At 36.4% G+C, this 139,530-nt stretch overlaps 15 protein-coding genes, 2 long non-coding RNA genes, 2 other non-coding genes and 3 pseudogenes across 42 annotated transcripts; 9 read left to right on the top strand and 13 right to left on the bottom strand.

Moving 5' to 3' along the window:
- The first annotated feature begins 8,905 nt into the window (after positions 1-8,905).
- On the top strand, positions 8,906-13,545 carry LOC147919478 (uncharacterized; annotated as a pseudogene).
- Positions 13,546-14,295: 750 nt separating this feature from the next.
- On the top strand, positions 14,296-15,927 carry LOC104771408 (uncharacterized). Its single transcript, XM_010495922.3, has 5 exons — positions 14,296-14,928; positions 15,022-15,257; positions 15,365-15,465; positions 15,545-15,604; positions 15,701-15,927. Exons 1-5 carry the CDS (start codon positions 14,715-14,717, stop codon positions 15,783-15,785), a joined length of 696 nt encoding a protein of 231 aa, XP_010494224.1. The 5' UTR covers positions 14,296-14,714; the 3' UTR covers positions 15,786-15,927.
- A 92-nt stretch (positions 15,928-16,019) lies between these two features.
- LOC104771409 (uncharacterized) lies at positions 16,020-17,658 on the bottom strand. Its single transcript, XM_010495923.3, has 2 exons — positions 16,928-17,658; positions 16,020-16,821 (listed from the first exon to the last, which is right to left on the bottom strand). Exons 1-2 carry the CDS (start codon positions 17,355-17,357, stop codon positions 16,181-16,183), a joined length of 1,071 nt encoding a protein of 356 aa, XP_010494225.1. The 5' UTR covers positions 17,358-17,658; the 3' UTR covers positions 16,020-16,180.
- Positions 17,659-35,111: 17,453 nt separating this feature from the next.
- On the top strand, positions 35,112-35,218 carry LOC147919477 (small nucleolar RNA R71). Its single transcript, XR_015594348.1, has one exon. It is a non-coding gene; the product is annotated as a small nucleolar RNA R71 (small nucleolar RNA).
- Positions 35,219-38,683: 3,465 nt separating this feature from the next.
- LOC104771407 (uncharacterized) lies at positions 38,684-39,530 on the bottom strand. Its single transcript, XR_015593318.1, has 2 exons — positions 39,207-39,530; positions 38,684-39,117 (listed from the first exon to the last, which is right to left on the bottom strand). It is a non-coding gene; the product is annotated as an uncharacterized LOC104771407 (transcript).
- Positions 39,531-41,535: 2,005 nt separating this feature from the next.
- Positions 41,536-42,388, bottom strand: LOC147919476 (MADS-box transcription factor PHERES 2-like). The gene is made up of 2 exons (XM_087506220.1): positions 42,002-42,388; positions 41,536-41,831 (listed from the first exon to the last, which is right to left on the bottom strand). Exons 1-2 carry the CDS (start codon positions 42,277-42,279, stop codon positions 41,684-41,686), a joined length of 426 nt encoding a protein of 141 aa, XP_087362346.1. The 5' UTR covers positions 42,280-42,388; the 3' UTR covers positions 41,536-41,683.
- A 6,685-nt stretch (positions 42,389-49,073) lies between these two features.
- LOC147919475 (uncharacterized) lies at positions 49,074-52,355 on the bottom strand (annotated as a pseudogene).
- Positions 52,356-59,691: 7,336 nt separating this feature from the next.
- Positions 59,692-61,371, top strand: LOC104771406 (BRI1 kinase inhibitor 1). The gene has a single exon (XM_010495920.3). The coding sequence runs from the start codon at positions 60,145-60,147 to the stop codon at positions 61,168-61,170; it is 1,026 nt and encodes a 341-aa protein (XP_010494222.1). The 5' UTR covers positions 59,692-60,144; the 3' UTR covers positions 61,171-61,371.
- Positions 61,372-63,806: 2,435 nt separating this feature from the next.
- On the top strand, positions 63,807-65,399 carry LOC104771405 (uncharacterized). Of its 3 annotated transcripts, none has more exons than XR_764823.3 (5): positions 63,807-64,061; positions 64,348-64,403; positions 64,765-64,818; positions 64,908-64,929; positions 65,016-65,399. XR_764823.3 is itself a non-coding variant. In XM_010495918.3 (5 exons), coding segments are annotated over exons 1-5 (402 nt in total). In that variant the 5' UTR covers positions 63,920-64,059; the 3' UTR covers positions 65,271-65,399. The 3 variants fall into 3 exon arrangements, 2 of the variants coding, with proteins under 2 accessions (XP_010494220.1, XP_010494219.1); XM_010495918.3 differs by having other exon boundaries at positions 63,920-64,061; positions 64,895-64,929; XM_010495917.3 differs by having other exon boundaries at positions 63,920-64,061; positions 64,908-65,399.
- A 6,211-nt stretch (positions 65,400-71,610) lies between these two features.
- Positions 71,611-77,430, bottom strand: LOC147919474 (uncharacterized). The gene is made up of 7 exons (XM_087503980.1): positions 77,104-77,430; positions 76,151-76,947; positions 75,836-76,005; positions 74,006-74,964; positions 73,254-73,889; positions 72,915-73,162; positions 71,611-72,454 (listed from the first exon to the last, which is right to left on the bottom strand). Exons 1-7 carry the CDS (start codon positions 77,428-77,430, stop codon positions 71,611-71,613), a joined length of 3,981 nt encoding a protein of 1,326 aa, XP_087360106.1.
- A 4,063-nt stretch (positions 77,431-81,493) lies between these two features.
- On the bottom strand, positions 81,494-87,130 carry LOC104771403 (glucose-6-phosphate isomerase, cytosolic). Of its 7 annotated transcripts, none has more exons than XM_010495914.3 (24): positions 86,916-87,130; positions 86,774-86,809; positions 86,460-86,515; positions 86,284-86,360; positions 86,028-86,109; positions 85,894-85,941; positions 85,518-85,673; positions 85,342-85,438; positions 85,205-85,247; positions 84,797-84,864; positions 84,621-84,705; positions 84,245-84,293; positions 83,904-83,976; positions 83,759-83,819; positions 83,400-83,466; positions 83,109-83,165; positions 82,967-83,020; positions 82,731-82,859; positions 82,572-82,635; positions 82,411-82,484; positions 82,263-82,316; positions 82,092-82,160; positions 81,794-81,991; positions 81,494-81,713 (listed from the first exon to the last, which is right to left on the bottom strand). In XM_010495914.3, the coding sequence occupies exons 3-24, from the start codon at positions 86,511-86,513 to the stop codon at positions 81,690-81,692; spliced, it is 1,683 nt and encodes a 560-aa protein (XP_010494216.1). In that variant the 5' UTR covers positions 86,514-86,515; positions 86,774-86,809; positions 86,916-87,130; the 3' UTR covers positions 81,494-81,689. The 7 variants fall into 7 exon arrangements, with proteins under 7 accessions (XP_010494216.1, XP_010494217.1, XP_087360638.1 ...); XM_010495915.3 differs by having other exon boundaries at positions 86,460-86,518; positions 86,916-87,027; XM_087504512.1 differs by having other exon boundaries at positions 86,696-86,809; positions 86,916-87,026.
- A 5,167-nt stretch (positions 87,131-92,297) lies between these two features.
- On the top strand, positions 92,298-92,963 carry LOC104772738 (uncharacterized; annotated as a pseudogene).
- A 727-nt stretch (positions 92,964-93,690) lies between these two features.
- Positions 93,691-95,849, bottom strand: LOC147919473 (uncharacterized). The gene is made up of 2 exons (XR_015594042.1): positions 94,194-95,849; positions 93,691-94,101 (listed from the first exon to the last, which is right to left on the bottom strand). It is a non-coding gene; the product is annotated as an uncharacterized LOC147919473 (long non-coding RNA).
- A 1,260-nt stretch (positions 95,850-97,109) lies between these two features.
- On the bottom strand, positions 97,110-98,865 carry LOC104771402 (uncharacterized). 2 transcript variants are annotated; one of them, XR_764821.2, is made up of 5 exons: positions 98,574-98,865; positions 98,267-98,350; positions 98,086-98,173; positions 97,862-98,005; positions 97,110-97,409 (listed from the first exon to the last, which is right to left on the bottom strand). It is a non-coding gene; the product is annotated as an uncharacterized LOC104771402 (long non-coding RNA). The 2 variants fall into 2 exon arrangements; XR_764822.2 differs by having other exon boundaries at positions 98,262-98,350; positions 98,574-98,840.
- Positions 98,866-100,231: 1,366 nt separating this feature from the next.
- On the bottom strand, positions 100,232-102,530 carry LOC104771401 (glucan endo-1,3-beta-glucosidase 7). The gene is made up of 4 exons (XM_010495912.3): positions 102,280-102,530; positions 101,533-102,200; positions 100,680-101,009; positions 100,232-100,528 (listed from the first exon to the last, which is right to left on the bottom strand). The coding sequence occupies exons 1-4, from the start codon at positions 102,338-102,340 to the stop codon at positions 100,280-100,282; spliced, it is 1,308 nt and encodes a 435-aa protein (XP_010494214.1). The 5' UTR covers positions 102,341-102,530; the 3' UTR covers positions 100,232-100,279.
- Positions 102,531-106,967: 4,437 nt separating this feature from the next.
- LOC104771400 (glucose-6-phosphate isomerase, cytosolic 2B) lies at positions 106,968-109,799 on the bottom strand. 13 transcript variants are annotated; one of them, XR_015593196.1, is made up of 8 exons: positions 109,510-109,799; positions 109,135-109,261; positions 108,817-108,930; positions 108,648-108,735; positions 108,406-108,504; positions 108,026-108,121; positions 107,448-107,511; positions 106,968-107,364 (listed from the first exon to the last, which is right to left on the bottom strand). XR_015593196.1 is itself a non-coding variant. In XM_087505496.1 (7 exons), the coding sequence occupies exons 5-7, from the start codon at positions 108,032-108,034 to the stop codon at positions 107,125-107,127; spliced, it is 318 nt and encodes a 105-aa protein (XP_087361622.1). In that variant the 5' UTR covers positions 108,035-108,121; positions 108,406-108,504; positions 108,648-108,735; positions 108,817-108,930; positions 109,135-109,158; the 3' UTR covers positions 106,968-107,124. The 13 variants fall into 13 exon arrangements, 2 of the variants coding, with proteins under 2 accessions (XP_087361622.1, XP_087361623.1); XR_015593195.1 differs by having other exon boundaries at positions 107,443-107,511; positions 108,031-108,121; XR_015593197.1 differs by having other exon boundaries at positions 108,031-108,121.
- Positions 109,800-113,427: 3,628 nt separating this feature from the next.
- LOC104771399 (uncharacterized) lies at positions 113,428-117,130 on the bottom strand. The gene is made up of 5 exons (XM_010495911.3): positions 116,759-117,130; positions 116,414-116,463; positions 114,691-116,325; positions 114,511-114,607; positions 113,428-114,344 (listed from the first exon to the last, which is right to left on the bottom strand). Exons 1-5 carry the CDS (start codon positions 116,874-116,876, stop codon positions 113,740-113,742), a joined length of 2,505 nt encoding a protein of 834 aa, XP_010494213.1. The 5' UTR covers positions 116,877-117,130; the 3' UTR covers positions 113,428-113,739.
- Positions 117,131-118,436: 1,306 nt separating this feature from the next.
- LOC104772737 (B3 domain-containing protein At5g42700-like) lies at positions 118,437-120,403 on the bottom strand. Of its 2 annotated transcripts, XR_015593194.1 has the most exons (7): positions 120,069-120,338; positions 119,874-119,984; positions 119,746-119,777; positions 119,460-119,625; positions 119,093-119,200; positions 118,787-118,993; positions 118,437-118,698 (listed from the first exon to the last, which is right to left on the bottom strand). XR_015593194.1 is itself a non-coding variant. In XM_087505495.1 (6 exons), exons 1-6 carry the CDS (start codon positions 120,201-120,203, stop codon positions 118,651-118,653), a joined length of 699 nt encoding a protein of 232 aa, XP_087361621.1. In that variant the 5' UTR covers positions 120,204-120,403; the 3' UTR covers positions 118,437-118,650. The 2 variants fall into 2 exon arrangements, 1 of the variants encoding a protein (XP_087361621.1); XM_087505495.1 differs by lacking the exon at positions 119,093-119,200 and having other exon boundaries at positions 120,069-120,403.
- A 2,702-nt stretch (positions 120,404-123,105) lies between these two features.
- Positions 123,106-126,403, top strand: LOC104771398 (polyadenylate-binding protein RBP47C'). The gene is made up of 6 exons (XM_010495910.3): positions 123,106-123,709; positions 124,727-125,195; positions 125,372-125,430; positions 125,537-125,667; positions 125,767-125,863; positions 125,988-126,403. The coding sequence occupies exons 1-6, from the start codon at positions 123,350-123,352 to the stop codon at positions 126,156-126,158; spliced, it is 1,287 nt and encodes a 428-aa protein (XP_010494212.1). The 5' UTR covers positions 123,106-123,349; the 3' UTR covers positions 126,159-126,403.
- A 2,691-nt stretch (positions 126,404-129,094) lies between these two features.
- LOC104771397 (uncharacterized) lies at positions 129,095-132,368 on the top strand. 2 transcript variants are annotated; one of them, XM_010495907.3, is made up of 12 exons: positions 129,095-129,390; positions 129,465-129,608; positions 129,930-130,013; positions 130,107-130,223; positions 130,292-130,529; positions 130,609-130,724; positions 130,817-131,139; positions 131,219-131,321; positions 131,403-131,459; positions 131,542-131,625; positions 131,731-131,847; positions 131,930-132,368. In XM_010495907.3, exons 2-12 carry the CDS (start codon positions 129,498-129,500, stop codon positions 132,227-132,229), a joined length of 1,650 nt encoding a protein of 549 aa, XP_010494209.1. In that variant the 5' UTR covers positions 129,095-129,390; positions 129,465-129,497; the 3' UTR covers positions 132,230-132,368. The 2 variants fall into 2 exon arrangements, with proteins under 2 accessions (XP_010494209.1, XP_087362587.1); XM_087506461.1 differs by lacking the exons at positions 129,095-129,390; positions 129,465-129,608 and having other exon boundaries at positions 130,087-130,223.
- A 1,659-nt stretch (positions 132,369-134,027) lies between these two features.
- LOC104772736 (protein MIZU-KUSSEI 1) lies at positions 134,028-135,150 on the bottom strand. The gene has a single exon (XM_010497317.3). The coding sequence runs from the start codon at positions 134,871-134,873 to the stop codon at positions 134,157-134,159; it is 717 nt and encodes a 238-aa protein (XP_010495619.1). The 5' UTR covers positions 134,874-135,150; the 3' UTR covers positions 134,028-134,156.
- A 3,629-nt stretch (positions 135,151-138,779) lies between these two features.
- Positions 138,780-139,427, top strand: LOC147919472 (uncharacterized). The gene has a single exon (XM_087503979.1). The coding sequence runs from the start codon at positions 138,780-138,782 to the stop codon at positions 139,425-139,427; it is 648 nt and encodes a 215-aa protein (XP_087360105.1).
- The last annotated feature ends 103 nt before the right edge of the window (positions 139,428-139,530 follow it).

Raw genomic sequence — 139,530 nt, 5'->3', positions numbered from 1 at the left:
ATATATATAATATATATACATACATTATGTATATATGTATGGTAGAATATCTAGGCTAGATAAATGTATTTTTGATGAGCTTCTATTTATTTATCACTAAATTAGTAAATGCTTTATTTTTGGTAGGAAACAGGGAGACAAAGCCTCCCCTAAATTATTAAAATAAAACCTCAAACACAAACACGGCGAACAATAGCTGTGCCGTGGACATCATCTGACAATAATGAAACAAGACAATTAGGAATAACATCAAAACCATGAAAACTTAACTCCAGCGAGAAAGCATAATTTGCCAAGCCGTCGGCAAGACGGTTTGCCTCCCTATACGTGTGAAGAATACGGACACACCAATCCCTAGATATGAAGCCATGGCACAAGCATACCAAGAAGGAGAGAGGATGAGTTTCACTCACCCCTGTCCTGAGAAAAGCAACCACCAATTGCGAGTCAACCTCCAACTCCAGCCGGGTCACTTGCTTCTCCCAAGCAATGCAAAGTCCATTGTAGACTCCCCATAGTTCAGCCATAGGAGCTGAACATATCCCTATCCAAAGAGAAAAACCACACCTCCACGTTCCCAAGCTATCCCGCAACACACCTCCTGCCGTTGCCATACCAGGATTACCCCGAGACGCGCCATCCATATTCATCTTCATCCAACCATCTGAAGGAGCAATCCAAGCAATCATTCGGTCCACACGCACCGGCGGTGATTGGATGTTCCTCATAGTTCTGTTCGCACCACCAACTTCCTTAGAAGGGTCATTTATAATTTAACTCTATCCCAACACGTCCCATTGCTTCCAAAGACATTACCACAGCGCCACTTCCAACCCCACCAAACGGCCATACCAAACACCGTTGACCATAAGCCTCCCTCAACCTGATACACAGCATTCATGTTTTCATATAACCACCCGAGGAGAGTAGACTGAAAAAACCGAGTACGCTTCGCAACAGGTACCAATCGTTGCCAAAGACCCGCCATCGCTACGCAATCCCTCAAAACATGAAGTATCGTCTGAACTCAACTCCTGAAAACCTGACAGTTCGGTGAATCTCCCAAGTGCATACGGAATCTTTCAGCATTCATCATGAATACATTCCGGGACCACTAACTTCCACACACAAGACCAGAAACTGTGTATATTCGGTAGAGGCATACTCGCCTGAGTAAGAACCGAATACACAGAGGCCACTGTAAAATGCCCATCCAGGCTCCCTCACCATGAAAGACGATCTCTGGCACCAGTTACATTGTCCAACACCATCGCATACAACCTTAAACATATCTCCTAAGTAACATACAGTGCAATCAAATCCCGTGCCTAACCAACACCATCTCGCCATACGTCTTTGACAACCTCATTTTCCCTCTCCGGAGGTACTCGAGACACCACCAAATTCATCAAAGGCTCACTTAGCAACCACTTGTCTTTCCAAAATAGAATATCCCTTCCATAACCAAGTACCTAACTATGACCTTTTAGAATCACCTCCCGTATCCCGAGTCCTACACTTCACCACGTCGAGGACCATGTTGACTTTGGTTTCAACCAATCAATAGTATGAGTACCTCCCACTTTGTATTTACTCCTCAAGACCCGCGACCATAGACTCTCCTTCTCATGAAGACGTCGCCAGCCAATTTTTCCCAACAGAGCCGTATTCATACTCTTGGCCTTCCGGATACCTACCCCTCCATCCTTTTTTGGTAAAGAAACCTTATCCCAAGCAAGAAGATGTTGCTTATGCTTCTCACCCGTGGTTCCCCATAAGTAGGACCTCGACACTCTGTCTAACGCTTCCAGATTAGCTGCTGGCAAAGCAATCACACTCATCGTATGGACCAGAATAGAAGTAATTACCGCTTTTGTTAGGGTGAGATTCCCTGCAAAACTAAAGCATTTGCTCTTCCAACCTGCCAGTTTGGTAGAGACTCTTGCTAGAACGTCACCAAATGTTTCCTTATTCACCCGCTTCTGCAACACTGGCATACCCAAGTATTTCCCCAAATCTGTCGTTGACTTTTTCTCACTCTCGTCACTAGTGAGCTTGCCCAATTCCCGTGATACATTATGAGAGAAGAAGATCTTTGACTGCCCAGAAGTAATACAAAAATTCTGAAACACTCTTTGTATTACTCTAACTTGTGACAAACGAGGACCCCCACGAGACAGCGTAATCGGTTTCCACTTCTTATCAGCAATGGCTAACTCAATTTGATGGCAAAGTCGCTCAAGACAGAGTACAAATAGGTACGGGGACAAAGGATCACCCTGTCTGAGTCCCCTTGACGGCTTAAAGGGCATTGTTTTCTACCCATTCCATAACACATTGATAGATGGCTTTGTCACACATTTCATAATCCATCTAACCCATTCGCTTGACAACCCCGACAATTGAAGTGTATCCTCAAAGAAATCCCACATGATACGATCATAAGCCTTCTCTAAATCCAACTTCAGCAACATCCAACCTTTCCGATCTTTCTTTCGTTTCACTGAATGAACAGCCTCCTGAACCACTACAATATTAGCAATGCTCAGCCGACCTGGAATAAAGCTGGATTAGGCTGGTCCAACTAGCTTAGGCATAAGTGGTTTTAACCGAAGCACCATTACTTTCGTCAATGTTTTAAACAAAACATTACATAAGCTGATAGGTCGGAACTGTTGTATCTTCTCCGGACTATCCACTTTAGGGATCAACATGATCAACACATCATTCAAACCAGCCGGCAACTCCCCTATTTCAAAGAACCGCATGACACAGCCAACCACAGACTCTCCAACCACGTCCCAGCAGCTCTGGTAGAAAACTGGCTGATACCCATCCGGTCTAGGAGCTTTGTATGGATCCATACCCTTCATCGCCTCTTCCACCTCTGCAGCAATAACAGGTTTACTAATCACTCTTAGTTCTTCACTAGATAACCTCTGAAACCCCTCCCTGGGGAGCCTATCAACCACCTGATAAATATCCTCCATAGAATACAGACGTTGATAATAGCTGATCGCTAACTCCTCCAGTTCCTTCGAATCAGTCAACCATCGCCCCTCCTCATTTTTTAACGCCTCAATAAGATTCCGTCTCCTTCGGATTATTGTGGATGTGTGAAAGAAACGAGTATTACGATCTCCGTGCACAATCCACTTTTCGCGTGTTTTTGGAACCAAATAACCTCTTCTTGTTCCAGGACCTCATCAAGTTCCTTAAGTAAAAATTCCTCCTCCTGCAGTAACTCATCTGTCTGAAACAGGTCGAGAGTACCCTGAACTGCTTTGATCCCAGCTAACAACTCCTCTTTCCTCTTACTGACATCTCCAAACACATTCCAGTTCCATTTCTTGAGTATCACCCGTAAAGCATTAAGAGTCTCTAGTGTCGTCATATCGCTCCTCCATGAAGACACCACAAGCTCCTTGAAGCTTGGATGACTTAGCCACGCTGCCTCAAAACAAAAAGGACGCCGAGTAGGATCCCTTACACCCTCTGGGCTCAGTTGCACGTAGAGCGGCGCATGATCAGAGGCTAAGAAAGGGAGGTGGGAGACTAAAGCATCTTGCCATCTCAGTCTCGTATGTGCACAACAAAGAACACGATCAAGACGCTTAGCAATAAAATTATGTTCTACTCTCCCCCTTCTCCAGGTAAACTTATTACCTCGATAGCCCATATCCATCAGTGATTCTGCATTTATCCAATCTCCGAATGCCAAGGAATCAGCCGATAATATCTCGTTCCCTTCGGCTCGCTCATCTAACTGGACGATCCTGTTGAAGTCCCCTCCTACGATAAATGGTCCTTCAATCCCTTGAATCATTGTATGTAACTTCTCCCATAATCCACTATGACGAGAAACTGTCGGAGCGGCATGGACTAAAATTAGATGAATTGTATCCAGCCCTTTCTCCACCTTGACCGCAATGTATTGCTCTCTGGCATCCACCACCACCACAGTACCAATCTCGGACCTCCACAACAACCATAAGCCACCCCGTTGTCCATCCACATAAACTCTGAATGAGTTATCGACCCCAACCCCTGACAAATCCGATTAGCTCTGTCCCCACTGGCATGAGTCTCAAACAAAGCTAAGATATCGTTATGAAACTTCTTTAACAAATAACGGATCGATCGGTGGAATTTGGGTTTATTTGCCGCCGACAATTCCATAAGAGACAATTCGTTATGTCTATAAAAATGCTAAGAAGAACTACCGGGGATCGACGTCAGGCTGCTACATGAGTCGTCGCTTCCTCCGACGACACAATAGCCACCACCCCTCCATTCCCTGTGTCCATGTCAACCAACACCAACTGCGATCCATCTTGTGGACAGTCAGCAAGCCTATCGACAACCAGATCTTTACCAGAACTACCACCACCACTGGTAAAGGCACCCCCGGAGCGACCAACATCACCTTCGTTAACTCGCGGATGCTTCCCATTACCGAGAACTAGGATCTCCTTACTTGTCTGGCCAAAAATTTAACCCTCTCGTGGGCCGTTGCCCCTTTTGTTGTCTTCGAAAATTATTCTGAACATAGCCTTCTCCTTCTGGGCTTTATTCTCCTTCGGCCCACTTCAAGTCCCACTACCACCCCTTTCCCCATTCAACGCTGGTTGCTTGGCATTTAGTTGAGGGATACGCCTCACCTCCCTCACCCGATTCTCTACCGGTATGTTTTCCTTATTCGCCCCAAATTGGATATCCTCTTCCCTAATCTGCTGCTGAATCGGATCCACCTCCAACTACCCAAACTTAATGGAAATATCAATATTCCCCGTATCTTTGCGTCATAATTCCCAGAGATTCCTTTCTGATACGAACCAAATAGGGGTGAGTCGATAGCTGGTCTAAAGGACCTCTCTAACTAACTCGGATAGGATGGAGATGAATAATGGATCGAAGTTCGCCACACAAAGTTGCGGAATGACTTTGTGATAAGAACACAAATCAATATCTAAGTGAATCACACACAAAGATAAAGATTTAACTTGTTTTCTAATGGAATCACACACAATAGAAAAGACAAGTAAACCAAAAAGCCTAAGCTTTCAAAGTGAGAAAATTCTCTCTTTATTTTTCCAAAAATCTGTATATCTACAATGAAGGGAAACATGAGCTTATATAGGCTCAATTTACAAATCAATAACATAAATACAAAATAAATCAAATTAATTACATAAATAAATCAAGAATAAATTTGAGAGATTTTATCAATCATCATTGATGGAGGAGATTGGTTCTTTGTATCTAGACACTTTCTTGATGTAGCCATAAAATGATTGTCTTCTAGAAACTTCTTCATAATTTGATCCTGATTTTCCTTGAACCAATTCTTGATGAGTTATGGATATTTCTAGGATTGCATCACTCTCTCCTTCTTGAAAAGGTTTTGTCCTCAAAACTAAAACCAAAGTTTGCATTTTTTTGTTTGTTTTTTTTTTATATTGAAAAATAGAATGAAATTAATACAAAGCAATTTTTTTTTCTTTTTCAAATAAAACTGAAATTCAACACATCAAAACAAAATTATTTTGTATTTTTTTATACGAATTAAATAAAATAAAAATATTTTTTTTCTTTTTTTTTCAAATAAAACTGAAATTCAGCAAATAAAAACAAACTTTTTTGTACTATTTTTTTAAACGATTTAAATAAAAAATGATTTTTTATTCTTTTTTTTTCCGAATTAAACGAAATGCAGCAAATCAAAACGAATTTTTTGTTTTATTTTTTTAATTATTTTTTTTTCAAATAAAACTAAAATGAAACAATAAGAGATAGGAGCTTTTAGCTCTGATACCAAAATGATACGAGCCAAATAGGGGTGAATCGATAGCTGGTCTAAAGGACCTCTCTAACTAACTCGGATAGGATGAAGATGAATGATGGATCGAAGTTCGCCACACAAAGTTGCGGAATGACTTTGTGATAAGAACACAAATCAATATCTAAGTGAATCGCACACAAAGATAAAGATTTAACTTGTTTTCTAAAGGAATCACACACAATAGAAAAGACAAGTAAACCAAAAAGCCTAAGCTTTCAAAGTGAGAAAACTCTCTCTTTATTTTTCCAAAAATCTGTATATCTAGACTGAAGGGAAACATGAGCTTATATAGGGTCTATTTACAAATCAATAACATAAATACAAAATAAATCAAATTAATTACATAAATAAATCAAGAATAAATTTGAGAGATTTAATCAATCATCATTGATGGAGATTGGTTATTTGTATCTAGACATTTTCTTGATGTAGCCATAAAATGATTGTCTTCTAGAAATTTCTTCATAATTTGATCCTGATTTTCCTTGAACCAATTCTTGATGAGTTATGGATATTTCTAGGATTGCATCACTATCCGAAATCTTCTCGGAGCCTCCCGCCACGAACACAACACGAGCCGACGATGAACTAGATTTCTTACTACCTCGTCGCACCTCCGTGAAATCATCATCCGGTAGTACCGACTCCCTAGCTTCCCGTGCTACTAATTGTGATACCGTAGTCACCACTTGCCCTGGCGAGACCCTTGGACACGAATGGACCAAATGCCCATAGATTCCACACCCCGAACAGATTGTATTGAGCCCTTCATAGGATACAAAATATTGTTCGCCATTAATCATCACTGTTCCTTTCAAAGCTTTCCGCAGATCCACCTCCACACACATGCAAGCAAACCTAGCTCTTTCAAACTGTGACGTGGTCAGATCCACCTTAACTGGTTTCCCTAGCCCGCGAGCAGTCTTCATTAATATGGAACTATGATAGTAATAAACCGGAATATTCGATACATGAATCCACACTGGTGTCGTAACTATATCATCCTTCAGTGGGTCAAAGTTTGGATTCCAACCTTGCACCATGAGATAACTCCCAAATGCTTTCCATGGCCCGCCAGTTAGCGTAGAGAAATATTTCTCTTCCAATTCAAACCGCACCATAAAAAACTGTCGTGGCAAATCTATGACATACATAGCATCCCAAGGTTTCCACAGCTCCCTCAACTTCCTTTGAAGAACCGCGATAGAGATATTTCTGCTCAGGACCTTAACAATCATGCACTGCTTCCATAACCCATTCATTGCTTCCAACACTTATGTCCAATGGTGATCATTGGCTCTCCCTCTTCCTCATCAGGAAACTCCAGTGTCACACGTTCATCCACAAAACCCACATCGACCACCGCATCCGGCGACAACAGACCCTCCGCGCTATTTCCGACCACCCTCGTCACCCATGACCCACCTGTATCTGGGGGATCTCCCGGTGGACGGTCCTTTGCACCAACATCAGCCATATGAGCATCCTGGTCACTGGCACCCGTAATCGCACTATCGCTAACCCTAGTCGCCATTTTATTAGAAAATGCTTTATAATATAAAGAAAAATGGAGTGGGTCTATAGAATTTACTATATTAGATGAGCAAAAAACCTGGACATGTGTAAAATTAGTTCCCTTTAAATTGGAACTTAAGTAGGCAGATAGCCTAAAATAGATATTTCTAACTTTATATAAGTTACATATGCTCTCCTTTTTTTTAACACTGTACCATCAACTCACTTCTATAATCTACGATGAAAAAGTCTTTTCAATTGTCGCTCATCTTTCTATCTTTCTTTATCATTCTTGTGCTAGGTTTGTAATAACATTTAAAATTGTCTTGCTATACTTCATATATATATATATATATATATTTATTTTTATATATAAAATACTTACTTCATATAGATATATATCTATATTTATTTATTTAATATAAAAATACTATTTTTTATCTCAAATACCATAAAACTAATTTTGTGTTTTTAATATCTCAATAACAGGAGTACAAGAGAATGTACAACAAATGAGAAAAACTTGTGTGGACAATTATCCTACCTTAGATGGTAAATGTAATGAAAATGATTGTAAGTCTAAGTGCTTGAAGAAATGGAAGAAAGCGCATAGTATTTGCGCTGATACAGGCGGAGGACATTTGTACTGCTCATGTCGTCATTTTTGTCCTTAATTTATTTTAATTTACGAAAACTTAGTTTATGTAATAATAAAAGTAATATAATTAAATAATAAGATTTGGATTACGATCTTAAAATTTAGTGATTTGTATTAATGTTATTGTTCTGTCTATCATCCTGGTTTAAACCCATATAATGTAAATTTCACAAATATAAATACTATAGCATAGTAGTAACTTGTTAAAACTAAACTAAATATATGTTTTCAAACTAAACTATACGAAATAATAATATTAGATCAACAATTATTTTAAGCGTTTTGAAAAAATTTATATTTTTTTCTAACCATGTACAACCTAAATAATGAAAAAAAAAACAAAATAACTGAATTTCTGTCATAATGGAAAACTTACAAAAAAAATAACAATGATATTTATTGTTGTAACACCCAAATTCTTTCACGCAAAGAAAAGGAGAGTGCAAAATAAGATTTCAGAATAATATGGTCCAAAAAATTCTTGGGTTAAATCTGAAAGAAGGTATGAAAATATCTTTTGATTCTTTTTAAATAATCCAATATGGATGGTATCGATGAGATGGTTCAAAAATTTACTTCTTTTTATTAGGGATAGTAGGAATAGAGATCTACACCAAAGAACTCTTAGAGCAACTTTATCCTTAGACCATCATTAGTGGGGAATACTTTTTGGGGTACTCTCACAATTGGGTCCCAAAATTCCAATTAAAAACTCATTTCCGAGAAAAAAAATGAGGGTATCGTTGCTTTGGGAAGGAATTGAGCAACCACCTGAGTAACCCGATGTGGCTTAACCCTATTGGTAGACGCATAAATATAAAATATTTTTTTTCTTCATTTCTTCTTTCATTCTTTGCGACTCTCTCTCTTCTCTCTCGTTCGAAACAGCGATGGAAGAGGCGATTCTTCGGAAAATCTGGAAATTCAATCGATTCACAGCGATAGAAGAGGACGGCAAGGTCTACCGACTAACGAATCGGCGAGATAAGGTTCGTCTTCTCATCTATTTATTTGGTGAAAGAGAGCTTTGCTTTAGGGATCTTCGGATTTGGGATTCAATTATTGTGATGTGTAGTTTGTAATTGTGATTGCTCTGTTTTATAGTTGTAGTTATATAGCCACTTGGATGTAAAAAAAAATAAATAATAATAGTATAATACTATTAATTTGATTTAATTATTTTCTAATTTGCCCAACCAATCAAATGAAGACAACAATAGATTATGTGTCTTAATAGCTCTCGACAAAGACATTTTTTTTAATTCTCTATCCTTTTCTCATTTTTCAAATTTTTTTATTCTCTACACCCTCTATTAGATATATCCGATGGAGATGGTCTTAGAATCTGAAATTAAGAAAACATTATTTATAAGCATCCGAAGAAAACTACATGACCAGATAGAATGACATATTTGTTCTACCAATTTTTTTGGCATTCTTTAAAAGATGGTCTAGTATACTGGGTTAAGGACTTCTTTCGAACCAAAAAATTTGATAAAAAACTAAATGAGACAAATATTTGTCTAATTCCAAAAACAGATAAGCAGCTCGGAGGATGGTAGAGTTTAGTACAGTTAGTCTTTGTAACATGAATTATAAGACTATATCTAAGATTCTTTGTCTAAGGTTTAAGTAAGTCTTGCTTATTTCAGAATCACAATCGACATTCGTTTCCGGCAGACTAATCATAGATAACATCATGGTTGCTCATGAGATGTTCCATGGCTTACGCCGAATAAGAATTGCAAACCAAATTTTTTGTCTATTAAAACAGATATGAGTAAAGCTTATGATATAGTAGAATGGACTTTTTTAGAAATTGTGTTGACACGGTTAGGTTTTAATTCAAAATAGATATATTGGATCATGTGGAGTGTGAGCTCACTCTTTTACCAAGTGTTACTAAATGGTCATCCTCAAGCACACATTACCCCTCAAAGAGATTTACGAAAAAGAAATTCATTATCACTTTACTTATTTATTCTACATACAGAAGTTTTGATTGCTAATATTACAAAAGCAGAGAGAGAGAAGAAACTGACCAGTATAAAGTTAACTTGGAATTGCCCTTCTATATCACACTTATGCTTAGTGGATGAAGAACATCATAAAATAGTCATTGATATTATAGGAAGCTATGGGAAAGCCTCTATGCAGGATTAAGGATGTCTTTGAACTACAGCAATTTCAAGATGGATTATCTAATGTAATTTTTGTAGTGATTTGTAAGAATGGTAAATAAGTCTTTAAAATATCTGAAAATAATGCATCAGCCGGACGAGGGTGGCAACCACAAACATAGAAAGGGTATCGAGGCCTATGGAAGATAGTGGTAACGAGATATAGTATTTGTACCAGATGATCAGAGACATGTGCATTAATCGGTATAGCCTCGACGAGTAGAGAAACAAAAACCCGCATAGTTTTTTCATCCCTCAAATATATGTATTCTTCTTCTTTGAAGCTAAAAACATTGGAACTAGGCCTTGACTTTCGAGTAATTCAATCAGTTCCAATTTGATTCTATTCGGTTTTCGTTTTAGAGTTGAGGATCCTTATAGGTTCCAAAGAAAATTTGGTTTGGAATTGGTTCTTTTGGTTATGGGGTTTAGAATCCATTCATATATTTTTTGGTGTTCAGGTACTTTGAGGTATTTCAAACATTCTTAGTTTCGGGTATTTTCGGATATATACCAGTTTAAGTATTTTGACTATTTATTGAATATTCTTTTCAGATTTTTTTGATATTTTAGATATTTGGTTATTACGATAAAAGTATTATAAATATACTAAGTTATATACTTCAAATACTCTAAATATTTAATCTATATTAACATTGTTGAAGTACATTTTGTGTTATGCTCTTTTAGTTGTCTTTTATTTAAATTTTTATTTACAACATTAACCCTTCAAAAACTTTCAAAAATAACATTACTTCAGATTTTGTTTCCTAAAGTTTTTACATTCGATTCTAACTAAAAATAATTACAGCAAAATCAATATGGAAACCGAATGATATATTTAACCACACCTTCTATCTCTGAATCATTTGCAAACAAAGAAAACAATAATTTGATTCCCATTTTGTTTTTCAATATGAGTTTTGATTCTTAATGTAAGAAGAACTTTGATTCACATTTATTTAAATATTATAATTAACATATATAAACTTAATAAAATTTTAAAATATTACGAATATGTAAAATTAAAAAAGTTTTTGATATAATATGATATGGTTATATAGTAGATGAGTTGTAAAGAGGACATGTTTGAATTAATAAAATATCATTAAATTTGTACTAACACGGGTTAAATCCTCATTTAATTATTTTTCAATACTATTAATATTAGAATATTTGACATATAAATCAAGTTGATTTAACTAAGTTTGTGTAAAATAATTAAATGATTATGAACAATGTGACTTAATCATAGCGTATAAATAACTTTTTTATGTATTTAGATCTCTTATTTTTGTTATAATAACTAAAAATAAAAATAGAATCTCAAACACTAAACAAAAAAAACTAAATATAACAAACTAAATATAACAAACAAATGGTCATGAAGTATATTGTGGGTTAAAAAAATAGTATAAATATTTTGCCTTACAAACAGCCGGAAAATTAGTTATTGCTCTATTTACAAAACATCCAATATTTAACAAACAAATAAAATATAAAATAATAATAAAATTATATGCGCGCGGTATACCGCGAGTTAAAATCTAGTTTGATACAATATTGATGCTTTTGGTCTTCGAATATTATAAATTTTGATTTGGTTTTCTGTTCAATTTTTCTTAATTCAGTTCTAGTTTGGTAATTTTTGGTTTGGATAACTTTCCCTAACAATCGAAAAAAATAAAAAATGAGAACTAAACCCCCACTGGATAAAATACCTTAATCCAAAAAGCCAAACCGAACTCGACCCAAATCTACGCAGAATACTAAAAAATATCCAAACGAGTTTTAAACTTTTGAATCCAAAATACTGAATCCGAACCGAGAATTGAATGGATATCCGAAATATAATTACATATACAAAATTATTATGTAACCTAATAATCTAATAATACAATTATAAATTCAGAAATATCAATTATTCTTAGATCTAAATAATTAAAATATTAAAATATTAAAATATTAAAATAACAAAAATATAGCTATACAAGTGTTGTTGTTGGAACTGCAAAACCGTTTTTTCTCTCGTAAGCGATATCAACAAGGCAAAGGCAACCATTTTTTTTCTTCCCTGCCGGCGTCAGCTTCTCCGGCGTCGGCCATCGTTGTTTCCCTTTTTCTGTTGGTTTGAATCTTTGTAATTCATTTTTTGCTGGTTTTATGTTCTTGTTAATGCCAAATCATGGCTATCAAACACATACTCTTTGTCTTCATATGATGATGTTGTGTAAGGGATTGAGGCTGTCGTTTCCAATTAAGAATCCAATCTCTTTATGGGATCCATCTCTGGTCTGGTTTACAGATCAATTTTACCAGAGGCCTTCACTAGATATGACAAAATCACCGCTTCTACAATGTCGCTCCTCCCTTGTAATGTTGATTCGGAGGAATCATGATGTCCTTTTCATGTAGAAGGTTTGTTTCAGGTGCTTTCTCTCATCGCCGGTGTATTTTCCGATGATTAACCGGTGTTTATCCTTTTACCTGAGGGTATGGAGGTTTCACTTGGGGTTTTGATCCTGGAATCAATGGAGGAATCAAACCACTTGACGGAAACAAAACCAGAGATCGAACATGGTATGTTTCTCCAATTGACTTGGGTTTAAGTCTTATCCCTGGATTTTGTGTTGAGTACTCTTGTACTGAACATGTCAACAAACTTCTTGTGACGTTGACATTTTCTGATGGTGATGTATTCTCATTACCATGTATAGAGTATTTCATCTTATCGATTGATTGTATGGGCTGTGGAGTATATATGGTTTTTAAATTAAGGAGAAGAACTTTTTTGATGATGATGATGGTGACAAATTTCCTTGGGCGGAAGCATTTCTTCTACCGGAAAGAGTTCATCGTTTTGTTCATGGCATTTTCCTTTGGTATAATCTAAAACAAGTGGTCGTGCTGGAAAGGACAATGGCGGCTAGTGAGTATGATGGTGATGTTCTCTCGTTCCCTTGGTCGGAAAACTATGCTTCTATTGAAAGGAAAATTATGGCCACTAATCGACATCGATGTGTTAGGCGTTACCAGCATTTTGTATTGAGTTTCAAAAAACTAGAATCAGAATCACTTCACACTTCAATTTTTTCCATTAACAAAAGTAATGCGAGAAGCATTTTGGAGTTTCATCTATAGGATGATAGCCAATTACGAGTATGTGAAAGAGAGACTTAATAAGGCTTGCGACTGGAAAGCAGGGTCACTTCCACTCCTCCATCAAAATTGTGTTCAATTTCCTTTATTTGTGTCATTGGTTGTATATGAGTGGTTCATGTATTATGTAAAACTCTTTATGATATAATATATTTGATTTGCCGAAAAAAATTTAAAATAACAAAAATAAATAGAAATTTTAGTTATATTTTCTCTGTTTTACAAAAAGTGTTATTTTGACACAATTCACACAAATTAAAAAAATATAGCATCATACATGTTTGCTCTTAATTATTAAATGATCGATCATTTAAAGTTAATGAAAATGAGATTTGTGTTAAGGAATAAATTAAAAAATTTAGTATAAAAAATACATTAGAATTAGAAAGTTAACAAGGAAAAATTCTCTAAAATGACATTGTTAATGAAATAAATGGCATATTTATCAAAATTTAACCAATTGTCTAAAATTTTTAGATTTTTTAATCTAAACCGGAACATAAAAATAGAAAATAAACATGTTTTCATTAACCTGAACCTGAACCTGAAAATGAGAATGAACCTGAACCTGAACCTGAACGGATACTTCGAATAGGTTTTTTTTTTTTTTTTTTTTGTCATCAGATAGAAACCAAGGAACGATTATTCGAAACAAAGTGAAAGAAAACATAGAACAAAGCCAAAAGAAAACTCATAACGCCTCTCCTCTCACTTGATCATGAAGCCAAGAAGGCCCTCCAAATGAAAGGTAAGACTGAAACCGACCATCTCTTGTGACGCTTGCAGCAATCGCCGTCGCTACCTTGTTAGCAGAGGTTGCAACCGAATACACTCTCCACGCCTGAAACTTAGCCAAAACAGAGTGTATGTCTTTCAAAACCAAATGGTACCGTGGCCAAGTTGCCGGGTTATTAATGGCCTCACAGATCATAGTATTATCCATAGCAAACTCAACCTTCGCCATCTGTAATATCTGGACCGCTTCAATAGCCCACAAAAAGGTTCGTAGTGCCGCAAGGAACCGTGACTCTGAAGCTGTGAGAGCATCTCTAGCATGGAAGAGTACCTGTCCTCGATGATCTCTTACTATCCAGGAACCACCCGAGAAACTGGAGCTTGTTCGCCAAGAGGAACTAATATTACATTTGATAAAACCAAGTGGAGTTTGTTCAATATCCTTTTTTTTTTTTTTTTTTTTGATCAAAAGGTTCAATATCCAAAATCCCAAAAAACTTGAAACGAACCTGAAAGGATACCCGATTGCCCACGCCTTATTAACAAAAACAATTAAACGAATCTCAGCATTCCTATAAATACCACATGGGCGGGGTTACACACATATCCCAATTAACTTTAGTTAATGTTAGCCATGGCTCGCCTTATCCCAATTTCCCAACCGTTCTTCTCTTCAAACACTAAACCTCAACCACTACCAATCGCCGCCGCTCAAATCTCCGACCACCACCCGCCGCAAATTCTTTCTCGTAGAGACACCATTCTCCTCTCCTCCACCGCTTCTCTTCTCCTCTCACTCTCCCCCACCGATCCCGCTTCTGCCTTCTCATTAGGAATCTGTACACACACACAAACACTTGCCACTCTCCGTTTTATCATCTTATCTCCAATTTGTGATTTTTTTTTTTTTTTTTGAAATAATTTGAACGCAGCAGGACCTAAAGAGTGGCTTAAAGAACAGAAGAAGAAGTCATCAAGATTCTTACTCGCTCCCATTGATGCGTCTCGTGAAGCTCTCCGATCTGCTTACCTTTCGATTACTAGTGAATCTGAGTATACGGATAAAGATTTGGAGAATCTTCAGAATCTGTTCAAGTCTTCTGCAAGAGACTGTGTTCCTAAAGAGCGAAGCTCTCTTGTGGACTTCCAATCTAAATCCGGAGTCGAGGTTTTGTTGCTGTAATCTTAAAGTTTTGTTTTGTTTTTTTTTTTAATTATCAAATGATCTTAAAGTTTCGATTTTTATGAAGATGGTGTGATGATCTTGTTGTTTAGGTTTGTACATTCAAGCTTGTTGTGAAGAATGCTGCTTCATTACTAGATGATAAAGACCCACTTAAGTTAGAAGCTGAGAATATACTCAGTGATCTCGTTAGGTATGTGCTAGTTTGATTCTATTGAATGCTCTGTAATGTGGTTCTTTGTTAGTTGATTTCGCGCTTTTTGTATCCGCAGGTCTTTCGGTTCCTTGATCGTGTTGTCGAATGGGATTGATATGAATCTTCCTTCTGACAGGTTAGTGATTGAAATTATGAAGGGATCTTATTCCTTTTATGTGTTCTCTGTTACTCTAAGACGATATTTATATAATGCTCTCAACTTGTTTCTCAGAAAAAAAGTTGCGGATGCGGTTACTGATGCTATCTCTTATCTTGACAAATTTGAGAAGGGTGTTAAGGACTGCCTTGAGATATGATCTGAGATGAAGTCTAGTTCTCTCTTCCTTCTCTTCTTGTGAACTTGTTGTGGTTGTATAGGTGTACCAACAACATCTGTTACAAGTGTCTTGTTGAAAGAGATCTCGTTTTATATAAATATAATTGCATGCTTGATGCTTAGCTTCGTTTGAGTTACAGCAAGGAAGTAAGGTTATGCTAGTTATTGAACAGCATGATAAGCCTTGTTTCTTCTTTGTAGTTTTGCAAGCAGATGAAATGGAACATTTTAGTTTAGAATATAGTGAATTGTTCATACCAATGTTTTATACATCGTCAAATTACCAATAACCTCCTACACAATTTCTGTGGTGTGAAAGACTCATATATATGTTCTGCAAAAGCGTGCAGTGCCAAATGCACATCTGGAAGGAGCTTACAAGCTCACATGATTCTCTACGAAATTATCTTGAGGCGGTGAACCAGAAGCTTCGACCAAGTACAAACGGCAGCATGGTTTTCCATCATCTGGATGGATCTGTGCAGTCCTTGGCAGGCTAAGAAGTTTGTTGAAGAGATTGAGTGGATCATGCAGCAGACCGAAGTTTGCATCTGGATCACCAATCTGTGAAAGCCTGACATGAGAGAACCCCAAAGATGGTAAGAGCTGATCAGGCCAGTCACTGTAAAAGTGGAACACAGAGTTTGGGAGTGTAGCAGACGGTTTGTTCATGAAATCCGCCAAGAGTACTGTGCTGGTTACTGCACACTTCTGAGCTATGAGCTTCAGTACTTGCATTGCCTCTGTGTGAGACAGGTAATAAAGAATGCCTTCAAGAACCCATACAGTGTTAATATCTGGCAGAAAACCCGATTTCTTAAGCTGTTCAAACCAGTCGTTGTCTCTGATATCAATTGCTACTCTGACTAGTGATTTCGCTGTCATCCTAAGCTCATCTTTAGAATTTACTGCAGCTTGGACTAAGCTTGTTTTGGTTTCCAAGACATCTTGAAAATCCACTTCAAATACATTACTTTTGTTCAAGCAGTTAAGTCTGTATGATCTCGCATCCATTCCTGAAATTTCATTACACCATTCTATGTTGGCTACAATTATCTTAAACTCATGCTTCACATATATCATGTAATTTCACAAATATAAATTAAATAAGGGATACCAAACCTGCACCAAGTAGCACAACCTGTGAAGATGCATCACTTTCGAAAGAATCCAAAGCAGCTTGAATCCTTGTGTCAAACCATAAAGTTCGAACGGCTAGAATCACACCGGAAATCTCTCGAGCATTGTTGAGTCGGTCAGTCTGAATCTTTGTGTGTAGGTTTCTCAAATGTGTCTCTCCAGCAAACAAGTGAGCGAGAGGATCATGAATGACATGTTTCCACAAAGCTCTTCCTGCAGCTGTTTGACAAGCAGACTTCTGTAGGTAATCCCACTCACTTTGAATGCTCATATGCAGTTTCTTCACACCTTCACTATGTAAAACCTCGGGTATCACGAATTCTTCCTCTATATCCGGCCATGTCGTCGTAGTAGACGCTGATGATTCTTCTTCTGCTTCTTCTTGTGGCTTCTGCTTTTCTATTTCAGACATAGTTTCTTTCTAGTTCTCTCTCCTGAGCGAATAATGTTTTGTCTGTTATATAATGAAGGAATGTGGAGAAATTATTTGGTGTTGGTCATAGAGATAAGAAAAGAGAACCACACATAAAAACAAAGGCTTAGAAGCAAAAGCATACGTTCTTCTCTGCGTAACCACTGGCTTTTTTCTTTCCTCTTAAAAGAGCAACGAGTGGCTCCACACTCACGTTGCTTCTTTTAGCCCCTTCCACTATTTCATATTTTTTTAACTTAATGATTTTGACCAACTAATTCTAAAGCTCGAGTGTCCACTCGTTTTTTCTGTTCTTTTAAAACGTTTCTTTATCAGTTTAGTGAAAGAACCCATTTCACTAGTTTTTTTCAGTTCTTTTAAAACGTTTCTTTTTCTGTTGATTTTGTCCAATGTGAGAAATTTTTGATGTTATTTTTATTTCAATATGTGAAAGAACCCATTTCAATTTGTGAATGTAAGATAAATTTCACGCTGAATTCGATTAAATTTTCAAGAATGGAATAGATAGTTTTTTTAGTTTGAACTAGATACGGACCTGCGGTACACCGCGGTGACATTTTTTGTTTCCGATTATTTAATTATGTTATACTTTAGTATTCTTATAATGATATATATATTGTTATACATATAAATATATTATATATATATTATATACTAATATATAATATAAACGTATAATAAACTAATAGCAATAACGTTGGAGTGGGTTTATACTATTATAGCGTACAGTACAAATGTATATGAATAATCTTTCTAGCTGTTATGTTATTTACTATTCGGTCGTGATCAATATTAAGAAATTTTGTTTGGACTAAGTGGTCAAATCCATAGTTATAAATTTTTTTAATACATTAAGCTTTCATGTGGACTGTGTGATGTATGATCGGACATAGTTTTTTTCATGTGGACTATGTGTTGTATGATCGGACATGGTTTTTGTGACGTGGTTTTCTACACGGACTGTTCAAACTTGGTAAAGATAATGTCTCCTCTTCATAATTGGCGGACATTTTCGATATATCTCGACGACATCAAATGTGACAGGAAGAAATTTTCTTCTTTTTCTTTATCTTTTGTTCCTAGAAATGCAAATGTAAATACGGATTATTTGGCACGCCAAATACGTATTTTTCCCCATAATGTTTTGTTTGTAAACAGTTTTTCACCCCATTAACTCTGTTTAACTAATCTTCTGTTGTCAAAAAAAGTTTTCGTAAAAATGTATAGATTAATAAAAACCAAATAATGAAATATAAAACTCCGATCATTTTATTAAATAAAAAATATTACACATTTAATAAAATACCTTTAAATAGGAAAATATTAAAAAACACATTGTGTTTTATTATTCAAAAACACAAAAAAAACCGAGCAGTTAATTCTGTAATAGCCCACGTGTCAAACATGCTTCCTCATAAGATATATACACAACTCCATTGAATGTTCTAAAATCATCATCGGTTGTTGGACCTTTGACGATGGTTAGAAGCATTTTGAGATAAAAGTTCATTTCTATCACCGGTGAAACGAATTGCGGCGGAAGTTTTTAATAGCCCTCTCCACTTTCTCTTCTTAGTATCCCATGTGTAAAATTTTAGAACCTGAACAAACGTCAAATTTCTTGAAAAACAGTTTGCATAATTGAGAGCAAGCCTAAGTATCTTGAAGACTATGTTCTACTCTCGAAGGAAGAAGGAGAAATATCACTAATGTGTTTAAAAGATGAAATGAGAAATTATAGTGAAGCTAAGGAGTCAAAGCATTGGATATTGGCGTTTGAGGATGAGAATCATTCGATCATCAAAAAGCAAAACTTGTGGATCTCCCGAATGGTGTAAAACCGATTGGAATGAAGTGGGTATTCAAGCTTAAGCGTAATTCTGATGGTAGTATCAATAAACATAAGGCTAGGCTTGTTGCTAAAGGTTTTTTGCAACGACATGGGATTTTTTTTGATGAGATATTCGCACCAATGGTTTGACTTGAGACAATATGACTGCTTATTAATCTTGCAGCCACAAACGGGTGGGAGATTCATCACTTGGATGTCAAGATAGCTTTCCTCCATGGGGAATTGAAAGAAACCGTCTATGTCACACAACCAGAAGGGTTCGAAGAAAAGGTTTACAAGCTCAATAAAGCTTTTTACAGTTTGAGGCAATCACCAAGAGCTTGGAACAACAAGCTGAATCAGATTCTCAAAGAACTAAAATTTGAGAAATGTTCCAAGGAGCCTTTGGTGTATCGTAAGATGGTGAGTGAAGATCTACTCCTTGTAGCAGTCTATGTTGATGATTTATATGTCACAGGGACAAATCCGAAGTCATAAATGAATTCAAAAAGGAGATATCATCAAAATTTGTGATGAGTGATCTTGGGAGGTTAACATACTATCTCGGGACTGAGGTTTTCTAGTACGAAGGAGAAATAATGTTGAATTAGAAACAATATGCTTTAAAGATATTTGTTCAAGCAGGGATGAGAGACTGCAACTAGTTCACATTCCAATGGAATATGGATTGAAATTGGCAACGTTAGTGGCCGAGAGAAGTATTGATGCTACAAGCTACAAGAAAAATATTGGCTGCCTCCGCTACTTGATGCATACAAGATCGAACTTGTCTTTTTGCGTGAGAGTATTGAGCCGTTATATGCAGGATCCAAAAGTATCCCATAGAGCTGCAATGAAACAATGCTTAAGATACCTAAAAGGGACGACCACATTCGGTTTGGTGTTGGAGCGGTCGGTTCCTAAAGTACCAAGACAGTGGTACCAGTTACAATGTCGATCCTAATGATGGTAAGAGCACAACAGTACATGTGTCCTACCTTGGGAAAAGTCTGAGCTCTAAGTGCTCCCAAAAAAAAGAAAAAGTGGCACTATCCTCTTGTGAAGCAGAATTCATGGCGGGTACCGAAGCAGCACGACAAGCGGTTTGGCTCCAAGACATGCTCGGAGAAATCATGCAGTCTCCGTGTGAGAAGATTGTCCTTAAAACTGACAATAGATCAGCAATTTCTCTCAGTATGAACTTGGTGTTTCAAGGTATCACCTCATAAGAGAGTGTGTTGAAAACGGTCATATAGAAGTGGAACATGTTTCAGGGAGCGAGATAAAGGCAGACATACTCACTACAGCTCTTGGAAAGATCAAGTTCAAGAAAATGAGGGATCTGGTGGGAGTTCAAGATTTGGCAAAGATCAATTTCAAGCTTAAGGAAGAGAATGTTGGATAAGCTTGACATAGCTTGAGTCACAAACCAACCAAGTTATGGTTTAACAACGAGATAAGGATTAATATCTTTAGGAGTCATATAGAGATACATATGTGTAGGAGTTATCTAAATATATTTCCTAATGTGTTTAGGTCTTGGTCAAGTGTCTTCTATATAATGAGATGCAAGGTTGTTGCATAACTTATGAGATTAAGAGTTTGATAGCTTTAGTTTTTGAGTGAGTTTTCTAAAGCAATAAAGAGAATCATTCTTTATATTTGAGTTTCTTAATCTTACTTTTGAGTTCTAGAATATCTTTATCAAATTGAGTTAGAGTTACTAGAATAATTGAAACGACCCTACTTTTTTTTGTAATAAATAATATTAATAATAAAACTACAACTAGTGGTCCCATACCCACTAGCCACCTAACCACAATCACAAACATCAGCGGAAATAACAATACCAATAAATATCCAATAAACCAATAACCAATAAAATAATAACCAGTATTACTTCCAATCATAAACTAATGATCCAAACAGAACAAATTAGAGAACCAGCAATCCTAAACAACATTCTAGGACTCAACTCTAGCAACCTAACAGAAGTCAGACAACCAAGCGAACCACTAGAACATCCTCCTCTTCATTGCCTTGATTCCACGATCACACTTTACCTTTACCTGCACCACAAACAAAAATTGCAATGCATGAGCATTTTATAAACACTCAGTAAGGAAATCCTCCCTTCTACTGGGCTATACACACAAGCAATAGAGACATCTCTAACCATCAACCAACAATCAATCAATCAACAATAACAAACCAGGACTCTGCATCGACCGACACCAACATGCATCGACCGACACCAGATGGGGATGCATCGACCGACACAAGGTTGCATCGATCGATGCTAGATGCACTTGCATCGATCGACACTCGAAATCGACCGACGCATTCTCGACATAACACGAAAACCCTAGGTTTTACGTGCCGTCCTCGCACTTGCATCGACCGACGCACAAAGTGCATCGACCGACGCAATGCCGAGCATCGTGTTTTTCCACGAAGCTTCTCGCCGGATCTTTGTTCCTGCAAACACAAAACTCGATCCCAAGCCACAAGAAAGCCTCCTAACGTCCCAATTAACGGTCTAACAAGCATAACAACACATAACAAGCAAATCAAAGAGATCTCTAGCTTAGATAAGCCATGGTCATGCACTTACCTTTGTCAAGAAGATTATGAACCTTAAACAAGCAAAACAACGCTCCTGGGAAGCTCCTACAACGATCCCAGCTACATATCTCTACAGGAACAACCTCAAATCTCCAGAAATCACCAAGAACACTCAAGAACACTTAGGGAACTTTTCTCTCTTTTGTTTTCTCTCAAAAGCGGCTAAAACACGACTAATGAGACAAAAACTCGAGTTAAGGGTTTTCCTAACCCAAAACGCAGCGTTTAACTTAAGTCAAAACGCAGAAAACTGAACCTGCATCGACCGATGCACTATATGCATCGACCGATGCAATCCCCTAAACCGAGATTTTGGTTCACGGATGTTACAATTCTCCCCCACCAATATAGATTTGTCCTCGAATCTCAAACAACCATCAGCCAAGGACTCCTGTGCAACCATCTCCACGGCCCGCACTCCTCCGACCGATCTACGGAAGGTCACCTCTAGGCGATAGACTCACGCTTCAGGCATTATTTGCTCTCGACTTTTGGACTTTCCTTTACTCATAGGCCTAAACCTTGAGTTTTTATTGGCTCCTCATCAGTCCTAAGTCTGCATGCCATAAAGTTGGCTCCTCATCGAGCCTAAATCCGCATGCCATAATATATAAGGAAAAATCCAATACTCGTCTCTCGGGTTGCCACCCTACAGCGCGACTCCGGATTGTCATCCAAAGTCGATATACCAACCATACTGCTAAGCCACAAAGTCTCAGAGTATGACAGTACTAGGAGAACCAAAGTCCCCCAAGAGTCGCAAGCAAACAATTCTGAACACGTCTGAGTCCTATCCCTATCCAGGTTTCCTTCCCGTGGCTTGCGTAGAACATCACAATGTCCTACCCACCACATATCCCCTCACTGGAATACCTCATGACCACACAAGGATCATATACATGCCACAAGGGCCAAACAAATGTCCTAAACATGACCGCCATGAAGGCCAAACAAATGTCCTAAACAGGACCGCCACCAAGGCCAAACAAATGTCCTAAACAGGACTGCCACCAAGGCCAAACAAATGTCCTAAACAGGACCGCCACCAAGTCCACTCGCCCCGAAGGACCATCACAAAAACCATCTGTCCCGAAGGACCGTCACAAAGACTATCTGTCCCGAAGGACCGCCTAAAAAGGCACTCTGGCTAAACAGCCCGCCACAAAGGCCACACAATTGGCTAAACAGCCCGCCACAAAGGCCACACATCTGGCTAAACAACCCGCCACAAAGGCCACACATCTGGCTAAACAGCCCGTCTCAAATGCCACACAATGTCTCAAAAGACTGCCCCACACGGGCACAATGACTCAAAAGTCCGCCACTAAGGCAACACAAGCCTCTCCAATGCTCTCCACCACTAAAATGGACAAATTTTAACTCACATAAAACTTTCCATTTTTAGCACTTTCCACTTTTGGAAACTTCTATTTCAGGAAACTTTCCTCAAAAACCCCGCCTCACGGAAACTTTGTACCTCGAGCACCACCTCATCTTGTTACTGAGTCGCACAAACAATCACCCCAAGCGACCAAGTAAACAAGAGAGATGGGCTGGAATACTCTATTCCTGCTCCAGCCATGGATTACAGATGGGACCAGGCTAGACAAGCTCAAGTCGCGGCTTGCTTCTCATACCACTTCTTAAACATTGCCTTCATCCTCGCCTCATGCTCCCAAGTCTGCTCCTCCACACCATCATAGTCCCAAAGGACTCTCATCAAAGGAACCTTCTTCTTCTGAAGTTCCTTGATCCTCCTCTCGAGAACCCTCACTGGTCTCGCCTCCAAAGTCATGTTAGGTTGAAGATCTTCAGGAATCTTAGCCAACAACTGATCATCCTCACAGAGACACTTCCGCAACATAGAAATATGAAACACCTCGTGGAATGCACGCATAACCTCAGGCAACTCTAGCCTATATGCTACCGGTCCGACCCGCTCAATCACTCGGAACGGACTCGTAAACCTCAGACTCAACTTAGTCTCTGTCAATGACCTGTTTGGACCCTGCAACATGGCCATCTTGAGGTACACTCTGTCTTCTACCTGAAACTCAAGATCTCTCCTCCTCCTATTGGCATAACTTCTCTGCCGATCCTGAGCTTCCTTCATGTTCAGCTTGAGCACCCAAATCTTCTCTGAGGTCTCTTGAACAAAATCTGCCCCGAACATGCTCCTCTCCCCCACCTGAGTCCAGCATAACGGTGTACGGCATGGTCTCCCATACAAAGCCTCATAAGGAGTCATCTTAATACTCGCCTGATAGCTGTTGTTGTAAGCAAACTCTACCAGGTTCAGGTGATCTGTCCAATGGCCACCCCAATCTAACACACACATCCTCAGCACCTTAGTGCCTGGATCGTCCTCTCTGACTGTCCATCTATCTGGGGATGATAAGCTGTACTCATATGCACCTTAGTGCCCATCTCTGCCTGAAATGCTTTACAGAACACCGAAGTGAACTTGGAATCCCTATCAGACACGATACTCACTGGCACCCCATGCAATCTGACTATCTCTCTCACATACTTCTTAGCCAAGACCGCTGCTCCATTAGTCTTCTTAATGGCCAGAAAATGTGCTGACTTAGTCAACCGGTCCACAATGACCCATATGGCATCAAAAGTCCGAGACACTGGTAATCCTACCACAAAATCCATAGTGATCATATCCCACTTCCATTCAGGAATGGGTAGACTCTTCAGTAACCCGCCAGGAACCTGATGCTCAGCCTTCTTCATCCCGACCCAGTGATAGTACCTCTTGAGGTCACGGTACATCTTAGTCGCTCGTGGATGAATAGAAAACTTGCTTGCATGAGCCTCTCTTAGGTTCTCCTGCCTCAACTCCTCATTCTTGGGCACACAAATTCGAACGTGCAACAAGATAATACCATTATCTGAGACCTGATACTCTGAATCAACATTCTTAGAGGCATTTACCAGCCCCAAATCCTTCTCCTTAGCCAAACGCACCCTATTCAGAAGATCTGCTCTATCAACTGCCTCCAAACCCAACGGTTTCTGAGAAACAACACATAACCTCAAAGCACTGATCTCTCCTACGAGAGAGTCCATCTCCTGCTCCTGAGCCGAAGCTACCCTCTTACGACTCAGAGCATCTGCAACCGTGTTAGCCTTACTAGGGTGATAAGCTATCTTCAAATCATAATCTGCCACAGGCTCCATCTACCGCCTCTTTCTCAAATTCAGCTCAGGCTGAGTGAATATATACTTCCGGCTCTTATGATCTGTAAACACCTGCACCTTTGCACCGTAAAGATAATATCTCCAAATCTTCAGGGCAAAAACTACAGCAGCCATCTCCAAATCATGAGTAGGATAGCTGTCCTCATGCTTTCGCAACTGCCGCGAAGCGTAGGCAATCACCTTGCCATGCTGCATTAGCACACACCCAAAATGAACTCTAGATGCATCAGTGTAAACCACATAGGGTTCTCCCTGTTCAGGCAAAGCCAACACTGGCGTAGTAGTCAACATCTCCTTAAGGCTTTCAAAGCCCTCCTCACACTCCTGTGACCACACAAACGAAACATCCTTCCCTGTTAACTTAGTTAACGGGCGTGCTCTGCTCGCAAACCCCTGCACAAACCTCCTGTAGTAACCTGCCATAAAAAGAAAACTCCTGATCTCTGTGGCATTCTGCGGTCTAGGCCAATCCCTGATAGCCTGAATCTTCTCCGGATCTACAGAAACTCCCCTGCGGAAACGATATGACCCAGAAAACCCATCTCACGCTACCAAAAACTGCACTTGCTCAGCTTTGCAAACAACTTCTGCTCCCGCAGCTTCTCCAGAACTGCCCTCAAATGTACTACATGCTCTTCAGGACTCTTAGAATATACCATGATATCGTCTATGAAAATGATGATTGACACTTCCAGAAACTCTTGAAATACGCTGTTCATCAATCTCATGAACGCTGCTGGCGAGTTAGTCAACCCGAAAGGCATCACCACAAACTCATAATGCCCATACCTCATCCTGAAAGCCGTCTTCCTCACATCTGCCTCATCTATCGGTATCTGATGATAACCCGACGCCAGATCTACCTTGGAGAACCAAGTAGCACCCCTCAACTGATCCAACAACTCATCGATCCTAGGACGAGGGTACTTGTTCTTCACAATGACTCGGTTCAAACCCCGATAATCAATACATAACCGAAAACTCCCATCATTCTTCTTCACAAACAACACGGGCGCTCCCCATGGTGATACACTAGGACGGATGAATCTCTTACTCAACAAATCCTCTAGCTGCTTCTTCAGCTCTACCATCTCTGCTGGAGCCATTCTGTAAGGAGCCTTAGATAACGACATCGTCCCCGGTTCCAGTTCAATAGTAAAAGGATCCGACCGAGATGGTGGTAATCCCTGCAATAACTGAAACACGTCCTCAAACTCCTCCACCACCAGAATACCGCTAACCGGAGACTTCCCCACTGACTCTGGCATAGATATAGTAACCAGATAAGCCTCACGGCCCTTCTCGATCATCTTCCCAGCCTGAATGGTCGAGATCACGAGACTCCCCGAAGTCGGTCTAATACCCTGAAAAACTAACTTCCCTCCTGGACGCTCAAATTCCACTCTACCCCGATGTCAATCCAAATGCACCATATGCCGATGCAACCAATCCATCCCGAGAATAATATCATACAACTCCACTGGACTGATAAGCAAATCCGCTGGCCATGACTCTTCTGCGATATGAATATCAACTCCTCTAGCTTGTCCAATAACCTTTACGAACTTGCCTCCCGCAACTCTGACAACTCCTGTACGCTCCCCGGGATCCCCTTTGATTCCCGTACTCTCTGTACACTCCGGAGTAATGAAGCTATGAGAAGCTCCAAAATCAAACATAACGTGGGACTTAAACCTGCCCACCAACAAGGTCCCTACATAAACCTCATGTGCTGAGAACCTAACACTTTTATCACAGGAACATAAAATCTGAACCTACTAAAATTCACAATGTTTAAGTACCAGAAATTATACCTGTGATCGCCCCGACACTGGTTCCACCAGTCTCTGCAGTCGTGTAAACCCGTGGCGCCTGCGCAATCCGTGCCACCTGCTGCCCTCCAGGCTGCACTTGCTGTAACGCTGCCACTGCCACCGGCTGCAACTTGGGACACAAGGGCCTGATGTGCCCTGGCTCCCTACACTGATAGCATACACGAGCCGCTGCCGTCGGAGCACTCCTCTTGGGACAGCTAGCAATCTTGTGATCCTTGCTCCCACAACTGAAGCAACTCACCCCACTCGGCCTCTGCATAGCCTCCCACCTCCTCTTGGTTCCCTGCAGAGGCTTGCCGCCCCTGCTAGAACCTCCATGATGTTGAGCCTTACTAGGCTGCACTGCTGGATTAACCGCCACTAACTGTGCCCGAATATCCTCCTCAATCTCTGCTGCAGTCTCAACCAGCTCTGCACGCGTAGCATAACTACGTCCTCTACAATGGACCCTCAAGTCAACACGAAGAGCCCTCATAAACCTCCTGATCTGGGCCTCATCAGGCTCCATAGCCCGACCCCCATAACAAAGTAGTCGACTGAACTCTAAGTCCAACTCTCGCACTGACCGCGTCCCCTGAGATAACTGCAAAAACTACACCTCCAACTGGTCCAATGCCTCTCTCGGAAAGTACTTGCGGTTGAACTTCCCCACGAAGTCAGCCCAAGTCATCTCCCTCTAAACTCTCCTAGCAGCCACTGATCTCCACCACACCTGAGCATCACCAACCAAGTAGTGGACCCCTATGTCCACCCAAAACTCCTCAGGACATCTCAGAGTATGGAAGTTACGTTCCACACTCGTCCTCCACGCATCGCAGCAGTAGGGTCTGTACCACCCGAAAACCGCTCAGTTAAGAGACCCTTCATCTCCTTGAGCATGGAAAAATAACGTCCATGAGCTCCTGCATCTGCAGCCACTGGCTGCCGCTCCTCTGCCAACACTGGTGGCACTACCTGAGCCTAAGCCGGTACCACTGGTGGCAACCGCTCCAACAACTGTGCTAGCAAAGCCGTAAAGTCAGCACCAGGGACTCCACCCGCTGGGACTCCCACACCCGGAACCCTAGCATCACCGGCCAGTGGAGCATCAACACCGCCCCCTCCGGCCACACTCATGGAATCCTCCTGGACACCCTGCGACTCGTCAACACCCTCAGCTGTCACACTCTGGTCCACAGTCTCACTCACTGCTGGGCCTCTGCCCCTACCACGACCACGTCCGCGTCCACGACCACATCCGCATCCACGACCAGCAACAGCACCATCTCTAGCCATCTGCACTACCATGAACAGAAGACTAAGCAAACAATTTCTACCATAACACTGAAACATAAACTCACCATGGAATCACACAGTAGGTTCGAAGAGGATGTTCTAAGACTCCATGCCACACACATTTGACAAACTCACATAATCAATCAAGACATGCAATCCCAAACATCACAATAGAAACCTAGTGAACCCAAACCTAGAACTGTAAGGGCTCTGATACCAAACTGAAACGACCCAAATTTTTTTTATAATAAATAATATTAATAATAAAACTACAACTAGTGGTCCCATATCTACTAGCCACCTAACCACAATCACAAACATCAGCGGAAATAACAATACCAATAAATATCCAATAAACCAATAGTCAATAAAATAATAACCAGTATTACTTCCAATCATAAACTAATGATCCAAACAGCATAAATCAGAGAACCAACAATCCTAAACAATATTCTAGGACTCAACTCTAGCAACCTAACAGAAGCAAGACAACCAAGCGAACCACTAGAACATCCTCCTCTTCATTACCTTGATTCCACGATCACACTTTACCTTTACCTGCACCACAAACATAATTTGCAATGCATGAGTATTTTATAAACACTCAGTAAGGCAATCCTCCCATCTACTGGGCTATACACACAAGAAATAGAGACATCTCTAACCATCAACCAACAATCAATCAATCAACAATAACAATCCAGGACTCTGCATCGACCACCAACATGAATCGACCGACACCAGATGGGGATGCATCGACCGACACAAGGTTGCATCAACCGATGCTAGATGCACTTGCATCGATCGACACTCGAACTGCATCGATCGACGCATGCTCGATATAACACGAAAACCCTAGGTTTTACGCGCCGTCCTCGCACTTGCATCGACCGACGCACAAAGTGCATCGACCGATGCAATACCGAGCATCGTGTTTTTCCCCAAAGCTTCTCGCTGGATCTTCAATCCTACGAACACAAAACTCGATACCAAGCCACAAGAAAGCCTCCTAACATCCCAATTAATGGTCTAACAAGCCTAACAACACATAACAAGCAAATCAGAGAGATCTCTAGCTTAGTGATAGACAGGTTTTCACCCAGGGTATCAATTCCGTATGCAGTTGTAGTACAAAGGGTTATCAATCCAAATGGTTGTTTTTCACTAGCAGGAAGGATATGATCAGAACATTACAAGTCAAGCTAAGCAATTAAAGGTTTTGATCTAACAATCCTAAGGTAACAAAAGAAAAGACTATAAACAAGAAACCACACGACCTAAGCACTCGATGCAAGCATTCGAGTACATGATAGGGTGGGGTGATCGAGTAAGCAAATGGGATATGATCAACTCGAGGTATCACTCGATACAGGTTATCGTGTACCTGATCGGGTAAGAGATCGAGTAAAGAAAGAAAATACAAGCAATTAAGATACGAAAGCTTCTAAGGATGGGGTAATCGAATCATAAGTGTTCCTAATAACCAGCACAAATGTCTTACATGCCTCAAGCAAATATTTCCTAGACAATGAACCTCTAAAATCTTGTTAAAACACTCTCGCGACAGAAACAATCAACCTTGAATCACTTCCCTACCCAACTCTCGTTGGAGAAACATGACCAAGCAGGCAATAGGATCCGATTCATTATTGTCAGTAAACCCCTTACTCATCTAATCTCTTAGGCTAAGTGAGTAAACATCTAGCATTGATTGATTCAAGCATCTCATCTACACCTCTCGGTGGTAAAACACCTTAGATCTAATCTCACCCTCTCAGTTTGTTGACAGCATTAAGAATACAAACCTAGAAGGAAATCTATTAAAAATATACAATCAACTAAGACATCCTAACCGATCAAGAACACAAAATCATCTATCCCATCCCTAGAAACTTTACTACACTACTCGAACATAATAACAAGAAACATAACAACAAATAAGAACGAAAATTGCATTATAATAAATGGTAGAGTAGAGTAGAAAGAATACAGGATAGAAATCTAAAGAAATGATAAAAGTTTATGAAAATAAAATGTAAAAACAAAAGGAAAAGTGTTTGAGTCGCTCAGTTCTCTCATAGAAGCCCTCGCTCTCTGGTTTGAGGGTCTGCGGCGTGCTCGTTTGCGAGTTAGGAGAGGAGGGGTTTATATATGGAAACCCCTTTGACCTAGCTTCCCAGACCTGCCCGATGGTCTACTCAATGGGGTACACGAAGACAAGTCGGGTTACTCCTCAGGTAGATCTTCGGGTGTTCTTATTGCTCTTGGATTTTCCTCGATCGTATTGGGGTTTGGACTTGTTCTTCCAGCTCGAAGGCTCCTTCAGGTACATGCTCGGATTTGTCCTTGTTTTCCCCTATTTTAGGCTCTTTAGCACCTGTTTTCATCCAAAACATGCACATGCAAAAATGCAACACCCTAAATGGTCTAAAAGTGAATTCCTACAGTTAATGACCTAAAAATGCTAACTTAGAGGTATGAACAATACAAAATATGGACAAAAAAAGATGCTAAAAACATGTAAATTAGAGAGTTATCATACCCCCAAACTTAAATTTTGCTAGTCCTCTAACAAAGAAGTAAGAGGGTGCGGTTTGAAAGTGGGGACTCATAACCTTTATATGCTAAGGGAAGGATTCAAGCTATAGTCCTTAAAGATAGTTTAATGGTGCTAAGATCAATCAACATACTTACAAATATTTTTCTATGCTTATTACCATGCATCGATCTAGTTCAACCTCCAACTAAAGATAAAGAACATCTCTTTCACATTCAATTAAGTGTTTGGCGAATTCTTGCAAATGTAATGTGAATTAAGCTCAATCGGTTTCAAGGGTAAAGCTTTTTAGTAAGGTGGTTTCAAACAAATTCTTGGGGTGGTTTTCTCTCAAAAGAAGGAATGCTAGACAGTTGTGAAAACTATCTAAGACTGAGAACAATTTGGGCATATCAAGCTTAACTCTTGATGATCTACCCTTTTCTCATTCACTTTTTTTTTTTATTAAACCCCCTAGAATTAAACTACCCACATCCTTGATTTTAACTCTTTTTTTTTTTACTCCCTAAGGTTTAGACTTTTAGATTTTAAACTTCTAGCTCTCTCTTTTTTTTTTTTTTTTTTCTTTCTTTGCTAAACTCCTAATATATATATATATATATATATATATATATTTTTTTTTCTTTCTAGGAGACTATAGCAAGATCCTTTCTCTTTTTCTTTTTTTTTACTTAGAGACTTAGAGCTAATTGGTTCTAACCTTAGGGACTTTCTTTTTTCTTTTTTTTTATTCCACAACCCAACCCCAAATAAGCATACTAACCACCTATCTTTCAAGACCAAATCTATTAGCTAGTTCAAATTCTAACTTAGCTAAATCAAGAGGCAGTTCTTTGTCGTTTTCAATACTCTCAAGGTTTCACAACCTATAGCACAATGAAAAAGGCCTCACTCAACAATTCACAATAAGGTTTGAAAGAAAGGTTTGGGTTCATGGGTAGGACAAACGAATCGTGTTAAACGAAAAGGTTGGTAAAAATGGAGTGCTAACCCGAGTTTAGAGTTACTATGAGCAAGTATTCAAGTTCCATAAGCAAGACAATTAAATTTCAAATTAAATCCAATAATATAGAGATGTTCTAATGTTCAAGCAAGTGGAGGAAGCATTCAAACGACACAAGGGTCTAAGCAAATATTTTTCATTTTTTTCCAAAGATTGATCTAGCAACAATGAACTGTGACTAAGGGCTATAGCTTCAATCCTAAGGTTTGATTTTAAACAAGGTAGTTTTAATCATTGTCCCCTAAGATGCATATGCAATAATCCTAAATGAAACAAAGTAGACTCAATCCTAATATGTAAATGCAACTACATGAACACTCTTTTTTTTTTTTTTTGTAAATTTTTCAAAATTTTTTGGGGTTTTTAATGCACATAGATGCAGACTCAAATGAATAAAACTAGCATGCAAAAATTTGAAATAAGAAAATAAAACACAATGTTAAATACATTCTCTCTGCTCCTCTTCTCTTTCTCGGTTCTCCTCCTCTGCGTCTTGATCCTCTTCCTCAGCTGTTCTCTCAGCTACCCTCTCAGCCTTTTCTGAAGCCGGTCTCTTTCCTCTTGCAACCGCAGCTCTGCTCCTTGATAGAGAGGTTTGGATCTCCCCTTTCTCTTCTCCTCCAGCATCAGAATCGATCTCCATGGGGTCGGTAACGGTTCTTTCGGACGTATACAGGTCCCTATGTCGAGGAGAGCGGTGAACAGCACTCGCCATTGGACTCGGTGAGTGAACTCGGTGGTCTACTCGATCGATTGCTCGAGCACCGGATCGGGTGACGGATCGGGTTGAGCATCGGGTTGGGGAGGCAAAACGTCCAGCCAGCGGTTGGGAATGCAGAACGTTTCCTCTCCCTTGGGACTCTCAAGGTTCGACGGCATCACCTCTGGTTGTAGCAGTGGTGGAGCTTGATCTTCTTCCCTTCCTTTGGTAGGTTTTCGCGATTGGCTCCATTGTCGAATCCTTGATAGAAAAAGCTAAGCTCCGAAGTTAATAGGGTTAGTTCCCAAAGAAAATCGAATAAGGCTCGAGGTTGAGAGAGAATAGAAACTTTGGAATATAAAAAACTCTAGGGTTGAGAGAAACTTATCGGTGATGCTTGGGGAGAAGGGTGTCGAAACTCTTAATTAGAGTAGGGTTTGGTTGGTGGGCTTTGCCGAGAGTGGGCTTTCTTGTGGAATTCAGACTCCACTCGCCACCCGAGCAGGGACACGATCAAGCGCATCGAGTACGGTGTCGGGTTGACCCTCGGCTTCCTCAATTTCCCTTTTTAATTTTCCATTCTTTTTTTTATATATTTATCATTTTTTTTTTGAAAATTCAAAAATAGAAAATAAGATAAAGCAAATAAATCAAAATTATAACAAAACAAGAGATACCTTTGGGACTTCCTCCCAAGTGAGCTTGTTTAAAGTCACTAAGCTTGACTCTTCATGCTCCTTAAGCATGGGATCCAGGTGGAAGAGGTTCTGGAATCCTCTCCACTGTAGCAGGCTGGTTCAACAGATTCTCCAGGTTCCAAGGCAAATGTGGTGTTGACCTCCTCAAGATGTTTGACTTTCCTCTGCTTGGTCTTAGTGAAAAAAGCTTGACCATCAATGGTTGGCCTCTTAATCCCCTTCTTCACATCAAACTCTATCCTGAAGTGTTCACCATGCTCTATTTTGATCTTGCCTTGCTTTACCTCAATCACAGCACCGACTGTTGCCAAGAATGGTCTCCCTAGGATAAGTGGATCGTCTGGTTCCTTGTCCATATCAAGGATTATGAAGTCAGTAGGGACTTCCACTCTTCCAATCCTGAGAGGCAGATTTTCCAGGATCCCAATCGGATGCCTGACCGTTCTATCAGGCAAAACCAAATACATATTACTTGGTTTGAAACTGGTGAATCCCATCTTGTTGGCTACTGACAACGGCATGATGCTAACTGAAGCTCCAAGGTCGCAGAAGCAATTCTTGAAAATCCGAAGTCCTATCGAGCACGGAAAAGTGAAAGAGCCAGGATCTTCTAGTTTTTCCTCAATCCGCAACTCAGGATCCAAGCACACTCCACTCCTGAGAATCTCAAATCCAATTTCCTTGACAGCTTCTTTAACCTCATTCTCCAATCGGGCTGCTTCCTTGGCAGCTTCCTCCTGAAGTTCGTGTGGCGGCAAAAACTTAGGTGGTGGAGCTTTACACTTAGCCATTCGCTCTGCAAGCGCCTCCAGCTGGATGTCAAGTGCAGCATTGAACCTTTCCTCTAGCTTCCCTTCCTTTGCTATAGGTAGTTGAGGCTGATCTCTTGTTTCAACATCTACTCGATGCATCATCTGATTGCCATCATCGGGTAGATCATCGGGTTCCGCCTCGGGTGGTTCTTCGATTTGTGATTCTCGAACCAGTGCTCGATCATCAACTCGATCAGTCTCATCGGGTGAAGGCTCGGGTTCATACTCGGATATATAGTACTTGGCCTCATTTACCATTGGGTGATCCATATCCTCCCTATCTTGATCATCACTGTCCCCAGTGAGGTAATCCTCATAGTCATCATCAAGGAAGATGGCTTGGGCAGTGGCATAATCCTTAGGGTTTTGCACAGCTTTTCCTCGGAGTTGGTTAATCTTTGGAGCTGGTTGGTTGGTGTGGTGGCCTTCGAGGTATCGAACCTTAGTGTTGAGCGATTCGTATTTGGTGTTTAAATCATTGTATCCTTAGTCGATCTTGTTGCTCATCTCTGCAAATCGTTGTGTGATGTCCATAGATGCTAAAGCCTGATTCTGAATCATTTGCTGAAATAGGCTGCGTAACTCAGCTTCCTGTGATTGGTTCTGCTGGGCTTGATGCTGTTGGAATCCAGGTGGTTGGTTGTAGTTGCCAGAGTACTGTGGCTTAGGTGCATATCCTTGATTGTATTGGACAAAGGCTTATGTTGTACCTGGTTCCCTTGAACTGCAGATGGGTAAGTTTGGTCCTGAGGGTTTTGGCAACATTCGGGTTCCGATAGGATAGATTCGGATTCGGCTTGTAGTTGTTGTACCCTTTGTTGTAACCTCCCTGGTTGTTGATGTAGTTGACATCCTCTATCTGTATAGTCTCCCCATCTTGTTGTAAAAACTACTCTTCCTCTGATATTGCATAGACATGCTGCTGCTGCTGGTTGAGTAGTTTATCAAGCTTGTCATTGAGGGCTTTCATGTCCCTCTTGTACTTGGCATCTTCCTCTCCTGTAGATCGCACAGTGCGATCGTATTCCTCATTGTAGTTCCCATCAGATTGAGCCAAGTTCTCCACTAGGTCCCAACCTTCATCAACATCCTTGTTGAGGAAGTTACCATTATTGGCAGTGTCCAGCAACATCCGTATCTTGGGGATCAGTCCTCTGTAAAGTGTACTCAGTAATGAAGCATTGTTGAAGCCATGGTGTGGACATCGGGTAGTGTATCCCTTGAAACGTTCCCAAGCTTCACTGAACGTCTCATTGTTCTTCTGAACAAAGCCGGAAATGTCATTTCTCAGCCTTGCGGTTCTGTAGTTGGAGAAGAATTTGGTTAGGAATGCCTTCTTGCATGCTTCCCAAGTGGTGATGGACTCCTTGGGGAGCGATTTCTCCCAGATGTGTGCTTTGTCTCCCAAAGAGAATGGGAAAAGCCTGAGCTTTAATCCATCTTCACTGACTCCATTGATCTTAGTGAGGCTACAGAGCCTATCAAATTCATCTAGATGATCCAATGTATCCTCCATTGGCAATCCATGAAACTTATTACTCTGTATCATCTGGTTGAGACTACTCTTGATCTCAAAATTGTTGTTCTGCACAGCAGGTGGCACTATGCCATTCCGTTGAGTGTGAGTAGATGGAGCATCCCATGCTCCTATGTTGGTCCTTGCTTGAGGAGCTGGTGGACCGTTCTGATTGTTCATTGTCTCCACAATGATTGATGGTTCCTGTTGAACTTGTTGTTGTCTGAGTAGCCTTGGTCTGTCGATGTTGTCGATGAAAGGACTCAGCATCTAGCTACCTCTGGATCGTGTTTGAATGCACAGGTAGGTGTCCGAGTGTGTACACGAGGGTCAACTCGATCCAGGTGATCGAGTGACGGGTCGGGTGGGTGCTCGGGTTGTACCTGAGATTCAAAACAAACAAAGCGAAAGCAAACAAGTCAGATTCCAAACTAATATAAACAAAAGAACTTGATCTAGCAAGTGCTGAAATCCTAAACGAAACAAAATAAACACAACCAAATGGCAATAGCGCCAAATTGATAGACAGGTTTTCACCCAAGGTATCAATTTCCCTATGCAGTTGTAGTACAAAGGGTTATCAATCCAAATGGTTGTTTTTCACTAGCAGGAAGGATATGATCAAAACATTACAAGTCAAGCCAAGCAATTAAGGGTTCTGATCTAACAATCCTAAGCTAACAAAAGAAAAGACTATAAACAAGAAACCACACGACCTAAGCACTCGATGCAAGCATTCGAGTACAGGATCGGGTGGGGTGATCGAGTAAGCAAATGGGATATGAACAACTCGAGGTATCACTCGATGCAGGTTATCGTGTACCTGATCGGGTAAGGGATCGAGTAAAGAAAGAAAATGCAAGCAATTAAGATACAAAAGCTTCTAAGGATGTGGTAATCGAATCCTAAGTGTTCCTAACCAGCACAGATGTCTTACATGCCTCAAGCAAATATTTCATAGACAGTGAACCTCTAAAATCTTGTTAAAACGCTCTCGCGACAGAAACAATCAACCTTGAATCACTTTCCTACCCAACTCTTGTTGGAGAAACATGACCAAGCAGGCAATAGGATCCGATTCATTATTGTCAGTAAACCCCTTAGTCATCTAATCTCTTAGGCTAAGTGAGTAAACCTCTAGCATTGATTGATTCAAGCATCTCATCTACACTTCTCAGTGGTAAAACACCTTAGATCTAATCTCACCCTCTCGGTTTGTTGACAGCATTAAGATCACCAACCTATAAGGAAATCAGTTAAAAATATACAATCAACTAAGACATCCTAACCGATCAAGAACACAAAATCATCTATCCCATCCCTAGAAATTTTACTACACTACTCGGACATAATAACAAAAAACATAACAACAAATAAGAACGAAAATTGCATTATAATAAATGGTAGAGTAGAGTAGAAAGAATAAAGGATATAAATCTAAAGAAATGATAAAAGTTTATGAAAATAAAATGTAAAAACAAAAGGAAAAGTGTTTGAGTCGCTCAGTTCTCTCACAGAAGCTCTCTCTCTCTGGTTTGAGGGTCTGCGGCGTGCTCGTTTGCGAGTTAGGAGAGGAGGGGTTTATATATGGAAACCCCTTTGACCTAGCTTCCCAGACATGCCCGATGGTCTACTCGATGGGGTACACGAAGACGAGTCGAGTTACTCCTCGGGTAGATCTTCAGGTGTTCTTATTGCTCTTGGATCTTCCTCGACCGTGTTGGGGTTCGGACTTGTTCTTCCAGCTCGAAGGCTCCTTCAGGTACATGCTCGGATTTGTCCTTGTTTTCCCCCATTTTAGGCTCTTTAGCACCTGTTTTCATCCAAAACATGCAAATGCAAAAATGCAACACCCTAAATGGTCTAAAAGTGAATTCCTGCAGTTAATGACCTAAAAATGCTAAGTTAGAGGTATGAACAATGCAAAATATTGACAAAAAAGGATGCTAAAAACATGTAAATTAGAGAGTTATCACTTAGATAAGCCATGGTCATGGACTTACCTTTGCCAAGAAGATTCTGAATCTTAAACAAGCAAAACAACACTCCTAGGAAGCTCCTACAACGATCCCAGCTACAGATCTCTACAGGAACAGTCTCAGATCTCCAGAAATCACCAAGAACACTCAAGAACACTTAGGAAACTTTTCTCTCTTTTGTTTTCTCTCAAACGCGGCTAAAACACAACTAATGTGACAAAAACTCGAGTTAAGGGTTTTCCTAACCCAAAACGCATCGTTTAACTTAAGTCAAAACCCAGAAAACTGAACCTGCATCAACCGATGCAATCCCCTATATCAGAATTTCGGTTCACGGATGTTACAATAAGTATGTGCTATTTGTTGTTTTCTCTTTAAAATTTTTGGAATAAATATTATTATTTAACCAAAAATCGTGTTATACGTACATTATATGAATTAGAAAGAGTTTGAAAGAAGGAGGAAAGTTAGGAAAAAATGGCTAATGAATCTCCAAAGTATCATCTTGAGCTCCAAACCAAAGCTTTGAACTTGGAAGAACCTCTTTGCTGAAGTGTGTTTAATTTTTCGTGAACTTGACTATCAATGTGCTTGTCTGTATAATTTGATAGTTCCCTATGCCCGTATCTGATTCCTCTCACTATATTTAGTGGATCGAAACATAAAAAAACATAATGCAGAATGAATCGAGTTGTAGATGTGAAATCATACTCATAGACTAGGACAAGCAGGTTACCAAAGCTAGTATGTAGTCTAACATTAGTAGAGGAGAAGGCATCAAGTTAGTTTATCAAAGATGTAAGGTTGAGTAACTGCAAATGAAAAGGTGGTCCTGCGACTCGATGGGTAGGTGTAGAACATACAAGCAGTGGAAGCGCCCCTGTTCCACGTAATCATTTTATCAATGGTTGTCAAACGGTTGTGAACAGCAAGCAAATCTATGAATGCATATTTGGGTGTTGCCAAAATATACATTATATGTGTTATTCATGGTTTAACGATATTAAAATACTTTTTCTCGGCAAAATTTAGGATCCACACTACTAGCCAAACTCATCAATAAACAGCCTTAATATTCTTATTTTCACATTGAATTAATGAACTGAACCTACCGGTGAATTGGTCTTAGGTTAGTTAGTAATATCACAAGTGGGTTAAACTATTGCAACTACTGATTCTATTTTCAATATGATTAAGTTTCTCGAAATAAAATGATAAATTTTCCAAAAAAATTCATTACCTAGTAATCAGACGAACATAACAATGAAAAGCAAAGTCTTTATTATTACCACACACAAAAAAAAATAAAAAGAATTCACATACAGATTTTGTCTTTTAAAATGGTGAAAACACAAATGCAAACAATCAAATACTTCTTTCACTACAATTTAAACAACTCTCCTTAAGAATTAAGATTGTTGGTGTTAGTAGGAGCACAAACATCAGCAACGGTGGTAGCGAGACAGACAGTTTCAGGTTTGTGGTGGCTACCTTCCATGGAAGGAATGTCTTCATCTTTTTCCACATTAGAAATTTGATCCAAATCCAAAATCATATTTTGTTTGGATTTCAAATTCAAATCCAAATCAACATTCATATTAAAATTATTAAGAAGTTCATTTTGGGGTTGACTCAGTTCTTTGTGATTTTGATTCTGCTTTTCATGATCAAAATATCCGACTCGGACAACAACTCCATCTGCAACAACAAGAGGAGTTAAGAAGAAGAAGATTCACCATTCTCCACAAGGTTCTCCATCCTGCAAGTAAGCTTATTGAGATACTTACTAATAATAGAACTCAAATCTCGCATATCTTTTTCACCGAGCTTATGAACATCAATCTTTCCTTTGAGACAACCCCACATAATTTATTGAATCTGAAGGTTTCGGTTCTCATTACGCAAAATTTGCAATTCTGCTATCTCTTTTGCGATCATCTTACGCAAAAGATCCTTTTGATCTGCCATCTTTTTATGTGTGGTTTGTTTTGTTGGCATAAAGATTTTTTATATAGGAAATGAAAGGTGATGCTTACCTTATAAGGTTTTTATTTCCTTTCTGATCTCATTAGTCTTCGATTTTGTTGAATTTCAGATATTGTATCCATTCCATCCCTACGTGTAGGCATTTCATTGAGTATAAAAGGATAATCCTTTCATTTTAAAGACAATTGGCAATCCCAATCATAGATTCCATCCTTACGTGTAGGCATTTGATTGAGCATAAAACGATATCTTTTCATTTTAAAGATAATTGGTAATCTTATTAATTTTTCACAAGAACTTGTTGGCAATCTTGTTAATATAATATCTTGTCTTTATGCTTCTTTACAAATATAATAATATATTAATAAGATTAATATTATATTATTATATTTGTAAAGAAGCATGAAGACAAGATATTATATTGAGGGTAAATTTTGTATCAAATGTGTAATGTGAGTTTTCTTTTCATCTAGGATTTCCACTTAAGGGGGAAAAATTACATTAAAGTTAATTAAAATTACATAAAACTGAGTAGTTTTATATTTAATTACTGGTATTTCATATTAAAATAATAAATACAAAATATCCATTTAAATGCATAAAATAAAGTTACAAAAAGTAATTAAGTTGTAAAAAATAAAAAAATATTAGTGGAATAGAAAATAATAATAAATAAAAATTGAAACTATACTAACAAAAGCGGTGATAAAAGAAAAAAAAAACGAGAAGGGAGTGTCTTTAGTCAAGTGGCTACAGCACCACCTCTGTGACAGATCCTACCGGACTTCAACTCAACTAAGTCGCGTTACTCCGCGTAGTAGGGATTGTCTATGAATCTGGCCTTGTCGATTCAATGATGACAAAAAAAAAAAAAAGAGCAGCAGAGGGAAAGTGATTTTTAGGGTTTTGATCTATCAATGCTTGGGATCGTTCCAGAGGTTGGTTTTTGTTTAGTGATTGGGTTTGGTTTGGTTTTCGGTGTGTGCTTGCTATGAAGAGAGTGTTTCTCTGACAATGGCAACGCCATATCTGGACTACATACGAACGTCTTCTTTGGTTGGTTTGATCTAAAGGGTTGGTATGGATTGATAGATGACTTGGTTTCGATGGTGAGGGATTTGGTTTGAAAATCTCTCAGGATAAACTTATTGAGTTTATAAGCAGGGAACTCAGATTCAAGGATTTCTTGGTCAAACTGAGTTAGAGTTACTAGAATAATCATGTGTTATTTGTTGTTTTCTCTTTTAAAATTTTGTAATAAATATTAAATTTATTTAACCAAAAATCGTGTTATACGTACATTATATGCAACCTTTAAGCTAATGAATTAGAAAGAGTTTGAAAGAAGGAGGAAAGTTAGGAAAAAAATGGCAAATGAATCTCCAATGTATCGTCTTGAGCTCCAAACCAAAGCGTTGAACTTGAAAGATCCTCTTTGCTGAAGCGTGCTTTCGTGAACTTGACTATCAATGTGCTTGTCTGTAGAAGTTGCTTGTTCCCTATTCCGTCGCTGATTCCTCTCACTATATTTAGTGGATCAAAACATAAAAAAAAACATAATGCAGAATGAATCGAGTTGTAGATGTGAAATCATACTCATAGACTAGGACAAGCAGGTTATCAAAGCTAGTACGTAGTCTAACGATAGTAGAGGAGAAGGCGTCGAGTTAGTTTATCCAAGATGCATGGTTGAGTAACTGCAAATGAAAAGGTGGTCCTGCGACTCGATGGGGTAGTTGTAGGACATACAAAGTGGAAGTACCCCTGTTCCAGGTAATCATTTTATCACTGGTTGTCAAACAGTTGTGAACATCAAGCAAATCTATGAACGCATATTTGGGTGTTGCCAAAGTATACATTATATGTGTTATTCATGGTTTAACGATATTAAAATACTGTTTCTCGGCAAAATTTAGGATCCACACCACTAGCCAAGCTCATCAAAAAACAGCCTTAATATTCTTATTTTCACATGATGAACTGAACCTACCGGTGAATTGGTCTTAGGTTAGTTAGTAATATCACAAGTGGGTTAAACTATTGCAACTACTGATTATATTTTCAATATGATTTACAAAATAAAATGATAATTTTTCCAGAAAAATTCATTACCTAGTAATCAAACGAACATAACAATGAACTTAAAGGCAAAGTCTTTATTATTACAGCAGACAAAAATAACAAAAAGAATTCACATACAGATTTTGTCTTTTAAAATGGGGAAAACAAAAATCCAAACAATCAAATACTTCTTTCACTAAAATTTAAACAACTCTCCTTAAGAATTAAGATTGTTGGTCTTGTTAGGAGCACAAACATCACCAACTGTGGTAGCGAGACAAACAGTTTCAGGTTGGTGGTGGCTACCTTCCATGGAAGGAATTTCTTCATCTTTTTCAACATTAGGAATTTGATCCAAATCCAAAATCATATTTTGTTTTGAATTAAAATTCAAATCCAAATCAACATTCATATTAAAATTATTAAGAAGTTCATTTTGGGGTTGACTCAGTTCTTGCTGATTTTGATTCTGCTTTTTATGATCAAAATATCCGACTGGGACAGCAACTCCATCTGCAACAACAAGAGGAGTTAAGAAGAAGAAGATTCACCATTCTCCACAAGGTTCTCCATCCTGCAAGTAAGCTTATTGATATACTTATCAATAAAAGAACTCAAATCTTGCATATCTTTTTCACCGAGCTTATGAACATCAATCTTTCCTTTGAGACAACCCCACATAATTTCTTGAATATGAAGGTTTCGGTTCTCATTACGCAAATTTTGCAATTCTGCTATCTCTTTTGCGAACATCTTATGCAAAAGAGCCTCTTGATCCACCATATTTTTATGTGTGGTTTGTTTTGTTGGCATAAGGATTGTTTATCTAGGAAATGAAAGGTGGTGGCGTGGTGCTTACCTATTAGGGTTTTTATTTCCTTTCTGGTATCATTAGTCTTAGATTTTGTTGAATTTCATATATCATATCCGTTACATCCGTACATGTAGGCATTTCATTGGGTATAAAAGAATAATCCTTTCATTTTAAAGACAATTGGCAATCCCAATCATAGATTGCATCCTTACGTGTAAGCATATGATTGAGCATAAAACGATATATTTTCATTTCAAAGATAATTGGTAATCGTATTTATTTTTTACAAAAACTTGTTGGTAATCTTGTTAATATAATATTTGTAAAGAAGCATGAAGCCAAGATATTATAGTGAGGGTATATTTTGTATCAAATGTGTAATGTGAGCTTTCTTTTCATCTAGGATTTCCACTTAAGGGGAAAAAATTACATTAAAGTTAATTAAAATTACATAAAAATGAGCAGTTTTTATATTTAATTACTGGTATTTTCATATTAAAATAATAAATACAAAATATCCATTTAAATGCATAAAATAAAGTTACAAAAAGAAATTAAGTTGGAAAAAAAAAATAAACAAATTTTGTGGAATAGAAAATAATAATAGATAGAATTTGAAACTATAATATCAAAGCGGTAATAACAGAAAAAACGAGAGGGAAGTGTAGTCAAGTGGTTACAGCACCACCTCTGTGACCGATCCTACCATATTTCGACTCAACTAAGTCGTGTTACTCCGCATAGTAGGGATTGGCTATGAATTGGGCCTTGTCGATTCAATGATGACAAAAAAACAAGAGGAGAGCAGCGGAGGGAAGCCGATTTTTAGGGTTTTGATCTATCAATGCTTGAGATCGTTCCAGAGGTTGGTTTTTGTTTAGTATTTGGGTTTGGTTTGGTTTTCGGTGTGTGCTGGCTATGATTTTATAGGAGGAGAGTGTTTCTCCAAAACTGGCAACGCCATATATGGAGTACATACGAACGTATTCTTTGGTTGGTTTGATCTAAAAGGTTGGTATGGTGGATTGATGGATGACTTGGTTTCGATGATGTGGGATTTGGTTTGAAAATCTCTCAAGATAAAAATCATTGAGTTTATAAACAGGGAATTCAGATTCAAAGATTTCTTGGTAAAACTGAGTTAGAGTTATACAATAATCATGTGCTATTTGTTGTTTTCTCTTTTAAAATTTGGGAATAAATATTAAATTTATTTAATCAAAAATCGTGTTATACGTACATTATATGCAACCTTTAAGCTAATGAATTAGAAAGAGTTTGAAAGAAGGAGGAAAGTTAGGAAAAAATGGCTAATGAATCTCCAAAGAATCGTCTTGAGCTCCAAACCAAAGCTTTGAACTTGGAAGATCCTCTTTGATGAAGTGTGCTTAATTTTTTGTGAACTTGACTATTAATGGCTTGTCTTTAGAAGTTGCTTGTTCGCTATGCCGTCGCTAATTTGTCTCTTCTTATTTAGTTGATCGAAACATAAAAAACATACTCATAGATCAGGAGAAGCAGGTTATCAAAGCTAGTACGTAGTCTAACATTAGTAGAGGAGAAGGCGTCGAGTTAGTTTATCCAAGATGCATGGTTTAGTAACTGCAAATGAAAAGGGGGTCCTGCGACTAGATGGGGTTGTTGTAGAACATACAAGCAGTGGAAGCTCCCCTGTTCCAGGTAATCATTTTATCAGTGGTTGTCAAACGGTTGTGAACAGCAAGCAAATCTATGAATGCATATTTGTGTGTTGCCAAAATATACATTATATGTGCTATTCATGGTTTAACAATATTAAAATACTGTTTCTCGACAAAATTTAGGATCCACACCACTAGCCAAACTCATCAAAAAACAGCCTTAATATCCTTCGGGATGTGAAACCTATTTAGGCAGTTCTTCATAATGTATGGTCTTTGTGACGGTTCTTCGGGACGTTTGGCCTGTTTAGTCGGTCCTTCGGGATGTGTGGTCTTCGTGAAGATCCTTCAGAATGTGTGGCCTTGGTGGCGGTCCTTGTTAGGATAATTGTTTGGCCTTGGTGGCAGTCTTCTTTAGGATATTTGCTTGGCCTTGGTGGTGGTCTGTTTAGACATTTGTTTGGCCTTTGTGGCGGTTCTGTTTAGGACATTTGTTGGCTTGAGAGTAGCCTCTTTTATCGTTCCCAGAGAGTTTTGGAAAGGGAGAAAATCTTTTGTGAGAGTTTTTGGAGAGCTCGTGGGCTTGTTTGAGAAATCTTTTCATGTGGAGGGGTTATTTGGGGCTAGGAATGTGTTGAAGGATTGTTGTGGTGTTGGTTCGTCAGTTTCTGGTCAGAATCTTCTTGTTGGAAAGGTGAGTGCATGACCATGACTGATCTAAGCTTGAGATTCTCTGTTTTGTGTTTCCATGGATTGGCCTGGATTCGTTCATGTGCGTGCCTTGGTCAAGTGAGAGGCATTTTGGGACGGAGATTCACGCTGGGGTTTGCAGGAAATCGATGCTTGGCATCAGTATTCAGTGTCAATCGACACTAATGCAAGGATGGCGCAAGGGCTCTAAGGAGTGTCGGTCGACACAACTAGGGTTTTTGATGGATGTCAAGTAGATGTCGGTCGACACCAGGTTGCTGGTGTCAATCAACACCAACCTTTGCCAGATGTTAGTGTCAATTGACACCAGGAGGGTGTTGGTCGACACAAACCTTCAGCAGTGGCTGATCTTTGTTTGTTACCTGGTTTCATTTTGTTATTTGTTATGTGTTCGACTGGAGATCTCAATTGCTTTTGTGTATAGCCCAGTAGATGGGAGGATTGTCTCACTGAGTATTTGTGATAATACTCATGCGTCTCAATTATTGTTTGTGATGCAGGTAAAAGCAAAGTGTTATCGTTGAATCAAGATAATGAAGAGGAGGATGTTCTAGTTGCTCGATCGATTGATATCTGGCTTCTGTTAGATTGATAGAGTTGGGTCTTTAGAATGTTTCCTAGGATTGTTGGTTCCTTGGTTTATGATTATTATTGGATTAATTTAAGTATTGTGGTTTAATGATGCTATTTATTTTTCGTTGTTGTATTTATTGGGGTTAGGATATTAGTGAGTATGGGTAGCCCTGTACCGGATCATATATCCGAGGGTTTTTAAGGTATCCGTTTTCAAATCCAATTTTGCCGGATTAGTCGTTTTGGTATCCAAATCCGCTTCAGTTTACATCGGATATCTGAAGTTCGGATACCCGTTAAAAAATCAGATCACCGCCGGTTATCCGGATCTGACACTAACCATCATCGAACAACCACGAGAAACCAGGTAAAAGATAATTATAGAGTCAGAGATGGTGGAAACTACTGCAAGAAGCCAAGCTGACACGTAACCTTTGTTGGAAGAGCTTTGATCACCATAAAAAACCCTGATTTGCCACGAAAAAGTAGATCCAGTAACTCCGAGGGGAAAGATAGGAGAGGACGAGATGGCGGCAACAACAGTTTCTTTGGTGAAGGGTGAAGATAATTTTGTGGTGCTTTGGTGGAGGTGATCTTTTTTGCGGCGGTGAAGGCAAAGTGAAAAGTCGATAAATATTTTTTTTTCTTTTCTTTTGGCAAAGTGAAGAGTCAAATGAAGGTAAGTTGTGGGGAATTAGCACATTTTTTGGGTTTATGCATAGCCCACTAACCCATATTATAAAATATTGGATATTACTAACAGATCCTGATATCTGATCACATTTTTAATTGTTATCCGGATCCAAATCCGTTACCATCGGATTTTAATAATAGCTATCCGGATCCGGATATCCAATTTTTGGATCAGAACTCGGATCTAAATCCGGATATTTGCGGAAACCAGATTTTTGTCCCACAGCTAAGTATGGGATCAATAGTTATTTATTGTATTAAAAACAAAACAAAAAATAGGTTGGGTCGCTTCTGTTCTTTTTTGTGTTTTTATCTTACTTGCACAGTTCTGATAGTCACTTCCCGGAAGGTCATCCATCCTGAGACTACTCCAGCATAAGCAGGCTCAACTGTGAAGTCTGTCAGGACCCTTGTCCAAAAGATAAGTGCACTTTGGTGATATAGATGGCCAATGAGAACAAAACATAGGAAAAGATCATGGGGTGATTTGTAGGATCGGTAAACAAGTCTTTAAAGCTTCTGGGACATAGCAAACGAACCCTCAGATATGGATGGGCTCACAGACCTAGTGAGAAGACGTGAGGCCCATTAAGGAAGGTTGGTCCATGGACTGGGATTGCACATGGGACCCACTAAGAGGTGGGGGTCAGGGAGTTACAAGTGGTATCAGAGCCGAACCCAGACGAGTGTGGAGTCGAGTGAGCTAACAACGTTGGGGGTGACGGTCTTTCTGCGCAACGAGGACGTTGTGATCTGTTAGTGGAGGTGAAGAGGTTTAAAATGATTGATTTGGCCACCTATATCTCCAAAGTGCATTTATCTTTTCGATCAAGGATCCTGAGAGAAATCTACTGTTAAGCGTGCTTACGCTGAAGTAGTCTCAAGATGGGTGACCTTCTGGGATGTGATTGTTGGAACTGTGCGATTGAGGACAAAATACAGGGAAGATCATTTGGTGATTTGTAGGGTCGGTAAACAAGTCTTTAAAGCCTCCCGGACGCAGCAAACCGACCGTCAGATATGGATGAGCTCACGGGCCTAGTGAGAGGACGAGAGGCCCATTAAAAAAGGTGGGCCCATGGATTGGAAGAGGATATGAGACCCACTAAGAGATGGCTGTCTGGGCGTTACACAATTGTCTCGGTTTGGTTTTACTTGGTAATCTTATAGGAACCAGAAAATATATGGAGATGGTTTATGCAACGAATGATGCCCTCTTAATTGATGGTTTTCCCCTTTTATTGGATGATGCAAGGCTTAAGGGAACAATTATGGTTCTAGCAGGTAGTAGGGCTCTTGTGTTGGTTGTCAGATCTGCTTTCTTAATGAGCTTAATTGCAAATTGGAGAAGTTATGGGGATGTATCAAGGTAAGATTGAGATTTCGCTTCTTATTGTGAATGATAATATTTGGTTTTCTCAGGTTGATGTGGTGGTGGAAGATGATCCAAACCCGAAGTCCCAAGTACTGGTGAAGGGTGTTCAAAGTGGAGTCAAGCCACCAAAACCATAAAACCTGCTAAATGATAGTATTGAGTTGAATTTGTCAAGGTCTCAGTAATTAGGTGACTATTGGGTATCTAAGGGATTTGTGTAATAAGCACCGGCCTGATTTTTTGTTCCTTTCGGAAACAAAACGATCGTTTTCTTTTTTGAAAATTTTTGTAGGCCATTGTGGCTATAAAAATTTGAAAATAGTGGATCCTATTGGTTGTAGTTATGGTTTAACACTTTTTATAATAAAGGGGATTTTAATGCTACATTTTTATTTGAGTCAAAAAGATTAATTGATGTCGAAGCGGTTTACAAAGGACGCATCATACATTTAAAGATTGTATACAGAGATCTGGTTCCGAAAAATCGTGACTTAGTTTGGGAACATTTAACAAGGATTGGTTTAACTCGGTCAACTCCTTGGTTTATTATTGGGGATTTTAATGAATTGACGGGGAACAATGAAAAGTGAGGCAGGAAATCTGTCATTCATCTTCTTTTCCTTCTTTTAATGGTATGATTCAAGATTGTGGTTTTTTGGAATTTCGCTACCTTGGGGATACTTTGTCCTGGCGCGGTTGGAGTGATAATAAACTAATTCGGTGCAGATTGGACAGGGATTTAGGCAATGAGAACTGGCATGAATTTTTCCCTAATACGGTTACAGAATATTTATCTATGATCGCCTAAAATCATAAGCCTCTTGTGGTTAGTATAGCCGCGAAGAGGCCGCGGGGGCTGCTGAGTTTTATGTTTGATTGACGATGGGTTGGGAAGGAAGGGTTGATGGACGCGATCTCCAATGGCTGGAGTGGAGCACAGGAACAAGGTCCGACAAATTTTGTAGAAAAACATATGAACTGTAGAAGGGCAATTTCACGGTGGCATAAAACGCAAGTACCTTTTGGTAGGGATACAATTGAGGATTTAAGACGGCAGTTGGATACGGCTCAGGCGGATGATGTGACTTCTCCAAGTGTAATCTCAGAATTAAGGGGTCGACTCTGCTATACTACCCCAACTATACTACTTCTTTGATATACACCCTAGACTTTTTGTCTCTTTTCTAAACACCATAAACAATAATTTCTCTATAAAACATCATGAACTATACAAACACTTTAAATTGCAACACAACGATTCTAAATAGTGATTAGCTTTAATAAATCGGTAATTGCATTTCAAAAAACCATGATTACGTTAAGTGAACCAAAAAATTCTACCGATGTTAAATCTTGTTCTTCTTCATATCGACAAGCCCAAATCTTAGGGTTTATATTTTCTGAAAACAATTTGAATGCCAACAAGTGTTCTGAAATTGTTTTTTGTAAGATTTATAGGAATCTGATGTTAAGATTTATAATCGATGGTTTCAAGAAACAAAAACTATCACCAAGATCACAAAAATTTCAAAAAGTACAATTCATGTTTGTTAAAGAATTAAACCACATTCATAGCAAGTACTAAATTTCACTCAAAATCCACCATGTGGGTGCTTGCTTCTGATGGTTTCGTGAGAGAAATAGTATTTGGTACTGGAGAGGATGATGACCCGACCTGAAAACGATATACCAACAATTACTATACAAACCAGAAAAGTAACAGAAGAAAAAAGTGCATCATACCTCAGTAGTTCTTTGTCTTTTCGTCCTTTCCTTTGAATGTTTCTTACACCCAGCTGCATTATGGACAATTTAACTGCAAGATGAACAACGTATAATGTATCCCTTCCTTCCAAGTGTTTCTTTTATTTTTTTTCTTCTTTGGTGACTCGTGTTTTCCTTTAATCCTTGGATATGTCTTTTGTCTATTAGTTTTTTTCTTTCCAGGTGGTATAGGCTCTGGTGGTGTTGTTACCAAGCAATATGTAGATGTCATCTAGAATGTTGGTCCTCTAATTGGATGTATGGACTGCTCGTAATTGTCTTGCCACATATCAGTGCTGAAAAATCCTAATACATAGTCTTCAACATTGATATCTTAATCAATCATTGCTCCATAAGCATGCTCACATGGAATCCCATTGATTTTCCATTTACCACATGTACATGTTCTTTTTTTTCTTGTTCACCGAATAATCATTTCCGTAAAGCGTAATGTTGTAAACTCCATGAGTCGCTGGAGTTGTTTAACACTTGTTTGCATCTTTCTTATGTCTCGCAAGAATCTTGGCAACATACTCTATAAACTTTCCTTCGTTTGTTATCGACAACCTCACAGTTGCTTCCAAGTCTAAAGAAAGCTCTTGACCACGTCTCAGGATGCTTTTTAATCACTAAATTGTAGACATCAATGTTATATTCTTTCACCTTGTTGAGGTTCTCTTTAAACTCAGTCTTGTTGTAGCTCCAAGCTAGTTGTCATATCAAAGGTTTGATCAAATCTTGTTTTGGATGCTTATTCTTCGAGGTCTCGATGATGTGTTTCACACAAAACCTATGTTCAGCTTTAGGCAATTCGGTTTGCACAGAACTAATGAGTCCCTGAAAATAAAATTAAAAACATTCATGATCGAATCACAACAACACGCTGTTACATTAGAAAGAAAAGACAAAAGAGAGAGAAGTCACAATTTTGATACGTACCCTTGATTTATTAGAGATCAAAACAAATCCTTCTCCATCTTTGAGTTTCAAATCAGCCTTTAGTTGTTGGAGGAACCATAACCAGTTATCCCCAGTTTCAGATTGTACCACATCCCAAAAAAGCGAAAAAATTTGATTGTTTGCATCATGACCAACTGCAGCCAACAACACTGATACACCCAAATTCGAGGATCACTCAGCTGGATTAGAAAGTATAGAAACTCGCCAAGGTGCAAGGTGCAACAAGGGAGATTTGATGGATTGAGGGGTCGCACAACAGTTGCGGAAGGCTGCTCATATTCCCAACTCCAATCGCTGCTAAATATGACACACTAGTCCAGCAAGAGGAGGCTGTTGATTGGATATTACACACCAAGAAACAAGTGTTCTAGAAAAAGAACAAAGAGATATATTCATTAAATGAAAAGGAAAATTGATTGATGATTCTCAAATGAGATTACATGAGATTATATAGGGATAAGAAACTTGGTAACAAAGCCAAATATTAATTATTCTTGAAACTAAAACATAATAAAGATAGATAGTAGAATGAAGACTGAAGTCTTGGTGCATGCTCCCTTCCCAAGGTGTCCTTCCCAAGGTGAGTTGAATTCACTCCTCTTTGACCACAAAATAAAATGATTATTTTGGGCTTTTTTGGACTTGAATTAGGCTCAAAGTGTGCTAGACTTGATATACATCATCCCCAATAGGATTCCCATGCTCACTTTGGCCATAAGCTCTTGAATTGACCCATTAAGTGTATCCTTGATCTTTTTTCCCTTTGATTCCTTGGTCCAATTTGCTGATGAGAGACAGCTCCTGGTTGCCAAACATAATTTTGGAAGCTCCTAAACCAATTGGACCTAAAACTCTTTATGTGTAGAACTAGATCCACCTCCTTTGGCAAATGGGGCGCAACTCTGTGGTTTTTTGGCCAAATCTTGCGAATCTGAGCTTGTTGGAAACTTAAGATATCCATTGAAATATTCCAACTGATTTCGTGTCGAAATAGTTTCTGAGTTGGTCTGTGTAACATGATCTTTGGCTTAGATGCGAAACTGGAACTGGGACAGATCTACTGACTTGAAATATCCATATCTTTCACATATGAACTGATATTAATGTGATTCCAATTCTCCATGGTTCTATAGTGGATCAAGATTCCAGAACAGTTTAGTTCATAGCTTGAATCCTTCTGACTTGGTCGGAATCCTCCGTTGAATGCTCGTAGGTCCAAATCACGTAGCCATGAGTTCATCTGATTTGTAAAATGAATAACTCCTTCATCCAAACTCTGATTGGACTGATTTCACTTCGATATATGCTCTAGATGAGGTAAGAATGTATCCCAAATAGTAGTTTGGCTGGAGGAATTGATCTTCGACTTTGGTCGTGTTGAACAAGACTCAAGGATCTTCTTGGATGGTTTCATGATCACATCAAACACGCCTTTCACTGTTGTCTTCAAGAATGTGCCATCAAGTCCGATGATTGGTCGACAAGAACCTCTCCAAAGTGTGCGTATTCTTTCAAAACACACATAAAAGCGATTGAAAACATCTTCATTGACAGAGTTAGGGATAGTTTCAACAATGGCAGTTGATCCCGGATTTTTAGATATAATCTCTTCCACATAACCGCGAATGTGAGCAAACAGTTCTTCATACTCCTTCTCAAGCAACTTTAGAGCTAGCAGCCTTGCGCTTTGGCATTGACCCCTAGAACTCACCAACTTCGATTGATCTTTAATGTGATTCTGAATTTCTAAAGTCATGAATTTGGGATTTACTCTTAACTTGTCCATGAAAAGCCTTGCTATAATCGGACTTCTAAGTAGTCTGCATCTCCCATTCGGAGTACAACTATTCTTTCGGTATGTCGTCTTCACCACCCACATTTTTCTTGGCTTATCATAAGAGCAATACACCATCCACTTGCACTTGCCAACAATGCCACACTTGATCCAAGCCTTGTATTCTCCCATCTTCCTTGAACCACATTATTCCTTGAGTTTAAAGAGTACTCAATTACGGCCTCTGTAAAGTCAACACCATTGAAGAACAATTGACCTATAGATAATCTATCAACTCTGCTCCTTCGAATTCTTCTATCTCGCAAAACTATTGGATTTTCCTCTTCATCTGAACTATCTGGAATTTCATTTCGGCCAACAGACAATTCATCAACAAAATTTTCTACTGAATCTTCTACTTCAAACTCAAACCGGTCTATTACATCCTCATCATCTTCAGCTTCATTGTCGTTTTTTCTTCCTACCTTCTGTTTTGTTTTTGTCTTTTTTCATGTCATCGTTGTCTTTCTCAATAAGATTGTTATCAAGCTCTTCCATGTCAATGTCGGGTTGCATCTCATCCATGTCTTATTCATTCATTAGGTAGCTGAGAGAGAGATAGATACAGTGAGAGAAGCTATTAAAAAAGAGAAAAGGTATGGGAGAGATAGTGAGTGGTAATAAGAGAAGCTATAACGAGAGATTGAAAATCTACCAAAAGAAAGAAAGAGAAGACCTTACCAGAAAAAATTGAGAAAAAGAGAAACGAGTTCTTTTTGCAATGAATTGGAGAGGAAGAGGGGAACCCTAAGATTTATGTATTTTTGATATGAAAAAGAAAAGACTGGACGTGGGTTCTATTTTTTTTGGTTCACTAAACGTGATTGTGGTTTTTACAAATGCGATTACCGGTTTACTATTTCTAATTCGGTTTAGAGTTATTATGTTGCAATTAAAATTGTTTGTATAGTTTGTGATGTTTTATAGAGATAATTATTGTTTACGGTGTTTAGAAAATAGACAAACAGCGTAGGGTGTATATCAAAGAAGTAGTATAGTTGGGATAGTTATAGCATATTCGACCTCAGAATTAAGTGCCAGGCTGCGTGAAGCCTATCGGGATGAAGAGGTCTATTGGCATAAAAAAAATCTAAATAGATGGATACGAGTGGGAGATAAGAATTCTAAGTATTTTCATGTTCAAACTAAGCAACGGCGGGCACGTAATCGGATTATTGGTCTTTATGACAAGCATGATAATTGGTCTACGGAGGATGTAAATATTTGCAATACCACAGTGTCATATTTTGAGGATATGTTAACTTAATCCGGCTAACTTTAAGGATGCCTTATGGGAGGTCAAAACTGTGATCACGGCTGAGGTAAATGAGTGGTTGACAACCCCAGCTACGGAGGTTAAAACAACTATGTTTATGATGCATACGGATAAAGCTCCTAGCCCAGACGGGATGACAGCTTTGTTAAGACAGATCTTTATGTCTCTAGTCAATAGGTTTTTTGACAAGGGTGTTTTTGATAAGGGTTTAAATCGAACGTATATCAGTCTTATTCCTAAGGTGGCGAAGCCAACCTAGATGGTGGAATTATGCCATATTAGTTTGTGTAATGTGGGATATAAGGTTATCTCAAAAATCTTGTGTCAACGGCTTAAAATGGTGTTACCATGTCTCATCTCTGAGACACAATCGGCCTTTGTTCTGGGCCGTTTGATTTCGGATAATATCCTGATCACGCAAGAGATGTTCCGCTGATTACAAACTAATCTATCATGGAAAGAGAAATTTATGGCAATTAAAACTGATATAAGTAAGGCTTATGATAGGGTGGAGTGTGCCTTTATCGAGAAGTTATTACGGAAAATGGGGTTCTCGGAGAAATGGATTTCATGGATTATATTTTGTGTTGCATCGGTTAACTATCGAGTGCTTCTAAATGGACAACTGAATGGACTGATAGTCCTAGAGAGGGGGTTACAGGAAGGGGATACGTTATCTCCCTATTTGTTCATATTTTGTATGGAAGTTTTAATTGCAAACATCCTGAAATCAAAGCCAGATAAGCTGACAACATGGATCAATGTGGGTGTCGATCGATACCATCTAACTTCACGGAAGGAGATCGCATTGCAGAAGTGGTGCAGAGTGGTGGTGGTGTCTACCGATTATCTGTTTTGGCTGTTTTTATGTTGTTTTCTTGTGTATTGCCTTAATTACTTGTGTGTATAGCCTACTAGATGGGAAGATTGCCTCACTAAGTATTTATGATAATACTTATGCATCTCAATTGTTGTTTGTGGTGTAGGTAATATGCGACGTGGAATCATGGCGATGAGGAGGAGGATGATCTAGGGTCTCGGTTATGTGTTGTTGGTCTTGGCTATGTTATGTTGTTGGAATCTTGAGTAGAAATATGCTAGGTTGTTGATAGAATGGTTAGGAATGTTCTTGTATTGATGTTTTGTTGGAGATGGTTATGTTGTTGTTATGTTTCCGCTGTGCATATTGGCTGTTATTGGTTTAATGATGATTTGTGGATTGGTTGGTTTTATTAAGTATTATAGGATGCTTAGTGAATTATATTATATTATAAAAAAAAAGAAAAAAAATGGTCGGGTTGTTTCACACATATTGTTGGAGGTGTATTTTCTCTGCTAGATCTCTAGTAAGCAAAAGTCTTAAAAGAGTTGGATCTGAGGAATCCATTTCTATATGAACTGACTCCTGGATATCGGCTCAATATCCGAGACCAGCGTTAAGTAAGGGTTCGTTCAAGGACCCAACACTCCGACTAACTCATTTAATTGATCGTTAGAAGAATTTCTGGCTTATGGATCAGCTCTATGAGCATTTCAACCCGGCGGATGTCGCCATGATAAAGGCATTACCTATAGGTAATGACGAGAAGGAAGACTCCTTGGGTTGGCATTTCACAAAAACAGGCAACTATACAGTTAAGTCAGGATATCATACAACACCAATGGCGGTTCCACGACCTTTATAGGCTCTTGGTTGTGGACCAGATATCACCTCTCTCTAAGCCAGGGTTTGGAAGACACAATGCCCACCAAAAATTCAACATTTTATTTGGCAAGTATTGTCAGGGTGCATTTCAGTATCGAAAAATTTAAGTCGTCGGGGTATTGCTTGTGACTTCGATTGTCATTGTTGTGGTGCCGTCGAGTAAACAATTAGTCTTGCAATTTTTGTGTGTCCACCTGCCCGGTAGGCATGGGCGTTATCTCAGGTACCGGTTGGGCCAAGCTCCTTTCCACGAAGTCCGTGTACGAAAATGTGGATTATTTTTTGCACCTTACAAATCTGGGTTCCCAGGCCTCGATGTACCCTTGGCTTATGTGGTATATCTGGAAAGCGAGCAATGCAAGGGTATTTCAAAAATGAGATCGAGCGGCCTGATGGGGTCGTCCAATTAGCGGAAGGCGGGGTGATGGCATGGCAGCAGGCTCAGGTAGAGGGTGAGGATGAGGATCTACCTTCACCCCTTCTTGTCCCCACCCCTCGGTTGCGGGTGACCGCAACTCCTCTTCCTACAATTTTTTTGGGATACTGTTGTTTTGTAGATGGCTCTTCAAAAGCGGGACAACAGTTCACAGGTGCAAGATGGTTTTGTACGCTTTTCAGGATTCGTTGTCGACTATGAATGCCACCAATTTCCGACGGCGTCTTTTCCACTTACATGCTGAAGTAAAAACTTTCATCTGGGCTATTTTGTGAATGATCGGACATGACTATAGGGATATGACTTTTTTTACAGACTGTTCAGGCTTGGTGAAGATATGGTGTCTTTTCCTTTGGATTAGCCAGCTTTCTCAACATATCTCGACAACATCAAGATCGACAAGGAGAAATTTTCTTCTTTCTCTTTATCTCTTATCTCTAGAAATGCAAATGTAAGTGCAGATTCTTTGGCACGTCAAATGCGTACCTCTTTGCATAATGTCTTGTATGTAAACAGTTTTCAATCCAATTGGCTCATATGAGCTAAATTTTTTATCAGAAATAAAAAATAATGATAATAATAGATAATGTAATAGTAGTAATATATGTTATAAAATTGATTGTAACAAGTTAAAACGACCAGAAAGTGACCACCTACACACACTCTCGATATTGGTGCAACGATTATTATAGCTGAAAATATCAAACTAATTTATATTATTATTATGACCTATGTATATATTTCTCTTTTTATTACTTTATTAAAGATCCTAACTTACAATTCTTCTAAATATTTTTTTTTACCGCAATTCTTCTAAATATCTAAACCGATTGCGTTCCAAATTATGATATTTTAAATTCAATAAATGGCCATAATTTCCTGATCAAAAAATATTCGTTGTACCCCCCCACAAATCTTTCGATACATGAATTATCATTGGATGTCACAAGTCGGTGGTGGTTTGAAACACCAAGCTGTCCTCGATCAGTAATGGTTCAATAAGTAATGCTTAAGCATTTTACATAGTGATGCCACCAAGTTTGGCATATGCGTAGTTTTGAGCCAAGCGTGTCGACTTGTTGCATTTTTTACTGAAAAGATTGTTGTCACGGGTCGGTATAGCACATATAATGTTGATTTATATGCGGTTGTTTACGCCATCAAACATTGGTGTCATTCTCTTTTTAACAACGAATATTTTCTATTCACCAATCATGACACTTTGAAGCATATGGATTCTCAAGAAAAATTTTATGCTCGTCATTCTATGTCATGCACTTAATCGGAGTACCGGTTTTGGTCCATTTCGTATAGTTTATGGCTTGCTTCCGCGAGGACTTGTTGATTTGAGTAATGCTCCTGATCGTTCGCAGCTCCATGGTCGTGCTTGTGATTTTGTGGAAGAGTTTGTCACACTCCATGAACAAGTTTGTCTATCTCGAAACAGCCACAGTGAGGTAAAAGACTAATGGAAAAAAAGAAAAAAAAAAAAAAAAAAAAAAAAAAAAAGCTAATGGCTATTCACATAGAGAGATGTCCAATTTAATGTTGGCGATTTGGTGTGGATTGTGTTAACTAAAGATTGATTTTTGGCTCGCACTTACAAGAAGCTGAAAGCTCAAAAGATTGGACCGTTGGAGGTGCGGATCAATAATATGCACACGGATGATGTCTTCAATGTCAACCATTTGGTTCCTTATCTTCCAAAAGATGACATGGCACATTAAGGGACAAATTTTTCTCCACCCTAAGTGACCTGATATAGCGACATCTTCACTCTTTTCTTTTTAGGCTTTCATTCACAAAAACTTGAACTTGTTTCTCTGAAGAACGAGAACTTGTTCTCCTTTGAAGTCTTTTAACTTTCTGTTTTTCTTTCACGAAAACCTTAAGCTCCGACCAAGCTAGGTTTGACTTTTGATCACTACATACTCGAGTGCCGCTAGTTTCTACCCCATCCCCCGGAATATATAGTGACACTAAAGATGAATTTGATTGCCTTTAACCTAAGAAAAAAAAAATTACAAGAGTTTGAGCTTCAAAATTAGATAGACATAAAAGTGGAAAAAGCAAAAGGGGACCTAACAAAATCCAGCATTAAATTGGGTTGAGGTCATTTGAGAGGAAGAGAACCCATGTTGACAGATATTTGCTTTTGGACATAAGTCGTTTCACGTACGAATGAATGACAAAGCGACATAATGTTCTTCTCACTCAATTCCCCATGGCAAATCTTATCGAATGAATGGTTCCACAAAATATTTGGTAACTTTCTATTTGTCCTTTGTACCCAAATGAATCTTTCTCTCACAGCTACATTCCATCCACGTGAATTTTGGTTCTTCCGAGGAACAAATTAACACACCTTAGCTAGGGGGATTATTAACCGGAATTCGAAATCTACTTCATTGCATTTTCTAATATGAAGTCGGATCCACCTCTAGATCTAAAAGATCCGTATAATCTTTCACAATTATAAAATTGTAAAAATATATTTATAAGAAAAATATAAAATTAAAAAATATTAAAAATGTAAAAGGATAATTCTAATATGTATATAAACAAAATATTTGTTTCAAAAATGTAAAAAACATTATGATAAGAAAAATTTACAATTTTAAAAATATAAATAGAAAATTGTAATACATATAAACAAAACAAAAAATTTAAAAAATTTTAATTTTTACAAATATAAAATGACAATTACAAGAATATAAAAAATATTTTAAATAGTTTTTAAATGTAAAAACATTAATATGTATTTGTCAATGATATTATTTACTTATTCTAATTTTAAGTTACTAATTTTACAAGAAAATTTTTCTTTAAAATAGAAAAGTATTAACAAAATTATATAATTAATTAATATAATATCATAATTAAGAAAATTATACAATCAATTTATTAATCTTAAAAAAATAGATAGTAATGCTCCAACCGCCACTTTTTAGTGGACCCCATGTCCACTTCTGGCCCATGGGTCCACCTTCCTTAATAGATCTCACGTTCTCTCACTAGGCCCGTGAGCCCATCCATATCCGACAGTAGGTTTGGTACGTCCGCGAGGTTTTAAGAACTTGTTTACCGTCCCCACAAATCACCACATGATATTTTCCTGTGTTTTGTCCTCACATAATTAGGAGTGTCAAAATGGATCAAGATTCATGGGTCAACTCAACTCAACTCAACTCATAATCCTAAATGAGTTAAAAAAATTTGACTCTAATGGACTGATGGGTTAACTAAGTTGACAATATCTTAATTTAAATTTACACTATAATTTTCTGAATTGTGATATATTGAAAAGTTGTAAAAAGACAAATAATAATAATAATAATCAGATAAAATATAGATGAAACAATAGAAACTCAAATGTAAATACATATTTTCAAGTAAAGACGCACTAAACTCCATATTAGAAATATTTCCATCTATTAAACCACCATTAGTATGTATGATGATTGTCTATATTGAACCTATGCGATGACGATGAATATCTTCCATGAACAACGATTCCACGATGCTCTCTCTCTGAAACATTTAGATCCACGACAGACGGCTCTGCCTCCAGTACATTAGAACCAACGATAAATTTTGCATCACTAACAAAAAATATATTCTTTGGGAGTCAAGCCCCAGAACTGGTGTACGACCTTTAAACCTTTGACGACCAAAAAGGCTTCCGCAACCATATGTGTCTAAAGATTTCTTTTTAAGTATAGAAATATATATCATAAAACTTATGAGAATTTTTTCTCGACAACGAAACCAAAACATAACTATACATCATAAAAAAATAAACCATAATTATAAGAAATTAATCCATATTGAATAAAATTTATCAAGATTGGTAAAAACTGAGACTAAACCATCAGATGATCAAAACTAACTTGGTCTTTGCAACACATGGGAGAGACTTTTAGTTGGGAGCAAGTCAAGGGGGACCAAATTTGTATGATAAAGGAGAGGGGTAAAAATGAACACCCACACACAACCTCTAGCTAAACTAAGAGACTGCATCTGTTTTTACCAAGCCCATATCTAAATCACCATCTTTTCCTTTTGAATAAATCATCTCTCGGACCAATACATTTTCTAAATGTGAATGTTGGAGAATCTTTGGGAGAAGGAAAACACTCTTTGTGGTCTCTCGAGACCATTTTAAAGATGCCCATATTTTTAAAAAGTGACGACATGACATAAAACTAAGGTAAGAAGTCCCTCACCCCGTCTAGCGAACAATTTGGTTCGGTTTATCCATACTGCTTGAAACGCCTACCATATATGTTCATTGACTAATCCAATATAACTGACGTCTTTCTACGATGAACAAAATTAACAATTCGGTGACTCAAAATATATGTCGATCATTCTTCTATTAGTACCCTCAATGTATATAACTATCTACATACATATAAACCTCGATAACTACAAATTAAAGACTAATCAAAATATCGAATATATCAAACCAAATATACTACATATGGTATGTGATATGTCCATCCCACCTCGAACCAATTTGCGTTCACATCAATACTAACATGTGTTTTTGGCATTACATTCTTTTTTCCACGACACAGTTCGTCTACTATTTTTGTATTGACCATACTATAATTTTTCTCTTTCCTTCGTTGGTCGTCTCTCTCCACGGCTTCCTTATCTTCTCCTCAAGAAAAGTTTTTGTCATATTCTTCTTCCACCTTTACAGAAAAACCGGAAAAATACTAATAATCATAAATAAATAAAGGCATAAAAGAAAAACATAGAACCCCACTTAATGTAAGTCTCAAGACCGAACCTAAATAATAATATTATTATACCATCATATCCTTTGATCAACACAAAACTCCCTTTTCCCTTTTTTGATTTTTCTTTTCTTTTTTTTTCCTCAATCATCATGGAAACCCATCTACAACAGGTGAAGAACAGTTCTCAAACTTTTTCTGAAAAGCAAAACCCTAAACAAGAAGCTTTACAATCATCACCTTCACCAATATCATCCACTTGTTCTTCTCCTTCTCATGACTTCTCTTTCACCATCTCTCTCCAGCCTCTCTCTTCTTCCTCTAAACACATCAGTCCTACTCTTAGAGGTTCAAACAAAACGACATCGTCTTATCAACAAACCGATCCATTCGCCGTCGACTTGTCCCCGGCCGATGAGATCTTCTTCCACGGCCATCTTCTCCCTCTCCACCTCCTCTCTCACCTCCCCGTCTCTCCTCGAACTTCCACCGGCTCGTATAATGACGGATTTACCCTCCCCGTTAATGAACCTGACCAGCCTACCGCAAAGAACAACAACAATAACACTGAAAACGCTATCACAAACATCAGTACGGAGGCAAAGAACAACAACAGTACGGGCGATAAAGCGGAAGGTGAGAACCGGGTAAAAACCAAACCCGTCAAGTCATTTTCTCTCTTTGGTTTATCAAAATGGAAAAAAGGGTTTGAAAGCAACGAGCGAGAACAAGAACAGCAGCAGCAGAAGATCAAAAAACCTATGAGCTTAGACCTAAGTCACGCTGTCAAGAAGTACATAAGGATGTTGTTTCAGAGGAGAGGAAACGGCACACAGTATAGGAACAGAAGACAGACTTCATCTTATTCTTTCTCATCCTCTCTCATGGGTCCGAACGGAAACAACAAAACAATGATTAGTGGTTTGTACAACAAGAGAGATCTGATAAGAGGAAGGAGAGGTGAGTTGTTCTCGGCTCCGGCTTCAATGAGAACATCTCCGACTAATAGTGGACATCTCCGAGTGTCCACGGCGGGACTATCGTCAAGCTCAGCGTCGACGTCATCATCGTCTAGTGATAGCACCATGGAAGAGTTACAAGCTGCGATTCAAGCGGCCATTGCTCATTGCAAGAACTCAAGCGCCGTTGATCGTGATGATAAGGCTAAGGATTCTTGATTTGGTTTTTTTTTTTTTTGTCCTTAATATGTTGTTCTTTCTTGTCAGAAAGGAAAAAAAAAGTGTTAGTGATTTAAAATTTACAGTAGAGGTAATTGTTTTATTACGTGTATAGACAAGGAGTTACTGTTCCTATACTATGTCTCTCCATAATTCAATTAATAATGATAATAATAAAAGAGAATTATTTCAAAGGAAAAATTGGGCATGTTTTGTTAGAATAATAGAAAGATAACAACAAGTCCAGGCTGGGTTTTATTGTTTGTTTCCACAAATTGGGGATGACCAGAAACTGAGAAAATGAGTGGAGTTACATTTTGTAAAGCAAAACAAGAGATGGGGTTTGAGATCGGCCCTCTTATTTACTTGTCTCTGCGACAAACCCAACGTCGTCAGAGCAAAATATTTTGTGGTAGATACTAGCATAAACATAAAAATGACAATAGGTTTAACTTTTTACACGAACCACTAGTCCTCAGCGTTCAAAATAAGTATTGCATTAAAAGCATAATAAGCAAATAAAGTGTTACAACTAACTTCAACAAATACCACATGCTAAAAGTCAATGAAAACATTTATAGATTTAAGAAGACAATTGACCCTTAATTCTTGCTCTGATTCGTTCTTGCGAAATTCAAGTTCTTCATAGCGATCGACAACAACCTTTTCGAATTTTATAGTGAGCCTTCCCTTGTTAAACAATATATATATATATTAGTAGTCACTCCGTGCTACGCACGGATTTAATTTAAGACAATATACTAGTAGTAAAATAAAATAAAAAATTAGTATATAAAAATATACAGTACGAGGGTTCGTAAAAATATTATTAGTTAAGACAATATTAGTTAAATAAAAATATTATGTGAGATTTGAGATACAGTATGAGGGTTAGTAAAATGTGTTAGTTTTATTTATAAGAAAAATTGTAGTTAAAAGCATATGGAAAATTTATTATTTAATTGGATAATAAATACAGTAATCTGATATCAATTTTCATTGGTCAAAACATTAAAACAGCAGAGATAAAACTGGAAAATTCACCAAAAATTTTCATTGAAAACCACCTAAAACGACAACTAAATCAAAACGGAGGGAGTATTTCATTGTTATAGGAGTCACATAAACTATGTGAGAGTTATAGATATGCAATCATTACATATTAATATATTTTTTCTTATATATGTAATATTTATAAATGTTATTATTAATTATTGATTGCATTACTATAAATACTATGAAAGTTACAAAAATGAGAGTTAATACAAAATATGGGTTTGATGAGATGTGAATAAAAATGTGTCAGGTTTATAAAATACTTTATTGTGAATTTATAACTAAATTGTCTGTTGTTTAAATATATTCAATTCTCATTTAGTTATTTAGAATTTTTTTTATTAAAATATACTTTAGTTTATTGTAAATGGATTGAAAATAAAATAAATAATGTAATATCGAGATCATGTGAATTATTTATATTAAGGTGTAGAAATAATACAACAACTTATTACTCGACATTATCCTATACAACCCAAATATATATATTATAATCTTATATCCTTAAACTATTAATTATCAAATTATTTGTTTAGAGAAATTTTTATTATGTAAATTCAATAGAATAAATTTGTTACACTAAAAATTTAAATAAACACATTTGTGAAAGAAGAGAGCATCAAATGACAACTTTTTGGAGCTTGCCAAAAGAAACCTTATTTTATTTTTAGATGATATAATATAGTACAGTTTCTTTCAACAACTCTTACTCCACTACAAGAAAACAAGGCGATATCCAACGGGATTCCCGACGGACAAAATTTCGTCGGCTCTTTCTGACGGATTTTCGACTGATATACGACAAGATTTGAACCGTCGTTATCTGTTAGTAATCCGTCAGCCATTACCGACGGAAGTTAGTCCGTTGGGAATTCTAGACCATATCGGAATCCTGACAGAAACGTCTGTTAGAAGATCTCATCGGAACTCCGTCGTTTTTCCGCCGCTCATATGTTACCGTTTTTAAAATCGTTTGAAAATTGTCGGTGATCCATCGGTCTTCCATTGACAATAATTTAGAAAATAAATTATAAAGATTGTAGATAAAAAAATTGAAAAAAAAATGATAATTTCGTTGATAATCTGTCGGGAAATCCCAACAGATCCCCGACAGTCTTACGAGTTTTATCAGGTTTATAAATTTTACTGCATTTAACACGTGATTTTATAGTCCGTCGGGAAAACATCGGAAAGTCATTGGGGCATTTTCAACAGATTACCGACAGATTTTCGATGGGTTTAGGGTATAGGGTATTGAAATATGAAACTTTATAACTTAACACATTCACAAACACTATTTCTTAAGTCTTAAAACACTTACAATCAGTTGTGGTCTATTATACTACTATAAAATTAAATTTTCAAAATTTAACATGATTTCATCATAAGAGTTTCTATATACACTTATAATGTTACTTAAGAGTTTGAATGTTGTGAATGATTAAATTTTAAAATTATTTTTTTTATAGTTTTTTTTAACAAAACAGATTTGCAAGCTATGTAGTATACTTATTGTAATGGTAATTGAGTAGGAAATATATATTTCACCCTATATATGATGTTTTTTGAAAAATTTTCATAGATCCGTCGGGAAACCGTCGGTTATAATGAAAAATTTAAAAAATTTTACCCGGGAAGTATTGGGCCCAAATTTTTTGGATATTGCGGGAATGATTTGTTTAACCAAAAAAACAAACCCCTAACTTTTCATCTACTCAGCCTAGCTGACTCACTTCTTCCTCACTGATTCACTTCTTCCTTTTCCCGTTTCTCCCTCTTTCTCTCTTCTAAATCAAAGATTTTGTTCCTCATATCAACCACAACCACTCAACTATGTAAGATTTTTAGCCTTTTCTCTCAAATATGTTAGATTTGGGATTTGCAATTTGGTTTCAGTATCGGTGGCTGATTCAAAAAGTAAAGATAGTGGGTTCAATTATGTTAGATTAGGTGTTCTTTATGTCAGATTAAGGGGTTGTAAACTGTAATACTATGATTTTGCTTTTCAATTTTTAAGAATTGGGTTTAGATCTATTTGTTACGATTTATATGGGTATTCAGTTGATGTTTTATTGAGTTTTTGTATTTTTGTATAACTGTAATATTTCTTTTTTTTCACAGGGACTACGAAGCATATCGTTCTGGAAGAAACAGCTCCACCCAATCTCTTTCCCATGGTAGTTTGATCATATTTTTGAATCAATTTTTGTTTAAGGATTTAGAAATTAGTGTTCTTTGATTTGAGAAAATTAGGGTTCTTTGATTTTGAGAAAATTATGATCCTCAAGATTTCAAGAAGATCAATCCATTGGGTACTGTACCATCTCTTGTTGATGTAGATGTTGTCATTAACGATTATTTTGCTATAATCAGTAATACAGCCATTGAGGTTCTTATTTTCTTTGGTTTTGTATTTCATCCATCTTCGGTCAAGTCTCTGTTTCTTTCTTTGAATCATGCTTTTGTTACATGTGTTGCCATGAACAATACCAGCTTAGATTGTCCTGCTTCCCAGTCTGATGCGTTTGTATATTTCAGGCGATGAGTATTGTTTTGTCTGGCATACAACCTCATCAATATCTGTCTGCTCTTGTGAGTACTTGAGATTGACACTAATATCTTCATGGGTTCTAGTCTCCTAGAAAAGCAAACCTACTTACTTTTTCAGTTTTTTTACACAGGTATATCGAGGAAAAGATAAAGGTAATGTTGAGGAAAAAACTGTTTGGGTTACTAACGCTATCACAGAAGGATTTACAGGTATGGATTCTAATTGTTCTACATTTCAGGAAACTCCACAAACCAAGGGTCGAATCTTTGGATTAGGGAAAGTTGCAAAAAGACTCCGTTCTTTATCATATTCATCGACACTATATGATCGTGATCCTGAACTTATTCGAGCCCTCCAAGAGAAAGATGACCGTATTGAAGCTCTTGAGAAGATGATGGAAAAAGAGAATGAGAGGAGCAAGCAGAGAGATGAGGAGCTTGCGTCGTTCATGGCAGAGATGAGATCAAAGTTCTCCGACAATTCAAGTTCTTAGTTTTCACAATATTTAAGTTTCATTTTCTATTTCTTTTTGATTTGTGTATATTGCATTTTCTTTTTGGGATGTTTGTGTATATTGTATTTTGGATTTCTAAATTTATAAATTCAAGTTCTTATTACCTAATTAGTAGTTGTTGTGGAAAGAAAAAGAAACCGTAAAAGTTGGTAAAAAAGGGGAAAACAGAGAAATTGATCGTATTACCTAATCAATATAGAACATTATATCCGTCGGGATTTCGTCGGTAAAAACAGAGGAAAACAGAGAAATTGATCGTATTAATTGTCGGGATACCGTCGGTAAAGTTGTTGGAAATCCGTTGGGAAATTAGCCGTTGGGAAATCCATCGGGAAGTTATCTGACGGGTTCTCAACAGCTACATTAGCTGTCGCCATGTCGTCGGAAACAACAGTCGTTGGTAATCCGTCGGAAATCTGTTGAAAAGGCTGAGGGATTCCCGACAGATTTTATTTTTCCGACTCTCTAGTCCCGATGGACTGATGCTGTTTGTTTTCCGTTGGTATGGGTCGTTCCCAACGGGTTTCCGACAAATATGACCGTCGGTTTGCGGCTGTTTTCTTGTAGTGCTCTAAGAATCTGACGCATGTGTCATTTTTAAAACTTAATCAAATCATTATCTATTTTAATTATATTATTATATATTAAAATTCTTTTGAAATCAAATACACATGCAATTATTTATTTTCTTTTATAAATGTTCTAAAATGATTGCATAAATCATCAAAAGATGAACAATAGTAAAGATAATTTGCATTTTTGGAAAAAAAATTCAAGACTTAGTAAGATAATATTTCTTCTAAAGTTAGGAACTTCCCAATAACGGATGATCCAAACAACGATACTATTGTTACCAGTGTTTTGTTGTCTGTTGGAGATTGAATCGAGGATATAATAGAAATTTAGTGTTTTAGTTTTCACAATAGTGTGTGACCAAAATTTTTTTTTTCACAATAGTCTGAATGTGTTTGTATGGTAATAGGCTGTTTTTAGAAAACCAAACTTTATAGAATGTTTGAGCCTTTAAGAGAGAGAAGGAATTGAAATCAAATATTAATGATCATAAATTCGCAAGTGTTTCAAAATAATAAGTTAAAAATGAGAATTAATATAAACAAAAATGAAAACTGAGGAAAATAATGGATAGATATAAGACAGTGCATAAAATCATTGTATAATTTCAAATCAAAACATAACTGATTGTGTTCATAATTTATTCTGAAATGTCTAATATGAAAAATTATAAATTTTATGTAATTCAAAAATACCATAACGTTTGAAATAATAAGTGTGAATCAAACAAAATAATTATAGAATTAGATGAAAACCATCTCACAATCTTACATAATTTTTCCAGCAGTAAGTTCAAAATTTTAATTTTATATAAATTTTTTAAAAGTTAAAGTAATAGACTTAAATAATATCATCCCACCATTTAAATTTGATTCTGCTTGTGCCCGTGAAAATCAAGATTCAAACACAGAAATTATACCCAAGAATTCAAACCCATAAGTTAAATTTAATGTTGGTATAGTTCCGAGATGAAATCAACCACATACTGATATATGGTGGTTATAGATTTTTGGAGGCTGCATATATTTCTGATTGAAGAAGGAAGGAAGGAAATGTTGATGATTTATTTTTTTTTTGGGTTTTATGGGCCTGTAGTTAATTAACCAGGTCCAAACTACAAATGAATTTAGTTAATTAGGTCCAAACCAAAAAAAATACAGGTGTCAGAAATATAATAAGCTAAGTGTCATCTCCTTAGCAAAAGTTGAGAAACCTTCTCATATTATATAAGATATATCCCAGCTCTATGGTTAGATAGAAGTAGAATAGTTCGAAATTTTCTTTATTAACAGTCATTTTACGATTCAGTTCTAGGGTCTACTTTTAAACAACAAATAAAACATTCTTTTATAGCTAAATACATCCTCCAATGAGTGTAATACCAAACACCATTTTTAATTTTCCCTATATGGCTATATCACAATTATATTGATTCAATATGTGATGTTGATATTACCACAACACCAACATTGAATTTAGACATCAAGTTTTTATTTTGTTTTTCTCTTGCACGAAATCAATGTCAAAATGAATGTAAAATTCAAAAATATCTCATTTATTGTAACACTCAATCAATCTAATTTTTCTTTTTAATACAACACTCTTAAAAATCATTAAATTTGATTATGGATACTAGAAATTACCTTCAAAACAAGTTATGTCTTGTTGCTAGATACCTTCAAAACAAGTTATTATCAATACATAATCATGCATTAAAATGCCAACTACTTAAATACATATTTCGTAAATTCTATAGGTAATTTTCATCAATTTGTTTAAAATACCAAATACTCAATAGGGAGTACAAAACAGAAACTTGTAAAGGTATAGAGAATAACAATTCAAACAACCCGCTTGGAAACGCGCCAAGCAAACGCTTTTATTCAATCTTATAAAAATTTCCGTTTGTTACAAGAAATGAACCTAAGCCTACTCTCCTATCTATCTATCACAACACACTGTGTAGATCTAAAAGAGTAAAACAACACACTCACCTTCTAAGCCTTTTTGAGAATGCTTGAAGGTTTATAAATCTCACAACTTTTTCCCCACGAGTGCTAGCTCTTTTTGCGGCTAGCCCTCGTCACTTTATAACCCCACAAACGATCTCTAACCTAGATTTTTGTGAATCCTAACTAAAAGGAAATATTCCTTGTTCCTAGGAAATATCCTTCCTTATCTCTTTTAAGAAAATATACTCTCAATAACTTCGAGTGTATCTTGATCTCTTCTTCCTTCCTTCTCACACATCTTGTCACCGCGTCCCATAATCTTTCTCCACGTCAGCACATCACGCCACGTCAGCATATCAGCACTTGAGACACTTCGCAGGCTCCTGTCACCTTCAAAGCTCTAATGCACTTTCAATCTCCCCATTTTTGACTGAATCTTGCCACACAAGTACCCACTGCATCAAACCTGAAAACACACAGACAACACCAGCCAAGACAACAACACAACCGTACTAGCAAAATATTCCATCACTCAAAACAAGACGGTTAACTGATAGGGACTTGTTAAAATAAATTGTATCAGCACACAAACCAAAACAAGACTAAAAAGAAACAAGTCTTAAGTTTTAAAAGAGCAAAATAAACAACTGCTCCCCCATAGTCCAAACTCCCCCTCAAGCTTCAGAATCAGACTCATCTCCCCCTGCTTGTTTGGCACAGATTAGTCAAAAATATCAATAGGACAAGGCACAAGTTAAGATCAGAACCAAGGAGAGAAACTACTTACCAGCGTCCAAGGCATCTTGCAGGATCTTAATTGCCAACCGGATGACTTTGCGCTCTGCAGACGAACCACTTCGAGACACAGTCTCAGCAGGAACTGATGTCGTCTTCTTCCCCTTGGTCTTCTTTGCGTCGTGAGACCGAAGACTTGGAACAGGTCGCTGAGCCGTCAACAACTAGTAGATGATGATGGGAAAAGGCAACCGAAAGCCTGACTGAGCTTGCAACCCCAACTGCATGATCTGTTCATAGATCATCCGTCTAAAATCAAATGGAATCCCATGCATGATCATGTAGATCACCAGAGCCCTGTTTGCCGAGATATACCCCGTGTTCACCGTTGGAGACCAATTGCTACAGCATATCCGATGTAGAGCCTTGATGACAGGATTCTTGATTGTCGTGGACACCAGCTGCTTGCAGAAGTTGACCTTTCCATGAGAGAGAAAGAGAGCAAGATCCTCCTCCAGAATTGCAGCCATCTGCAACCGTTCTTCACGCACATCAACAGACTGCAGACCAAACAGAGCATAGATACGGCTCGGAGAGAAGTCGTAGACCCAGTCACGAACAAGCACCTCGACCGACTCCCCCTCAACTTTGACCGTCGGAAGATTTGCCCAGAATTCATAGACCACATCCGAATCGTAGGACCTAATTTGTGTAATAGTTTTAAGCAGCCCAGCTTTATCTATGAATTCCCTAGCCTTATCAGCAACTTCTAGTGAGTAACAGACCTCTGGAGCGAGCGTTCGAGAGGCAAAGAACCCATACCGTCGTGCAGCTTCTGAGGAGATGAATTGTTTGGCATCGAAATCCTTTGAAGAGGCACCCGAGACGCGGTGGAGGTGCCCTTATCTCTGGGAAGAGATGGACGCTTGGAGTCACGGCTGTCGAGATCAGCAGGCGATTATCTTTTGCGCAGACACGAAGAGACTCCATGAGACGACAGAACAGGCACAGGCACATCACCGGTAAGATCTACCACTGGAAATCAGGACGACACCTCTCAGCGGAGAAGATGAAGAGTCGCATGTCTCATGATTCCCGTGAGAAGGTGAGGGAATTGGATCCACCCGAGCCGGAGTTGCAGTGGCGGACTCATCGCGGGGCTGGTACATCATCATTGCTGTTGCGGGATCGATCGGTGCGTGTGGAGTTGGCGGAGGCAACGAAGACGGTGGAGTGTGGAGCTCCTCATCGGAACTGGAATCATAGTGAAAGCCACTAAAGATTGACTTCATGATGCTTAGAGGATTGATCGACAAGATAGGGAAAAGATGATTAGAAGTTTAATCGACACAGGGTTGAAATCACAGAGGTGATGAGGAAAACGCCAAAACCCTAGCCGCTCCTCTTTATACACACCCTTGAATCTCAATGGGCTGCACAATCTCGGACCAAATATTAAAAACATTCTGAAAACACTCAATTAAACATCAGTGTACATCACACCTATTTCCTTTTCCGACTGCATTCATTCGTCCATTCATTCAATCACAATTAATGACAATGCATGAATAACCAGCATTCATTTCCTTTTAAGACCAAATTTTATCACATTCATGAACCAGAACATAGATGCTCACAACCACTAATGTTAGACTCTAATGGACCCAGATCGAGAATCAAACACACATGAACATTTTTTTTTTTTTTTTTTTTTGTTTTAAAAAAAAAACAAAGATAACAAAAACAGAACACTAACCAGACCTTTGTCGTGTCAGCCACTTGTTCAGAACTTTTACTAGGAACTATCACAACCTCTTGAATTGTCGAAGATCAGAGGACTGTTGCATGTGGGTAGTCTTTCACACTGGCATGCCTTTAGTCTTCAGTCCATCCTAACATGTTAAGGCAGCTGGAGATCATCTCTTTGAAGAGCACACATTTTTTTTTTTCTTTAATTTCTCCAAACAGCTTAGCATCTCGAGCTTCAGTGACATCATTTGATTTTGTCAGTCACTGGTTCTAAGCTTGTCATTCCCCAGGTCATTGAACCTCAGAATGCATGTGCATGTCTCTTCACAGCTCTTTGACCTCCTTAAATCATAACAACGTTTAATAGGATGGACAGACCGACATGACAGGCAGCTATTTCCCACACTTTTTCAGAATATTGATCTTCTATATATTCCAGGATTTCCATGATCTGTCCTAGCTCCAGTTCCTGTTTTAGACCAACACAACTCAGAGAAAAAGTTAGAGTTCACAGACACCGATAGACTTCCTTAGATTTGTGAATCTGTTGAAGTCCAAAGGCTTAGTAAACAAATCAGCCAGCTGAAAATTGGTGCTCACATGGTCTATCTCAATCAGTTTCGCCTCAACTAGCTCACGAACAAAGTGGTGTCTAATATCTATGTGTTTAGTTCTAGAATGCTGGACAGGATTCTTAGAGATGTTTATTGCACTCCAATTATCACAATGAATCAACAGAGTATCAGAATCCATACCATAGTCGGAGGACATTTGGCGCATCACAGGAGCTGTGTACAACAGCTACCCAAGGCAATGTATTCAGCCTCAGCGGTTGATAGTGAGACACTGTTCTGCTTCTTGTTGTGCCATGATATCAGGTTTTTGCCCATAAAGAAGCATCCTCCACTTGTACTTCGACGATCATCCACAGAACCTGCCCAATCAGCATCGCAGTATCCGCTCAGACTGGTATTGGTATCCTTGGTGAAGACAATACCAAAGTTCACTGTCCCTTTGACATATTTGATGATCTTCTTGACTGCTAGTAAGTGGGACATCTTAGGCTTGGCCTGGTATCGTGTGCATATCCCTACTGACAAACATATGTCAGGACGACTTGCTGTCAGATAAAGCAAGCTTCCAATCATACCTCTGTATAGTCGCTCATCCACATCCTCTCCTCCCTCATCTTTTGAAAGCTTGTCATTGACCCCCATAGGAACTTTTGCTTCTTTACTCTTCCCTAAACCAAACCGCTGTACCAACTCTTTGGCATAGGTGCTTTGAGACACGAAGATCCCATCAGCAGATTATTCCACTTGCAAGCCCAAAAAGTATTTCAGCTCTCCCACCATACTCATCTCAAATTCCTCTGACATGCTTTTCACAAACCTTTGCACCAGAGGTTGACAGGTAGAACCAAAGATGATGTCATCCACATAGATCTGAACAAACATTAGCGCGTTGTCACTGTTGAGAACAAACAGTGTCTTATCTACACTTCCACGAACGTAGCCTTGATCCAGGAGAAATGTAGTCAACCTTTCATACCATGCTCTCGGAGCCTGCTTGAGACCATATAGCGCTTTCTTCAGCCGGTACACATGCTCAGGATGTTGTGGATTCTCAAAGCCTTTTGATTGTTCCACAAACACTTCTTCTTGTAATATGCCATTCAGAAAGGCACTTTTGACGTCCATCTGATGTAATGTGAACTTGAGAGCACATAACACATCGAACATGAATCTGATTGATTCTAACCTCGTTACTGGAGCAAAGGTGATGTGACCGAAGGACGCGCTAGCGGTACGGACGGAAGAAGCGTTCTCGGACAGAATGAACTTGACGATGATTTCCTTGGACAAGACTTGTGGATTCCAAACTAGAGTGAAACAAACGAGGGAAACGGGATATGACGGAAAACAAACAAGCCGTTTGAAAGATCGAGCTTCTGGCCTCGATCCGGTCGAACGGATGCGGTTAGGATGGGTCGAATGCGGAACGGCTAGCGAGTGGTTGCGATATGGAAACGAAACGATGGACTCGGAGATAGATTGATTGACGACACGAGAGGTTTGGCTCTCCTCTCGATACGGCCAAGCTAACGACGACAAACCCGGTTTGGAGTCGCTAGGGTTCTCTCTTAGAGCAATCCTAGATTGAACTAAAGAAAGGGTTGAGACAAGATCAAAGAATCTCTCTTTGAGAAAAGTTTTATTTTCATTCAAGTCTAAAGAACTACAAAGAGCTAAGAGAGGTTTTAATAGCTAGGTTAAGGGAGGGGCTTAAGGACACGCGGACTCATATTGGTCCGCACAATCGTCCATTGACGTGTTCTCTTTGCAAATAGAACATGTCGCCTCCTTTGAGCAACAAACTTAGCCACAAACGCTCTAACGTTCAAAATAGAATATTCCAAAGTTCAAATTAAAATGCAACGCATAAGAGAAGAAAGAACCGTCTTTGGCCTTGACGCGAGAAACAACTTAGCCTTCGACGTTTTGCACTAAGCTCCTTGCCTCGTTAAAACCTCCTCCGGTATACCCAATGGGACAAACCCGGAGTGAGGAAAAATAGTACAATTCCTCGCTATAGTGACTTTGGTTGCCTTCACCCTTGGGTAAAAGTGAAGGCCATGCGAACTGAACCTTCAAGCTCTTCGTTGGCCGGGTGATGTTGAACGAACGATTGAACGAAGAGGTTGATCATTTGTTTGGCCGCCTTGGTGGAGCTCCTTGACCTCGTCGTGGCTCCTGGGAGAACTACTGGTGCCTTGGCCGCGTTCGAAGTAGACGTCTTGGTCGCGTCCGGTGTGTCTTGGTCAGGCGTCTCGGTCGCGTCCGGCGTGTCTTGGTCGGCTTCCTGTCCGGTGCTCACATTAAAAGGTCTCATCAAAATCAACTCCTTCGACTTGAGAGTAACCTTGAGCCACCAGTCTTGCTTTGTTTCGCACGATGCACCCACTGGCATCACTCTTATTCTTGACGATCCACTTTGTTCCCACTACATTGACATTAGCATGTCGTTTAGTGAGTTCCCACACATTGCTGCGCTCAAATTGTTCCAGCTCATCTAACATCGCAGCGACCCAGAACTCATCTCGAAGTGCCTCTTTGTGATTCTTTGGATCCATAGTTGAAACAAAGCAGGCGAATTGAACGATCTCAGAGTCCTGAGAGACAGTGTTAGGAACCACAGCCTTCTGTTTCTTTCTAGCCAGCTGAGCAAAATCAATCTGTTTGCCTCTGGTAACTCTACCCCCCTGAATCGCACCGATAACATCGCCTGAGGAGTGATTCCGATGAACTTGAGAAGATGGAGTAAGAGCATTTGTTGACACCACAGGGCTGGCAGGGGCACTATGGCTGTCAGACCCTTGCTCGTGCTTCTCATCATCAGTTTCCAGATCTTTGTCGGAGATAACAGGTACCATATCAACTTGTTGAAAAGAAGTATCATCAAAGACAACGTTTACTGTTTCTTGAACCGATCTCGTGTGTTTGTTGTAGACACGGAAAGCAGTGATGTGTCCTGAATAACCAAGGAAGATCCCTTCATCACTCTTTGAGTCAAACTTACCCAACTGATCCTTGTCATTCAAAATGTAGCATAGACAGCCAAACACATGAAAGTAGCTTACTGTTGGAGACTTTCCTTTCCATAGTTCATATGGAGTCTTGTTGGTCCCTGGTCAGACATACACACGGTTGATGATGTAACAGGCGGTGTTGACAGCTTCATCCCAGAAACGATGAGGAACCTGATTACCATGCAGCATAGCTCGTGCCATTTCTTGCAGTATTCTGTTCTTTCGTTCGACAACACCATTCTGCTCTGAGGTTCTTGGAGCAGAGTACTGATAAACAATGCCCTAATGCCCGCAGAATTGATCAAACTTGTCATTCTGAAACTCTCCTCCATGATCACTCCGAATAGTTTGGATATAACATTTTTCACTCTTAATCTGCAGGGCAAGTATGCGAAAGCTTTCATGGCATCTGATTTCTCACGTAGAAATCGCGCCCAGGTGTAACGAGTGAAATCTTCAATCATGACAAAGATGAACCGTCGCCCAGAAATGCTTTGAACTTGTATTGGACCCATCAGATCCATATGTACCAGCTGAAGTGCATGACTGGTTTGAATGTCTGCCACAGGCCCATGAGACGCCTTGACTAGCTTACCATTGTTGCAAGGATCACATATGAAATGTGGGTCACCTTTTAGCTTAGGAATTCCACGCACAACTTCTTGATTTGCCAATTTCATCATAGTGCGAATATTAAGATGACCGAGTTTTTGATGCCACAACTCTGTGTCCAACTTAGTAGTCGTGTTAAAACACTGCATTGATGATTTCCACATGTAGCAGTTATTACCAGATCTCCTGCCTCTGAGTCGCACTGATCCTTGTTGATCAACAGCCTTGCACCCCTTCTTGGTAGATGTGACATCTAGGCCTGATAGACTCCTGGTAAGGAATCTGCTCCCAAGAACACACTCGCAAGGTCTTGAAGATGAACGGTCATAAAGATGATGATCAATGGGTCGAAGATGCAGAGACAAGATCGACGAAGAAGGTGCAGGGTTGGATTTGCAGCGGATCAAGAAGATGAAAGGGATGAAATGATGCAGCGGATGAAAAGGGGGATTGAAATGAACTTCTAAGAGAGATGAAAATCTCTTAGACTTCAGGCTCGAGTTCAACTTAGATATGACACACTAAGAAGAAAACAAGTTGAGAAGATATTACATACTTCTCAGATCAAACAAGTAGAAAGAAATTTTTGATGAGAAACAAATGAGAGATACATGGTGCTTAAATAGAAAAGGGGAAACGAAGGAGAAGAGTCTAGAAGGAGAAGAGATCGAGCACATGCAAGAGTCCACACTCATGCAAGCTCATTAACAAAGTCTTGGAAATTACAAAAGCAATAAATGCAAAGAGATAGAAAGAAAATGGGCCAAGGCTTTGTAAGGGCCTTGGACCACGACTTGGGCTGGCAAAGGGGGCTTGAAAATGTTACTTAGGCCTCATTAAAAACCTTGTCAAGAAAACCCAATGGGACAAAACTTGACCAAGGAAAAAAAAGCATCCAAAGCAACACTTTACCCTTTACCGAGCACCTTGAGCTGTGATCATTGTGAAAGTTGTTTGAGCCACGTCTTCAAGCTTCTTGTCCAACTCCTTAAGTATTCCATTAATGGCTTGGTTGAACCTCTTGGACCGTGACCTTGTTATAGGACCCGCCGGGACGATCAATGCTTCCTCCGCTGCTTCCGCTGGTACAAGCTGCTCCTCCGGTGCTTCCGCTGGTACAAGCTGCTCCTCCGGTGCTTCCGCTGGTACAAGCTGCTCCTCCGGTGCTTCCTCTGGTTCAAGCTGATCCTCACGTCCATGTTCTTTGGTCGAGCTTTCCATGGTCTCATCAAGGCCTTCATCACACAACCGGCTAATACTTATCAGATTTGCCTTCAACCCTTCGACCAAGAAAACATCCTTAAGATGTGGTTGAGAATCACCACTAGTTGTACCTTTTGCTCGGATTGTTCCCTTTCCTCCATCACCAAAGGTAACTCTTCCTCCAGCAACATCTTTTAAATGGGATAAATTGTCGAGGTAACCAGTCATATGCCTGGAGCATCCACTGTCAAAGTACCACTTGGCCTGATGAAACCTCTGTTTTTTCGGCTGTGAATGCCACCTGACAGTAGAGATCATCTTTCCTGACATATCCCTGAGTGTTTCTTCTCACAGCTGGATAAAACTCACCACGTCACACCAGGCTAGACACACGATTCTGAAATTGATAGCATTGGGCTTTATAGTGAGTTAGATGTCCACAGTACCAACATCCTCTTCTTCTACTAAGCTGAACAGGTCTTTGAGTCGTCTGCTGAAAACCACTTGAGGCATATGGCAGTCTAGTAGACAACTCAGGCTGCACCCTCATCCTTGGGATTCTTGGATTTTGCTTCACAGAACGCTGATCATACGGTCTAGTCGTTGTAGAGAATTTCTTCTCGTTCAGCTTGGGCTCAGACCCCATCCCTTTGACAAACTGAGTGGTCGTGTTAGTGTTTCTTCCTTGATAACCCAGACCCCACTTCAGATTGCTTGATCTTCCAGCGCTAAGCAGTGTATCCAAATCTTTAGTTCCCTTATTCAGCATTCTGATATTCTTCAGCTGTTCTTCTAACTGCTTCTCAAGACGCAGAGTCTTAGCCTTCTCTTCACTTAGTTCTTTAGTGATCATTGCAATATGTAGTTGCAAAGTATCTCTTTCAGAAGTCAAGTGGGTGTTGTCTTGAGTCTTCTGTAACACTGTCTTGATGAGAAGCTCTATCTGATCTTCTATCGACAAATCAGCCTCCTCTCCATCTGAATCAGATTCAACCTTCTCATCTATGTCTTTGTTTTCCAACACCACATCATCTTCTTCGTCTTCCTCAATGACACCCAGCAGTGCAATGAAGCTGTTCAGAACCTCTCCTTTGCTGACTTCTTCATCTGAGTCACTTTCGCTCCAAGTAATGTAAGACTTCTGCTTGTTCTCACGTGAAGGACAATCAAACTTAGTGTGACCATAACCCTTACACCCATAGCACTGCAGAGAACTCTTACGTTTGTTGTTTGGACATTCAGACTTGTAATGTCCAAAACCCTCACACTCAGCACACTATCGTTCTTGCTTGTCACTCTTCCTGATCTCCTTATTAGTATCGGATTTTATCAGCGACGTGGTTCCCTTTCGCTGACCCCTTTCCATCTTGCGAAAGTACTTCTTAACCAATAAGCCCACTTTTTCTTCATCCGCAACCTCCTGAGACTCTGCAAGCTTCTGTTCTTCTATGGCTTTAAGGGCAAAAGACTTCTCATTCATCTTTTCTCTCTTCTTTAGCTGTATCTCAAACGCTTGCATCATTCCAACCACCTGATTGTACTTAAGCTCATCAGAATTCAGCGATACATCTATAGCATACTTGTGTGGTTGAAACTTCTCAGGCATACTTCTGAGGAATTTCTTCACAAGCTTCTTGTCCTTATATTGTTTACCCAAGACTACAGCTTCTTGCGCAATACCACTCAACCGACTGCTGTAATCAGCGACTAACTCAGTTTCAGACATGTGCAAGTTTTCAAAGTCTGATGCAAGATTGTCCAGCCTTGTACGTTTGACCCTACTTGTTCCCTCAAAAGTGATTACCAGAATATCCCATGCTTCCTTGGCGGCTACACATCCTTGAACTTGATTGAAGATATCCCTAGGCACGGACTTGAAGATAACTGACAGTGCCTGTCAGTTGTGTTTGGACTCCACTTTTTCTTCTGCTGTCCATTTCTTCCTGTACTTAGGAACCATTTCTCCTTCCTCATTCTTCTCCGTAGGATGTGACCAACCATCTTCCACCGCAAACCAAGCTTCCATGTCGATGCTTGAGATGGCCTGCTTGATTGACACTTTCCAAAAGCCAAAGCACTCAGGTTCGAGTTTCAATGGTGATTGAACCGCAACAAAATCCAGTGATTTCTCCATATCCTTGTTGCAAGATCTCACCTGTTGAAAAAAGGATACCAAAACTTTTTATCAGGTGTCTGCTCTGATACCAATTTTAAAGGTATAGAGAACCACAATTCAAACAACCCGCTTGGAAAGGCGCCAATCAAACGCTTTTATTCAATCTTCCGTTTGTTACAAGAAATGAACCTAAGCCTACTCTCCTATCTATCTAGCACAACACCCTGTGTAGATCTAAAAGAGTAAAACAACACACTCACCTTCTAAGCCTTTTTGAGAATGCTTGAAGGTTTACAAATCTCACAACTTTTTCCCCATGAGTGCTAGCTCTTTTTGCGGCTAGCCCTCGTCACTTTATAACCCCACAAACGATCTCTAACCTAGATCTTTGTGAATCCTATCTAAAAGGAAATATTCTTTGTTCCGAGGAAATATCATTCCTTATCTCTTCTAAGAAAATATACTCTCAATAACTTCGAGTATATCTTGATCTCTTCTTCTTTCCTTCTCACGCATCTTTTTACCGCGTCCCACAATCTTTCTCCACGTCAGCACATCACGCCACATCAGCATATCAGCACTCTGAGACACTTCGCAGGCTCCTGTCACCTTCAGAGCTATGATGTACTTTCAAAACTAAAAATCTCCTTTTCTGACAATCAAAAGTCCAAACTTAAAAATTGACCAAAGAAAAAATATGGAAAAAGAAAACACAAAGAATACGTAAGAAATAGTCGATCGAATAAGCTTGATCTCCATCACAGATAGGAAATCTCTTTAATCTCCATGTCATGCATGTCCTTCTTCCCTTATTAGAAACAAGGCATTAGCTAGCCTCTCTTGACATTTTCCCTAGCTTACATAATAGTAAAAGATATTAGATTAAGAGCACGGGTTGAAATTTATTTAATTTATATTGTAATTTTTATATAAAATATAATTTATATGATTGTATTTAAAAGTTTTTTTGGATAAAATATTATGCAACAAAATCATATGCTAAATATGATGACTTGAAAAAAAGATTTATTTTGTAATTTTTATATTGTTAATGATTCTAGATAAGTACTCATGCTATAACACTTATTAAATTTTCTATAATTTTGTATATTTTCTATTTTAAAATAAAATTTTAATATGTTGTATTACTTTATGTATGTGAATTTATTTCAACAATATATATTCTACCTTATGAATGTCATTATAAGACATAATTTTGTGAATTTGGTTTTTAAAAAGCGAGTTATTATATTATGAGTAATTTAATATATTGTTTTAATTTTTGTTTTAATATACTTGGTTTTTTGAATTTTTTTTTTTTTTTTCCAACCTAACATTAAAATAAATTAAAAAGTGACTCCAAGATTGGTTGACCAAACTGGAGCAAATGAGTTTACAAATGAGACTTCAGTAGCTAAAGATCTAGAGGAGCGAGCAAGACAGTCTGCTTGGACGTTTGACGTTCGCGGAATCTGGGTCAGGGTGAAGGACGAGTAAGATGATCTGAGGGATTGGAAATCTTCCAATAAATGCGAAAAAGCTGGCCAGTCATCCGGAGTCTGCACCAACGCCACCAGTTCAGCACTATCTGACTCAAAATTCTGATAATCAATCTCCGCCGCCCGAAGAGACTCCATAGCCCAAAGCAAGGCATTAAACTCCGAGTGAAGGGAAGAAGGACTGCGTCGAGAACTGCGAGCTCCCAAAAGTAGCGTCCTGTCATCATGGGTACCAAACCACCAACCCAAGCCCTCGAAAGTGTTGGTGGTTTGAAATTCTATCATATTATAGTGACATATTATTGACATTACTATAACAAACCAATTTAGAGTGTTTATAGTTTCTAACTTTAACATCTAGTTTCGATATTTTAAAAATATTTCAAAATAAATTATTTAAAGTTTATTATATTATATAAAATTATTAAATTCAACAAAAAGTATGAAATTGAATTTAAATATTCAAATTTTGACCCGTTACTCAGTAAAATATTTAATTCAATAGATATTATTTTAAAAAAATAATATTAAGTAAACTTGAATATTTTATAGATTGAATCATTTGTATCTGTTTTTAAAAATTTAACTTATGGTATATCCGGAAATAAAACTATTTTTTAATTATGATAAATAATATGATAATTTATTTGTTTCACAAAATAGACTCATATATAAAAATGAGAGGTGAAGTAAAATGATAATTAACAAATTAACATGTTAAGTTAGATATCAAAAGATTTTATTTGATGAATAATTTAATAAAGGAAATTAATATGGTAAGTTAGATGAAATCAAATGATTATTTAAAATATTCTCTTTAAGATTTTTGGAAACAATAAATCCAGACTATACAAATAATATAAAACTTAATCTATAACTTATTTGTACCCAACTTACTAAAATTATATAGTTCACAAAACAATGTTGTATACTTCCGTTTTATTATATAGAGGATTGATTTTAAGATGATACTAATTGAATTAGGGTGTTCAACTCGGATAAACCGATCCAAACTGAAATGTTAGATTCAAAAAACACCAATCTATTAAGGATATAATTGACTAAACTCCTAATTTAAATCTTAATATGGTTTAAAAGGATTCATTTTTCTATGGTTTAAATGGATTCATTTTTCTATATTTAAAACACCAATCTATTAAGGATATAATTGACTAAACTCCTAATCTTTAAATCGAAACCAAATCTATACCAAACACTTTAATATGGGATTAGGTTTAATTAGGCTGTAGACCATTATTCATAAACTGAAAATCTGAAACCAAATCAAAATCCTGATTGAAACACCCCTAACTAAAAATGTTTGAATATGAACACGGAAGCCATATACAAACCCTGAAATAAACACAGAGTGTTAACATGAAAATTTAATTGTTCGTTTTTAACCAACCCACTAACTAACTAACCTCAACAGTCCCACATGGTAAGTTAATGAAAACATTCAGTTGAGTCGGACACGGGCAAGATCCCTTAACACGACACGACCGATGGAAGCGCCATTAGTCGGTTGAGTGTGTTGATGTTGTTGCATGAACGGTATAAGTGCATATCTTGTTTTATTAGGCTAGTTTTGGAAAGCAACAAACCCCAAAACTTTGCAATTATTAAATTTTTTACGTAGGACAGGTCGAAACTCCTATAGAAACGTCATACTAGCTTAGAACATCTTTACTTGGATTACAAGTGGCAAAGTTATATGACTTTATATGAGCGTTTATCGATTTTAGAGGCGGTCACCCACCAAAGTAAATGACTGCTAACACAAAAAGCACAATCACATGGTCATATCATGGACTTAACTCGACACAACTCGTGCACATGATGGGGTCATGCGCCGACAATCATGTTCGTAAACTACCATTCTCAGAAAGAAACAAAATTTCAATCGTGGTTTGATAAGGAAACCAGAGTTGTAAAAACTCATCACTTCATATTCTTTACATGCATTTGAGTGAACTTTTTAGTTCTAAACCACTAATTGTGTAAACAGTGTTGAAGTTGAGCAAGGAGTAAGGACTTGTGGCAAAAGTGATGATGTTTAGCATCGGTTATGTTATTTTCTGAAGTGGTTGTGTTCTCATCCTCGTCCTGATTTGGTGACTTATTAGGATACAAAAAAGGCTGTGAAATATTCTTAAACCTTTTATGAGCGTAACTTAGAAAAAAAATAGCTCATCAAATAGATACGCTCCCAATTCTGAAATTATGGGGTTGAATCCTCACTTTTTGATGATTTATGAGTGCCAATGAAGTATACTGATTAGGGACAGTTGGGAAAAAAAAAAGAACAAGGGTGAAAAATGCTCCAATGGTTCGCGTTTGGTTGAAGGAGGAGAAACAGGGGCTTGTTCATCAGATCTGCGGCTCGGAACTTGTCTGGAAGAGTGTTTGAGAGATGATTTTAGGCAAAGCCATGAACGAAATTTGAGAATGTGAAAGTCTTTACAGAATCATACCTCGAGATATCGTTTCAAAAGTGTGGTGGTACTGTAATTGAATCCCTCGAGAGCCGTTCCTTGAGTGCGTGATGAATGAAGCTGCTTCCTCACTTGAGTAGCCAAAACTTTTCCTAGCTCAACTCCCCACTGGTCAAACGAATTGATACCCCACACAAAGCCTTGAACTGCAACTCTGTGTTCATAGATTGCCAACAACTGAAAACAAAACATATACAAAAATGTCAGCTTATATATAGCAATGACCCTCTGTTCTCAATCTTAAGACTATACTGATAAACCTGAAATAGAGACAGACCTGGCCAACACTGTAAGCAGTCAATTCTGGAAGTAGAAGGCTTAGAGAAGGTCGATTGCCGGAGAATGTCTGTGGAAATATACCAACAGTTAGTAACCCAAATACGTGATTATACTGAAAAACATAGAAGTCCTTTTTTCTAATAATGATCCAAGACCATATATTTTTTACCTTGTGGGGAATGAGATTTTCCGAAACGTTCTCTTTCTGCAACTGTTCAGGTGTCTACAAAGGAAAAACCAAAAAGTTTGTTTTACAACGGAACCTTAGTCATACATCAGTCTCTATCTATCCCGCATGACCAAATGTAATGTCTTACTTTCCCATATGCAAGCGCATCAGGCTGGGCAAAAAAGTTGGACATTAACTCGTCATGGTTACTGACCACCTCTCCTGTGAATCAAATTCAGAATTTAAGAAAGGGAATACACAAAAAAGAACTCAAGTCAAATTTACAACAACAGAAATGGAAATGCCTACCCTTCAGGTACACAGGTTGCTGACTCTTCACAATGCCAATAAAATCACAAGGGATTACACGCCCCTAAAACATCATTTAGTAAGATAAATGCATTTATCGTTAGCTTATCAGCTAAAACCCAGTCCAAAATTCCAGTAAAATCTATGTGTAGCATGTACCTGGTGAATTAGTTGGTAAAAGCTGTGTTGACCATTTGTTCCAGGTTCACCAAAATCAATCTCACCAGTCTCATACGGGAGAGGCAGACCATCAATTGAGACTCCCTTTCCATTACTCTCCATACTAACCTGAAATCAAACAATTGGTCCCAGTAAAAAGAATTAATTTTTAATGTCAAAAATAGATATGAAGAAGCAAGGGTTAAGAAGACAAAAGGAAAACCCAGTTCACATGCCTGTTGAATGTGCGGAGCAAATTTCTCAAGGGCTTGAGAGTAAGGTAAGATGGCCTGAGAAAACCAAAGGATGTTAATGGAGGCTGAACATCTTAATCCGAGAAAAAAAATTCAGCCTGTTGTAGAAGTAGTCAATTCTTACCCTGGCAGGATATCCAAGAAACGATACATTCCATACACTCAACAACCCTAAAAGCACCTGAAACCGTTAAGAGATCACCAAATCAACCTCTCACACTGCCTTGACTACAGTAGATACTAACATATGGGAATCTATACTGGGAGTAAATGGAAATGCTTGCTATCAAATGAGTATAAGGGCTGCTTCATGACAGAGTGATTCTATATTATCTCACACACCCAATGCACTCATACATATTATCGAAGGAAAAATTTAAGTTACTCTTGACGATTATCAAAATGAAGCACTCACAGGAATATTCTTCTCAAATGGTGTGGACTGGAAATGCTGATCGATGCTTGAAGCTCCCTTCAAAAACCTGCAATACAAAATAGAAAAGACTAAATATCAACTGCGTCCTTTAAGAAGGTTTCTTTGGGATTTAGAAACATAGAACATTCCATTAACGGGAACACAAGAGAAAGGAAGAAATCATTCTGATACGGGAAAACACAAAACAGGGTATACATGAATATATTTCCTGAAGCTTTATAGTTAGAACCAGTACATCTAATGCTTATTTAAATAATCTCTGAAGACAGATATGTATTACTTCCTATCCTATTCCTAAGACATTTTATGAAAAGGATAATAAATAGAAGTTACCGTACTTCTCAACCACAGAGAAGCCATACTGCAGCGACAAAGGTAAGACTCCAACAGCACTACAAACTGCAGCAGAATTTCAGATAAAGACTTAAGTAAATGGATATGGGAGAGAAAATGAATCCAACAAGAAAACAAACAAGAACTTACCACTGTACCTTCCGCCGACCCAATCCCAAAATGCAAATGCATTGTTTGGGTCAATACCGAACTTCTCCACTAACTGTTAAACAAAACATCCAGAGTGTAAACATGTTCCTGACTTTCTGAATATGAAAATGCTGAAGGAAGTAGAAATAAATCACAAATCCTAGAGCATGGAGACTACCATTGTCCACTAAACCTGGTAGATAATTCAGTTTAAGATTAGATTAACATGTCCATCCATTACATAATCAGAAAGCCTCAACATTATCAGAAAGGCTCAAGTCTCTGTATTCGGTTTTAACAGAAAAAATTATGTCCCCAAAGAAACTATGGCAAATACATACCGCAAGATTAGTGCTGACAGCAACCATGTGTTTTGCAACAGCCGAAGCCCTGTTAAGTTATCCCATGTTAGATGAATAACGAATAAAGAATAACAGATTATATTTTGAGCAAAATTGCTAGTAAATGTAAAAGCATAAAAGATTTCCTCTGACGATAATGTCTACCGTCTACAATAGGGTATCACAAATACTTTCCATAGACATATACAAACAGGAAAAACAACATGCACTGATGCACGTAGCCGAAGTATGAGCAAATTCATTACTACATCACTGAGAGCAGCCAAAACGAGGAGTTGTAGAGAGAGACAGATCTCTGGCCATGGTTATTGTAAGTTTCTAACAAAACAAGATTTAGAATGCCTGAAATACTAACCCAAGAGCAGTTGTAATCCATTCCCTCAATGTTCTAGCGTTCAGCATTGTTTCAGCGGTAGTAAATGTTTTTGAGACCACCACCACTGGAGTTATAAGTATCCTCAAGATTATTTAGAGTACAGCCCATAAATGGAAATGATAAAGGTGCATTTACTGATAGTTTTGAGCATGAACCTAAAGTGGTTTCTGGATTTAGTCCATTGATATTTCTCGCAACATCAACAGGATCAATATTTGCAAGGCTGCAAAAAAAAGACACACATTAAATTGAGGTGTAAACATAGACTGCCACAAGACAAAAAAATATATATATATAACCAAGAATGGAATCCAAGATACATAACTAGATGCTAACAAGTTCAATACAGCCTCCTCTTACTAAGTTACCCGAAAATTAGATAAACAAGGAGTATGTGACACTAGTGGTAAAAGAACACATAAATTAGGAGTTTCTGTGGACCTTCAGGAGAAAATTTAAACCGTAAGCATATCAATGAAGACAAGCATTCATTAAACTACCAAAGCCTTGCGGAAATAAACAGAGAAAAAAAATATGTATAGGAAAAAATACGTAATTCTTACAATCGCAGCTGGCGTCCTTTAGCACTCTCTAGAGCTTCGGGATCTGAGTATGAACATGTATAAAAGCATAAATTAGAATTACACCAGCTAGAAAGAACACTAGCAAGAGGCTAGGTACCAAGACTAGATGCAGCCACCTGTTTGAATAGCAGTGTGCACAAACAGTGGACCTAAGAAGCTGCCACCGATACCAACTGCAACGACATCTTTCAGTGGTTTGCCCGTAGCTCCAACCTGTCAATTAGTGCAGAAAACTTAACACATAGAGATGTAAACTTTAGAGGTAGCCTTTCTAGTGGCATGTGCAAATTACCCATGAACCAGAGCGAATTTTCTCAGAAAATTCCTTGATCTTATCTAGAACGTTCCACACTTCTGGAACCATATTCTTTCCATCAGCCTTAATAACTGCATCTTTTGGAGCACGGAGCGCAGCATGAAGAACTGACCTGTTCTCCGTACTGTTAATCTGGGGAAGCCATTCAGAGATGTTACGCAAAGAAAAAATCAGACAACAAGAGATGAAAGAATGGAGATGAGAAAAAAACGTCTATATCAGTATACCAAAGGAAATAGAAATGTCTTCATTTATATACTCTAAAGTGTAACACTATATGATAAAATCAAACTGAGATTCAGAGCTATTCCAGTATCTTCCTATATATCCTTGTTGTCAATGTATAACTCACATGATCCCCATTGAACATTCTGCTGATCTTCTCTGTCAACTGAGCAGCCTGCATACAGAAACAAATGATTAAAATCTCGAGTGAAATTTCATCGCAGTTGTATGAAAATCTGCCAATAAACATCCTGCTTTCACCTTTGCCAAATTCAAAAGCTTGTCCATCGTCTCTTCAGTTGCACGCTGTCGAGAATAATCCAACAGCAGCCCATCAAATTCCCTGATAAACTCATACCACACAGAATGCGCAATTACTTAAAACATACACAAATTTTGATGCCACGACACAAAACAAAAACATCCACCTTCTCTATAATAGCTATAGAGATAACCTTAAAATCATTTATATACAAGAAAAAAAGAAAAGATAAGCATATGAATGATTTACACATACATCATCATAGACTGGCATCTGTTGGCATCACTCATCAAATCACGCAAATGAGTCTTCTTAATATCTTCTACATGTCCCTGCCAAAATTACCAAAACAACCCCAAATCACTCTTCTCCAAACAAACACCATTGACAAACAAACTAAGAACAGAGAAATCTTAGAAGACTAACAATACCTTCAAATCCTTCCAGGCTTCGGTATCACAAATCAAAGCAGTTGACGACGCCATAACTGCTAATCAATCAATCAATCAATCAACAACAACAACCAAAAAAAAAAAGTCAAATATAAAAACAAGTTTCGTTCATCATTCAGCTATGATAATAGCAAAACTTCAGATTCCGATACATTACGCATTTCACATAACAGTTTTTTTTATTGACATTAGAGAGAATCGGTACAATCGGAAACCTTATCAACGAAACGAAACGGTACAAACTTTGATTTCGTTATCAATCGAGAGAAGAGGAAAAAAAAAGAAGTAAGAACCTGAGGATCTTCGAAGATGAGGTGAAGAAGAAGGTTCTGGTAAAAGAAGAAAAAGAAAAGAAAAAAAACCTTGGTGAGGAAGACGCCTTGGAGAAAAAGAAAAAAAAACAAAAAAAAGGCGATAGGGAAGCGTGAGACGGACCTGTGGGTATGACACGTGTCGGTGGAAGGTTCTGCGCTCTGCAACACGCGACTGAACGGTGTTTAAAACGGTGGTTTGTTTTTTAATTGGGTTAAGAGAACTGATTAGGTTTATTGATTGTTCTATACGCCGGAATACATAAATCATCAAACGGAAAGTCAAATATTATTTGAGACTTTTATTGCATGTTTTCTTCGTTCAATTCTATTCTAGACAACCTCAAAATTCAAATCTTTTATCATTTTTAGAATTTAAAATATCCTCCCAATTAATATTGTGAAGTATTGTACATTTCTACACTATTATATGTATTGAAGCAAAAGAATTGCCTAGCAATTATGTGATAAATTTATGACTTCTATTAAAACGAAATTTGTTACTATCTCCAATTAAGAAATCGCTAGGCGGTAGTCCGGCGGCGAGGACGGACCTAGCGCCTTGCAAAGAAATCGGAGATTAAACGGAGTTGAATCGGGAACTAGTTTTATATATTATATTATATTAAATTAAATATAATTCATTAATTTTATAGATTATGTCAAATATATATATGTACAAATATGTTTAGGCATTATTAATTACAATTTCAACTAACGAATATACATCTGACAAAAATATATAGTTAAGAAACTAGTCTTATAATTACAAAATAATCTTACTAATATATAAACAAATCATTACGGTAAAAAAAAATACTGAAAAGAGAGAAAAAAAATTAAAAAGTCATAATTCAAAATCTCATATCCCACATCGGTTGATGGGGGAAGGAGGTGCTCACAACTTCACTTACATCGGTTGAGGCCCACTCAAATTATAAGGCCCAACAATTATTAGTTGAATTTTGGGTTATTAAATCGGTTATTCAGCCGATTTCAACGATTAATCAGTATAAAATCGGTCAACGATTTCTTAGACCGAATTGCTCAAAATCGCGGCGGTAATGTCCCGATCAGCGATTAAACAGGCGGCTAGGCGGCCGCGTTTTAAAACAGGGTCATCCCCTATATGTTATAGTATAGAAAATAACTTAACAATATTTACAAATTATCATTTTTGTGAAGTACAAAAAAATAATTATTTAATTCTTCAAGTTTAGAGAATGATCGCTAAATTCCTCAGCTTTTGGTAATTTGCAAAATTATTCCTTAACTTGGACCGTTTGCAGATTAATTCCTCAAGTTTGTGCAAAATTAAATTTAAAAAAAATATATTCTAGACTAGCACCATTCTAGGTTTTTCTTCCAAAATTAGCACACACGCTCAAGTTTTCCAAAACTAGCATTTTTCTATAATTAATTATTATATTAATTAATGAAAAAAAGAGAGAAAAAAAAATAATCAGAGTCTTACAAGAAGCTTAGGGTCGTACTAAATCGGCAAAATCTCTGACGACTCCACAAGCTCTGTTTTTAAGAAAAGAGCATGTGTTTGGAGCTTGGGTTTTCTAGATTTGGAGGGAAGAACCGATAGATTTTGATTTGATTGTGGTGTTGATGAAGGTGATGAGCTCGATTTTTTGCATACAACAAATCCACCGCCACCGTCGTTTCAGTCTGCAAATTCCCACGACCACGAAAATGGACTCAGCAACGGCGAGCTTCAGTGAGAGAATCTTGTTCGCTGTTATCGAATCTATTAATCAAGGTAAGGATTGAAGTAAAAATTAAGTTTTTGGAATTTTCATTGTCAGATGTTGAAATTGTTCTTTGTAAATTATGACTTGTTGTTGTGTGTAGGGAAATGAGGAACATGAGAGAGAGAGTTACCAATGATGAATGAGATCAAATAAGATTTCAAATCAATTGGAGTTTTGGACTATGGGATTTGTTCATAAGCTCTCTTTAGTCTTGCTTCTCGTTTCAAATCATTGCAAATCAGTTAACTAACAAAAAACACCAATCTTTAAACTTTTTATTGTATGTTATTGTAATGTTTGAGTTAGATTTTTGTTTGTCAAAAACAGATGATGTGTAGAGCACATTTTTTCAGAAATGGGGAAAGAGAAGTCATAAGAAACTGATGAATCAAGGATTTGAAGCTTCTATAAGTATGTTATAGTGAAGCTTGTAAGGAGATGGAGATTAGAAGGACTGATTTGAATTGGTAGGTATCTAGCTTGCTATGAGTTTTTTTAATTGTTTTGCTAATGGCATAGATCAACTTGGTAGTGTTTCTTGGGGTTTTAAGGTTAATCAATCTGGTAGTGTTGCAGAACTAGTTTAAATGTGGGGTGATATATAAGATATCACTTGAAGTAATGTTAAAACAAAAATTGAATTCATGGACTGATCATGTTGTTGAATAAGGTTTTCAGGTCTAACTCAAGTGATTGATGATATACATGATGACAAATATTTCATGAACAAAGCAGAGAGTTGATGATGAAGATGGGAAAATGAGCACTTGAGTGGAAGTTTGAGTTCGTCATTATGGAAGGTCTTCCTAAAATTCAAAAACACCTTCCTAAAAGCTATAGAATCCTTCCTAAAAGCAATGGAATCCTTCCTAAATTTTTAAAAATGAGTGTTTAAATCTCTTTATATGTGTTTTGCTTTATTGTATCACATATTACTTTATTAGTGATATATAATGATTTGATTATGTGCACATATTGGTGTTTTACAATAAAGGTAGCAAATAGAAATATCCAACATGATGTTTTAGGAAAATCTTCCTAACGTCAATGAATTCTTCCTAAATTTCAAGGAGTTCTTCCTAAATGTCAATGACTCCTTCCTAATGCTCTTTTTTTTATTTTCATGACGGTCTTCCTGAAATTCAAGAAATCATTCATAAATATATGAGAATCCTTCATGAATGTTACATTCAAATCCTTTTTATATGTTTACTGGTGAAAACATAGCTATCTACCAAAATATCGAGATAGTTAATACAAATCTTCCTAAATATGTTTTAAAACAATTTTTGTGGTGAAAACCATCCAAACTATCTTTCATAACTAAAATCCTAATGCTAAAACAAAGACCATGTGAATACAAAGACTCAAACTGTAAATACTTCAATCTCATATGGCAACTGAAGCCTTCAATCTTGAATGAGCACCGTTCGTCTTTGATTCTGAGTGCTATTACAGCTCCAATTCTTTCTGACCATATATGTGTCTCTACAAAAATAATTACCACATGAACTACCAATGTTACCACAATAATAAGAGCCAAACACATCATGTATTGCATTAGATGCACTGATTATGAGAACAATTCCACAGCTACTGCAATATTTGCTACTCTTATATCCCCAATTGAGAGAAGTATAAGATAAACTCCAACAAGCAATGATCAATCCTCATTTCCTGCAATAAAAAATGAAAACAAGGAATATGTTTCAGGAACGTCTTTCTAAATTTGCAACAATGCTTCCTGAATTTTCAAATGTGACTAAGAAACACATTAATACACAAGCAACAAACAATAAATAATACACAAGCAACAATCAATAAGGATAACAACATATTATACATAAGAGATAAGATAACTGAGTTCTTTTTTAAAAAAGGTTGTAGTATGGGCAAGGTTCAAATCCTATGGCAAACACACTTTAAATTTATTATTAGGTAGTATATAAATCTAAAAACACAAAGATAGAAGCTTAATTGATGGTGCATGCTAGGCCTAACTCAGCTCCAAGACCATCTCAATAAGCAACAAGAACATCCAATTTCAAGACTCGTCGCAAATATACTTACAATAAACTTGTTCTTAAAAAACTAAAACGACCAAGTCAAGTAGACTAATATAAATTATTTAGCAGTCAACAATAACTTGATTCTTTAATTTTTGCAACAAATTCAAGTAAGAAAGAACGAGACTTCCATAATCAAAAATCCTAATCACACACACATAAAAATTACAACTGCAAATCATACACACATAAAACCAACACTGAATCATCTCAAGTTCTGGTTTGTTTATGTCCTCAAATACTAGCATAACTAAATTGATAAGAATATGGTGATTTAGGTTTTTAGGGATTTGGAAAAGTCAAAATCACATACATATAAAAGTTACAATGCTTACAATTTCTACAATAAAAGAAGAATAACAAGTGAAAATGGATATAAAGCTTACACTAGGAAGACCAGATGATGAACAGTGACACGAAGACGAAGAAGATGATCGGGGAAGAAGAAGAATCGTGAATCTGATACGTGAACGTGATACCACCGTTGATTGACCGACGATGATACACCGACCGACGATGACACACCTCCAATTCAGATCTGATTGGGTTCGTCGGTGGAACACCGTTTGCATTTGATTTTGGAATCGACGGAGAGGGATGAGTGAGAGAGAACACGGTGGTTACAATGTCACGATTTTGTTTCAGATGTGAGAGAGATTATTGTTTTAAATTATTAATATTTTATTTTTAATGATATACAAATTTGTGCTAAATTTGGAATATTTGAATGTGTGTACTAGTTTTGGAACAAAAACTTAAATGTGTGTTATTTTTGTCAATTGCCCAAAAAAAATCAATGTTAACTTATAGTACATTTTTTAATTTAACATTGTCTTTTCAAGTTTCAATTTGCATAGTCAACATATATAACTTGGAGAATAAAAATTAATCTACACATACGATAGTTAAGGAATTAATCCGACGAACTAAATAACATTTTTCTGAAAATAGTCTGTTTTGGTTTAGGAGTTGTATTTAAAACATATTATAAAACCAAACATAAATGCTATGTACTCTTCAATCGTAATTTAAAAAAAAATATAAATTAAGAAAATGTATATATTACTTTAAATAATAATTTATTATTTAAATGCAGTAGCATCATGCATAGATTCAGTATATCTTTTTTTCTTTTCTTCCAAGGCGACAAAACCTCTCTTCTCTCTGTTCTCTCTTTTCTCTTCCAAGGCGACAAAATCGTTTTCTTTATCTGGTTACGAACCGCCGGCATTTGCCGGTAGTTCTCTTTAAGTTTTTTAGTTTTTTTTCTTCTTGTTACTAATAATTAGGATGAGATTATATTGGACTTGCCGATCGACTTTCTTATTTCGTATGGCAGCGATCATTGTGACTGTTTTTACAAGGACAAACAGTTACCATTTTTATTCAAAACCGTTGCCAGATCTGAAATCAGAAGAGAGTCACGTTGCAGAGCCACCATCATAAGCCTTGAAGATGGACAAGATTCCTCAGTTTTGGCACAACCGTCGAAGGACTCTCGGGCTGGGTAGACCAAAATCTCTATCTTCCATAGTTATGCCTTTTGATTGGCTCTTCGTAGCCATCCATCTCTCTTGTAGAGCATTTTTCCGGCGATCACAATTGTGTTGTTGTCGGCGTTTCGTCTCCGATAATGTTTCATCTTTTTCTTGCAGCCAATTAGACATCATTGGCCTAAGAATGAAGTGGCATTTTTGGCAGTTGTCGTTTTCCTCCGCCAAATGTTATGGAGATGTATTTTGATATTTGATCCTGGTATCATTTGGACTTGGATTGACAATGAAAGCGAATGGAAGAGATTCTTAATGCAGCATCGGTTCATAGCCCCAGTTCGAGACATTGCCTAAGGATATGGTGGCGAGAGATCAGGTTGTCTTTGATTTTACGAACAGACTTTGGCAAACTTTTACCTTGGTTTTTATTATGAATCAAGGAATTTGTACAACCGTTAGTTGTTAATTTCAATGGGTGCTCTTGGGGATGTCAGCATGGAACGAGATTTAGAAGACGGTGTTCATCATTTCATTATTTATGGGCATTAGCTATACCAAAGAAAGATGTCATCTCCCGTTGTTGGAGATGTGATGTTGGGAAGCGATGTAACAGATGAATCGCAGTCATTGATTGTTTCAAAGTTTATTGGAGTTTCGTCAAAAGAACGATAGCCAAACAAGATGATCATGTCAGGAAGAAGACGAATAAGGAAGATAATAGATTTGATAATCTATTAGCCTGTAAGTCTTACAAAGAAAAGCAGCGTTTATTTCACTTGTTCGATTGTGTTTCTTCTTCTTAACTTTTAATCATCTATTTGTTAGATGTGTATGTCCTAGAATAATAATGTAGTCTCTGTTTCAATTTTAATAAAGTAAAGTAAGATGTTAAAAAAAATATAATAACTTAAAAGTATTTACAAAAATGGCCATTTTGTGAAGTAGGAAAATGATTATTTAAGTCTCAAGCTTAGAAAATAATCACTAAATTTCGTAGCTTTCGCATATTTGCGAAATTATTCCTCAACTTTCACTTTTGAAAATGATATACTCAAATTTTAAGGGGATAAAGTTTAGTTTTTGGAGTTTACAGTTTAAAATTTAGTTATTAGTATATAGAAAAATGTTTTATTATTATTATTTTTTCGTGTAGGAAAATGTATTATTACTAGATTAATAATTTATATTGTATGTTGTAGATTTTTACTACATTATATTTTTTATGTAAAAATCAGTAACTTTAATGAGCGTGTAATATAAATATTGAATATAAATTTTGTTAATATGTATATTATTTTAATTTTGAGGCATTGGTAAAACTGATTATTGTTAATTTAGAACATTATAGAGGAAGATAAGTCCCAAAGTTCCAGCTCACTCTCTTACATTTGTTTTTCTTTTTTTTCGTAAAACTGACTAATGGTAGATCTATTTGCAGGTTTTTTTAACAAACCAAGTGGAATTGGGGGCATTTTTTGTCTGCACTTCAAACCATTTGTAGTAAGTTATTACTACTGTCTTTCACTTCTATTTTGAAACTTTAATAATGTTGGAATTTTATTGAATAATACTTAAATGAATGGCATATAAACCATCTCTTATTAGCTTAACACGTGAAAGTACAAAACTAAAACTAAAAAACAAAGATAAAAACAAAAAAAAAGCACAATCCACCATCAAACACACATCTTACAATCACTGCTTTTTCTCAATTTTGATCTTAAATCCCTTCATTTTTTTTCAACCCCACCTTTGTGTCATTGATCTTCACATATTACTCACCTTACTCTCTTCTGGATTAGCATCCTATTTCACTTTGTTGTCTTCAAAGTTAAGTGTAGACGCTTTTAAACCAAATTGTTCCGCAGATTATCCACTGTTGTAACACAGACCTTCTTGGAAGAGGATGATTGTTCACTTGTGTCAACATGACATGCATAAACACGCTTTGATGAGGGAGTACTTGAGTCATTAGTCAAGGCAAGTGGGACCTATAAAAACCAACAAAAAGATTGCAATAACTATTTTTTGTCCTATAATAATCGGTTGATATAGTGAAATAGTTAAATAATAGAGAGATTACCTCATCAAATGATCCACCACCAAGCACAGAAGTTGCAGACTCTCCAAAAAAATCATAACCGATGCTATCATACAAAAAAAAAACTTTGTTCCACAGGTATTGTCATGACTTTCACATAAAGCATGTAAACGGCAAGTTGAGTCAATATAATTTGAGATTCATACAAACAATAGAGAGTAAGGAAAATTATCATTAGGTTACCAAAGATTCTTAGAGTTTCATCGACCAAGATTTACTCTCCATGATGTCTTGTAGGACATATATATATCTCTCAAGAATTCAAATGAACCAGCCATTTCTTTCAATTGCTTTGCAGGTATGCAATTTTTGTGTTTTGATTTGTGTATTCATATTTCTGGGTGAATGAACTATCTTCTTATAATTAAAAGAGGAGTACGTTTTTTAAAATGTCCGAAATTATCCAGGTATTTACACAGATTGCCACTCAATCTTACAAAAAGGAAAACGTTTCTCGAAATAGATAAGGGTACAATCGTCAGAAAAAATGGAAATTCGATTACCCGACCCGTTTTGTAGAAGAAGACCCCTGTGTTTGACCGAAACCGTATTAAAAACACGTGGATCCTGTAACTTTTTTTTTCTTTCTAAATAATAAATTTGATTTGACCTTCTTTTCTCTCCCCTATCAATCGTCACCGCCCAAAAGAAGAAGAAGAAGATGTCTTCCATTGTCAATCTACTAAGCTTTGGCTCCGAAGCTGATGAGAAAAAATTGGATTTGGATTTCAAGGAAGAGAAGTTGGCTTCTAGAGATCATGTAAGTTGGTGTGTGAATGTGATGTGTGTATAATTGCAGTTTTAGGATGATGCAAATAAGGATTATGTAAGTAAACATGAGAAATTGGTCCAACAATTAGATCTGCAGAAGAAACAATACAATGTTGAAACCAAGATCCAAGTGTTGTACGATATTTGATGTTTAGCTTAGAGGGTCTATGGTTTTATTTGTGTTTTTTGACATATGAGACTGGTTATTGGCTTTGGGGAATACGTCAAACAAGTCTATGTCCCTTACGAGAAATATAAATATGAAACCATGGTACATTAATCCATATCCTAATCGACTAAAAATCTAAACTTGAGTGTATAAAATGTAATCAGATGGAGAGATGGAAAAGCGGAGATGACAGGAGAAAAAGTAGCAATAAATAGACTTATGAAGCAATTTGAAAGAGATTATTAATCACCACATTTGTCATGATGAATAAATCCTAAGAAACAGAATGAGAATAGAATTGTTACAACAATTTCTTGAAGATAGATTATTAATGTTATAGACCCAAAGACTAAATAAGATTCTCCAGCTCTTGAGACAGGTTCGGGTCTATGGCTTATCACTTAAACATAAATTTTGTGTTTGTGTAGATGAGTGTGTTGACGGATTATCACTCTTACGGCTACTTGCTAGGGTCTTAATCAAGGTACATTTTTCACTTAAACAATTTATCTCTTTTGTCATTATTTTGAATTTAATACCTAATTTGGATTTAATATTACTTGCTAGGATTCATGTGCTATACCGGCTAGGATGAGAGACAAAGAAGCTCTCTACAATGCACTGTCACTTCAGTATAATCAAACTTTTTAGCTACATTTTTTTGTTGTTAGTTGTATCAAAACATATATATATATATAAGTGTAATCTTAATTTACAATATCATGAGTTTATATATATCTTTTAAAACCCTTTCTCATCTATATTAACATTTTTTAAGTACATTTTGTGTTATGCCCTTTTAGTTTTGCTTATTTAAAAATTTATTTACAACATTAACCCCTAAAATATTTCCAACAATAGCATTACTTCAGATTTTGTTTCCTAAATATTTTACATAACATTCCATCTAAAAAAAATTACAACAATATCAATATGGAAACATAAACTATGATATATTTAACTACACCTTCTATTGTGTTTTAAAGATATTATATCTCTTAATCATTTGCAAACAAAAAACAACAACAATTTGATTCACATTTTGTTTTCCAGTACGTGTGAGCTTTGATTCTTAACGTAAAAAGAACTTCGATTCACATTTATTTAAATATTATAATTAATATAAATAAACTTAATCAAATTTTAAAATAATATGAATATGTATAATTAAAAAAAATTAAAATACTATATAATATGGTTATATAGTAGATGAGTTATAAAAAGGACATGTTGGAATTAATAAATTTGTGCTAACACGGGCTAAATCCTCATTTTATTATTTTCAACACTATTAATATTAGAATATTAAACATATAAAATCAAGTTGATTTAACTAAGATTGGTAAAATAATTAAATCATTAGGAATAATATGACTTAATCATAGCGTATAAATGACTTATTATGTATTTAAATTCCTTATTTTTTGTTATAACAATTAAAAGTCAAAATAGAATCTCAAATACTAAACAAAACAAACTAAATAAAACAAACAAATGATCATAAGTATTGCGGGTTAAAAAATTAATATAAATATTTAGCCGTACAAACAGCCGAAAAATTTAGTTATTTCTATATTTAAAAAATATCTAATATTTAACAAACAAATACAACATAAAATATAAATAAAAAATAAAATTATATGCACGCGGTGTACCGCGGATTAAAATCTAGTATTGTTGTATTCTAATCACATTTTCCATATATGAGTAATAAATATTTAATACACAAAAATTCACAAAACAATAGAAAATAAATATATATAACATATAATATATATATGAAATATAAAATCATACCAACAATGAAAGTAAATCAGGTTAGAATATTCATATAAATAAATATATATATATATATAAATTAAATAAACTAAATAAAATACTTATAAATTCTATTATATTATTTAAGCGGATATGTTGGGTGGGATAATAATTCGGTGGTAACAGGTCAAGTAACAAAATTGATAATAAGAAAATCAGTACTCGATAATGTACCCGACTTTAAAGTCATTGTTACCCTTATTTTTGAAACGGGTCAAATACGAATAACCAGTATTTGATGTAAACTACTACACCTACAAATCATCTTTATCCCTATATAAGTAAAAGAGAAGTACAAAATCGAACATGGGTCGGGTCAATTAAGTGAAAACAACCCGAAATTAAAGAAACGGATCAGGGTGAGAAAAAAACCGAATTAAAAAGATGGGTCACCCGTTTACAACTGAAGATCATATCTCACCAACCTTCTGCAGGAATCGCTGAAACCATATATGAAAAACAATTATCAGCATATATTTATTTACCATATATTAACCAAATCTTCATCTCACATTCCAAAAACTCATCGAATATTTAATATCTGAATAAATATCGTTCCTATACTTTAGGTAACTATTCAGCTTTATCAAATAAAGCTTCGAATAATCAGTCCTAATTAATGTATCATATATTTCTCTCCATTATTCTCTCCAATTTCATCTTAATCATAGGACTACTCAATATATTATGAATTGCGAATCAAGATACCATAATAAACACTATCCTAAACTAACAAAACCTCCAAAGATTATTTTCATTATTTGGATATCGTATAAGGATATAAGAATAATTACCAGAATATTCTCTAAACTTTAACCTCAATCAATCAAATATAAACTTCTACCTATAAATACTCATTTCACATATACTTACGATTCATCAAACGTTATACCTTTCAAAATGGCAGCAAATCTTGCAATAACTAATCTAGCATCCATCAAGCCATTCAAGACTTGCTGGAGAATCCAGGTCTAAATCGTCCATAGCTGGCAGCAGTATACCACTTACTCCGGTGAGACCATTGAAATGGTCCTAGCTGATGTGGCGGTAAGCTTAATAATAATGCTCTTATATCCGTGAAAATTTTTGATTCCAAATTACTTGAGAAGTTCATACCTGGATCCTTTGTTTTCTCGGTAGGGAACTTTGATCCACGCTACAGTCAAGAAGCAACAGATATCCAAGTTTCAGAGACTGATTGTGCCTGGTCAGCACAATAGTGTTGTTATCTAATTTAATCCAAGTTTATCGGAGTTGAGAAAGAAAAAAAATTGACGAAGACAAATTGTAACCTTACATATATAATTAGGTGTTCTTTTTAGATGTCTTCTTCTCCATTATATGATACTCTTTTACCAATCGGATGCTTAAAATCATAAACCTGTAATATTGTAAAGAATAATACAGATCAATATTCACTTATCATGATATCCACTGATTAAATTTTGATGACATCTGCCTAAAATTGGAAATTACTACAAACAAAGTTAAAATAGAGCAACAGTTACTGATTTTAAAGACAAAATTCTTATTTCAATCTCGAGAAACTATCGAGATCTAACTTTGATGTCAAGGGATTATTGACAGAATCGTAAACAGCTTACCCGATTAATGGAATTGGCAAGGAGGTCGTATGTTGTATCAACCGAAAACTAGGATCGGATCCATTCTTCAATGAATCTATTTGACTAAGACATCTCTTACTTCAATCATCGAAGAATTGCAAAATTGGGAGTTTGTAATTTTTGGATCAGATATAGTATTCAACTGGGTATAGGAACAGAGACATGGTTTCATTGACGGTTCTGAATACGACACAAACTAGATTGTTCGAAGAAAATATACCAGGGATTTTGTTTCGAAGATGACACAAAACGATGACCCTTCGATCATCCTAATAATTTGCTGGAGGACTTTACGAATCAATATTAACCTCTCGGCCCATTTAAGCCCAATAATATACCCAATTTTTTAATTTCCTAATTGAATATGATTACACCCAAGAATCATTTGTCTAACTCTAATTGATAGACATTTCTAAATCAATAATTTAAACAAAATCACTGTTAATTTAACTTATAATTGGTTCTTAACAAACTAGATTGTTTATATGTTTTACAGCCAATATCCATAATTGTAATTATGTACATGCAGATTTCTACTACTAAAATGATCATATTAAATTATCTATTTTTTTCTCGAAATTCAATCCACAATAATATGATTTTCCGTAATATTATTTTATAAGAATCTTATATCAATAATTATATTTCAATGTATTAAATTAGATAATATATTTACATTATTCCTCTGCGCTGTAGCGCGGATCTGTTTCTAGTTATATCAATATAAGTTAACACATTTATTTTGTTGTGCCCCACAGGTTAAAACTTATATTATATTAATAATTTTATATATTACATCCGACATGCACAAACAATATAAATATATATATATATATATTAGTTTTTATACATTTAAATTCTACTTAATTTGTAACTCAATTTATAAAACATAATTATGTTTCGTCCCGCGGTACACCGCGGGTTCAAATCTAGTTATTTATAGATGAGCCAACGTGATGAACAAGAAGATTACAATCCATACCATTTTATTTTAGCAAAGAAGAGATCTATAAATAAATGTATTTATTTTTTTAATTATGATACAATATTTTGAGAATATTACTTGCATTCTTGACGTGAAATACTCAAAAATAGTATATTGTAGTATTATTTTAATTTGGTCGAGCTTTTTGAGAGAGATTTTAGGATTCTCATTGATTGCATACAATTATTTGATTATTTTATGGAAATAGTTTAAATTAAAAAAATTTAAATATATATACAATTTGTTGATTTTAGAAACAACATTTATTTTGTATATATATGGTAGAGAGTTTTTGGTTAGAACATTGATTGTGTTTTTTTAAGGAAGATGATAGAAAGATTCTAGGAAGTGTTTTCAAAATGTCGATTTTGGAGATTTAATTTAGGATTTTTTTTCAAAAACATATTTTCCATAAATTGATTATTGTTATTTTGTGCAAATATGTAGGAATCAATTTTATAAATAAGTTAAATTGTACGGGTGGAACACAAAATGTACTTAAAAAATGTATATATAGAAGATAGATGGATAAAAAATAGGGTCTTTTTGTAAAAGAGTATAGAAAAGAAAAAACTAAATGTTTTGCAAATGTCCTTTATATTCTTTTTAGTCGATTCAATTAGTTTAATTTAGATGAGTAAGAGGCACAATATAAAATTAAACATTTCAACTCTTATAAATCGATGAAGAGATTTCACAACTACATGATCAATGCATACAAAACGAAGACAAACAACATCGATGCCGAAATAGAGAGAGAACGGCATATGTGAGCGAGAGAGGCAGAGCGCGGAGTCGAATTGTGAACATCGGTTTGTCCAGAGTTTTTGTCGGAGGGAGTAACAGGTGAAGGGAGAACCATCTGCGGAGGAGCAGGTAAGGTCTGCCCTGTCGGAGCAGCGGCTGGTGGTAGACGTCGCGTTGTTGGCGACTGTGGAGCCATCGAAGTCTGGGAGACGTAACAAAAATAACATATGGTTTCGTTTAGACAAATATTATATAAACCATAATAACATAAGAGGACATGTAGTGCCTTGCTTGAACTTGCCTCATGTTAAATTAATATTATATAAACCATATGTTCATAAACAAAAACTTACTTGGTTATTGGCAGTCTTGGTGAGCCCGATATCGTAAGTCATGGTTAGATCAGGTTTAAACAAACCGAAGGCTCGTTCTGAACCTTTCCCAGGCTTGAGATTCTCGTCGTACAATGCAAACAAGTATGTCTCGATCACTTTCCCGGGCATAAGTGGCGTCCCGGACCCAGATTTCAAATGAGCAATGAGGTTTTTATTGTAAGCTCTAGCGTTCTCAACTGTTGCACCAGCCTCTTCCGGGTCTCCCTTGTACGGCCACCCAGTCTCAGCGACCATTATCTCTACGTCTTTGAACCCCATCGAGTTCAAAGCTGAATACACCGCATCAACCTTCACAAAACCAAATTTTAATCTCCGTAAACCACAAAACCGATTTGATATCATTTTCTTTTCCTTTCTATATTTCTATATTACAAATCAAGTTTTCGGTATTTAGTCTCCTTTCCTAAAACTATGAATCCATAATTGCAAATTTCAATATCAATTGTGTTCCTTCCACTAACATTAATAGGTACACTCAATTGTGTCCTTTACTGATTTATACCACTTTCTTTTTCTTCCTAGAGCACTGTTTTCACTTTTCATTCATTTGACGTAACTAAATGTGCTAAACCTTTTGATTAAGCAAAGTGTTCTGTCAAAACAAAAACTACAAGAAAAATTTGATTCCATTTATCAAAAAAAAAAAAAAAAAAAAAAAATAGTCTACTAACATATCATCTCCTTACCTACTAATTATACATTAAAAGTTCATGATATATTTTCTGTCCACTAAATATATATGGTTCAAATATAGTAACTTCGATTAAAATAGCTAAATCTTAAAATATGTCAAAAGGAAGTAAAATAAAACCTGAGCATCGAACATGTTCATATACTTGAGCTTGCTGTTGGGGTCGACACGGCCAGGATTAGTCTGAAACAAGCAATAAGCCAACGTTTCGGGTCTTCGGTCCTCTTGGTACGCGAAAAACGGGTACGGGTTAACCGCAAAAGGTGACCCGGTCTCACTATTAAACTCTAGCAATCCTTTCAATATATCAGCATGTTCCGGTTTAAATACCGCGGTCGAAGGAGGGTCTGACCCGGCCAAAACGGACATTACATGTACCGTCGAGACCTTAATTTTTCCGCCACCAAGAGACGCTGCCTCGAGAGCACCTTGGACATTTTTCATAGCCGGCAGAAGCTGTGACATGAGAGTGTTATCGCCAAAGGTTGTGACCTCGTTCCCAACGGCTATAAGAACAATCTTGCTCGCTGGATAATAAGGTATCACGTTGGTTTCGACCCAGGTTCGGGCAAAACCCGGGTCAGATGCTAAACCGGGTACATCGCCGTTAGATGCACCGATAACGATCTCGATCCCCGTGTTTGCGAGGGCCTTGATTACAGCCGGGTCGGATCCGTAAAGACGGACTTTTTGGAAAGTTGTGGACTGAAGAAGCTTTGCACTAGCTGACGGAGGTGGAAGATTGTCGGCAGTAAGGCCATAGTTTACTCCGAGGAACGGTTGAGACTCTGTTTTGATACATGTCAAAGAATCAGATTTAGAGAAAGTATATGAAACTGTAAATGAGTTTTTGAAACTATAACTTACTTGATAGATGTAAACATGAGGAGAAGAAGAGTAGGAGAAATGAATAAACAGAAGCTGCCATGGCTGCTCTGTTTCTTCTTTTTCTGTGTTCTTTTGAATTTGAAATGTTCTGAGTTGTAACTTTCGTTTGTCCCTATATTATAGAAAACTATGGAGTAGAACTATATATATATATATGTAGAAAACGACCGACGTTGTTAAGGTCAAATGTAATATTTTCGAAAATTTAAATTGGTAAAAAGACACAACTCTCTTTTTGATTTGGACCAATGTAAGTTAGTATAATACCTACAAAACTGAAATACATTTAAGGCTTTTTTTTCTTTTTCTTTAAGTATTTATCCTAGTACTTAATAGTTCCTTTTTCTTGTCAACGTATTTAGTAGTTCTTGTTTAGTAGATTAAATAAGTGGAAAAATCTATGCACCATGCATACCCTTAATTTTAAATTGGTCAATACAGGATTTATGTACACAGTTCCTTTTTGTTTGGATTATACTAAACGAATTTAGCTTTGGATTTGTCAGAGAAAACTAATATCGTATCTCTTTCTTTAGTAAACGAAGACTACTACAACTATTAGATATAAATAAAGAGTGCTTTAAATAATATAACAAAGAACTCGGCATTGTTACCAAAGAGAAAATGAAAAGAAAAAAACTCTTGACACACCTCAAGGAATATTGCTTGTATAATCAGAACATTTGTGACACAGTTTATTATAATTTTGTTTATAAGCCGACTAGCTGAGTATTTAAAATTTCAAAGATACCTGGTGAATATAGTCATATAGAGATATACTTCTGACATACATTGCATTTAATAGTTTGTTTAGATTTAGAAGCTGAGTATTTGAAATTTCAAATGTACCCGGTGATATAGTTTTATCACTAAAAACTAAAACTCGACCCAAGAGCATAAACTCGTAGCGGCGTTGAATATACTTTTATCGCCTAAATCATTTGATCAGTGGGTTTTAGTTTGGTGCTTTAACAATAGTGAACTTGCGGGAAAGTTTCTTCATGTATATACACAAATACATACAGTACTTGACAAAGAAACAAAATACATCATGGAAATGTTCAAAGTACGTGTTGCATGGAAACTAAAAGAGACAATAAAAGAAGAGTAAAACCCTAAAGTGTCTTTAGTTAATTACTTACATGAAAAAGTGAGACAGAAATATTAGTATAAATTAACATTTTCCCACTCTTAATGAAGCATTCAGCACATAGTTAATTATTAACTAGTTTAAAATGATGGCTTTATGTTAATTAGATATTCCTTCTCGACTAAGAAATGGAGCAATGCACCGAAGGTGGTGGAGGAGGAGAGCAAGGAATTAGACATTCCAACATCTACCACAAAGATGGAAAAAGAACAATAATAAAGAAGAAGCTGTCGCTTTTGCTGTGGCCTAAGGAAAAGATAAAGCATGTTTTAACTATTATTTTTTTCCTCAAAAAGACGGGGAAATTATTAAAACAAAAGCAACAAAAGGCCTAACATTTGAACCACAATTTTCAAATTTGGGTTGTTTGAATCATTTTGTACTCTAATGTAACTTCCAAAAAATTATCGAGTGGTAGTGGTAGCAATCGTTTCCGAGCAAAATGGTATACGAATTTTCGCGTCGATTGTGTAGTTAAAAGAATACGTAGTTGAATTTAAAATTAGAAAGTTTGAGTTACATTTTAGGCTGTATGATCCAAGTCAAATGTTGTTATACGTGCGTTTTTGTGGGAATCAGAACGGTTTAAATCTTGGATTTGAGTATTTAACCGAAGATCAAACTTAGTAAGACAATAGAAAGCGGTAAGAGAAGTTCGTAAGAGAATTACTATAAAAAAAAATTAAAAATTGACTAAAGTGATAAACTTTTATAATTTGTACTCATTAAGAATTACAACAGTTATGGTAAACTGGACCGATTCACGGTTCTTAATTCGTGAAACCCAAATATCGGGTTGCCGCTATATTACAACCTGTACTTATCTCATTCTCAGCTTTCCAACCCATATTTTTCATCTCTTTATAAAACATCACAAACTTAATCTACTATGCATAGCGGCAACCCTATTAAAGCAGAAGTACTCACTATAATCAAATTAGACCATAACTTTGTTTTGGTACGTTTTTAATTAAAATTGATTAGAGAATCACTTAATTTAATTAAATTAACCTATAGTTACGATTTATCTAAATGACCATTATACCCCTTGCTCGACCACTTAATTACGACCGAGTCAAGACACAGATCTTCTTTAACTCGGAAATAGAAGAAAAATCTACTTGCGGATCTGTTTGTAATCCGGGTTAATACAATTCAGATCGTGTATTTGGTTTGATTCAAGAATACTTATTATTGTTGTTGACAAACAGAGTTATAATCCCTATAAATAAGGAAACTGGTATTCGAGTATTTAATGGTTTCAATAATATCAAATATTAACTACTACCATACTTAATCCCTATAATTATTATGAATATTAATAATAATGAGAAATCTTTAATGCTTATGGATTGTGACTTTGTTGCTTCCAAAATAATCAATAGAACTAGGTAGTAACCCGTGCAATAGCACGGGCAAAATATTTTTATAAAATTGTATTATTTTAAATATCTAATTTAAGTTTGGTTTTACTTTGGGTTATTACACGTATATAACCTAGAGGAATGGGAAACACGTCCATGTTCCGTTTTATCATGTCTCTGTCCCGTTTTATCATGTCCCGTTCCATCTCCTCTCGTCCTATATCCATCAGAATTTTTTTTGTCTTATTGTAACGCTCCGATCATCACCTTGCTTAGTGGGTCCACCATATCCACTCCCGATCCATAGGCCCACCTTGCTTAGTGGGCCTACATCTATTCCCGGCCAGTGGGTTCATCCATATCCGTCAGTCGATTTGTTACGTCCATGAGGCTTTAAAAATTTGTTTACCATCACTACAAATCACCATCTTTCTATGTGTTTTGTCTCTACTCGCACAGTTCCGGATGGTCACCCATCCTGAAACTACTCCAGCTCAAACATGCTTAACTCTAGAGTTCTCTCAAGACCTTTGGCCGAAAATAAAACTGCACTTTGGTGACCTAGATGACCAAATCAATCTTTTAAACCTCTCCGCAACTGGGATGTCACAATTATGATCGTTCTCTTTTAAATAATTACTTGGTAGGTAATATTTTTAATAGAGATTGGATAAAAAATTTAGATGGGATATCCATATTCTTCTTGAATATTTAATTTTTTATTTAGTTAGTTTTTACTATCCAAAAAATTACAATTTTAACAAACTGACTGTTTCCAAAAATAATACTAAAATTTTGATTTACCCGTTCCAAAATAGAGAATTACTTCACGAAATATATAAAGTCTCCATTTGAATACTTAATTTATATTGTTAGTGGAAATTATACTTCTCAAAAAATTTCAAAATATTTTCAAAAATATCCAAAATTCTCAAAATATCCATCTCATATTAGTTCTTTATATGTCACATAGTGAATTTTTTTAAGAAAATCGTTTAAGTGCAATCTTTTCTATTATATGAATTACTCATTTCCATTGCACATCCACTATTTTTCATTGTAATACCTTAAATACCCTGGACTTAGTCTTAATTTCATTTACATAATACATCAAATGTTTTAGTATTATATGTTTTTTGTTTAATAGCACACAAAAAAAAGGTTTTTCTTTATTAGGTGATTACAATAATGATTTCTCATGAAATGCAATTTGTTGTATATTGGCTTTCAACAAAGACAGTGATGATGAATCAAAAAGTTTTTAATCATGGACTGCTGATTGTGGAATAATAAGAGACTTATTTGTCATTTTTTTATGTGGTCATCAGATATAACCAAAAATAGTTTGAGAACCGAAAGTAACCAAGAACAATAATAATTAAACACCAACAACATTATTCATCAACATGCACTTGATCATGAAGCCAAGATGGCCCACCAAGTGCTAAATATATCTAAAATCTATCATTTCTCGTGACACTATTCGAGATAACAATCGTCACTTTATTCGCCGGAACAGCCACCTTATGAAAGTCTTTACAATTGAAGCCATCCAGCCACCTTATTCTCATATTTATTTATAGTTTTGTTTTTTATTTCTTTCAAATTTTTGATAAACATTAATAACATGATGTCGTTGTTTTTTTTAATTTAAACTCTTTCATATAAATTAATTTAGTATTAAATTTTCTCATATAAATTTTAAATTTCAAAAAATGAGTTAGAATCTTATTATTTTAAATATATAAAACTATTTGTACAATATTGATAATAAATCTAAATATTAGATTTCAATTTGGTTTTAGTTTGAATTATTGTTCATATATAATCCAAACGTATCTACTTTGTAATAGGAAACATTTCCCATCCCATTCCATCCCATCCCGTGCCATCCTGTCCCGTCTTGTCTTTCTCTCTTTATCCATCATAATTTTTTTGTCCTATGATCGTTCTCTTTCAATAATTACTCATTAAGCAATGTTTATTAATATGTATTTGGTAAGAAATTTAGACATGATACTCAAATTCTCCATTGTATATTTAATTTTTAGTTAGGTAGTAAAATTATCCAAAACCAAATTTTTCTAACTTGATTAGAACTATATTAGCTGTAGAATTACGGAAAGTAACATAAAATTAAGATCCCAAGACAATAAAAGAAAAGATTTTGGACATGCCTTAACTTTTATAAAAAGAACAGATCAAAATCTAGGAAAATGCATATAACGAAAACACATAGCCTGACAATGTAAATCTAATTTATCTTTTGATAAGCACAATGATAAAATTCTCACAAAAGGCTCAAATCAGCTATAATTGTTTGGTTTGTTGTTTCCGAGCAAGAACATGGCATTCTTTAAGCGAAAAAGTGTCTAGAGTGGACATAGACTTTGTTAGTAAATTCTCAGCTTCAGCAGCTACTTTAAGATTCAGAGGAAGATGAAGAGCGGAAGATAAAACTGTTCCTAGATTAACTCTCCACTGGTCAAACGAATTGATACTCCACACAAAGCCTTGAACTGCAATTCTGTGTTCATCGATTGCCACCAACTGAAAACAAAACATATACAAAATGTCAGCTTTTTAAGCCTTTTTATCTCAATTTTAATACCTGAAATAGTGGCAGACCTGACCAACATAGTAAGCAGTCAATTCTGAAAGTAGAAGGCTAAGAGAAGATCGATCGCCAAAGAAGGTCTGTGGAAAGATACCAACAGTTATACACATTATTATACGTAAATTTTAACATCAATCAGCACCATATTTACTTTGTGGGGGAATGGGGAATGAGATTTCATTAACTCTTATTAGAGATTCACTTAAGTTAGTATCTATAGTAGTCATATATGTTCATATACTTGAGCCCATAATGTAGACAAAAACATGTAACTCAGATAAACAAATTATGCAAATTAATTCACTAAACATGTAGACAAAAACATGTAACTCAGATAAACAAATTATACAAATTAATTCACTAAAATCTGCAGTCTATAACTTCGACAAACCAAACCTACAACTTAGAGAATAAAAATCTGCAAATTAATTAATCAAAACCAGCAACTTAGACAACAAAAAGAAACCCAAGAAACTATAGAACATATTTAAAAAAAAACTGGTTCAAGAACCGAAACAACAAAAAGAATTCAAACTCATAAAAACTGAACACAAAACATTTCAAATACTTCAGCATATAATTTTTTGAACTAACCTTACCCATTCATCTTGTTAGATGCTTCAAACGTTTCACTATCATTGGAGCCTATGAATTGTTGCAAATTCTTTTTGTTATTATATTCAACCTATTCTGAAAAATTGGAAACCATAAATAGATTTAGCGACACATAAGAAGCTCAGCTCTGCTTTTAGTATAATACATAAGACAGAGAGTTGTTGTGACTTGTAAGAAGAAAAAGGCTTACTGTTCCCAACACGTCACTCAAATCAATGCAAATTCACAACAACAACAAAAAATAGCCAGCTTATAAAGCAAACCATTCCATTTATCTTTTATATGAATTTAGCATATGATAAATATAGAAATAGAAGAGGTTTTTTAAAAAAAAAAGAAACATCATAGCAAAGTCTAACCTGATGTTGAAATGAATGCCTAAGAAGTGCCCATCAGTGCTCTTATTATCAACTATAAGAGATGTGGATGGTGTTGACTTCCAAAAACATACTCAGCTCCTGAAAAGATAAAAGATGATATTTTGTTACTACTTCATCAAACAAAAGAAAAGATCGAGAGACATCAGATAAGAGCAATTAACAAAATCGGCAAATTAAACATTTCTTGTCAGCTCTAGTTATTTTAGAAACACACGTCATACCCATTTCATCTTGGCCTAGCGAATCAGTTGGTAGATCCATAGTGTGTTCTCAAGAAGATGGCTTCTCATGGCCACGTATAAATAAATCCTAGATGGTTAATCGTATCAATCAGACTGAAGAATTTTTTTTTTACAAATAACAGGCTATGGAAGAACAAATTAGATTTACCTTCTAATTTACAAACCCAGAAGAGAGATCATCATGTGATGATTATGTTGAACATCATCTTCTCAAAACTCTAACCCGCTATCTTCCTTTACATCCACTGGAGTAAAAAAGTACCTGCTAACAATTTGGGATATTAGAATAAATGGTGCAAAGAGAACCTCGACTTAGCAAATATAAGACGTTCAGTGGAAAAATGCATATATCAACCAAAATTACAATTTTTTATGTTTGCATAAGAAGAAAGAGAGAGAGAGAGAGAGAGAGAGAGAGAGAGAGAGAGAGAGAGAGAGAGAGAGAGAGAGAGAGAGAGAGACGTACCTTCATACGACCAAGGATTCTAACAACAATGTCAACACCTGTCTTTAATTGTACTCTTGACCTATTGTATAGCTATCGCCTCCAAATCAACATATCCGAAACTGAGTTCTTAAAACGTATGCTTTTCCTATTCAAACGAACAAAGCATCAAATATAGTGAGAATGTGGGGGGGAATATCTTAAGTGATTATAATGATAACTATTGATTCGATTAATCTTTCCAAGACTAACAAACTTAAAGAAATTCACATCACTAACTGAATTTCATCATCAATAGATCCAAAACTCACCACTGATTCCAAACTTCATCAAAAACATTAGTAGAAGACCCGCTTTTCGTTTGGGATAACATTAAGGCAATTAGATTACACTTACCACGTGATGAGGATCAGGTCCGTAAGCTATCTTTAAGTTCAGCCAAGCCAAAAGATAGATTCGTTTGGCTATCTGCAAAGCTTTTACCCAACAATCCAAATACAAATAATAATTGTTGTTGGTTGATGCTGCTTGGTCCGAATCCTGTTTCACCTCTGCAGCTTCGTCGGCAAAAGAAAAAGAAAATTTTGCAAAAGGACTTGGAGACGGCGACAAAGAGCATAGAGAGAGAAACAACTTCTTTTTAGGTCTTTTAAATTGACGGATAAGATCAAAATGAATCAACGGTCACGATTAAATAAAAGGATCCAAAATAATATAAACGGGTCGTTTTAGATCCGCGTCTTTATCCGTGTAGAGGGGCCTGGAAATTTCCTTTGTACCCTTTTTTAAAATCGAAAATTTAGTCATAATTGCAATGGCATTGTATTGTAAATTCTTACAAAACTAAGGTTTTTTTCAGGCAACATTTTTTTTTTAATAGTAGGGATAAATACGAAATTGTATATATATGTAAACTTATTTGATTTGTTTTTATATTGTGAGATATTTACGGAAACAACAAATCAACTTAATACAATTAAATAAAAACAAATCATCATTAAGTTTAGATTTTTTAATATTTCCTTAACGAAATTATAGTAATTAATTATTATTAGTATAGATGGAAAGAATAAAAATGCAGAAATTATATATATGTAAAGTTGTAAACTAATTTACAGAAAATGTGTACTTTATATCCCACATCGACTAAATATTTTGGAATATGGTTCATAACCACTATAAATATATGACTAATATGTTTTGAGTATAAATGAGCAGGAAACTTGATTTATTAGGGATCCAAATTTAACAGTTTAATTTGGTTCTATATTTGAGTATATTTAAACTTTTAAAAAGTAAATATATTATAATATATTTACGTTTTTTAGAAAAATTTAAGAGATTATAAATATTTAAATTTTTATAGAATGTTTAAATTATTATAAATATTTGAACTCCGTCGAAAGTTTAAAATATTATAATATATTTAAGTCTATAAAATATTTAAGTGATATTAATATTTTTACTCTTAAAAATTCTAAAATATAAAAAAGTTTGAGGTAAACCCGTTAAAACAGGTATTTTTATCAAACTATAAATTAAATTGGGTTTTTACAGTTTTGCTGAGATTTGATATATCAAATATTAACTTCTAAATGATAACCTAAATATATCTAATCTCACTATAAATATAATGGTTTCCTAACCATTGAAATATCTCACACTAAAATTTAACAAGCAACTTCTCCTCTTTTGAAGACAAACCAAAATAAAGAAAAACTCATCCTTTTACAAAACTACTATCTAATATTGCAGTGTGTTTATCCTCTTACAAAACTACTATCTGATATTGCAGAGTATCTATTTTCTTACAAAATTACTATCCAATATTGTGGTGTGTCTGTTTCCGTAAAAAACTACATTTTAAAAACTACTTACTCTATTAGGATTTCTAATTAACTGTATAACCCCAAATATACAAATAAACACTATATAAACAAAGAAAATAAGTCAAAATAAAAAACTACATTACAAAAATACAAATTACAAAAAAAATAACTAACAAAATATATAATCCCGTGCTGTACCATGGGGTATCACCTAGTATGTTATTAAAGTCTCGAAATATTATTTTAGTTACTCATTTTGGGATGAAAAGTTCATTGGTCCTCTTCAAGTTTACTTTTCCCCCACAATATATACACTTGAAAAAAAAATTGAAAGAGTTCCGGACCTAATTTTTTCCATATATACATTGGGAAAAATGTCATTTAAATCATGAACTTTCAAATTTTGGCCATTTAAACCACGAACTTTGTTGTAGGCCATTTAAAACATCAACTTTTGTTGATTAGCTTTTTTAAACATGAAGTTTCGTTGACCAAGCCAAAAAATACATGACGTTAAATTCGATAGTTGACCTACTAACAGACGTTACTTTGCCGTTAATCACTCCGTTACTAACAAAACTACGTCGTTTTAATGGAAGTTATAGTTCGAAAAAATATCATTTAAACCATGAACTTTTTAAAATAGGCCATTTAAACCATGAACTTATAAATGTATATCATTTAAACCATAAACTTTCAAATTTATGTCATTTAAACCATAATACATGAATACAATGATCAATCCTTCAAACTCTAGTGTAGTATCTTAAAACAAGATGATCAATCCTTCAAACTCTAGTGTAGTGTCCTAATAAATTAAAAAAACTCAAAACAAATAAAAAAAGACACAGAATACATAACAAAGATCGAAAAAAAGGATGAATTGATGTTCTTCATTCTCTTTTTCAGAATCGCATCATGAGGCAGAGTCGAAGAAAGAAGAGAGAAACTAAACTAAGGGTTAAACGGTTTAGCCGGTTAGGGTTATATACTTTTGCTTCGATAACCAAAATTTTCAGGTTGTCTAGTTTTCACCTAACGCCCAAGGCAAGTTCATGGTTTATATGACAGAATTTGAAAGTTCATGGTTTAAATGACATACATTTACAAGTTCATGGTTTAAATGGCCTATATTTAAAAGTTCATGGTTTAAATGATATTTTCTCGAACTAAAACTTCCATTAAAACGACGTCGTTTTGTTAGTAATGGTGTGATTAACGGCAAAGTAACGTCTGTTAGTAGGTCAACTATCAGATTTAACGTCATGTCTTTTTTGGCTTGGTCAACAAAATTTCATGTTTAAAAAAATTAATCAACAAAAGTTGATGTTTTAAATGGCCTACAACAAAGTTCATGGTTTAAATGGCCAAAATTTGAAAGTTCATGATTTAAATGACATTTTTCCCTATATACATTATCAAGTTCAGTTGTTTTTTTTTAATACTATAGTAGCTAGAATGATCTCTAAGTATGTATGTATACTTAAATAGATCAAAGCCAAGAATAAAGTGGGGAATTTTAGCGAAAGTTAGGTTTGAAAACTATAACTAAGAAGTAGATAGTTTGAAGATATAGTTTGAGGAATGGGAAAAATGTCATTAAAATCTCCAAGTCTACATTTTCGTTGATTTAAAGCCCGAACTCTGCTTTTGGAGGAAAAAACACCAATTATTTGTTGACTTCCAAATAAATCGCAAACTCTCGTTGACTTAGCCATTTGAGGCACAACGTTAAGTGGTCAAACGGAGAAATTAAACGCGGTTAATTATCCCGTTAACGAGATCCGTTAATATCAAAACGATGCTGTTTATAACACCCTAAAACCCCCAAATTGAGAAATCGATTCTTAATATCCCCAATTCACAAACCCTAATCGATCTAACCCTAATCAAACATGATATCTTCAATGACGAGAAGATTCCAGGTCTCTTTTTGTTATACACCGGAAGAACGGTCTACCAGGATTCTCTTCAGTTCTCGATGTAAAGATTGCTACACTGGCTCCACAAACACACTTCAATGGCACTCCACGGTCGAACGAAGCTACCACCGATGTCTTTGAGCTAGAACTCAACTCGCCAAATCGAAGAAGAAGAGAGAAATCGAAGAAGAAAAGAGAAATTAAAGAAGAAAATATATATTAAAATCGATTAGGGTTTGTAAATTGGGGATATTAATAATCGATTTCTCAATTTGGGGGTTTTAGGGTGTTATAAACAACGTCGTTTTGATATTAACGGATCTCGTTAACGGATAATTAACCCCGTTTAATTTCTCCGTTTGACCACTTAACGTTGTGCCTCAAATGGCTAATTCAACGAGAGTTTGCGATTTATTTGGAAGTCAACAAATAATTGGTGTTTTTTTCCTCCAAAAGCAGAGTTCGGGCTTTAAATCAACGAAAATGTAGACTTGGGGATTTTAATGACATTTTTCCCTTTGAGGAATGTATACTTTTTGTGTTTATGATGAAATGAGTAGACGTTTATTTTTCATCAAATACCCACCTATATTCTTATTAGCCACGCAAGAAATTAAAGGGTACACCTAGGAATCTACTATTTTTGTTAGTTGTTACATCAATCGCATTGACAGTACACAAAGACTCTCACTCTGCCCATCGATTCAATTTCCATACCATATCATTTGCTCACACAACGTTAAGAAAAAAAAAAAAAAAAATACCATTTTCAGACAAAACATTAACGATGTGGAAGAATGGCTGAAGATAATGATCACCTAAAACGTAACAAGAGCTCACTTTTGACTCGGAGAGGAGAGAAAGAAGAGTCTCGGCTATATGCATATAAGATCTCTTGTTATCTCCTCCAAGAGTCCACTGAAGACTTCCCTCTCTATATCCCTCATAACATCATCTTTCTCGATGAAGGCGAGCATGGAATCGTTCCAACCCATGTCCCACATTGAGTTCAAGTTTGGGTCTTTATGGTGAACATCTCTTTCCAACACGTAGTCTTCAACATGTGATCCTATGTTGTAATCCCTACCGTAGGCTCGCAGCTTCTCTAACTCTTTGCTCATTTGTCTAATAAGATGGTCCAATGAGTTTACTTTAGAGGAACTGATGGGTACCTTGACGAAAGGATGTACACTTAACTCTTGAAATCTCCTTTTCCGTTTCATTAGCTCGAAGCCACATTCAAGGATTAGATTCTTGTCTTCTTGATAGTAATTGCTTTCAACGGAGGCGTCATGAAAGACATTTGGAGGAATGTTGAGTTTGAAAAGTGCCTTTGCTGTGTCTAGAAATAGTTGGCTTTTCACAAATATTTTCTTGAGGTTAATTTCATTTTCAGACAATGTCTCTGTGGTTTCTTGTGTCCGCTTTTCTTGTCGCTTCTCCAACAAAGGTAAACCAGCTTCTACCTCCCCTTTGGTTCCTAAAATAATTGAAACTTATTCAACTTATTTTAGTTCCATATTTATCAAAAAAAAAAAAACAATCGTTTACTTGTTGCATAAAATGCTTGTGGCTCTATCATGAGTGAAGCATGAAGCCTTGGATATGTGGATATGTTTTCAAAACATACATTGTTTGGTTATTACCTTTACATATTGTCTCGGGTAGTCTCTCTGAATTTCCATTAAACTTTGATATTGGAGCTTGTTGATCTATCCCATCCGTGAACAAAATCCCATGATGCTGCTCATGAACATCAAGACACAGAGATTAGAGTTAATATATACAGATGGTATGTGAAGTTTATATACAGTAATAAAGCTTACATTTTCTAATGGAGCTTGGCATGTGACTCTCTCCGCGGCAATAAGAAGAATTGAGTCATCTTTGATCCCTCTCTTATGTTCTTCCACAGTACTTTTGTTTGATGATTGGACCTCAACACCTGAAACATGAGAATTTTTGATGTATGTCTCTGCTTCTGCCTTCGTCTTGTTACATTCATCATCACTTCTGAGTAACTGATCTTGTTTTCCATCTGCTTTCTTAATCTCTGGTCGCTTCATTACTTTGCACAATCCTTCATTCTGATTATATATGTCTTGGTTCTTCTTCTCACGGATCTTGGCTTTATGAACCTCTCCTTCTCTTGCCTTTTGTGCTACTTCAACATGACAAAAGCTTTTCCTTGGAGCTTTAGCATGTTCTGTGACTGTGCGTGCTAGCTTCTTTTGTATATCCACTGAACTCATAAGTTTTGGTGACTGATTGGTCTTTACGCTATATTCTCGCTGAAACCTCTCTTTCTTAATGCTCTCTTCTTCCTCAGGTTTATGAAATATTAGTTTCTTCTCAGAACTAAGTTTCTGTAATGGCTTCCTTGCGACAACCTTATGCTTATGTTCTGTTGGAGATGGGTTCCTTCTGACAACATTTTTCGTCGTCACTTCTCCATCCTTCTTGTATGAAACTTTGCTTCTTTTTCTACTGTTTGAAATTGAATCATCTTTCTCTCTATCTTTCTGCTGAGACTTGGCTTTGTAGTTCATCTCACTCGCGGTTTGAGTCTCTTTATGTACTACTAAATCCAATGATGTTGACTTCCTTGGTGCCTTCTGTTCAACAAGATTTGCACTAGCTTGCATTACTCTACGCCTTGTGAGATTCTCTGCAGATTTAGTGGATGTAACGTTTTTGTTGTTGGTCTCTTTTTCATCTTCTGGAAACTCTCCTAATCCCATTAACTTGGCAACAACACTTGGAATCCTTCCTTTCTGAGGTTTTAGTGATCTCTCTTCTGTATCTCCACAACTACTTGTTCTTCTATGTTTGTTCTTCTTATTATCCTCTTGGTAGTTAAGTGCCAATAGTCTCATCTCGATATCTGCCTTGGCGACTTCTTTGATCTTTTGGTAATTTTGGTTATGAGCATCATCTTGATCCTCATCATCATCATTTTCTTCAAGCAGCTTGATTCTGTTTTTTCTCTGTTTATTCGTTGTGTACTCAGAAGCTTGTTGAATGTCTACAAGCAAACGAAGAGACTGTTCCAAGTCAATAGCACCTTCCATGAGTTGTTCACCGCATTGTATTGAGTACCTCCCTTTACGAAAACTGAGGCCGTTGCTATATGCTTTAATGATCTGATTCAGTTTTTGAGCTCCCTTTGAAATCTCTTTTATATGAACATGAATCATGGGACTGCTTGAGGAAGGTTGTTGTTGTTGCACCAAAACTTGACTGCTTCTTCTTTCTCCCAAAGATCTCTTTCCTACTTCATGCAAGAAGCTAATGATTGAGGCACTCCCTGAAGGATCTCCTCTTGTAGCTTTCCCAGCATTCTCAAGTGCAAATGCTAATGCTTTTGAAAGATCGATTTTCTCCATGCTCCGTCCTTTTCCATAAGGTACTAACTGATTTGAAGCCTCTATGCTGCTGCTAGTGAGTTCTTGAAATGTTGTCTGAAAGCAAACAAACCATTTGATACTAACAAGATAATAGAAATGCTCATTGTGGTTATTGAAAGGTCATAGATGCTTCATAGCTTACAGATTTTGCTCTGGATCCCTTACATCCTCTGTTGGAATATGCATAGCTATCTGCAACCACGAAAAAAGAAATTGGCATTACAGAGTTGTTTCTATGTTTCACAGTCTGATCTGTTCTAGATTAATTGTTCTTGGATAATAAATAATAAATTCTACATGTAGTAGTTCATAATCTTTTATTGCCTTGATGAATTGGCAAGGAGCACTATAGCTGTTGTTGGTACTTCTACTAGATCTAACAAATGAAGTCAGGAAACGTTGTACTACGCTATCGAAAAGATTCAAGAACTTAGCTAGCTACATGCTATCTCTCTTTAGGTTCAATTTTTGTTCACCAATTATTTACCTGTTGGCAGGCAATTCTTAGACCCTGAAAGCTGTTCCTTACGCACACGAAGATCATCCAACAACTTCTGCGCAAAATCTGACCTTTTCATCATCCTCTTCTCGCCATTCGAACTCATTTTCTTTTCTTTCCACTCTTGTGTCCAGAAACAAAAAGAAACAAAAAAAGAAGTCTCTGCACATTTGCTTTAGGGGGATTATTTCTAAAGACTCAATACTACTATTTTGATTTTTATTTTGTTTGGTTTGAGTTGTTTTCTTGACTTGATCTTTGGTTGAAATGGTACTTTCAGTGTTTGGTGAGAAAATTCTAGTAGTGATAGCAAAAAATCTAATTGATAACAATGGAATGTGCGTTTTGGATGATTGACGTGAACGTTAGGCCCTTCTGAGTTAAAATGTGTGTTTCTTATAACTTCGATTGCAAGTTAAGCAATGACGAAGGCCTTCCTTTGCGACTTAACTTTCAAGCCTCCTCCCCTTCACTCTGCTGATGCCTTTAAATTTACTATTAATTATGAACAGAATATTTCTAGTTTATACGTACCAAAATATTAAAATCCCAGATAGATTTTGCATGCTATATATGTATACATTTTTCTTTCTTTAGTATTAATAAATTAATAATTATTAAAATTATTTTCATGCAATATTATATAACCTTCATCATCCTAAAGAGCTAAGGTAAAAGCAACACACAATTTTTTGCCCTACAATTTATACATCTAGAATTAGTATTGCTAGATGAATATATGGAAGGATCTTACGAAATGATTACACAATTACAAATAGAGAAGGAACAAACAAAGTAATTCAAGATGTGACATGACTAAAGTAATACTAGGTAATAACCCTTGCTGTTTGCACGTGATCAAATTTTTGTTTGAAATATTACATTTGTAAATATATTTATTTAGTATAACATTTATAATACAAACTTATATTGGTTTGAATTCATCAAGTTTTTGAAATTTTAAAATATTAATCTTTTCACCATAAATTTTAGATTGACATGATGGCGGATCTGGATCGAATGTGAACCGAAATCAGTTAGATTTTTATCAAAATCTTGAACTATCAAATCAAATAAAAACCACAAAAATTTCATGAACCAAATGATTTAAATAAAAATTTTAACCCGGTCAAACCCATTCGCTAAGCCATCCCGCAATGGGTTTAAATATTTTGAGCCGCAAAATGTCTTTGCATCTGTCCCGCTTGAATTCGTGAGATCCGCGGATAACCCACATATATTTCAATAAATCATTTTTTCTAATCTATAAAATATATTTAAACCTTAAACTTAATTATATTAATAAAGTTATGTGATAAAGTTTTTAAAAATAACACATTTGTTTTTTTTTTTTGTTAAAAACACAATGGCATATATGTAGCTGTAAATAATAATTCAAAATGAGATTAAATTAATAAATCTAAAATATTGTGTATATAAATAAATTAAATAGTAGTAGCAGTTGATAAAAGAAATAGTAGTGACAGTTTTATGTATTATTATGAAATATTAAAAGCAAATAATAAATTAGGGAAAAAGTTTTCTGGCGAGAATAGAATGCTTCTCTTTTAATATAGAGATTTAATATATAGGGGATAAGATTTTTTTTTTATCCTAGTCTATAGATAAAAAAAAAAAAAGAGAAAACATCAAACATAAAACCAGATTTAGTGTTATCTCCCATTCTTTCAATTTAGAAGATTTTGCACCTTGAGTAATGGACATAACCACTTCCAAGTTCCAAAACAACGTTAATCATATATCATATTTTAGCGGTGAAGAGCACAATTAGCCTAGAGTTATAGCTTCTTACATACAAAAGACAAAAAGGGCAATAAAGTTCTAACTCGGGCCATTTCCAAATTCTTGACATGATCAGCTCATATCTCTGAGCTTTCTCCAGAACTTCCAACTCTTATAACGTAAACCTGACCGAAGAACAACGACATTGATCATCAGTTTCAGCATTTGTTGCCCAAGTTTGGTTAGTTAGGTTAACATAAAGGGTTTACAAACCTTGAAAGCGGTTGGGCGAACTAACTCGAAAACAAGAGTATCTCCATACGCTAGATTGTGAGCAATCGCAAACCCCATCCATCCACCACTAAGTCCAGTCCTTTTCGCTAAGTAGATGGTCTCATACTCCGCGCCTTCTTCATCTATCAAAGTTATGACACCATCATGTTTCCCGAGGTGAGATCTGCAGAACTGAACTGGAAGACCCTGATTGTAAAATATACAAAAACATCAGATGAGATGAGGTTCAATTTCTACAACCATAGAAGAGACTTGATAAACCAGAGAAACGCCCAAAACCAAGACCTTTAGACAAATCTAGAATGATGTTCTTGAGCTGGAAAGGCTACAACTCCCCTGCACCATCCCTAGGCTATTACAATAGTCCAGCTCTAGCCTCTAGACATAACGGTCCTGACATTATTATCTCGAACTCCTCAGATTACAAACCATACTTTTCCAAGTAACACACGCAATGCAAAGACTGGGGATGGACTCTAAGCAAACAGACTAGCAATTATGCAATGTAAAAGTTCTATAAATAGCTAAACTCAACATATACAGCTTGACAGTTTTGTAACACGAACCGATGCAAAGACCAGAAATGGACTTTTTAACCGAACATAACAAAAATTAAGCAATGTTTTTGTTGTGTATATAAAAGTTGATTTACCAGCCAGAAGCCACCAGAAACATGTGATTGAAGCATAGATTTAACAAAACTTGGGTAATCACTCCCCAAATCAGCCTGAAATTTCTCAGCTCTTGCAATAGCCTCGTCTCTGATTTTGTCAGAAACATAAACCCGATTTGACAAGTTTCTCCTTTTACTCACCCCCCTTAACAAAAAAAAAAAAAAAAAAAAAAAAAAAAAAAAAAAAAAAACAAATCAAGTTGTACAATTTCAAAAAGATCAGATCTTTAGAGATGAAAAAGATCAGATCTTTATGCAATTTTACCTTCTGCGATTCTGAACTCGTTGGAGATCAACCTGCAAAAACAAGAACCCCAAATTCATAAAACGAGCTAAAACCCTAAAATTCAAGAAAAAGAAGAACAAAAAAAACCAAGGATCAAGAAGACTTGCTTCTCTGTAAACAGGAGTAGAAGAAGAATTAGAGAGACGGCTAGATCTACGGACAATCACCATCTGCTTCTCAGCCTTCTCTGGTGTCCGAGGAATACATCTCTTCTTCATCTGTTGTCAACACAAAAGACTTTAAATTAACACAACCGATGATTTGTAATGGATTATATATGTGAAAGAGAAAGGATTCAAAACTGGGGAAGTCTTGAGAGAAGTGGGATTGAGATTTCGACTGAGCTTTGGAAGATTCAGAGCTTCCATTCGTTTCTTGTTCTCTTCCACTCTTTTCAGACGAAACTCTTCGTAATTTGATTGTTTCGCGACCACCATTTTTTTTTGGGTTTTCTTCTTCAGAGAGAAACTCAACTCTGTTTTTTTTTTTCCTCTTCTCTGAAATGAAGCAAAAACACTAACTGACCGTTCGGAGCTCAGTGATTTGAATTTGTGGGGGTACTGAGTTGAGTTCCATCAAAAAAATATCAAGAGTCAAAAGAAAGATTCTACCAAAACAAAACAAATGTTTGGGCCTTATCGTGGGCTATGGACTGAGGAACAATGATCTTTACTCTTTAGAGATAAATAAACGGCCAATAGTGCATTCGGGTTTTCGGGTTTTAGATATATAGAACTCGTTCGAGTTTTTTATACTATTGGATCGGATTCGGGTATTATCTGTTAGGGTTCGGGTAATTCAGGTTTATCCGAATTCAAACAAACCAAAAAAAATAAACTAATTTTTATTGTTAATAAATTTTAGAACACTTGTATATATATAAATATTAAACGTTTCACAATAGAACAGAGAAACTAAGATGGCAAAATGGTTAAAGATGCACTCTTAAATATTCAAGGTTTTGGATTCAAATCCCTCACTCGATCGGGTTTTATACAATATCCGAACACGACCCGAAGTAGACCCTGTATTCGGGTCTGGATAATATGCCCACACCTATCTACAACCAAATTTCAAGAAAAAAAATGTTACTATCACTTAATTTCAAAATAATTAATTTAAGACAAATGTTACCATCAATTTATTTTTTTTAAAAACTTTCAGAAATATAGTGACGAAAATATTCGTTTTACGTAAAATTATATAAGGCATTTGCAAAAATACCATTTCTTCTATACACTTTCTATATAAAAAATGACAAATTTTAAATCATACTCCTCAAAATCATATTTTAAAAATTAATTTAACATATTCTAGCTGTATATAAGAGGACAAAAATGAATATGACCAAAAAAAATATTTTTTAAAAAGAGTATCTACGAAAGAGTATTTCTAACAATTTCTTTATATTTTTAAAAAAATATGTTTAAGAAAAATACTTTTTTTTTAGAATCAGTAATATACTTTATTATTTTTTATAGTAATAAAATTGTATAATTTCCTTATAATATTTTTTTTTCTGAAATATTATAATTTAGTAGTTTTATGTGTTTTCTAATTAAAATATCTTAATGGATGGACATAGTACATGTCGTGATCACGTGAACTACCAACTAAGAATCTAAGATAATTTGAACTTTTTAATTTTTTTTTAAAACTTTTCTATTAATATTAATAATAATAATGGGCCTCCCATTAATGGGCTCGGCCTTGAAACTAATTACAAAGGTCCAGCAGTTACAAAAAAGGGGAAATGGCGGTCGATGCCTTCGCCGGAAAAACGATCGGATCCTGCTGAATGACCTGAAACAGAAGCTTGAACAGGAACGCCGGTAGTTGCAGGATCCACGGCTTTGCGGCGGATACACCAAATCGAAACCCTTGACATCCGCAACCAAACTCTGTCTCAGATTCTTCTCCGGTGTACGGCTTGACCCGCTACAGATCCTCCGACAAGTTCAAACCACCAATGACAGGCTCTGCGAAGACAGGTCCCGTGCCTAGCAACCCGCTCACTCAGATCTAACACGCCTCTTCCAGCTCTGGCAACCACCACAACCTCCAGGTAGGTTTGCTTCAATTCGGTCTGGTGGACACAAAGTCATGGTGATTTACAGAGGATGATGGCTCAATCCAACCTCCATAAACCGAAACCCATGATAGCCCCTAAGGATGTCAAACATCTAGGTTAACCACCGCAACAATGCAACAATACCCTCCTGCCCTCCTCCGACTTCCGCTGCAACTGCAGCTTCTGGCGGATGGGTGAACCAAGGGAAAGCTCCACCGTGACCAAACGCGGCTTGATCTAGAAGCTTCCTGACCATCCAAAACCGTAGCCACAGTTGCATCAGAGGAAGACAATACCACGCCTCTGTTGCTGGAGATGCAAACCACCCACCACTGCCTTCCCCTTGTAGATCCAAGACCCGCAATGAAGATCCGCCCAATCTTACCTGTCAAAGAAGTCAACCCCGAACTGAGAAGTAATGTCTCGACTAGACGGAGAGAAGTCAAGTTCCAGTGAGAGAAACACCAGATCTGACCACCGGAGCTCACCGAAGAAAAGCCACGGCTCTCACTTCTCACCAAAGCCAACGAAACCGTCTGCGAGTCCCAACACACAAAGTCTTCCACCCAGATCTGCCAAGTCCAGCCACGAAAAACGCTGCCGTCCTCAAGCAAGTCCGCCGAGCCTTCACTAGCAGACACCTCCAAAAAGACTCCGCTTCACGCGCCGAGACATCACCGGAAACCACCAACAAGAGAACCAGATTGGAGACGAAGGACCACCTCACAGAGAGAGCGACGATGACAGAAGAATCAGCTAAGAAAAAAGGGGAACAAAAGCCCTCTCCGGTGCCGGAAGGGCAACCGGAGAGACGGCGGCTCGAGATCTAGGTTTAGGTTTTTAGAGAGAAGGTGGAGAGAAAAAAGAGAGGAGAGAGAGAGTAGTCTTACTTTTCCTTCAAGATAATTTGAACTTGCCATTACTAAAATAAATCAAGTGTAAATTGAAGGCCAATCATACCAAACCAAAATTTATTAAGCGAAACCAAAACTAAACCAAATTACAAATAGTTTAAAGTTTAAACTGATTTCTACTTTTGATAGAACCGAAAACCATAAAAAAGCGAAGTTGAACAAAAACCGAAAACTAAACTTGGTTAGAGCCTTAGAGGTTACTAGGGCTATCATCCTAAGTGGTTATTACCAACTCTAATTTCTAAACTAGCCTAGTCTAAACCGAATAATAATCAAACAAAACCGGTAGCACTTAGGAATTAGGAGGATACACACACTACAAAACAGCAATAAGTATCAATCTTGAGGGCGAGTGAGCGCGTAAAAAGTGGGAATAGAACGTGCGTGGAATCTAATCGCACGGTCAAGATTAGACGAAAGATGAATCATCAATCAAATCCCTAATGTTTGTGACATACACAAACCAAGTCATATAAACCTAACTAGGGCAACACAAGAGTATCAAAGCCGCGTCTTTGCACTTTTGCATTGAAACATATATAGCAAAAAAAACCCCTAATTCCGCCACTAATTCCAACCACACGAAACCACCACAATAATGGCAGACACCACCACCAAGGTTCAATCTCCAGAAACAACAACCACGGTGGTTGATGACGAGAACCAACGGATAACAACATCGCCGCCGCCACCACCACAATGGAAAGGGATGAGGTACCCTTCTCCTATGGTAATGCCACATCACATGATGTATGCGCCACCTCCTTATCCTCCTTATCATCACCATCTTCACCCTCATCATCCGTTTTATCACCCGCACCATCACCACCATCATCAGTCTCGTGGTAACAAGCATCAGAATGCTTCGAATACTGAGAATAAGACTATTTGGGTTGGTGATTTGCTTCATTGGATGGATGAGAATTATCTTAATTCTGCCTTTTCTTCTTCTGGAGAGGTCTGGTTTCACTCTTTTTTCTCTCGACTCTGTTACTAAAGTTGTTCAAATTTTTGGTTTTTCTGTGTTTTTGACTTTTGTAATATTGATGTTAGTATTGCTTCCACTAGTTGTTTAGTGTATCTTGATGTGTTTTCTCTGTCGGCCAGGTCTGGTTTCACTCTTCTCTTATCTCTGCTTAGTGTTACCAAAAACCTCTGTTACGAAAGCTACCTAAAGTTTTGATTTTTTATGTGTTGACTTTTGCAATATTGATGTTAGTATAGCTTGGTTGCTTACCACTAGTTGTTTAGTGTATCTTAGTTTGCTAAAGTTGTCTAATTTCTCAGGATAAAGTATGATTCTTTAAGAAATTTGTTTTCATGAAAGTACCTAGTGAATGGTCTATGGTGTCACAGTACTCTAGTCTACTTTCGTCTCTCTATTTGTCTGAGTATGATATGTTATCCAAGTCTTCGTTTCTTATGTGTTGACTTTTGCAGTTTTGATGTTTTTGGTACCTTTTCTTAGAATACATACAATGTTGTTAATTCTTGGTTGCTTCCACCAGTTGTGTATCTTTGTCAGCATAAAGTATCACTCTTTGAAGGTTTTTGCTGCTGTAATGTATAATAATAATAATATTGAGAGTGTCCAGTGAATGGCCTATTTTGGTGTCACAGTACTCGAGTCCATCTCCCTCTCTAAATATGTCTGAGGGTTATATGCTAATTAAATCTTCTTTTTGACGTGTTTAACTTTTGCAAGTTCGGTGTTTTTGTATCTTTGTTAGACTTCCACCTGTTGTCCTGTGTATCTTTGTCACCCATAAGTATGACTCTTTGGAGGGTTTTGCTGATGTGAATTCTATTGATACTGAAACTGTCCAGTGAATTGTTTATGGTGTCACAGAATTCGAGTTCATTTTCATTCTTTAATCTTTAATGTTATCACTTGAAGCATGTTTTATGGTTATTTTGCATCGACTCTATTTTTTCTGGATCTTGTTTCATATTGTGCTTACTTGTTATGATGTAGATTTCGTCGGTTAAGGTTATCCGCAATAAGCACACTGGTAGGTCTGAAGGCTATGGGTTTGTGGAGTTTGTTTCCCACGATGTTGCGGAGAAGGTGTTGCAGGAATTCAATGGTGAAACTATGATAAATGCCGAGCAACCTTTCCGTTTAAACTGGGCTAGTTTTAGCACCGGTGAAAAGCGTTTAGAGAGTGGTCCTGATCTCTCGATTTTTGTGGGAGACTTAGCGCCAGAAGTCACTGATACTTTGTTGGAAAAACTATTTTCTGAGAAATATCCATCTGTCAAGAATGCAAAAGTTGTCATGGATGGCATCTCTGGTCGATCAAAGGGATATGGATTTGTGAGATTTGGAGATGAAAATGAGAGGAGCAAAGCTATGTTGGAGATGAATGGCGTGAAATGTTGTAGCCGCGCTATGCGAATTGGTCCTGCAACCCCTAGGAAGCCAAGTGGTTATCACCAACAAGGTATATTGTCTGATCTTTTATCTTTCCTTACCAAACCATGTGTTTTGTATCTAATGGTTGTGTCCTGAGTACTTGCATTTCATCTTTAATCAACACTTGCTTGTGACTTGTGAGGAACATGTTCTTGTTACTTCCAGTACCTTTCCAGTCTCTTAATATTTGTTTGGACTTTGCAGGTGGGTATATGTCGAATGGTGGCTTGCCTCGACATGATGGGGAATCATTGAACACAACAGTAATTTCTTTTTCCTTGTATCTGTCTCCTTGGTTTCCCTGTTTTGTCTTGGTTGTGACTGTGGAAAGATGGGTATGATCTTTATCCTTGCATGTTTATATTGCAGATATTTGTTGGAGGACTTGATTCTAGTGTCACAGACGAAGATCTTAGACAACCTTTTGCTGCTTTTGGTGAAATAGTCTCTGTCAAGATACCTATTGGCAGAGGATGTGGATTCATTCAGTTTGTGAACAGGTAAACATTTATGCAGCACTGAAGCTATGAATGTGGATGTTGACTCTCTATTCCTTGACATGTCACCCGATTTGATATTGGTACTTGACATTGTTGCAGAGAAAATGCAGAGGAGGCTTTAGGGAAATTAAATGGGTCTCTGATTGGTAAACAAACTGTTCGCCTTTCTTGGGGTCATAATACTGGCAATAAACAGGTAACTCTGCTATATCCTGCGTTACTACTATTTACATTGTTGGATAGTCATTTCGGTTTGGTTTATATGATCCGACGTAGTTTCTTCTAATCTCTGACCAAAGATGTATTGGTGCTTTTTTCAGCCTAGAGGTGAGTATGCAGAGCATTGGGTTGACCACCCATACTATGGAGGACAATTTTACAATGGTTATGGATACATGGTACCGCCACATGTTGACCAGAGAATGTATGCTGCTGCACCTTATGGAGGTTATCCGGTTTACGGTGGTCATCAGCAACAACAAGTAAGCTGAGAAGAACAATAAAAGAAGTTAGTAGGTATCAAGACAACAAGAATTGTCTTTCTTCTTCTCTCTCTCTCTATCCTCTCTCCTTGGTTTAGCTCCCTGGGCAATGAATTTTGATAAAACCATAGTGCTACTTAATTTTTATTTAGGGATTTTGATTGGATTGATTGATTCGATTTGATTTGTCAGATGCTTATATTATGGAACTTTAAGTGGTCGATGATTGGGCTTTTGATAAGTCCTGCTTTTTATGTGGTTTCTCATACTAGTGAGTAGTGAGTTACAATAGTCTTGAACACGATTAGTTTATCATTAGGCTTTAAGTGATAACCAAAAAAAAAGCTTAACATAACACCAAACACTACAAGGTAAGTGAAGACACCCATTTACTACATACTGTAAATCGTGAGTGGTTGATTCGGAACTCAGAAGTGTTGTCTTTGAAGCCGTGGATGGGGTTTCATAAATCCTAAAAACACATAAGCGCCAGACATTTCCTGAAACCTGTGTAGCTTACTGCACCAAATGTTAGGTTTCAGAACCGTATCCTCTTTATTCTCTTCTGCCAACACCTATTACATAAGATGCAGAACTATAACCAGATCCTAATCTGAAGCTTTCTCACGATCTCATGGCGATCAGATACGAAGGTCTCATCTCTCATGTCTGACACTTCCGTGTTCCGACGACATACAACATTAAGCATGAGGAAAAATACAAACATCTCTATAGCTAGTTAAGGAAGACATCCATAACAGCAAACCATCTGCTACAATCGCAGTCTCTCTTTAGTCTTCACTCTGCCGGCTCAACTGCCACGTCAACATCGTATCAAAAGCTAAAGTCAAAAGGTGTTGATGTGAATCATGTAATTTTACTCATTAAGTTACGTTGTATAAATCTCAATACGAGAATCGCTTAGAACGAAGGGGCAGCTTCTTTGAGACTGAGTTTTGTTCAGAAGTGTTTTGTGTGCAAGAATGATAAAGCAATAATCCACTTCTGACTATTACAGAGTTGTAAAAACATAATTTAGAACGTTCTTTAGCTAAAACATTAAACTTAACATATATATTAATTAAATCAAACTTTGCATAAATAATTTGGTCGTTGTTATCAGTGCTTGGTCAAGATCTTATCTTGTGATGTCGATCGAGATAAAACACACACCGATCCATGTTCCTAACATAAATATCAATTGGATCTATAAAATAAACAAAAATTAAATTGACACATAAGATTTGTTTTAACGACACACAAATGCAGAAGAAACGAAAAGGTTTAAATCCACCGCACCACGTTCACTCATGATGGTTGAAACACATGCCCACACCTCCCCTCCTCATTATTTTCTGTACGGATCTATCGATCTCTCTTTCCCATAATACTTCTTTTTGTATTTAAACATATTTATACTAGTATTTTAATTTATAGTGCATGTGGTGTATATAGTAGTTAGATTACCAACATCTCAGTTCATAATTATATTCAATAGAGAAAAAAGTAACATTTAGTGGAAGATTCTTTAAGCCAAAAAGAAACGGCCCGATTAGGTAGAAATGTATAGTATAGTTGTATCAATCATCAGTATCTAAAACAAAAGAACTTATTTGAGGTGTTGTTATGGTATGAACATAATTTTCAAAAGAGACAAGTCAACACAACAGAAGCTTATGTAATAGTAATACTAATATGCTTTGCCAGTCTCGATTGCGAACAAACTAAAGATAGTGTGTAAACAGGAGTTTGAAACTAGTTTTACGTTTTAACGATGAGAAAATAATATTGTGGAGATTGTATTTAATGTTCCTTTAACCAAAAACACAAAAAAAATGTTCGCATGAAAGCTTCTAGCGGCGGTTTCCATTTATGATGATGCTTCCCTCTTTTTGTGTGCTTCCCTTTTGTTCTCCACGTCACACATGTGTCTTACAATTGTGTCAAGTCGTGTTCAACCATCGTTGTGTTCACTTCATCTTAACACCTCAAACACCTTACTCTCTCTTTTGCCGGGTTAGTTCATTCCAAACCAGTTTCGAATCTATTCTACCAAGAGATTGACTTAAGCTAAACCATTAATCCACATCGACTTTTCTTTTGACATTATCATTTACGTAACGGCCAAAAAAATCTCATAATCACTTTGACACATTGATTTTTGTTTCTTGTTTTTTGGGGTCAAATCAACAAAACTGTGATTATCAAACCATAAATGTAACTACAATATTATTTTTCTAAAAAGGCAATGGTAACGTGTATTTGAGAATCTATAGTTACCAATTATAATACTAGTTTCTTTTTCTTTAACCTACCAATCAAACCATAATTATTTTATTGGTATTGCAGAGTATTTACATAACAATTTTCTTTTGTTTATATTGTTTAACAAAAAATGTTACTCCATTTTACAACTTTGTCTTTATTTCATACTGTAGTTTGTTTTCGCATATTTTGAAATTAAATCCAGCATATAAGTTCCCCTAAATCATTTTATTCTCATCTCAATGTTAATCTAATTCTCAACTTCTTATTAAGTAGAGGGAAAAAAGTATTATTAGTATACTGATAAAAAAACAATTTGATGTCGGAGGGGAGGGGGGTGTATTGAAACAATGATTTTGAAGGATTTAGGAAATTTGAAATTTTGATAGATTTTAGGGAAGTTGATATGATTTATGTTCTTTCAAATTCTACCTAAAACCATGAGATTTGAATTTCTATATTTTTAACTAAACAAATCCTCTCAAATCCTTCAGAATCCCTAAAACTTATTAAAATCCAAATCCACAAACTGTTTTGAATAACAGTTGATTTTAAAGTAAATTTTTAAATCATCAGTTCAATAACGGTAGATTTCAGAAGACTTTTTAAAATTCATGATTGAATAACATATGATTTGTAACTTTTACATAAATTACCTAAAATGTCAAATTAAGCGACCGTTTCATTCACCGCTCCTTTCGATATCCCTCACTTATTTTTTTTTTGAGCTCTCAATAATAAACAAATCAGGAAAAAAAACTCACCGAAGCTGAAGACGAAACATCACCAAATCTTCATCGTCTGGACTTGTCTCCATCTAAAAAATTATTTATACACTTCTCTCTACATAACAAAGGTGATTCGACGTTCCAGCTGTACCATTCTGTAATTTTCAAACTTTTCAAATTCAGAATGATCATCATCACACTACCTCGCTGATCCGAAAGCCCGTAATTTACAATTTCTTCTTCATAAGGTAATTTTGAATTGTGGTTCAATGTTCTTTTTCCTTGCTCTGTGATTTATTTGTTTGAATTTTGGATTCTACAGATTTTTTTTTTTTTTTTGATTCGGAGACGAAAGATGATGATGAGTAGCAGCAGCAGCAGCAACAACAGTAGTAGCAGTAGTACTAGTAGTAGTAGTAGTTATACAAGAGGCCGAACAAATCAGTCAACTGCAAATACGAAAATTGTGAGTGAGGAATCTTAATCGTTTTGATCCATTTTTTTTTTGTCCACTTGGTGTAATTCAATTGTTAGATTCAAACAAAACGTGAATCTAGATTTTCGTTTTGTTTTGTTTTTGTTATGATCTTGAAAAAAAATCTTGGAAAAATAAAGTTCTTGAGATTCTTCTATGGAATCCTATGCAATCTCCGTGGACTTTTCATTTTTTATATTATAGAATTTTTAAAAAAATTTGTGTCTTGTCTGGTTTTGATATTGTCAAGAAATTTAGATCCATTAGTATGCTGTGAAGTTGGTCTGACCATGAGCTGAATAATTGATGCAGGGGAAGAAATTGAAAGGTGGTGAAAATGGTGTTGTAAACCGAAAGGCCTTAAATCGAGAGAAGTTAATTGCTCTGCAACAAGATGTAACCGCTTTTTTTCGAGTGTTTTTTTGTTTTCAGTTATGATCAATCAATAGTCAATACACTGAGTTTATAGATTTTCTTTGGTTTTAAAAGGTTGAAAAGCTGAGGAAGAAGCTGAGACTTGAAGAGAATATACACCGAGCAATGGAAAGAGCATTTAACAGACCTCTTGGAGCACTTCCCCGTCTTCCTCCGTTTCTACCTCCATCGGTTAGTACCATTTCTTTTCCCTCTAAATCTTCTTTACAACTGGGATTGATTTTTGGTTCTTCTTGTAGATTTTGGAGTTACTTGCAGAAGTGGCTGTTCTCGAAGAGGAAATGGTTCGGTTAGAAGAACATATTGTGCATTGTAGACAAGAATTGTATCAAGAAGCAGCTTCTACGTCTTCATTGATAGCAATCTTGAAATGCTCGGCTGATTTGCCTAAGCATTGGCAGAACAAATCCAAGTCAGCTTCAAGTAAAGCTATAGATTCTGAATCACCTCTTTCGCGGGAACCGTGTTCTGTTTCAGGTGAGCTTATAGGGTTCTACGCAGGTGTCTTGGTGTGATTTAAACTGATATATGATATATGCTACTGTTTCCTTTTCAGAGAGTCGGAGGGGTAAAGAGAACAAGTTGAGTGCTAATTCTATCAAAACACCGGTGAAGAAAATGACAATTTCTCATACACAATTGAATAAGAGTTTAGATGCTCAGAAACTAGAGGTACATACATAATAATAGTCTCCATCTTTGCATTGTTTTGTTTTTTTTTCTTATTTTCAAATAAAGATTTCAGTTTACTTGCATGAATACAGCATGAAAGTCATAGGCATAGCAAAGCAAGTGCAGAGACGAGGTATTATGGTGGCGCTGACGATCCAAATAAAATTTCGGAGGATCTTGTTAAGTGTTTGTCTAACATTTTCATGAGAATGGACTCATTAAAGAAAGCCGCAGTTACAAAATCTCAAGAAAACAATAAAGATACGACATTCAGGGATCCTTATGGAACTTGCACCAGCTTTCAAAGAAGAAATATTGGTCCATATAAGAATTTTAATGATGTTGAGGCAGCTTCAGTAAACCGATATAGAACAACGTCGTCAAGTTCTTCTTTGTTTCTCATCCGCCAACTGAAGTAAGCACGGTTTGAAAAATCCTACGTTAAAAATGAAAGTTGATTTTGTGTGTGTTCATCGATTATTTTTTCTTTTCAGACGTTTGCTTGGAAAACTTTCTTCAGTCAACTTGCAGAAACTTAATCATCAGCAGGAGAAGTTAGCTTTCTGGATTAACATTTATAACAGCTGCATGATGAATGTAAGCACTAACCAATATCTATATGAAAATGTTACATTATCTTGAGGTTATTAACTAAGTATTACATTATTGAAACATTAGGGTTTCCTTAAACATGGAATACCAGAGAGCCCTGATATGGTGACACTAATGCGAAAGGTATGTCTAAGATTATATTTTTCTACATGGAAAATGAAAAGATAACAATGTTTCTAATTGAGATGGTCCCTTGTGCTTGTAGGCGACTATAAATGTGGGAGGCCACTCTCTCAACGCATTCACGATCGAACACTTCATCCTCCGCTTACCTTATCACTCAAAATATGTAAAACTTTTTGTTCGCTGGTCCCTTTCCTTTCTCTAGCTAGAGTTGTCATTATAATCTATTGGTGATTTTTTTGCTTATACTTTCTCTGGCTTGACCTACCAGATTTCCCCTAAGAGTTCAAAGAAAAATGAAATGGCAGCGAGGAGTAAATTTGGTTTGGAATTGTCAGAGCCACTTGTAACATTTGCTCTCTCATGTGGTAGTTGGTCCTCACCCGCTGTAAGTATATGTTTCTATCATATTACTATACTTCTTAATATGTTCCAAAACTAAATGACGACTGAGGTGAAATGTAATGAAGGTACGGGTGTACACTGCTGGTAAAGTAGAGGATGAATTGGAGGTGGCGAAAAGAGAGTATTTGGAAGCATCGGTGGGGATATCCGTGGCGAAAATGGGGATGCCAAAACTGATGGATTGGTATAGTCATGACTTTGCAAAGGACACTGGATCATTGCTTGATTGGATTTGCCTTCAGTTGCCTACTGAGTTGAGAAAAGATGCTCTCAACTGTCTTCAGCAAGGGATGTCTCAGCCCCCTTCTACTCTTGTCCGTATTGTCCCTTATGACTTCACTTTTAGATACCTTTTTGCCATCTGAAAATATTTGTTTGTTAAGGCGGTTTGTTTTCTCTCTTTTAGTAGTCTTTAGATTCTTGTTTGCGTCAACAGAAAATGTACATCATTATAGTGTTCGGTTTAACAAATAAGGAGAAATTGAAATTATAGTGTTCGGTTTAGTTTTGTGCTCGTTTCCAACCCACATCATTTGTAAGCTAGTAGATAGATGGCAAGAAATGAAAAAGTAATTAAGTAAATGGAAATTGCAAGAGTTGTTATTAGATTTTTTTTTTAAAAGCAAAAATGTACCAACTTATGATGTGAGTCAAAATGTAACATGTTAATTAGTTTTTGCATGAGCTTATGAAAATATATTCATTTGGTATTTACATATGTGCGAGTACAGCACATAATTGATTTACGGAATTTTATAAGGGAATCAAGAAAGCGAATTTCTTTAATGATGACTTAAGCTCAAAGATTATAAGAACATTCTAACAATCTTGAGAGTAAGTTTAAGTTTTTTCTCGAAATTGTGGAGGTTGTCTACGTCTCAAACCATTCGTAGTTTATGTTACCAAATAGGTGTTTAGGTCTTCGTCAAATTCTCATGAGAGATTTCCCTGATCTTCAAAGAGGCGTCTCTCTATTTATATGAAGAGATAGTCATTCTAGAATATGTATGATTTCCATATTTCTAAGGGATAATATGTTATTTTTACGATTGGTTGTATATTCTCTTGGATTCGATCTCATATTTTCTCTTTGTTAGGTCAGTGCCGAACTCATCAGACTTACATTTTTGGGTCAAGTTCACAGATTATTCGGTGTATTTTTCGTTTAAGCTGGATTAAACGGAGTGTAGTAAAACACTTATACAACATACATCAATATATAACTCGTTAGATAATTATATAGACTTCAAAATATTAATACTATAATTATGTGGCGGAAGTAGACATCTTTATTATCAAGTAGATGTCAACATAGAAAAACAAGAAACATATGTTCTTTTAAATAATCCATTTGTGAAATTTAACTTAAAGAAGTATTGACTGTATTGTTTTAGTTTTTCTATATTTTCTTCTCTTTTCTCAAGTGAAAAAAGAGTACAGTATTAGCCTTCATTTATCATTGGGACTCATACCGTCGCACATCTCGCACGCCCTAGTGAAATGTGACCTTGCTTATATGGGCCGTTCTGTTACCGCATTGGCTAAACAGGGTGAAATGCTATTTTAACCCCCGATTTGTACTTATAATTAACGTCATTAATTTGTCTAGTTTATCTCATAGTGACAATAATATAGGATGTAATGAAACATGTACAAATAAGTTATTAATAAAAAGTATACGTAAATAGTTAAGCATATGGCTATATTGTATTGTATGTTAAATAACATGTACTAGATCTAGATTACTAAATACCTCGTCTTCTAGAAGATTTAAAATTAGTGTGAATGTCGGTGCAAGTTTCTTTGTTACGTATTTACTAAGTTTTATAAATATGTCTAACTCTTCGTTGATACAAATCATACAAGTGAATATTCATTTTTTTTTCATAAAATAACAGGAAATATACCGGTTTGAACCCATGTACTACACCATTAGGATATAAATCATGATCAACATTCATGTCTTTTCCTATATATTAATTATCCAGAAAAGTGTTTTTATATTGTAGCTTTTTGTAGCCTTTTCGTAAGAGAGGTACCTATGGAAAAAGGATGAACACTTAGCCGTAGCCTTAACTATGGTCCACAACCCACAGGGAAGCTCTCATCAACTACTTCCTTTTTCTACATACTTTAATAATTGCTCAATGAAAAAGTTCCCCATTTAGAAAAATCATCAACTAATTTAGTAGAGATATTACATTTCTTACAAAATATTCAATCACCATTTGTAACTATGTAGATTTAAAAACATAGTAAAAAGGACGTCAAAAAGAAAAGTGTAACAAACAGTTAATGAGACCTGAGAAAGTAGATACTAAGCTCCGTGCCCTGACCACTACCTTCAGGGTTGATCATATACAATGCTTCAGAGTCTTTAGAACCAATCACTCTATCGAATCGAGCTCTCATATAAGTCATTTCTCCTTCTGTCTCTTGATTATATTGGTTCTTGCATGGTAACACTCCAGCTCCCATAGAAACACCTCTCAGTGCATCAATCACATACGTTTCTTCCTCACTCATGTTCTTTCTCCTTATCGAATATCCGATCTTTCGGCCATTACAGTAAATCCCCCACACGTACTCCTCCAACACCTTCTTCCTCGATGTCTTCGTCTCGCTTTCTAACGCTATCCTCACAGTCTCCGAGGCCATTTCCTTTTGCAACGCGGAAGTCAGCATCGGGAGTTCAATGATGAACATTGGTAGGCAATGGGGATCTTCTTGTATTGCAAGAAAGACTCTTCCTTTGCGAAACCCGAATATCGTTCCCGTTGTTGCGTAGTCTTTAAGTAAGGGTCGTCGATGCCCTCGGCTTAACAAGTTAACCATCTTGCAACCAGATGATAGCATTGGTATGAGCTTGAACATTTTGAGAACCCCACCACCGATGCTTCCAGAAGATTTCTTAGAATGTTTAGAGTCCACGGAATTTCCCGTGTGCCGCAAAAGTGAGAGCACAGCGGAGCTATCCATATTGAAAAAGGGGTTAGATCGGATCGGCATAGCTCACCTCTGCTTGCTGTTCTTATTGTGTATTTTGTGGATGAATATAATTAAGGTTAGGCATATAGAGAGACACCACATATATAAAGGCATATATGTATACTTGGGGGGGGGGGGGGGGGGGGTCGTCTTGTACTAAGTTAGGAAAGATGGTTTGTCATTTGGTTTTGGGAATCTTTCAAAAAAAAAAAGAGAAAAGAAATTGGTTTTTGGAGACATGTGTGAAGATAAAAAGGAGAAACCACTATTTCACATTGTTACTTATTTCTGGCTTATGATTTTAGACAATCATGTGTAGCTAAGCCATACAATACATTTTGTTTCGATTGTTTTAAGCATTAGTGTTGGGGGTAGATCCCCACCCCAAACAAAGAGGTCTGGTCCAGTAAAAGCCTATAATAAACCTCCAAAGAAAGGAGGGGTATTATAGTCTTTTACATAGACGAACCGACACGACTCCCTATAAATACAGGCGTACGGCCTTGGGAAAAGGCATCACAGAAAAAGCAGGAGAATTCGTACAACAAGTGCAAGAGCCCCAGTTCGTCCAAGCAGAAGTCAACGACCTCAAAGTCAACTCCTTCGGAATCGACGAGTTGTCAGCTCGTCTATTATTCCCATCCGCTCTTGTAACTCGTCTAAGTCGTGTTGTAACCCGTCTTTTGTGCCTCGGCATCAATAAAATAAAAGAGAACTTCGACCTTCCTTTGACCGAACTAAATAAACTAATTGTGACCGATAAGGACATCAACAATTAGTTTCGGCGTTTTACGTTTACATCCAAATTTTGTATTTACAAACAAAAAGGGAAAAGTTAAAAACATGTGTAAATCTAGATAGTGGAGTTAATTAAGAAACCTACATTTTCTATGTATAATAAACATGTGTAAAACGAAGATTTGTATATAAAAATTAATGGGATTTTAACTTATTAGGACATTAAAATCATTGCAGGTTATTCGAATTATTAACTCATCATAACGCTGCTTCCAACAGTAGTATCACAGAAGTCTATGTTTTAATGAAAAGTTATTGCTAACTTTTTTTATTAACTAATACTATAAATTTGGATTATTTTTCAATTCGCGCAGAGTCTTGCTAATTTTCTTTCTACATTTTCAATTTTATCGGATGTCTCCAAAGGGACAGTTATTGTGTACTTATATTTTCTGAATATAAAACCTTCATAAACTTCTACATTTTAATAATGGTGTGTGCTTAATTTCATACGCTTTTGCAAACATACTTTAACTAAACCAAATGTTAAAATAAAATAAAAATAACACATAAGTTAAAAATTTACACTAACCCCAGTTAAAAGAATTTCGACGACTGATAAAAAAAAAAAGAATTTTGGGGTTATATATGTTGGTTGCCTGGAGATTGGTCGGGTTAAGTCCGTATATACACTAGTTCAGAAAACCTTTCTTTTGAGATTTACATAGCTAGGTTTGAGTCTTGGTTTTTCTATGGTCGGGACGAACTATATTTCGGCCCTATTTAAGATGTCCTACGTTGAATTTTATTATTTTCTTTTGGTTGGGAGGGGAGGAAAATGGGGACGAATAGAATACGGTTCAGAAATGTTTTAGGAGTACTAAACGATCCGGGAACATATGTATAGTTTATTAGACTTTCGAGTAGTAAATTTTTTTTTTTTTTTTTTGCATTGTTTCAAACAAGACGTTTTATATAGTAGTAACTAGTAAACCTAGCTAGTGGTCTTAGAACAACAGAAATGTTATAAATTAAATTACAAAAAAATAAGAATACTGAGATTTAATAGTATTACCTTTTAAAAATTTGGTTGATATTGGGAATCTGAAAAAGTTTATTTGGTAACACATTCATCTTTTTCTTCCGTAAGACATTCATCGGTAATCTAACTTACCAAAATGGGAATTTATGATTATTAGTGAGCAAGTTTCTTTTGCATTGTGGTTTCAATTTTCAACAGACACTAGGATATATCCCGTGCTTAAAGCACGGATCAACATTTTTTAAAAATTTATAATATAATAATAAAAATTATTGTTTTATTTTAAAAAATATATATTTTGTTTGAGATAATATTTATTTTGAATTGTTATGTAAATCTATTAGTCTATTTGAATACTTATTATTTTAGAATATTATAGTATTTTATTTTTGATGTATTATTACATTTTTATATTGTTTATTTGTTGTATTTGCATCATTATTTTATGAAATATAAAATAGTAATTTTAATATTATAATTGTGAGCAAATAAAAAATATTAAATTATCATTTATATAAATTTAGTTTTACCAACCCGCCGATGTGGAAATTAAAACACACATTTTCATACATTGAGTAATATATTTTCGTTTTTAAAATTTCAAATCACAACATATGCAGAAAAAAATATGCATTTTATTAATTATAAGTATTATATGAAAATTTCAAACAATTTGTAAATAAAATAAAATAAAGATGATAAGAGAATCATAATTTAGTTATTAAAATAATTGTATTGTATACTTGGATATAAAATCTTAGTTTTTAAAATTCTTATTGGTTTATATATATTTTTAAAAAAATAATTAGTAATTTCGTCCATAGTTTATTAGAGAGAGAAAATATTTTTTTAGATTTTTTAATATTTGATCTGTAAGTGTTTTTTTATTTTTAATTAATTATATTTATTTTAATTAGTTAATTAAGCTTAATTAATTTTTTCTAATGGCAATTGAATGTAATTTTTTACACATTCTAAGGTTAGTTTCATATTTGTACTTCTCAATTAATATAGTAGGATTATAATAATAATCATATATACCACCATTCCCAGTTTTAAAATAAATTATATTTGATAAATACATTATTTGTATTAGTGTCATCATTTTGTTAGTACTATCAAGATTGAAAACCCATTATACATGTTGTTGACTGCAAAAATAATTATGTTTTATTTGTGTGTATGTTTTTTCTTTCGTTTTCATGTGTGAAATCACTCCCAAGATAAAGATAATGATATACATTCAATGAAAAGAGAGCGTTATAACTTTTAACGAAAAGAGTACAATAACTTAGCAAAGGAGGGGGGGCTACACAGGTCAAGGCCAAGCTAATGAAAACGATGGCAACGAATGAAACATGGATGTGAACATATGCTATAATATAAATTTAATACGGACCATATGTCTTGTTTTAAAATTATAGAAATTCACACTTTTGCTAAAGAAATTTGATAGTGGAATCGCGTGAGGGGAGACCACACACCCGAAACGTTCATGGGTGGGGGATGGGTCATCATTAAGAGAACCAAACCTACACATGTGTAAGTGCATTAGAGCTCTGCCGATGACAAGATGCTGTGGAGAGTCCCAGAAATCTGATTAGCTGACGTGGCATGGAGTGCTGAGGTGGAGCAAGATTGTTCGGCAAGGTGACGAAGCATTAGATTTGGAAGGAAGAAGCAATCGTGATATACTCGAAGATATTGAGAGTATATCTCGAAAGAGAATAAGGATATTCGGAAAAGATAGTTTCCTTATTGTTAGGATGCACAAAGATTTAGGTTAGAAATCTTTGGTGCAAGTATAAGTAGATGAGGGCTAGCCTGAAAAAAGGTAGCACTCGTGGGAATAAAGTGGAGAGATTTGTAACCTTCAAGCAATCATAAAAAAAAGACCTGAAGGAGAGTGTGTTAGTTTCTCTTAAAATCTACACAGGGTATTGTGTTAGATAGATAGAAGAGTGAACTGAGATTCAAGTCTTGTAAGAAACGTAAGTTTGTGTATAAGATTGAATAAGAAGCGTTTGTTTGGCGCAGTTCCAAGTGGGTTGATTATCCGTGTGTATCTTTATACCATTATAATTGGTATCAGAGCAGACACCTGATAAAAGTTCTGTTATCCTTATTAACATGTGAGATCTTGCGACATGGGTATGGAGAAATCACTGGGTTTTGATGTGTCACCAAAACTACTGAAATTCGACTCTGAGAGTTTTGGTTTCTGGAAAGTCAGGGTGAAGCAGACTATTTTGAGCATTGCCGTGGAAGCTTGGATTGCTGTGGAGGATGGCTGGTCATTTCCTTTGGTAGAGGACGAGAAAGGTGATTCTGTTCCCAAGCAGAAGACGAGATGGACAGCTGAGGATAAAGCAAAATCTAAATATAATTCCCAAGCATTGTTAGTCATTTTCAATGCTCTGCCAATGGAGGTCTTTATCCAACTAGTACAGGGATGTGTGTCTGCCAAGGAAGCATGGAACTGTCTAGTTAGCATGTTTGAAGGCACAAGCAGTGATAGGCGGGCCAGATTGGATAGTCCTGCATCGGAATTTGAGAGACTTCACATGACTGAAAATGAATATATTGCTAGCTACAACAGTAGATTGAGTGGAATTGCAAAAAAGGCTGCAGTTATGGGAAAACGATACAATGATGAGTCAATGGTGAAAAAGTTCCTTGAGAGTTTGTTTGACAAGCTTCAACCACACTGGTCTGTTGTAATCAAGTTTCTAAACTTAGAAGAGGCTAAGTTTAATCAGTTGGTAGGGATTATGCAGGCTGTTGTCATCCCTTAGGAAAGAAAAGAAGATGGTAAGGGTAAATCTTTGAACAACTCTGTATTGCTACCAAGTGATGGTGAAGGTATCGAGGAAATCAAAGTCTGGTCATAAGAAGAGG

The sequence above is a fragment of the Camelina sativa genome, chromosome 20 (genome assembly GCF_030686135.1).
Source record: "Camelina sativa cultivar CO46 ecotype springtype chromosome 20, ASM3068613v1".
Classification (NCBI taxonomy): Eukaryota; Viridiplantae; Streptophyta; class Magnoliopsida; order Brassicales; family Brassicaceae; genus Camelina; species Camelina sativa.
This window is presented reverse-complemented; position numbering and strand designations above follow the sequence as displayed.

What these genes read in the sequence shown, in the direction of transcription:
- LOC104771408 (XM_010495922.3), top strand. Translation starts at nt 14,715, where the DNA reads ATGTTAGCCATGGCTCGCCTTATCCCAATTTCCCAACCGTTCTTCTCT. An exon ending in AATCTAAATCCGGAGTCGAG is followed by an intron (nt 15,258 to 15,364) that starts GTTTTGTTGCTG and finishes CTTGTTGTTTAG; the next exon opens with GTTTGTACATTCAAGCTTGT. An exon ending in ATACTCAGTGATCTCGTTAG is followed by an intron (nt 15,466 to 15,544) that starts GTATGTGCTAGT and finishes TTGTATCCGCAG; the next exon opens with GTCTTTCGGTTCCTTGATCG.
- LOC104771403 (XM_010495914.3), bottom strand. Translation starts at nt 86,513, where the DNA reads ATGGCGTCGTCAACTGCTTTGATTTGTGATACCGAAGCCTGGAAGGAT. An exon ending in TGGATTACAACTGCTCTTGG is followed by an intron (nt 84,294 to 84,620) that starts GTTAGTATTTCA and finishes ATAACTTAACAG; the next exon opens with GGCTTCGGCTGTTGCAAAAC. An exon ending in GGCTTCTCTGTGGTTGAGAA is followed by an intron (nt 83,467 to 83,758) that starts GTACGGTAACTT and finishes TTTGTATTGCAG; the next exon opens with GTTTTTGAAGGGAGCTTCAA.
- LOC104771406 (XM_010495920.3), top strand. Translation starts at nt 60,145, where the DNA reads ATGGAAACCCATCTACAACAGGTGAAGAACAGTTCTCAAACTTTTTCT.
- LOC104771405 (XM_010495917.3), top strand. An exon ending in ATCAATATCTGTCTGCTCTT is followed by an intron (nt 64,819 to 64,907) that starts GTGAGTACTTGA and finishes TTTTTTACACAG; the next exon opens with GTATATCGAGGAAAAGATAA.
- LOC104771401 (XM_010495912.3), bottom strand. Translation starts at nt 102,340, where the DNA reads ATGGCAGCTTCTGTTTATTCATTTCTCCTACTCTTCTTCTCCTCATGT. An exon ending in TGAACATGTTCGATGCTCAG is followed by an intron (nt 101,010 to 101,532) that starts GTTTTATTTTAC and finishes GGTTTTGTGAAG; the next exon opens with GTTGATGCGGTGTATTCAGC. An exon ending in CCAAGACTGCCAATAACCAA is followed by an intron (nt 100,529 to 100,679) that starts GTAAGTTTTTGT and finishes TACGTCTCCCAG; the next exon opens with ACTTCGATGGCTCCACAGTC.
- LOC104771399 (XM_010495911.3), bottom strand. Translation starts at nt 116,876, where the DNA reads ATGAGTTCGAATGGCGAGAAGAGGATGATGAAAAGGTCAGATTTTGCG. An exon ending in GCCAAGCTCCATTAGAAAAT is followed by an intron (nt 114,608 to 114,690) that starts GTAAGCTTTATT and finishes GTTCATGAGCAG; the next exon opens with CATCATGGGATTTTGTTCAC. An exon ending in ACCCGAGACAATATGTAAAG is followed by an intron (nt 114,345 to 114,510) that starts GTAATAACCAAA and finishes CAATTATTTTAG; the next exon opens with GAACCAAAGGGGAGGTAGAA.
- LOC104771397 (XM_010495907.3), top strand. Translation starts at nt 129,498, where the DNA reads ATGATGATGAGTAGCAGCAGCAGCAGCAACAACAGTAGTAGCAGTAGT. An exon ending in TAATTGCTCTGCAACAAGAT is followed by an intron (nt 130,014 to 130,106) that starts GTAACCGCTTTT and finishes TGGTTTTAAAAG; the next exon opens with GTTGAAAAGCTGAGGAAGAA. An exon ending in TTTCTCATCCGCCAACTGAA is followed by an intron (nt 131,140 to 131,218) that starts GTAAGCACGGTT and finishes TTTTCTTTTCAG; the next exon opens with ACGTTTGCTTGGAAAACTTT.
- LOC147919476 (XM_087506220.1), bottom strand. Translation starts at nt 42,279, where the DNA reads ATGCCAACAAAACAAACCACACATAAAAATATGGTGGATCAAGAGGCT. An exon ending in AATGGTGAATCTTCTTCTTC is followed by an intron (nt 41,832 to 42,001) that starts TTAACTCCTCTT and finishes ACAAAATATGAT; the next exon opens with TTTGGATTTGGATCAAATTC.
- LOC104771409 (XM_010495923.3), bottom strand. Translation starts at nt 17,357, where the DNA reads ATGTCTGAAATAGAAAAGCAGAAGCCACAAGAAGAAGCAGAAGAAGAA. An exon ending in GGTTGTGCTACTTGGTGCAG is followed by an intron (nt 16,822 to 16,927) that starts GTTTGGTATCCC and finishes ATGAAATTTCAG; the next exon opens with GAATGGATGCGAGATCATAC.
- LOC104772737 (XM_087505495.1), bottom strand. Translation starts at nt 120,203, where the DNA reads ATGGTGGTCGCGAAACAATCAAATTACGAAGAGTTTCGTCTGAAAAGA. An exon ending in CGAGTTCAGAATCGCAGAAG is followed by an intron (nt 119,626 to 119,745) that starts GTAAAATTGCAT and finishes TTTTTTGTTAAG; the next exon opens with GGGGGTGAGTAAAAGGAGAA. An exon ending in TTCGCCCAACCGCTTTCAAG is followed by an intron (nt 118,699 to 118,786) that starts GTTTGTAAACCC and finishes TTCTTCGGTCAG; the next exon opens with GTTTACGTTATAAGAGTTGG.
- LOC147919472 (XM_087503979.1), top strand. Translation starts at nt 138,780, where the DNA reads ATGGGTATGGAGAAATCACTGGGTTTTGATGTGTCACCAAAACTACTG.
- LOC147919474 (XM_087503980.1), bottom strand. Translation starts at nt 77,430, where the DNA reads ATGTCTGAAACTGAGTTAGTCGCTGATTACAGCAGTCGGTTGAGTGGT. An exon ending in GGGAACAATCCGAGCAAAAG is followed by an intron (nt 74,965 to 75,835) that starts GTACAACTAGTG and finishes CATCTCTCTTAG; the next exon opens with AAGTTCATTTCAATCCCCCT. An exon ending in GTGATGCCAGTGGGTGCATC is followed by an intron (nt 73,163 to 73,253) that starts GTGCGAAACAAA and finishes AGCACCGGACAG; the next exon opens with GAAGCCGACCAAGACACGCC.
- LOC104772736 (XM_010497317.3), bottom strand. Translation starts at nt 134,873, where the DNA reads ATGCCGATCCGATCTAACCCCTTTTTCAATATGGATAGCTCCGCTGTG.
- LOC104771398 (XM_010495910.3), top strand. Translation starts at nt 123,350, where the DNA reads ATGGCAGACACCACCACCAAGGTTCAATCTCCAGAAACAACAACCACG. An exon ending in AAGTGGTTATCACCAACAAG is followed by an intron (nt 125,196 to 125,371) that starts GTATATTGTCTG and finishes TGGACTTTGCAG; the next exon opens with GTGGGTATATGTCGAATGGT. An exon ending in ATAATACTGGCAATAAACAG is followed by an intron (nt 125,864 to 125,987) that starts GTAACTCTGCTA and finishes TGCTTTTTTCAG; the next exon opens with CCTAGAGGTGAGTATGCAGA.
- LOC104771400 (XM_087505497.1), bottom strand. An exon ending in CTGCTTACTATGTTGGTCAG is followed by an intron (nt 107,365 to 107,442) that starts GTCTGCCACTAT and finishes TTTTGTTTTCAG; the next exon opens with TTGGTGGCAATCGATGAACA.